Below are 140,160 nucleotides of genomic sequence, written 5' to 3' on the forward strand. Positions count from 1 at the left end.
GTGTGTATTATTGGTGTCTATATCTGTGTGTACCTGTGTGTGTCTGTGTTTATATCTGTGTGTGTGTCTCCGTGTGTCTGTGTATTATCGGTGTGTATATCTGTGTGTGTGTGTGTGTGTGTGCACGTGCACACACGTGCAGAACAGGCACAGCTCGCGCTCCGGGAGCGCTGGTCTTTCTCCAGTCCGCGTCCGAGGCACGGGGACCCGTGAGACAGCTTCTGGCTTTGGCAGCTGCTCGCGGTTCAACTCTGCCAGTAGGAGGCGCGAGCAGAGGCGTGGCGCGCTGGAGGGAGACAGGCTCTGTCCTGCTCAGCTCCCGCCCCGCGAGCGGTGCCACAGCCCGGGCTTCCTCTGACCAGCAGCGGGGTTCCTCCCCACAGCAGCAGCTAACTCCAGTTTGCAGTTCTCCAGCACTTGCAGAACCAACATCGTTGCGCCCCTTCCACCCCAGAGAAGCCACACCGGCTGACGGGGGCCGCCAGCCCAGACTCCTGGGTCCCCGCCCTGTGGGGCGTGCCCCCGTTTCTAAGTTTTGACAGTCCTCCAAGCTCCCCTCCCTGGCCTCGCCCTCGGGGTGGTGATGCTTCCTGCAGTGCCACCTCCATGATACATGTTTAGGTTTTCCGACACCAGTGTCAGGTGGCTCAAGCCATGTCCTGGCCTCTGGGGGCCTTTTGGGCCACAGGGGGCTGAGGAAAGATCAAAAGCAGATTTTCTACCCCCGCAGGTGGTTTGTAACTGCTGCCCCCTGAGAAAGAGGTGCCGGCTTGTCCTGGAGAGGTCAGTGGTCTGTTCTCAGCTCCTCCCTGTGTGGGCCTCTGCGTGTCAGGAGAAGGGACGCTGAGGGGAAAGGGGACACGTGCCACCTCAGCTCCAGTGTCTCAGCACCCACCCCACAGGCGGCATCCCACCTCTGGCCTGCCCACAGAGCTTTTCGGGAGGCCAGGCCCTGGGCTGCTCCAGAAGCTTCCCTCGTCACTCTGTGCATGTGTTCGGGCCGCAGAGGGCTCGGGAGGATCTGCCGCAGGACAGAGGCACAGGGTGGTGGCCAGTCCCACACGGTCACCCACCCCTGCAGCTGACCCACAGGGCTGGCCAGCCAGCAACCGTGCCCCAGAAAGGTGGACCCATTCGTTCCTGCCTTGGAAGATGCCAGTGGAGGGTCGCAGAAACTGAGCTAGCTGAGAGAAGCACTCCTGAGATACACAACCAAGAGTGACCAGCACTGAGGCAGAAACTGGGCAGGGGGAGGAGAGGGGACAGGAGACTCGGTGCCTTTAGGGGAGGGACAGAGACTGGCTGCTGGGATCCTGGGGGTTTCCATTTCCTTTCCCAGGAACATCTTTCTTTCCCATAAAACCTCTTTTCCTGAAGTTACTTGACTGAGTCTGAATCTTGCTGCCAGAAAAGCTCAGGAGGTGGAACCTGAGGGGTGGTCCCCCAAGCTGTCCCTCCCCAGACACGTGCTCATCACTCTCGGCCGAGGCCATCTCCTTTCCTCTGGGAACAAGTTCTCTCTCAAAAGACACCAGTGGACTCCTGGTGTCCCAGCCCACAAAACATGCTTGAATGTCAGAGCAAAACCCCACCACGCACAGGTGTTATTACCTTCATGATAGCGGTGGGGAAGCTGAGGCCCTGAGCGTTAGACGACCTGCCTGAAGTCACACAGAGTCTTCAGTTCCCAATGACCGTGGCAGTCCTGTGTCCTCTTCACCAAATCACACTACACATCACCTCCCAGTGGTGCCGGAAGGTTGTTTCAGGGCTGCCACCATCCAGGCCCAGCAGGTCTAACATGGGCGCTTCAAGGAATCACTGGAGCGGCTCCCACCCAGGCCCTGCATCAGAATCACCTGTGGAGCTTTGAAAAACACAGATGCTGGGCCCCAAGCCCAGGAGATCCTGATAAGCTAAATCCGGGTGGGCCCAGGCATAGCACCTGGATGGTGGATTCTCATTGTTCGGGGCAGTTACGCTCTGTAAAGTGGGGGAACACTGACCTAACAAACACTAAACCTTTGCCCCTAGAGGAAATACAGGGTTAGGCTCCTGTGAGCCTCTGGACACAAGCTTCATCCGCTGATTAATACACAGCCTTGTTTTATGTGTATTTCTGTTTAAAGACACTCTAATACATGTTGTTGATTCAGTAATGTCAAACTCATGGCCAGCAGCACAATAACTCTCACCTGAGCCAAGACTGTCTAACACTCATCTTTTCTCCATAAAGCACATCACAGCCTTCTTGTGCTTAGGAACATCCTTGTGAAATCACCAAAAGCACAAAAGTTTAAAAATGTGACACTAACTAGACTTGTTTCCAGCAGGGGAGCTGAAATGAGAAGGCAGAGTATCACCTTGTGATCTCAGCTGGGAACGTGCTGTCAGGCAGTTCAAATTGTCACCACTTTGCATGTGTCCATGAAGGACCATGAAAGACCCCTGAGTATTGATTTTGGGGTAAAACATTTTAGTGACTAGGTGAATTTGCAAATATTAAATCCATGAACAGTGAGGATCGACTGTGTTTTCAAAGCTCCATTGGCCCAGCGATGTGCTGGGTCTTTTGGTAACGGGCAGCAGAAGTTGGAAGGGATGATGGGAGCTGCAGAGGACAGACTGAGGGCGAGGGTGCAGGCCTGGGGGCCGGGAGAGCAGCTTGGGCATGTGCCCATGGTAGGCAGCCACCGTGGGTCTGGGCCATGCCTTCTGCCCTCCGCTCAGCACCCAAATCACCACAAATCCTGGACACGCACACCTCTGCAAGCGGGTGGCTCAGGATTCAGAACTGGTTTCCCTGCAGAAATCACGTTTGGTGGGTTGGTCCTCAGCCTGGGTCACAGAGGCCTCCTTCACACCTAGTTAGACAAAGCGGTGGCTTTGTGGAGCCAGGCCCAAGCCCTCACCCCAGCCCCCCAGGCACCCCAGCAAGCCTCCCTGCAGGGCTCAGGGTTTCAGGCTGTGAGAACAGGGGTGCCCGCTGCTCCTCCTGGGCCCTGACATGGAGGGGGTCCTCGAGAGTCATCTCAGGTGAAGGGCCAGGACGGTGTGCTGGGCCGGCGGTGGAGACGTCTGTCTTTTGTGAGGTGGGGTGACAGCCGGGGACGGTGTTTTCAGTGGGGACGGGGGACAGGCATCTGGGGGTGGGAACCGAAGGGGCGAGTGGATGGAGGGCTGTGAGGACAGGCCAGGGAACGGATGTTCTGCAGCCACAGACCTCCCTCCACCACTGCCTACTCTGTCGTGGACATCCTCCAAGGTGGTGGGCCCGGCGGCTCTGCAGAAGCGGCACAGTTTTCAAAGAGGCGTATACAGCTGGGCCTGTGTTAGGCCTGAAGCTGAGCTCTCAGCTCTGGGTCACTTGGGACACCCATCTCCCACCTCGAGCCGACACATGGCTGAACGCTCACCCCTGCCTCAGACAGTCTGGTTCGCCCGCCCCTCAAGCCCCGCTGAAGCAGGGGTGCAGGTGAGCAGCAGAAGCACAGGCACCGCCCACAGGGTAGGGCCCAGAAGATGCCCCTAAACGCGGAGCCTTGTTCTGTGTGAGGACGAAGGTTATCTCACTCACAGATTCTTTCCACAAGGCACACACAGCCTTCTTGTGCCCAGGATCACCGGTTTGCCCTGCCCCCTCACACCATCTGTCAGAAAAGGGTGGAGGCCTGACCAGCCTGTTCAGGAACCTTCTCGCTCCGGGGAGCTCTGAGTCCAGGCTCCGAGAAGGAGGATGTGGGTCCGGGACAGGCAGTGCTGGGGCGTGGCCTCAGGTGTCTCCAGGGGGACAATTAGGGGAGGAAAGCGCTGTGAGGATTGGAAGGCCCTCCCACTGGAGCCGAGCTGGGGAGGGGGATTCGGAGATGAGCTTTGCCTGAGAGTCAGGCCCGTGCGACAGACCCCTGGGCCCCGCTGGCCCTTGGCAGGAAGCTCAGGATCCCGCCCACCTCTCAGGCTGGCTGGGCTCCCAGCTGTGTGTGGGGCAGGGAGGTGGCCCTTCTGGGAAGCCCTGGTCGCCCGGGTTGTTGCAGCTCCGCGGAGGGTGAGGGGGTCACGGGGGTGGGGTTCTTACTCAGCACCGGTCCGGAAGCTCCTTGAACTCACGTCTCCAGAATTCGTGTCACTGTTTCTTTTCAGAGGCTTTAATGTTTACAAGCTCGAAACCATTTATTCAGTAAAACTGTTCAATAAAAAAATAGTCCTCATTGATGACTGTCTTATTTCTTCTTTTCCTCCCTCAGTAAGGAGAATGATGCAGCTAAACAGATCCATTCCCTCCCTCCCCTCCTTCCTCCTTTCCTTCTGTCATTCAAACATCATTTGTTTAACATTGGCTACATGCAGGGGCTGGGTACAGGGGCCCGGGGCCGGGGGGGGGGGGGGGGGGGGGTTGCCGGTTTCTCCCATTTGTTTTGTTTGTTTGTTTTGTTTTTTTAACCTTGTGGGTAGAAGGCTTCTTCCCCTCTGCTTCACAAGGTCTTTTACTTGTCTCCTCTCCCATTGATGCCTTTGCTGTGGGTCCCCGCTGGCAGGCTGCCCGCCCTGCCCCCGTAACCCTCACTCACCCCAACCCAAACTACCAGCTCAGGGCACACCTGGGAGAAGCATCCCTGCCCCACCTGCGTGCCAAGCGCAGGCTGCCTGGCATTCTCCTGCTGGCTGAGGTGTGTGACCTGATCGGCCTCAGGGGTCTTCCTTTCTCCCCCCAGGCCTTTCCTGGGAGGACGTCCCATTGCCTCACCCGGGCTCTGGCCCACCTTCACTCCAGCGGCCCTTCACTGGGATGTGTTGCTCTGCGTGGCTGGGGGAGCCTGGGCTTGTTTTTATGGGGTTTCTCTTTTGGACCTGCTTCTGCACCTGTGTGTGTATGTGTGTGTGCACCCCCTACACGCTCCCCAGCAGCCGGGGAGGCCCCCACGCGCAGGAACCATTTCTCCTCCGCCTCCCTCTGGATACTAGAGCCTCAGGCAGGATTTCTAGGGGAGAAGAATCAGAAAGCTGTCCCCTGCCCCTTCCTCGCTGTCCTCCTCCCCCTGAAGCCTGGCACGCTCAGGGACACAACCCCACGGGGGTTTCTGGGACTCTGGCGGGCAGAGAGCGTGTGTTGAACCAGAACAGGTAAGGGCTCCCCAAGGCAGGGAGCGCCCAGCCAGGAGGGCTCTGGGATGGCGTTTAAAGCTGTTCGATGAAGTGACCTAGGTGTTCCTTGCAGGTGGCTCCAGGGCCTGGGGAAAAGGGGGATGCCTTGGCCAGGTCGGGGAGGCAGGGCCCAGCCGGGCCTTCGTCGGTGTTGCTCCTCTGGTTTGAATGGGCGTGCATTTGAAGGACATGCTTCTGTGGCCTCAAAACTCGGCAAACCTTCGGCCTATCCTAAGCCCACAGCTCTCCTCTGTTCACATGACCTTCTAGGTCCTCAACCAGGGCCGTGGCTGGAGGCAGGGGCCCACAGTGGCCACATCACAGCAGGACTGCAGCCTCGAGCCCGCTGCGTGTCGTCAGCTGGAGAGGGCAGTGGCCAGGGCTAGCTCAGGGCTGTGTGCACAGCGTCGGGAGCACCAAGTCCGGAGGCTGGGCTTCCCTGGCTCTCAGACACAGGGATATTGGGGGTCCCAGAAGCACGACATACACCAGGAAGTACTGCTTTCTTCCAAACCAAAGGCACAGGCTCTGGTTCTGGCTCCCACTCATCAGCATGGGACCCAGGTAACTGGCTCAAATTCCTTACCTGTGCAAATGCAGGTGGCACCTCTGCCCGTCCTTCCTTGCGGGGTTTTATGTGGAGCTCATGGTGATTTGAACACTGTTTAGTGCTGTTCACATACAAGGTACTGCTGTGGCTCTAGTCGCTGTCCCTAGGTGAGAATGAGGGCCAGGGCTGTCCTGGGGTGTTAGGCTAGCAGCTGGGTCGGTGCTTCTGAGCCGAGCTTGACAGGAACTGGAGAGTCACCAGCTCAGTCGTGGGCAGGGGTTTATTTGGGAGGTCACAGCCAGACCCACCATCCCTGGTACTGTGTGGGGTTTAGGGCTTTTGTCAGGTGTCCCTGGCCACCCTGAGATGGCTCCAGGGGCTTTGGGGACAGCAGAGCTTTTCTGTTGGGCATAACATTGGGCTTTTCAGAGTGAGTCCCAGGATATGAATCTCTCTATCTCCACCCTTCAACCTGGTGAGCTAACCTGGCTGCCCCAATCCAGGGAGGGTACAAGACCCAGCCTTCATCCCAGGGTAAGCAGGGCAGGATGTGGGCTGCCTGGCCTGGGGGGGGACTGTCAGCTGAGTGGGAGGCCGGAAGTGGGGAGCCTCACATTAGTGGTGGGGTGGGAAAGAAGCCTGTGTCAGAACAGGAGCTGCACAGGGCAGTACCGTCAGAAGAATGCAAAATAACAGGTTTGCAGCTCCAGAAGGGGAGCTGTGGATGTGCAGATCGCTTTGTAGCCTGTTCCTCTCCTCGTGCCACCCCACATCCTTACCTGTCCACTTAGGGAAGGCCTGTCAACCTTACAAAGAACCAGAGGGTCTGGAGAGCAGTGAGTTCCAGGTTGCACGTGTCCCCAGGCTGCCTTGATCATCAGCCTTCTTGGAAACATTTTTGTACTAGAGAGGTCACTGGTGCCTGCAGGAAAAAATCATGCAAGCAATAAATAAATGAAGAAAAGGAAGATTCTCCTCCTTCCCCACCAATGACCTCTGGCCCCTTTTGAAGCCAGGCCCAATAAAATAATTTCTAACTTAGGAAAGCCAAGGATATGCCTTTACATGTCCTTCCACCTGTGGGTGTGTCCATTGACATGCATTTCCATGTGACAGACTCCAAGCATGTACAATAAGGAACACAGGGCTTGGTTTTCCACACATGTGGGCATCAGTGACTGAGGTGACCCAAAGCAACGGGTCATCTCAAGCCAGTTCTCTTCAACGTGGGTTGCATGTTTGGTTTTATAAATTTTTGTTTGCTGCCGAGTTTGCTTTCTAGATATGCCTGGTTCTGGTTGAAATGGAGTCCTTTTGTCCAGTTTGGATTAACTGAGCCCAAATCAATTAGTGGAGTTGGGTGGGCAACCTGAACCCAAAGGTGTTTTTTTTGTGGGGGGGGCAGATTGGTGGGATAGATGGAGTGGGGACTCAGCAGCATGAAATGATTTTAAAGGCAAAAGGCCAAACTATCACCAGGTGTCTCTCTCCCTGCCAGAAATCTCCTCTGGGTTAATAAGAACCAGTGTAGAGCCAGCTCTTCACTGCCTGTATGACCCCAAGGAAGATGCTGTACTCTTCCCCACTGGGCCCTCCAGCTCTATGTCCCTGAGGCTGGCCTAAAGCTGCACTGGTGGGCTCCCTCCGTCTCTGGCTTCAGCTGGATGAGAGGAGAGTGAGGTGCAGACGCCCTCCCTGCTGGGCTGGGGCTTGACAGTGGCTGACGTCTCTCCCAAAGGCCCCCACTCCTCATGGGCAACCCTCTCCTATAGCTACAGCACACACCAGATCCTAGAGGCCTAGGGCGGCAAAAGCCTCCTGCTTTGCAGGCTCTGGGCGCCCACCAGCCCATGCTGGTCCCCTGACTCTGCCCACACTTCTGTACATAGTCTTTTCATCAAGCCCTTCAGCCTCTGTTTTGCAGGTACCTTCTGTCCCTGAACTGCCTGCAACAATGCTGAACCCTCTGAGCTTCAGTTTCCCCACCCTAACTCTGGGGACGATGATGACATCCGCCTCTAGAAGCTGGAAGAGATGAGGAAACGGGCTTCCCCCCTAGCACTACCAGAAGGAATGCAGCTCTGCCGACACCTTGAGTTGAGCCCAGTGACACTGATTTTGGAGATCTGGCCTCCAGGCTGTAAGATAATAAACTTATGTTGTCTTAAACCATTAAGTCTGTAGTCATTTGTTACTGCAGCCACAGGATACTAATACACGGGTCCAGGTCCCAGAGAAAGAGACTGTAATAAATTTTGAGCTCTGCTCCAGCTACAACTGACTGTTCCAGGAGCAGCTCCTCAGGGGGGACCTGACTGTGCCTTCCCAGCACCTCAGTGTCTTCATTTGGGTCTAGGAGGCACATCTATTTTCTTTTTCTCCCACGTGCAACACTGATACCAAATTATGTCTCAAGGGTTTCAGACTCCAGTGTTATCATGGGCCACAGTAACATGGTAACTTGACTGAGTGGGATGGTGTGAGGCAATAGGGAGTGGTGGGGTCTGTGGCAAATTGGAGAATGCACATCTTGCTTAAAGACATCAACTTTAAGTGACAACAAGAGAAATAAATCCAGCCAAACAAAACCTACATCTAATCTATCTATGAGGCTTATGGACTACGAGTTTGGGATCCCAAATTTACCTTCTAGTTTCGGGCTGATTCCAAGGGGAAGTGCTCCATGGGGAAGAGAATGGCCCTGGGTGTGATGAGGGCTTCTCAGCCCTAGCTGCCCCTTGGAGTCACCCTCCTCCCCCCACACCCAGACCTCCACCATGCCTAGCCTCTGTGTTTCCTAAAAGGGGATTTTGATACGGAGCCTGGTGAGAACCACTGGATCTGCTGGCTAGCCGGCATTGCCTCACCTCCCTCATCCTTCCCCACCTGCCCAAAACTCTCCAAGTCGGTCCATTAGCCCTGGCCGCAACCTCTCCCCTCTCTCTCCAACAAGAGGACCTTGTGTGGAATAACCAAGAGGCTACTGCTGTTGCGTCAAGCTCTAACCAATCCAAACCACAGGTAGGGGAGTGGGAGACACAGAAAAGAGGGGCACGGTCCCAGAAAATGATGAGAACATAGATGTCCTGTAAAGATCATGGATTTTGGAGTCAGACAGACCTGGGTGAGTCCCCACTTCACCACATACCAGCTGTGTGGCTTCAGGCAACATACTTAACTTCTCTGAGCGTTAGCGGTCACATCTTTAAAGTGGGGATAATGATACCTTTTCGCATTGTTGCTACGAGGACATTGACAGATAATGTATGTGTAGAGCAGTGCCTGGCCTACAGGAGGGGCTCGGCGCAGACTCTGGAATGGGGTGACTTGGGTTAGAATTCCCTTTAGCTGGTTGTGTGACCTTGGGCAAGTTACTTCATGTTTCTGTGCAGAATGTTCTCATCTGCCATATGGGTTCACTGGCGTTCTCATAGGGCTATTGGGAGGCTGAAGTCAAGGACTGAGACCATGCCTGGACTTCATAGGGACTCTTTGAGTGCATGAATTATTTACTAGGTGCGTTCTGACGTTGGTGAGTGTGTGTCTCCCGTACGTGGTGGGCCCTGGGGTGTGTTTCTGGGATGTGAAGTGGAGAAGTCAGAGACTGTTTCCTGGTTTTCAGGAGAGGCTGACCACATTCTACCTACACCTGTCTGCCTAGTTCCTCCCCTGATCCCCACCCCCATCCCCCAAATCTTCCACCCTTTTCACCTCCTGCCCCAGCCTGTCTATGACTTCCCCAGACACCTCTCTGGCAGCCCCAGAGCCTGGGGCACAGGGCTGCTAGGCTCCACGGTGTACCTAGGAGGGGCCTGGGGCTTCCCTCTGCCTGAGAAGCCCCATTAGTCACTGGAGAAGGCGAACACTGCACTGACCTCGCTCCAATGCGTGTGCACACGCCAGGCGGTCTCAGATGAATCACTTCCACGCCGCACTATTACCGGGCTTGCAACAGAGGGTCTGTGTGCTGGCTTTGTGTGTAGTGTTTCTTTCCATTCCATGATTCAGAAAACACCAGTCACTCAGCCATGTGATCCCCTGATCTTCTGCCAAGGAACTGAGTGCAAAGGTTTGCTGGAAAACCCTCAAAGGATGGGGGAGGGCAGCTGTGGTTGCCAGAAAGGGGACTGAGCTGAGAGAACTGGAAATTAGAAGTGTTGAAACCATCATCAGGAAAAGAGCATCAGGGGACTCAGGTACGATGAGGGCCAGAGACCTGCCCACAAGAGCAGCTGCTGGTCGATGAAGGGCCCTAACTCGGCTCTATGCAGATTTCTACCACCCAAGCCCCAGAAAAATAAGGTTATGTTTTTGTCTGATTATAAACATAAAGCTTGTTTATGCAAAAATTCTGATCAATACAGAAAACTATAAAAAAGAAAGGACATATCTCTCGTATGCTGCCACCAGACACGGTTTCAACCCATCAAGACATTCGGCACATGACTTTGTGCTTGGAACTGCCAGGTTCTGGTCCTCTGAGCTACTGGCCACAGCCTGGGTCTGATCCTGGCTCCTGCCCCCATCCTGGGACACTGAGCTCCAAATGTTCTGGGGACATGGGTTGGATCTGGGCTCCAGCGTCTGTGTTCTAGTCCCAACTTGGCCGTTTGCCCTTAGGCAAATCGCTCGGAGTCCTATTCGCCTATGCAGTTAAAAATGGGATAATAATTGGGCTGAGTTGTTGAGAGGATGAAAGGTATGAGGGGCTATGAAAACTACAAGCCCGCAGAATCTCTTCAAATGTAAGAGACGTGCCGGTGTGATGCCCATTCCCCTGCCTCGGCTCCTTTAACCCCAGAGGTAGCCTTGAATCAGCTCTGCTGCTCCACGACTGAACTTGGTCTGCCCACGTTGACCAAAGGCCTTCCCCAGACACGCCCAGGATTGGCTTAGAGGAGGCAGGCCTCAGGCTGGGGTCCCCAGTCACGGCAGCACCGCCCCTGAGCACCGAGGCAGGCAGGCACCTGGTTCAGGAAAATTCAAGCCCAGTTGTGTCACCGGTTTTGAGCCGAGGTAACTCCCTTCCCTCATCTCCCACACAGATACTTACTCTCACCACGGCTGGGCCCATTCTCAGCGCCATTCCTGCTCAGAAGCCTTGTCTGATTTCAGGAACCCTCGTGAATTCCCCGATGTGTTGTATCAATTTACACTGTAGTGAAATTTAGTAAAATCCTTGTGTACTTACACAAGGGACAGTAATGACAATGTAAGAGCATTAGTTCAGCTATTTCCAAACTACTTCTTACATTCATCTCCATAATACACCCAGGAGCTTAGGTATCGGGGATCTCATCACTATTTCTGTCTCACAGAAATGAGTTAGAGGCAGCTCAGAGGACATGGATCTCTGAGCAGCACAGTATTTCCTCGTGACTCTATTTCCCAGGCCTTTGCCTTCCCGGCTCCGCTAGAGCTGAGCCAGCCCTGACCCTGTTCTGGCTAGCCCATACCCATCTAGTCTGGAGACAGGAAGCCTCAGGGACCAGCGAGGCCTCTCTCCACGTAGCTCCCTTTGCGGGGAGTGAATCCAGGTGGATCTGGAGCAGGGCCCGGTGCGGACCACCACAGCCAATCCATCCTTGCATTATGTCCTTCGGCGCCATGTGGATTCCGGAGATGGTGACCCTTCAGCCACCCGGTGTGCATCCAAACTTTTCCCACAAAAACAAGACCTGCCCAGTTCACGTGTCTGGGCGTTGACCTCAGTTCCCCAACCCAAGGCCCGGTTCCCACTGTGGGTCCCCTGACCCCTCCAGGCTCCTTGAGCCCCGTCCAGGAGATGGCAGGGTCTGCCTGCCTGCCTCCAGTCCACTCCCTCCCTGAGTCAGTGTTCCTTCTGCCTGCTGGACGCCCCAGAGCCGGGAGCCCTTGTCACACACCTTCGGCCCTGGGCTTTGCCTGACCGGCAGGACCCTCTCTTTTAGTACAGTCTCAGGCTCAGGATCCCTCTGCAGCCTGTCTTGACTTACTTGAAGCAAACAGCCGTGCTTCCTGACAGGAAAAAGCAAAGCAAGGACTCGAACCCAGGGCCTCTCACACCACACCCCATGTTATCTTGTTCAGGCCACGGCAAGGACTGAGGAGACGTGTGCTTCAAAGCCGGCTTTAGAACGGAAGAAGTGAAGCTGAGAGGTGGGTAGTGGGCCATGAAGAGGCGAGAAAGCGGCAGGGATGAGGGGCCCTGTGGGAAGCGACAGGGCTTAAGGCGGGAAAGTCAGTGGGTGATGGAGAGATGGACGCTGGGAGTTAACCTGGAGGGGCCCTGTGTGGCTCTCAGACTACAGCCACCCTGAGGCTGCCTGGAAGACTGTTGTAACAATCATAATCATTACCGTAATGGCCCGTAACACTTAGTGAGCACTTACCGTTTGCTAAGTATGGAGCTCAAACGCCTTACCTGTGTTACGTCATTTCCCCCTACGGCACCATGATGAAATAGGTGCTACTAGCAGCCTCCATCTCACAGGTGAGGCGGCTGAACCTTGGTTTGGTTACACAACGTGCCCAAAGGCATTATCTTATCAGCAGAAGATCTGAGATGAGAATCCAGGCTGTCTGATTTCATGTTCTAACTTCTAAAATGATCCACCGTGCCCAGAAGGTGGGTCAGCAGTGTCAGGCTTGCTGAGGAAAGATGAATGTGTTACAGATGTGGGGGCATTTCTCTGGCTTCAGCACGGGGGATCCCAGGGACCCCAGGGTCTGGGCTGCCCTACAGTGGAAGGCTGTCTTCCCTGAATAAAGAGCCAGCTTCAGGGCCTCAGAGTGGAGCCGGGCAGGGGCGGGGCGGGAGGAGGGGCCTCCGCGAGGCTGCCAAAGCAGGCCTGTGATGCCCGGGGCTGGCCAGACCAGCCTCCCGTGCACACCACACAGCCGAGGGTCTGTGCCTGGGATGCGAGGAGGAAGTCCTATAAATATGCCAGGACTGGTTGATTCGAAGCAGGGAAGAATAAATGACAAATTCATTAACTGGATTTTTTGAATATAAATATTACAGTAGGATTTTAACGACAAATATGCCCTATGAAAATATAGCTTAAGTTTGGCTCCAACAAGCTGTGTTAATTCAAACAATTTAACTTGCTCACAGGCCTCAAGGTTTTAATGAAGCACAGGTGACTTCAGTTAAGCAGGTGACGCGCTGGGTCATCATCTGGGTGGTGCATTTGGTGGCCGAGGAGTGGAACCCCGGCTCTGTGGCCAACAGCTTCCCTCCGTGTGCTGTCTTAGCACCCCTCACCCCTCCTCTGTTCCATCATGGCCAGTGTAGACTGGCTGATAGAAACTCACTTTCAGATTAACTCGAGCAAAAAAAAAAAACATGGGTTGTAAAGCTCCTGTAAACAAGTATTGTGAAAGCAGAGGAGAAAAACATTTAGCTATGTGACTCTCTAACTTTTTTGACTGGACTCACAGTAAGAAATATATTTTATATCGTAGCCAAGTGTGCATGTGCACACACACACATGCAGGTGCACACAGCTAAAACAAAATTTCCTAAAACAATTCTTCTTTTTTTTTTGCGGTACACGGGCCTCTCACCGCTGTGGCCTCTCCCGTTGCGGAGCACAGGCTCCGGACGCGCAGGCTCAGCGGCCATGGCTCACGTCCTAGCCGCTCCGCGGCATGTGGGATCTTTCTGGACCGGGGCACGAACCCGTGTCCCCTGCATCGGCAGGCGGACTCTCAACCACTGTGCCACCAGGGAAGCCCCCTAAAACAATTCTTAACCATGCTACATAAAATGCACACTACATTTTAAATTTTAATTAGTTTCTTGTAAATAAAATGTGATTTGAGACGCACTAAAAGGTTGTCATGATTCACTGATGTGTGGCGACTCACAGTTTAAAAAACACTAGCTGACTGTGCTTGATAGAGAGCAAAAGGAGCAAACGGAATAGTTCATCCATCTCGGCTCCCTTTAGACATAAATTTCCCCAGACCAGAGGCTGTGCCCTCCCATCCGTCCTGCAGGGATGTCTGCACCCATGAACCTTCTGCAAACACAGATGCTGTGACAAACACTGGGACTCTGAGCAGAAAGGGAAGGTTCCGGGGGAGAAGGCTCAGGTGCCTCTCTTCTAGTTAATATTTGATTGGGATTCATTTAGCCATTAAATACCCTTCAGGGAGTGGGAAACAGGTTGAACAAGGGTGGTGAACAGGATAGAAGATGGTTAAAGGCAAAACACTCCTCAATGTGGTTCTGGGCATCGCTGTGCAACCAGCACAAAGAGGGTCAAATGGCAAGTGGTTAAGAGCATAGACTCAGGAGCCAGCCTCCCAGTTCTGGTTCTGTCACCTCAGCTGTGTGACTGTGGGTGAGTCCCTCTGCCTCTCTGGGCCTTGATTTCCTCATCTGTAAAATGGGAACATAACAGTATTTAGTTGTTAGGGTTGTGACCTAATCAATATGCCAGCTGTTGGTGCTAAACAGGAAGGCAGCTCACCTGGCCACACAAATTAGGCTCCAACTCCAGCCAGCGACGGGCAGTATAAAGCAGAGAGCAGCTCCTATTATGTGGGGTATAAGGGGTGGCTAGTGTGAAACCCCCAGAGACGCCATATGGCAACGAAGAGCCCTGCACCAAGAGAGATCAAAGGTAGAATTCAAAACACTCCCACCCAAAGTCAGCAGGTTGGTCCTCAGGTTCAAGAGCACTCAATAAATTAAGACCCATCATTCTCTAGAGCACAGTTCTGTCGGGTCACCTGTTTCCTGTGCTTATCTTCACAAGTTAACTGCCTTTCAGTTCTCTGCCACTTTACCACTTCTCCAGTCCTGCAAGCCCTCAGGAGCGAGCACAGGGGGTGAACAGCAAAGACCTTCAGATGCAGGGTTCTCAACCCTCAGTGTGCATTCGGTCCTGGACTAACTGGTCCCCCTCCCACCAGCCCATATTCCACACTTTTGCTAGATTGATTTTCTGAAGTGCAAATTTAATAATGTTACCTTTTTTTGTCCCTGTATCACGTCCCTGCTTAAACCCTTGGAAGCCTTCTCACTGTCTACGATGCATTTCAACCCCCACTGGAGGCAGAGCCTCATCTCCCCTCTTCAGCCTCACCTTTCACCACCCTGTACAAGCCCTGCTCTCCAGTCCTACCAAATACCTTGCGTTCCCTGATGATGCAATATAGGCTCAAGCCTTTAGGCTATTACCCATGCCATTCCTTATGCCTTGCCTGTCAGGTCTCTGACAGCTGGACTGGCCCCATTATAAAGAATTACCATGCTCAGTGGAAGGAAGCATCGTGTCCTCTGGGAAGCCTTCTCTGACACCAGAAAGCCCGGAGCTCCTTCTTCAGGTTCCCGCAATGCTCTATCCCTAGGAGGTAGCTTTGAAAGGCGTGGCTGGCTTCCCGGATTTGGCCACTAGAGGGCAGTCGAGTGTAGCGAGCGTCTGGCCTGGCAGCTACCGGAGGCTGTGAGCGCTGCTCCGACACTGCTCCGTCCTCACACACATCCCTAGTTGGGCCTCGCTACACCTCACTCCTGGAATGTTGCACGGCCCCTTTGTAGGTCTCCTGGCCTCTGCCGCTCCGTCTCCTCTCCTTTATGCACAGGACTGACCCGACTACCTTCCTTAACCATTATTTTGATCACCCACCCCACCCTTCCTCGAGAACGCTCAGTAGTTCATTATTAATTTCATATTAACCCAGAACTTCTTATTTTGGGATTCTTTTGTTTATTAAAGTGTTGCAACTTCAGTAACAAGTTAAAAAATGAAGGAAAAAAATTCCTAAGTCTATCCCATGATTTTCTTATGTTTTGGTCTGTCTGTATGTATATATGCACATATATATGTATATATATGTGTGTATATCTATATACACACATATATATATGTGTAGTGGTCAGGGCATAGATACAATTTTGAATTTAACTATTTTGGCTTATTTTGAAAGCACAATTTTTCAAATTACCATTCTGGCTTTATAAAGATTGATATGAAGGAAGGCCAGCTTGGGTTTCAAGACCAAGTTTGCCAGCCCTCCTGTTCCATTCATTCATCCCCAGCACAGATTCTGCTGCTCTTCTGTGGCTGGAATACCTGCCTGGCCCCCATCCTGGTGTCCACACCTACCTGTCCCTTTCTGAAACACCCTCCCGCTCCTTCTCTACTAAGCTCCAGTGCACATCCCCCCAGACCTCTGCTCAAACTTCTCCTCCACCAGAGTTCATTTCCCAAGCAGTCAGCCCAGCTCTGGCTGCCTTGCCCCTGCTGCCCAGCTCTCTCTGGTGCAGCCCCAATTTCCCTTGTGAGACTGGGAGGTCCCTGAGGATTAGTGGACGCTGTCCGTCCACTGGCAGCTGAAGCAAAGTACCACAGACTCGGTGGCTTGAAACAACAAAAATGTATTCTCTCACAGTTCTGGAAATCAAGGTGACATCAGGGCTACACCCTCTCTGGGGTTCTAGGGGAGAATTCATTCCTTGCCTGTCCAGCTGCTGGTGGTGGTCGGTATTCCTTGGCTGCGGCTACGTCCCTCCAATCTCTGCCTGTCTCATAGGGCCTTCTCCTCTGTGTCTGTCTTAAATCTCCCTCTGCCTCCCCCATAAGGACACTTGTCATTGTACTTATTGGATAATCCAGGATGATCTCCTCTTTCAAGATTCTTTATCACGTCTACGAAGCCCCGTTTTTGAAATAATGTACCATTCACAGGTTCCAGGGACTAGGATGTGGATATGTTTTGGGGGGGCCACCATTCAACCCACTACAGTTCAGCTGTGCCTCAGGATCAGTGTGGAGTGAAGTGCGGGTTCACAAACCTCGCTGATCTCCACAATCACGACTGTGGGACTTGAGAAAGTGGCTCAGCTAGAGCTCCCATGCTGATCGAGACTCAGGAGGTCCCGGACGGTGCCTGGGTGTCTGTCAGGATCGGAGAGGTTATGCCATAATAACAAACAACCCCAACCTCTCAGTGACTTGACACAACAAACGGTTTCTTTCTTGTTTACTCCAAAAGGTCACCTTGAGTTGGTTTGGGACTGTCTGAGTTGTCCTCATTCCAGGACCCAGGCTGACGGAGTGGCTACCATCTGGAGAGTTGCTGGCTTCTGTGACAGAGGGGGGAAAATCGTGGTGAATTATGCACTGAATTTTAACACCATTTCCACCCAGAAGTGATACTTATCCCTTCTGCACATACCATGGTGGGACTATGATCCTATATGATATTTACCTGGAAGGAAAAGTGGTGCCCGTGTCTCTACTTTCAGAAAGCACTGCAGGTTTGGGAAGCACGGGACCCGAGAGCTGCAGAGGGACATCCGGTGACGTCCTTTAGAGTCATCTCTGACTGCCCTCTTCTCCCCCGAGGGTCAAAGCCCCAAGGCGGAGCATCCCATGGGCCGAGCCTGAGTCACACCTGGGCCTAGAGGACTGTCTGCCCCCCACCAAGACCACACACTGGTGGACAAACCATCTGGGAAGGGCGTGCAAGGTGGTCAGGCAAAAATCAGCAGACATCATCCGCTGAGATTCCCCTTCTCCCTCTCCAGAGCGAGCTCGTTCTGGAAGGCATTCAGGAGTTCATGTGATGCTCCCAGGAGCCCCTTCACTGCTTTTCTTAGGAGGGGGGCACGGAAGAGAGGGAGGTGAGACATCTCCCCACTCACCTGTGCTTTGGTGCCAGAGGCCACCAGTATCCACCCAGCAGAACCAGGGTGACTGGTTTGGATGTGGTGGCCCCTCTGTTCACCCCAGAAGGACAGGGCCGGGGAGCAAGGAGGAGGAAGCAGGACAGCCCCAGCTCCATCACACCTTCTCGGAAGAGCCAGCAGTCTCTCAGGGAACGTCAGGACTTTGGTGAAAACAAAGAGTGAAGAAATCTATGTTGGGCTTGAAGTGGTTGTGTGAACTGGCATAGCTATTTGTCATGAATGTTGGCTGCCTCTCCAGCCATTCTGACACTTAGCACTCTGATGCTTCAGGAAACTGAGCCCGATTTTAGCAGCAGCCTTTCCTCACAGCCCAGGGCCACAGAGACACCTGGGCTGCACGCAGAGGGAGAGCAGCTCCAGAGACGGGAGAAGGACAGCAGTGTGGGAGAGTCACAATGTTTCTTCAAATAGTGGTTCACAAACCAGACTGTACAACCCCAGGGCACCCTGGGGGTCCCATGCGTGCAGGGGTCTGGGTAGAGGGCCACCAGTTACAATGAGGATACTCAGTTAAATTTGAACATCAGACAAACAACAAATGAAAAAATTTTTCTTTGGTATAAGTATGTCCCATGCAATATTTGGGATATACTTATCCTTTTGAAATTATTTATTTTTCTGAAATTCAATCTTAACTGTATTATCTGGCATTTCTATTTGCTAAACCTGGCAAATTTACTTGGGTGTCCTGCTTTGCTTTTATTTATTTTGGAGCTTAGGTTAGATTCTTTTGGAATCAAAGTTTTCACTGCCAAAAAAAAAAAAGTTTGGAAAGCCACGGCTAGCTCTTTATCTTTTTTTTTTCCACATTGAAAAACTTAGTTTTTCACCCCAGACATACTTCATGGAGCGTTTTGACAGCCCAGGCACTGGTGCAGACCATGGGGATAGCATGAGGTGAATAAGACAGAGCTCCCGCCCTCTGAGAGTGCTCTCAAGTTACGGAAGGAGAGAGTCGAGTCAACCACTGACCGTGTGTGGCTGAAAGTGCAAGAGGTAGAGGGGGCGTTAGCGCCTCGTGGATCATGGCAGAGCTGTGAAGAATAAAGAGAAGCAGTGAAGGGATGCTAGCCAGGCATCGCCACTCGCACGCCCGTTTCCACAAGTCACGGTCCAAATTGTAAGCATCACACTGGCAAGACCCTGATCCCCTTGGACTTTCTCTCTCCTTTTCCTGTAACTTATAGTTTAATAATGACTCGGTTAAGACTGATGAAGTAGTCAAGCAACCACTTTCTGTTTGGTTGACTTAAAAATGATGACACTGGGCTTCCCTGGTGGCGCAGTGGTTGAGAGTCCGCCTGCTGATGCAGAGGACGCGGGTTCATGTCCCAGTCCGGGAAGATCCCACATGCCACGGAGCGGCTGGGCCCGTGAGCCATGGCCACTGAGCCTGCATGTCCGGAGCCTGTGCTCGCAACGGGAGAGGCCACAACAGTGAGAGGCGCGCATACCGCAAAAAAAATAAAAATAAAAAAAATAAATGATGACATTGGTGAGCCATTTCCTTGGGGTGTCTTCAGGATCTAACACCAGGGTCTGGCCCAAGGTCCTGCTGGCTTGGGCAGGAAACACCTTCACCGTGTTCTCGAGACTCTGGCCCATCCCTGCCAGTACCAGGAACATGGCAGAAAGAAATGAAGAAATTCTGAAGGAGGAGGAACGTTCAAAGGGCAAAATGCCCTGCACTTCATGAACTCTCACGTACACACCTCAGCCTTATGTGTTGATGAGTAAGCCAGGAGGAAACCAGGTCTGTGAAGGCAGAGTTGCTTTCTATTGTCCAAGGAAACAGCAAGGGTAAAATGAGAGCTCCGAGCTGTCGTGAACACTGTTGTCATTTTTTTTTAGTCCTTAGAGGAAACCATTTCCTTTCCGGAAGAGTCTCTCTTCTGGGAACTGGGCACTTGAAGGTGGGTGTCGAGTGGGCTCGTGGGGGAATGTTCTGGGGTTCAGGAGACTCGGCCTCGGAGCCCGGTCATACTTGGCGAGGAAGGCGTGAAGTCGCCTGCATGTGACCCTGCCGTGATGGACTCGGCAGTGGTGTGGGCCGTGGAAACGAGGCTCAGAGACGGTTTTGTGTGAGTCCAGAACAACCACACGAGGATTAGTGAGCCGCCCTCAAGTGTGTGAAAAGCAAGAAGGTTGTTGTCTCCTGCTCCCACGGGAGCTAGAAATAGAACCCTGCCCTTTGTCCTTGGGGAGCTGAAGCAACTGCCTGGCGTGGGTGTCCTGACCACAGGCCCCTTTGTTCCTCTCTCCCACCCGTTCCCCTCTCCTGCCCTTCTTCCTCTGTGACCTCAGCCCCAGCCTGTGACGCTGGCTCTGCTCAGCCCCACTGTCGGGCATCTCCATCCTGGCACATCTGGAGGATGGGTGCACTCCCACCTGCTGAGAACAGGACAGCCCTGTCCTCACTGGTCTTAGCTGCCATCCAAAGCCCTGATCTGGGGCCATTCAGAAACTTTTTGCCTCTTGCTGGCAGTAATTTCGGCGTCAGGCACATGGTTCCAGGGTGCTTAAAACTTCATTAACTGAGACTCACAGTAAGAGGTGCGGTACCATTTTACATTGCATCCCACGTACACGTTATGTACTGGCCTTTTCCACACAGGGACTGGGTCCGTGGCTGCTGGCCCTCAGGCTTGCCTGGGCTCAATTAGTGGGCAGCCCAGCAGGAGCCGGGAGGGAGGGAGAGGAGTGAGGGTAAGCATTCACTCCCCATCGGGCTGATGATCACAGGTCCTGTCTGAGCCTTCGCCTCATCGCTCTCTCTGTTTCCAAGTTCTGGAAACACCTTCCACCTTCAAGCCTTAAGCCTGAGGGTGGTAACTAAGCCTCACAATTCTCTTGTGACTTCCCTACACCCTGCCCACGTCTTTGTAAATAGTTCCTTTATTAAATGCCCCCAAACGGCCCAATCAGAATGTGCTATCTTTCTATTGCGGTATCCATATAGTACGTGTTCTCACACACACACACACACACACACACACACACGAGGCTCATGAAATAACGCTCACGCTTACCCCCCACGAGGCACTCTGATATACGTGACCCTGTTCAGGCTAATTATGAAGAATGCTCATCCCACCCACTCAATTAATTCCATGACTCACTTATGGGTCTCGATTCTCAGTCTGAGAAGCATTGCGTAGGGCCAGCCCGGGGGAGGCAGCTGTCAGCTGGCCTGGCTATGGCAGCTGGCAGAGGTCAGCGTGGAACATGCCAAGGAGGGGGAGCTGTCAGATGAGTCTGTACAGTGGGTGTCTTATGGGGCTCCCTTAGGGGAAGGCTGGACTCCTTTTGGGGGGTACTTCCTTTCTGTGGTCATCCCATTCCCGGAGCCCAGTTTCCACTTTGTAAGCTAGAAACCTGTGTTGGTTAGACGCTCCGAGACGGCTGGGCTCAGGACTTACCTGCACCCAACACGAGCATAAATACCTCCAATCTGACTCAGCCAGCCCCGGTGGGAAGCAGCCATCCAGCGGGCCTGAGAGGCATGTTCTCCCATTGACAGCCTTTCTCTGGTGGGAAATTCTATCCAGAAAGCCAGGCCGTCATCAGAAGGTGCCTGGCCAACACAGCCTTAGGGCGAGGGCCTTCCTCAAAGACCGCAGCGGGTCTGGGTGGCCTAAGCACCATCTCTCCAGATTTGTTCCCACACCTTTGCCGACCCAACCCCTCTGGCTGACCCACTGACTTTCTTGTTCCGTTCCCTTCTGTGTCTGGGCAAGTGAAGCGTCTTATTCCAATCCTTGGCGGTGGTGGAGGGAGGTGGCTGCGTCCATCGGGGCCGCCCATGGCTGCCCGACGGTGGGCTGGCATGTGTTTTCAAGGACTAGAAGCGCTCCCTCTGCCTCACCTTCCGGGCGGTCCTGAGGTGTGCGGCCAGCAGCTAGCCGGTCAGCGGCCACGGAAGTGCATGCTTATCGAGTGCTTTGTGGAAACTAGGCTGGTGCGGAGCTCCTATGGGCACAGTCTCATTTCTCTCCCCTCTCAGCCTGGTGAGAAAGTACCCGTTTCCCCATCTTTTACATAAGGAGATTGAGGCTCAGAGCGGCCAGGTGACTTGGCTGAGGTCGTATGGTAAGTCAGTTGCTAGGTGGCCCTAGAAACTGTCTGTGAATACACGTGTGCTCTGAAAGGACAGGGAATGCATCCCCAGCCTCACGAGCTCTCACTCCCTGGAGGCAGGACTGTGCCTCCTTCAGGAAATGTCCTCTCTACCCCGCTAGCCACCAGAAGTGCACACGGCAGGACTCAGCACACCAGGGTGCCCAGTTACCCACGCTCGCCGACAGACACAGACTGGGACCAGCCTCTTGCCAAAGAGGGAAGGCCAGTGGGAGCCTCAGACCACAGGGAGGTGACTCCATGGACGCACCAGACCGTGGTGGTGACTCAGCCGCCTGGGTGATGGATGGTGCACGGACGTCAGTCCTCACGCTGTGGCCCTTCCCTTTTTTCCCTGGAACAATAACAAAATCCTGGCTGTGTGCTTCGGTTGCCATAGGAACCAGAAAACATTTAATAACGTGGAGACTCTGGGACAGGTGGACTGAGCAGGTCTGGATAAAAAGAACCCTCTTCTGCCCCTTCACCCCAAATCCTGGGCGTCTCATCCATTTGGAACAGATGAGGTAAATTAGTCAGGAGAAAGCTACGCTGCTGCCTGGATTGAGTGACCTTGTCCAACCAGGAGTCTGGGGCACTCACAAGTCTGCGTGCCTGTGGGATCTGGCCCAAATTCCTGCCGAGAAGAAACGCGATCTGAGGCATCCCCGTCTGCCTGGGAGACTGAGTGCCACGTGGGGTGTCCGCCCCCGGCATGCGTGGGCCCCGTCCTGGACTCTGTAGGGAAGAGGAAGAAGGGAGACATGGGTCCCCATGCTCAGAGAGCTCCTGGTCTACTGGTGGCAGGACGCACACCTGGACAGTCCTGCCGGGTCCCGGCCCACACCAGGAAACAGTGGGGGAGGCGCATGGGAAAGGGGCTTCTGGGCGGGGATGGGGCTCGGTGATGAGAACCAGAGCCCTCCACTCCCAGCAGGACCCGCTGAGCGTGGCACCAGGCTCACTCACTCACACACAGGGTCAGGGTGACAGCTGGGGCCAGGGGACTGGATGCTCTTAGAGGCTCGGCCATCACTGCCTTCCCCGCCCGCCACTTTGTGGTCCCTGTCCTCCCTCTCACTCCTTCCATGCACATCGGGCACCTCTGCATAGGGTAAGTGGCTCGAGCACCCTGACAACAATGTCCCACACCCCCCAAGACTAAACAGGCTCATATCCAAACTCACCCGCCCCCCGTGTGTCTCCTTTTCCAAAATCACTGACATCATTACAGGTTTAATGACGTGCTCTATATCCGCACAGGTGACCCTCCTTCCACCCGCGTCTCTCCCGAGGGGCCCTCCCTTCCTGCCCCGCGTCTGCCACCGGGGCCATCTGGCACGTGACCGCTGTGGCCACCTCCTAGATGTTCTCTTCGTCCCGTTCAGGCTTTGAGGCAGCGCTCCTCAGGGGCTTGACCTCTGCCCTGATTTCCAGCATTTTCCACTTCTTCTTGGACATCGCCCCACGCGATTCAGACTCAAAATGTCCGAGACAGAACTCACATCCCGCTCCCACAGACCTTCTTATCTTCTGTGTTTCTCCTCTTAGGTGGGAGTGCCCCGGCCCCCAACGTGTCCCTGCCTCCTGGCTCTGCCCCCTCCATCCTCCTCCATGCAGAGGTCAGAATTCACTTCCTAGCACATTGCTCCCGCTCAGAGACGCTTCAGCTCCTCATCGCATAAGAGTGATGCCCAGCTCCCCTGGAAGGGCAGCTGAGGGCCTCCCAGGCTGGCCCCCAATCTTCCGCTTCAGCCTCACCTCCCAGCTCTCTCGCTCTCCATTTCCCTCCCTCCTCTTTCTTTCTGCCTGTTGTCTCTCTGTCTGTCTGTCTCTCTCACACACACACAGCCTGCAGCTCTGGCTACACTACCCTGCTGGTCTCTGTGCCTTGCTCTTTTCTAGCTTCAACCCCTTCGTCGTGCTGACTCCTCTGCCCGAAACCCCCTCTCCCTCAACCCAGGAAACCCTCACCTCTCCCCAGGGCCCCGAGCCCAGCCCACGTATCTTCCCAGCCCGACAGCACCCCAGGTCTGGGGCAGAATTCACCACGCCGTCCTCTGTGCACCCACAGAATTCGAGCATTCTCCACACCGAGCAGAAGTCCCTGTTTCTAGCCTCCTCCACTGGCCTGGGGACTGCTGGTGCTGGGCCTGTCTATTCCTCCCTGTGCCCTGACATCTACAGCTCAAACCAGGCGTCCCGTGAATGCCGCGCGGATCCCTGGACCCGCAGACCTTCTTTCTCCCGACCTGGCACAGCATCTGCCTCCAGCCACACTTCCACCTCTGTCCCCAGCCTCCCTTACAAGGTCGCCGGACCCTCCTGCGGGCAGGTCGCAAGGTCTGCAGCCTCTGCCTGAGCTCTCTTTGCTCTCTCACTGGAAGCTCTCCCTCCCTGTCTATCCATCTTTCCTGCCGGGCAGAGAATGCCTCTAATTCACTCTCTGAGGTGTACAAACCCCACGCCCTCCGCAGAGGCTCCTTCTCCAGTCAGGACTGAACTCCCTGCTTCCCCCGCAGCCTGGGAACTCAGCCTGCACCTGGCCTTCCGTCAGCGCTGTCGGCCACATCTGTTCTCTTCCCGCACACTGGGCTCCCTGGAGGGCAGGAAGCCCGCCTCACTTCTCTCTGTTTCCCTGTGGTGCTCTGCGCCTAGCAGCTACCCTCAAAATGCCTGTTGAAGTGCCGGATCCTGCAGTGGCTCCCCAGGGCCTGTGAAAGGCTGGCCACCTTGGGTACCTGGGGCAGCGGGTGACCTATCTGCTGGCAACCCTTATCAGAGGGGCCTGTAGAGCCCCTGCCGCCCAGGCAGGGTGCGGGGCCCGGAGGGAAGAGCGCTCCCTCAGCCCTCAAGTCAGCCGCCCATGCCTGCTGGTGGCCAGCAATTGCTGGAAATTTCCTCAGCTCCCTCCCCACCCCTCAGCCCTCCAATGCTTCCCCTCCCTCACCCCGCCCTCCTCCCATCATTTCCATCAGCCCCAGCTCCTCGAGCAGGCGTGCAAACACTTCATAACTGCCCCCGCCTCCACCTCCTGCAACACGCATCCCCTCTCTCACCCTCTCGCTAATCTTATCTTCCTGCATTTGATGTACAACCTCTGCTTAATCCAGGCCTCCTGTCCCGCATACTCTACAGGCAATTGCTCATGCAGGTCCCCTTCCCCGGAACACCTGCCTTCTCTTCTCCACTGACCCGAATCCCCCCGCTGCAGGCCCAGCTCTAGTCTCCCTTCTCCGTGAATTCTCTGACGCAGAACTGGCTCTCTGAGCCACATCATAGTCCTGTTGCAATCAGCGAGCACCACACCGGTTAATATTTAATTGTTCTCCACAATTTTATGTAATGCACCTTCATTTTCTTTTCCCATCTAGATTATAAGCTCTTAGGGGTAAAACCAGCTCTTAAGTTGCTGGGGAAGGCAGGTGAATGTAGGCTTTCTCTAAACTCTCTCAGCTTCTTCTTTGTGTACCCAACTTTAGTAGAATCATCTATTAAAGTCCTAATGTCTAAACTAATGAAGTCTTTCTTGGGCAGCCCTGAAAATAGATCACAGATTACAAGGAAGCCTCATACCGGAGGCTTCCTGGACTGGGAATTTAATGGACCAGAAGCCCAACTTCTGCATTCGGCCCAGGTGGTTGAGAGGGCTCCTGGGATTTCCACACCATGGGAGAAACTGTAACCCTATTTTGCGGTAACTGGGGAATGACGTCCATGGCTGGAGCAATGCTGTGATGGGACCTGTGCCCAAGGGAGGTGAGCCACCCAGCCCTCTGGCTGGCCTCGCAAAGGAGCCAGCCTGGAGCCGGTGAGGGGGAAGCCAAGGGCCTTCTGACGCGCCGCCCGGCACTGGGCACCGTGACCACTCCCTGTCCAGGGCCTCCGAGCAGGGCTGGCTTTGGAGAGGGGCTTTCGCGAGCTGAGTAGGGCAAGGGAATCCCTGGAGAACTGTATCTGCGGTAACTTTCCAAGCAGCTTCCTTTAGGTCAGGTTACAGGGGACTTCCTTCAGGTTAGACACACGTGTCGATCGTGCGGCTGAGCCACCAGCAAGTCCATGGGCAACGGCGGCCCGAGCCTCTAGGGAACAAGCACAGCCTGAGGTCTAGGAAGGGGAGTCCAATGTCCAGGGCTCGTGCTCCTCTTTCTCCTCCTCACCTTCCCTCCAGATTCTGTGCTTTTACCCGCTACACCTCACACTGCCTCCGTCCTGCCAATGTCACTCTCTCTTCAATCTGCACCTTCTCTTCCAGGAGAGCTCTCTATCTGATCGCCCAGCAGGCACTCTACCTGACCCATTTTAGGGCTGCCTTCACCCCTTCCTCTCCTTTTCTTCCCTCTGGAAACTTGACTTTCTGGAGGTCACCACGGACAACGGTGATGGCCCCTGAGTTTCTGCAGCCCCCTTTCCTCAGGTCACAACATTTATTTAACCATCCACTGAGCCCTTACAACGTGGAACCTGGGGAAACAAGAGGGGCCTGCATTTGGCCCCTGCACTCGGGATCTTGTGGTGTGGCACAGGCCGCGCCAATGGGAGACTGCACAGGGTGCGAGGCACAGGGGCACAGCCAGGGCCGTGCTAGGGAAGATGGCCCAGGGGAAGTGACACCGAAGGGGGAGCCTGAAGAATGCTTGGTAGTTGGCTGTAGGCTTGGGGAAATTCTGTTCTGCACAGAGAGAAGCCAAAAGAGAACATGCGGTCTTGGGGAACTGCCAGCAGGTCCATATCCCTCAGAGTCAAGAGGTGAGAGTGGAGGTCTGAGAGGGGCCAGGAGAGGCTCAGACAGTGTCTAGAATGCAGGAAGGGAGCCTGGAGTCAATCCAAGAGCAGCGGGGGTGGGGTGGGACTGCTGCAGGGTCTTAAGCAGGGGTGACACTGAGTAGGTAATGTCAGGAATATTCATTTCTCTCCATATAACGGGGAAAATTCAGAAGGAGGCTCGCTTCCGCCCAAGTCCATATTCAACGAGCAGATGGAAGAAGCGAGGCCTTGAGTCCTGCCCAAGGTCCACAGCAGGCAGGGCCGAGCAGGCACGGGCCCCAAGCCTGTGCTGGGGCAGGTGGGGGTGAGCAAAGAGCAGAGTCAGTGGAGAAGCTGGGACTCTCAGGTTGCAATTAACGGAAGCCAACGTGATACGACTTAAGCCACAGTGGACATTGGCTGAGAGGATGCAGGCCCAGGGCAGGGCAGCAGAACTTCTAGACGAGCCCAGATTCAGAGGCGGGGGTGTCCTCAGGCCTCTTTCTCCACCTCACTCCCGTGCCTGCCTCTGCCCACCTGCTCCACCCCTTCTCTGTGCAGCCCTTCCTTGGTCCCTCTGGCTGCTGGCAGAGCCTGCTTGCCCCACTGACCTTGAGGTGGTGAGTTACAGGCTGGCTCTGGGTCCAAGTTCCCAGGAAAGAGACTCTGAGAACCCCGAGTATCTATTGTAAGCAGCTACGGCCAGGGGTGTCACACATTACAAACGGGGGCTGGGTGGGGCTCACACTGTGCAATGGGGGGGTCCCCAGAGAAGGAGGACTAGGTACCAGCAGGCACCCCAAAGCTGTGAAGCTCAGAATGGCATGGTCTCCACCCCTCCCAGGAGTACAGTTAGACAGAACTTTGTAATCTTGTAGGAACAAAATACAGATTCCCTATAATCCGAAGGATTTTAAGGACAAGAGCGAATATTTTTGAGCACTTACTCTATGCTGAGTACTTTGCTAAGTGATTCACGGGTATTTTCTTACTTAATTCTTGTGGGCCAGGGAGGTAGATGCTATTAGTGTTTCCAATTTACAGACAATGAAATGGAGGCGCAGAGAGTTCTGACTGAGCTTTCCTGTCCTGTTTCTGAGGCACGGCACCCCAGTCTTGGGGCACAGAGGGAGAGAAAGGCTGCCCTCTTACCCAGCGGTGTGCCGGTAAATGTTTACCAGCTAGCTCCCTGGCAAAAAAAAAAACAAACAAAACTGGTTTGCAGCATTTACTGATTCCCGAGGTGTGAATACTCCCACTGTGGCTGACTTCAAGCTACCGACTTCCTGGAGCCAGCGTGAGAGGCTCCAGCACACACTGCCTCTCTCTGGGGTGAGTTCCGGAGATTTACAGCAGTGCTTCTCAAAGTGTGGTCCCTGAACCAGCCACATCGGCATCGTCTGAAAATGTTCAAATTCTCTGACTTCACCACAGACCTACTGAAACCCTGGGGTGGGAAGGAGGAGCCTCCCTCTGTTTTCAAGCCCTCCAGGGCATTCAGATGCATGTTCAAGCTTGAGAACCTCTGGAGCAATGGGGTAATAGGCCCTTTCACAAACTCAGCTGGTCCCAGTCTTCATCCTGCGGTTGGGAGAATGGGGTTTGTTTCCCACTCCTCGGCAGATGGGCAAACTGAGGCCAGAGAGGCGAAGGTTGCTGGAAATTGGTGGGTGAGAAAAATGGATTAAGAAACCCTCCAGCCTGGGTTTCCTTCCCCATAAAGTAATGGGGGTGGGGGGGGGTCTCTGCAGAGTCCCTCAGTCCTGGCCCTCCATGGGTCTGGGAAGTGATTGCCCATGGACCCAAGGTTAGTGGAAGGTGGGAAGGCTGAGCTCTGACTCCAGGCAAATGGCCAGAGCAGAGGGAAGGAGAGAAATCCAGGGTCCTCTGGCGCTGGCCCCCCTGAAGAGGGGGCAAGTGAGGAGAGAGCCACGTAAAAGCATAAGTCTCAGCAACGCCTGGTTCTGAGCCTTCGAGGCTGGTCCAGAGAGGTCCCGAATCTGAAGTAAGTCCCGGGATGGTGCTAGAGAGTCTGAACCAGCAACCTCTCTGCCTCAGGCCTGAGCCCAGAAGACCTGTGATGGCTCCTGGGGTTGAGGAGGGGCAGGAGCCGCAGGTCCAAGTCCCGCCAAGCTTCTGTGGGACGTGTTTGCTGTCTGGTTGTCTCAACAACTTCCCTCGACCCCAATCCAGATTTGCTATTAACCAAAGACAAACAAATCAAGAGCCAAGTATCAGAAGTGATGCAAATTCCGTGTCAGCCCCGGGAGGCCCTGAAACACCTGGGCAATCAGCAAGGGCATGATGTCACCCAGAGAAATGCTTGGCTCGCAGGCAACTGTGGTCACGTGACACGGCCAGTGTGCCTGGGTCACACGGAGGGTGGGGTTCCCCTCTGAGCTCAGAGCGTCTGACAGAGAACCAAAACACAAACAGAAACTGTCCTGTCAGGGCGAAATCCGTAAGTCATGTGATGGGGCAGTTTCTCGCCTCAAAGTTTGAGTCACAGAAGCGAAGACTCAGAGCCAGCATTACCTAGCAAAATCAGGCCCTGCTGGGATACTGGTCTGCTGTTTGCTTGGGCTGGAAAGTTGGATCCACTGGAATTCCAGTCACTCTCCTTTCAGGGAAGAAGTTCTGTAGGAGTTTACTCAGAGGTACCTGCTCTAGAATTTCTTAGTGAAAATCCTGGACCCAACACCAGCCTTCCCCACTGGGCTGCTACACCTCCCTGCAGTGTCTCACCGGGGCTTGGCTTCCATGTTGGTCGGTCCCCAGGGGGAGGCCAGTAGCCTGGGTAGCCACTCCTCCTTCCCAACCCAGAGTGGACCACGTGGGCTGCTTCCGCAGCTGCTGGTTCAAGCTAAGGGAGATTTGGGCTCAGCAAATGCTGAGCGAATATCTGGGGCAAGCTGAAGGTTTTAGGTAGCAGGGAGGTATGAGGTGCTGGGTGCCAAGGGGCAATGGCCCACTCCATTCTCTTGCCCCCATTCTTCCAGGCTCCCACTCTTTGTAAAGCAGCTGTTGACCACCTGGATCCTGGCACTAGGCAATGGTGTGGGCAGTATGCAAGTGGGCAGCCAGGTCACTGCCCTCAAGGGGCTTACGTTCTATAATATTTAGGAAGATAACGCTATCACAACCCAACACAGTAACAAGCAACAGCGAACAGCATGTGATTTACCACAGACTCAAAGCAGTGTAGCACACCGGGAAAAGCATGGATGGTCCCTGTACCAGACACACTGCATCTGAATTCCAGCTAGGCCACTCACCAGCAGCTGTGTGACCTTGGGCAAAGTGCTTAAACTCTCTGAGCCCCAGTCTACACTTCTAAAAAATGGAGATAAAAATTTCCAACTCACAGGGCTGTGGTAAAAAATGAAATAATGGCTGCAAAACAGCTGGTAAAATGCTCAGCACAGAGTAGGTACTTGATAAACTGTAATAGTTCCCTTAATTCCTTTTTGGGCTGAGATGGGCTATAAAAGACGAAGCATTTATGTCTGGTCTCCAAACCTAGAGCACATCAGAAGCAATAAAGTGAAAGCACTAGAAGGGAGGCTCAAAAAGAGAAGGGAAAATTAACACACAAAAGCCTGACAGTGAGAGAACACCTAGAAAAACTATAAAAGCAAATGTAAAAACAAAATAGCGTGCAGGGACCATAAGGGTAGAAGCAGACAGCCAGCCTCACCCCACAGCCTCCAGGGCCATCACGCTATCACAAGACAGCAGAGCACATGTCGTTCTCAATGACGATGTATTCGATAGTCACTAGGAAGCCAGGGATGAGAACAGCGTGCTTAAAAAATATTTCCGTCCACAATTTTTAACATTAAGAAAAAAGTGCCTAAAGTGTGTGGGGCTGGTAAATTTTCAGGCATCCAGAAAATTCACCTGCCACAATTTCCCAATGGTTGGATTAACTGAGTTTTTACTCTACTTTTTATATATTTGTCAGAGAGCTTAGAACCATGCCGAGCACATCACAGGGGCTTACCAGACTGTTTACTGATAAATTTATACAGGGTTGGAATACGGTTTTTTTCTGTTTCCCGTTTTTAACCCTTCGATGCATTAACTAATCGAGGCCAGGGCCAGGATCCAGCTTCTCTTTGAAAGGGCAATACTGTACCTGATTATCTTCAGCCTCCCCTGCTACCTCCACCAGGCCGTTCCTCTTTCTATATTCCAGGCTTTAGTCGATGGTGCCATCATCTACTAGACAGCAACAATGACAAAAGCAATGATAATAATTATGTGAACGAAATTAGCAGGTTCTGTTTTCTAAGCACTTGCCAGGCTATGTACACCTTGTTTTTTTCTCCCTAAAGTCCTGCAAGGTAGGATTATTTCAGTTCTCAGATGCAGAGGGTGAGAGTCAGAGAAGTAACTTGCTTCGGGCACCCAGCTCCTAAGGGGCAGAGATGCATCTGACCCCTTCGCTCTGCGCGCAGTCCGCCAGCCTGAGGCGGGAATGTTCCCGGGACCCAGAGCAGCCCGGCACGCTCTTCGCCGGTCAGGCCTCACCAGCTCTTGTCAGGTGGCAGAGTGCTGCCTGCTGCGCAGAGCAGGAGGGACTTGGCGTGAGCAGAGACCCCCTGCCCCACTCGCCCTCCAGCCTGGCATGGGCCTCCCATCCTCTCCCTTTCCCTGTCTCTGGGGTCCCCAACAAAAGGTGCTCTCATTCCCCACACGTCTCCTCAGTTTTCCATTTGATTTTTGACTTTTATTTCATGCTAATGCTAAGTGTAAAACAGATTAAGTTCTTCTGGCAATTAGCCCATAAGTAAGTAAGATATCCTTACATTTGAAAACACTCACTTGGAACAATCTGGGCCTCTCCATTCTCTTTTCCTTCTGACCCTGTCAGAGTTCTGTCCTGGAAACACACCGAGAGCCTCCCCATCTCTGAACCCTCTTCTTTCCTTCCTCTTACATATGTACTGAGTCTGGCAGATGACAGGTGAGGCTGGCAGGGACAAGGGAGCCTGGCAGATTCTGGAATTTGAATCTAGACTGCCATTTACATGACCCTGAGTGAATTATTGAATAGCTTTAGCTTTCATTTTCCTTATCTCTAAAACGGAAACTGGAACCGCTCCCTGGCATGTGAAGATACCAGAAGCTTCCCCTCCCCAACCTGTTTTAATAAAGTGCCTGGCATGTGGTAAGTTCTTATCTCATCCTACTGTGGCCCATTTCTTCCATGAAGTCTTCCTTAGTTGTCCCAATTGTGGCAGAGACAGTTAACTACCAACCCCATCCCTACTCCCCCTTTTTTCCTTACTAACAAAACCCCAAGTTTATTTGGGGGAGTAATGTGCCCAGCTAAGAATTACATTTCCCAGGCTCCTTTGCAGTTAGGGTGTGCATGGGTCACAGGTATGGCCAGTGAGATGTAAATAGAAGTTGCTGGGAGAGGCTCTGAGAAACCTCTTTAAAGGAGGCTGACTCAGCTGTGCCCTTTTGCCCCTTACCATCTTTCTCCTTTTTCTGGTCTGGAAGGCGAATGTGATGTCTGGAGCCACAGTGGCATGTTATGACCATATGGCAACCTGGAAGATGGAAGTCACATCCTAAGCATGGCAGAGCAGAAGAGTAGAGGAAGTCTTTGCCACGGAGGGTGTGGTCCACCAGACGTCAGGATTTATGTTACATGAGGGAAGAAGAAACTAGTTATTTAGGATTTCTATTACATGTAACCCAACACAGTCCCTATGGATATGTAGACTGGTGACCTTGCCCTCTTCTCTGAGCTCCAGTCACACATACGGTCACAAGTGTATTCAGGAAGATTTTGGTTATAAGCAAAGTAGCCTAACTAGATTTTTTGGAGCCACATTATGTGAGGAGTAGAAAGTTTCTGATTCATGTAGTGTGTCTGTGCCCCAAAGCTAATGAGGTCCTGCACTAAAGTTGGTTCTCTGTCACCTGCTCCTTATCTTTTGGGAGGAATGAAAGACAGTTGGATGCTATAGCAAAGCAAACATTGTTTGCAGGACTGTAGGATTTGTTAAATCAAATGCAGAATGACAGGGAATGAGTGAGCAGAAGAAAGCAGGTCTCCAACCCACCTGTGAGGTTTGGGAAAAACTTGGTGCGTTCTGATTATAAGAGTATGGCTTCTAGGGGCTTCCCTGGTGGCGGAGTGCTTAAGAATCCGCCTGCTAATGCAGGGGACATGGGTCCGAGCCCTGGTCCGGGAAGATCCCACATGCTGCGTAGCAACTAAGCCCCTGCGCCACGACTACTGAGCCTGCACTCTAGAGTGCGTGAGCCACAACTACTGAGCCCGCGAGCCACAACTACTGAAGCCTGCGCGCCTAGAGCCTGTGATCTGCAACAAGAGAAGCCACTGCAATGAGAAGCTCGCATATCACTATGAAAAGTAGCCCCTGCTCACCGCAACTAGAGAAAGCCCGCACGCAGCAACAAAGACCCAACACAGCCAAAAATAAAAATAAATAAATAAATAAATTTATAAAAAAAATAAAAGTACGGCTTCTAGGCCATGGAGAAGCGATGAGTCCTGCCTTGGGCAGCGTGCGTATTTCTTCACATGCCCACGTTCTGCATCCCCCATGAGTTCAAATTTGCAGTTAAATTTAAAGGCATTTATTCACTTCCGACGTGGAAGTTTCTGTGCTAAGTGCTGCAGGGAACTCAGAGATGAAAAAGATCCCGGCCTTGCCCTCAGGGAGTTGACAGCTGAGTTGGGGGATGGCAAAAGCATATATGATTCTCACATGAATGCAGGAGGTTGTGGAAAGTCAACCACAGAAGTCGAGAAGGATGGGGAAATACAAAGGAGGAGGAGACTGAGGCCTTGAAAGGAAGGTGCATCTGAGCTGGGCTTTGGAGCATAGGTGGCATTTCAGCAGGGGGCAGGGTGGGGAGGGCTTGCCCAGCCTGGAGGAGTAGCAGGGACAGGATGCAGAAAGGTCACCAGGCATGGGCCGAGTTCAAAATGGTCACAACTAGTAGGGCTACAGTGTTGGGGGCCTGAGGAGGTGAAACTTGGGTGCTGGGTGTGGGAGATAAAGCTATGATTGAGTTTAAAAATAAAAACAATGATGCAGCACGCACTGTGTGTGTAACATGTGCCCGCCACGGTTCTAAGTGCTTTCTGTGGATTAATTCACAGCAATCCTATGAACCACAGTGATTGCCCCTGGGAGGGGAAGTCCAAAGGACAGAATTGGAAAGGAGGCTTCTTACAGTGTAACTTTTGTAAAGTTTGAATTTTGAGTCACGTGAATGCTTACCCTATCTTAAAGGTTAATATGAAATTTAAAAGAGGAAAAAAAGGAGGCTTCCCATTCTGAACTGAAGGAAGAGAAGGGAGAGAAGGAAGAAAAGGTGGCCAGATTCTAGCCCTTCAGTGATGGGTCTGGGTGAGGTCATGGGCCTCCAGCCAGGAGAGATTCCAAGGTGAGTTCAGCCTTGCTTTGCTAAATGACCCAGGACAGCTCCCCTTCCCTGGGGGTGAAGGGTCAGTGCTGCTCATGTGCCTAGAGGCCCTGCCTCAGAAGGGGCTGGAAGACTGGCCTCCGTCTCTCCGCCTGCCGTGGGAACAAGGGAAATGGACAAGGAAACACAGACTACGGCCTCATCAGCCATTGATAAACAAGAAGCAGAGCAGATTGGGAATGTGTAAATGGTGAGGAGGACACAAGGATTCTGGGCACTGAGTCCTGGTCCTGCCTAGCCACCAAGTGTCCCTGTGACCTTAGATAAGCCATTTTCCCTTTGGGGTTCAGCTCCATCCCTGTCACCAGGGGAGGGGCCTGGACCAGAATGATGGTCATCCAACTGCCACTCCCCCGCCCCTTCGCCCGCTCCAACTTACTTTACCTTTTGGGCATCCCCTCAAGACTTCACAGAGGCCCTAGATTGAGAAAACGACAGCTAGCCAGTCAAAACGATAGCCAGTCTCACCTAGACGGTCTCCAGGCCAAGTGGTTTTGTCACTCCACAGCTCTGAGAGCCTTGCCACCTCCCCGGATACAACCCCTTCAGGCAAGGAGGTCAAAGGAACACGCTTCAGTCAGCTAGGGGCTGAGTAGTGGGGACCCCACGCCCCTGGGTGATGGCAGGTCTGGCGGGGCAGCAGCAGGCAGCAGGTGGCTGGAGGTGGAGGTGTCCGTGCACATGGCGGAGGGCCCCTCTTGGGCAAAGCCAGGCAGATGCATTAACAGCCCAAGTGCCATAGCAGCTGCAGCCTGCTGGTTGGTCCCTGGGAAGGTCGTGATAGAGGTGGGGCACCTTCAGTGGAGGTCTCTCTACCTGAGCAAGGCACGTGGCTGCATCTTCCTGACCCTCATGGTCAGGAGCAGTCAGCCCAGAGGCTGGCAAGCATCCTCAGAGAGCACTGGGTATAGAGCCCATGGTTGCCCTCCAGGCCTGGAAGCCTCTCCTCTCCCTTCTCCTTACAAGTCCCTATGCCTCATTATCATAACTTTGTCATAAGTTTTGCTCAAAACTTTCCTGTTGAACACAGTAGCCAACTTGAAGGAGCTCCCGATGGCCAAATTTGACATAATTTGAGCAAATTAAAAAAAAAAGATCACAACAGATTATAGCTTATAGAACAAGAGAAAAATAGGAAATAATGTGTCTATACTGATATAAATGTTTGAATAAACAAGTAAGGGAAAAGGGACAGCCTTTCTTACAGAAAAATTTCAGTTGATGAACATTAGAAGGTGTGAAGGAAATAGAAAACCACCATTTGGCAGACACCCACGGTCGTGGTTGTTTTAAGCAAGACTCATCAACGGAAACAAACATTTGTGGGTAAAAATAAGATGAGAAACAGGATGCTTACATCATCTCAAAGTAGTTCCCTACAAGATGCCTATTAGTAGCAAAGGGGAAAAGACTACCTTTACAGTGGAAAACCTGGCAGACCCCACCTTACTCGGGTGATCACAGTCAACATAACGAGTACCACAACATATCAGCCTCATGTGCCGCCTGATATGATGCACTGAGAGGGGCACAGCATCACTTCTGTGGTGTTCTTGTCAAAATGCACAACCTGAGGAAACACCAGACAAACCCAAATTGAGGCACATTCTACATAATAACTGGCTAGTACTCTTCAAGAGTATGAAGGCCATGAACGAGTAGATGAAGGTGCTATCCCAGGCCAGAGAGACTACAGAAACACGATAACTAAGTGCTATGGGTGATCCTGGTTTGGCTCCTGGATAAGATGAAGAACACGAATGGGGAACTTGATGAAATGTGAATGGGGTCTGTAGCTAATGCTGATTTCCTGGTTTTGATGACTGTACTGTAAATTTGTAGGATGTTAACATTTGGGGAAACCAGGTGAAGGGTATTTGGGAATTCTTTGTACTGTTTTTGCAACATATATGTAAGTCCGAAATTATTTTGAAAAAGTAAAACAGAAACTTTTTCCTCTTTTGTCCGACTTCCCCAGAGTCACTCCTGTAGCTGTGTGTTGCCAGCTACTTCACACGGTGTGTTGGTATTATTTGTTTATGTGTCTGCCTCCTTCAGGCTCCGAGTTCTAGGACAGGGACTATGCCGCGTTAATCTTTGTTTTGGCCTCATCTTATAAATCTTACTTGGGTGGGAGCTGACTGGCTGTTTCTCTTCAAGAAACTCCCTACTCTATCCACTCCCACCGTAAGAAGCACCACTGCTCTTTCAGCTGCTTAGCCCAAAGTCCTAGGGGTCATCGTAGGTACCTTTCTTTTTCTCTCATCCCAGGACTAGCAAGTCCTATTGGGGTTCTCCAGAGTTTATCACCAACCAGACCACTTCTCCCCCATCCTCTGCCAGTGCCCTAAGCCAAGGGTACTCATTTCTCATCTGAACGTGAACCTCACACTCCTAACTGGTCTCCCCTAACCCGATCCTCAAATTTCTTTTCCACCGAGCAGCCAGAGGGATCTTTCAAAGGGGAAAGTCGGGTCTCACGTCACTCCCTCCAGTGGTTTTCCATTGCAATTAGTGTAAAATGCCAATTCCCAGCACGTTCCACGAAGGTTCTATCCTATCTTCCCTCTCCTTGAACCTCTCTGCCCTCACTCACCCTGCTCCAGCCACATGGGCCTTCTGTCTCTCCCACAGATATGCCAAGTTAGTTTCCATGTCTGAGGTGTGTATCTTCACATGAGCATCTCCTTGTCAATACTGAGGCTTCAGCCCAGTTGTCACCTCCTCGGATAGACCTAACCCAATCTGTTAGCTAAATTAATCCTCTTCTCCCCCAGACACTCTTTGTCTGTGTGTTAGTTTGTCAGGGCTTCCATAACAAAGCACCACAGACTGGTAGCTTAAACAACAGAGGTTTATTGTCTCACAGTTCTGGAGGCTAGAAGTTTCCAAGATCACGGGGCCAGCAGGGCTGGTTCCTTCTGAGGGCTGTGGGGAGAACTCGTTCCATGCCTCTTTCCTAGTTTCTAGTGGCATGTGGCAACCTTTGGTGTTCTTGGCTTGTGGATGCATCACTCTGATCTCTCTTCAACTTCACATGGTGTTCTCCCTGGGTACCTGTCTCTACATTTTCCCTTTTTATAAGGATACCAGTCATGCTGGATTAGAGCCCCCCCTAATGATCTCAGTTTAAATCAATTACCTAAGTAAAGACCCTATCTCGAAATAAAGTCATATTCTGGGGCTTAGGACTTCAACACATAACTTTTGGGGGAACACAGCTGAACCCATAACCATTCCATTACCTTGTTTTATTTTGTTTAGGGCTTTTTTAAATTATTATTACAATTTTATTTATTTATTTATTTTTGTCTGCGCTGGACCTTCGTTGCTGTGCACAGGCTTTCTCTAGTTGCATCGAGCTGGGGCTACTCTTAATTGCGGCGTGCGGGCTTCTCATCGTGGTGGCTTCTCTTGTTGCGGAGCACGGGCTGCAGGCGTGTGGGCTTCAGTAGTTGCAGCACGTGGGCTCAGTAGTTGTGGCTCGCAGGTTCTAGAGCGCAGGCTCAGTTGTCATGGCGCACGGGCTTAGGTGCTCCGCAGCGTGTGGGATCTTTCCAGACCAGGGCTCGAACCTGTGTCCCCTGCCTTGGCAGGTGGATTCTTAACCACTGCGTCACCAAGGAAGCCCCTAGGGCTTTTATAACCATCTTAACTATCTCATTTATTTGTTTGTGGTCATTGTCCGTGTCCCACAACTACAACATAAGCTATATGAGGGCAGGGATCTGCCCCAGCTTTAGTGCTTGGTCCTTTTCCTGCCTTGCAAAAGGACACTAGCTCCTATTTCTACAGCATGAATCAGGATACTTCCCTTGGATTGCCCCAGGTGGGAGGAACAGGCCTGCCCCCATTCACTTTCCACAAGCAACCAATGTGCTTGCTACATGTTCACTGCTTAGCTCAAAGTCCAGTCAAAGATCGGCAGCATCAAAACCTGGATGCAGCCATGAATCTCAGAGCCCCAGAAATGCTCTACACATACCCAGGTTTCCTGCCCTCTTGCCAGTGCAGCACAGCCTGATGGCTAAGGGCATGGGCTGTAGAGCTAGACCGCTTGGGTCTGCCACTTAAGCTGAGAGACCTGGGTATATCACTTACCACACTGTGCCTCAGTTTCTCCAACGATAAAATGGAGACAATTTTAAAAGTACCTTCCTAGTAAGTTGTTATATAAAATGAGATCCATACATGATAAACAGAACGTCTGACCATTAGGAAGTGCGTTATGCTAATCCAGGTCTCATCTTTTAGGCCTGGTCTGAAGTCTTGGAAAGTTCCTGGTGGACAAAGGGACCAGAGCCCAGGAGGTGTCTCTGGTCAACTGGGGACACAGAGGCTCCAGGTTACTGCTCAAACTCCCCCTTCAGAATCCCCATTTGCCCCCAAAGACGGCAAGCCAGCACGGGGGAGATTTTGACCATAAGATGCTGGGTGGGCCTTGGAGTTTCACTGGTACTTCTGGCTGACTGAAGGGAAGAAAAAGAAGGCTCTCACTCCTCAGACTCTTTCTGAACACTCAATGTGAGGTATGCAGCTTCCAGATGACTCAGCAGGGCCAGTTCCCTTGGAATCAGCTGCTCTGGCTCAAAACTGTCCGTGTTGCAGCAGCCTCACTCGGCCACCCCCAGAAAAGCTAACCCACCACTCAACTTACTTCCTGATTTAATACCTATATATAGCCATGTGTATAGACCTTTCTATATATGTATGCACTTAGAAACCAGCGAGCCTAAAAATATCCCTGCCCCATACTTCATTTCCTTGTTTTCTGTAGGTTCCTTGTTCTAATTTTATAGCTCAGGAGACTGGAAATTGCTGTCAGAAGGGAGTGACCTCCGTGGGTGGCAGGGGGACCAGAGGACAGGCTCTGTTTGGGAGACAGGAGGATCCATTTCCAGCCCCAGCTCTAAAGTCAATGTGCTGTGATGTTTTGGGATATCCTCCTCCTTGCTAAATCTCAGTGTCCCTCAAGTGAAGAAGGTATTGAACTTGATGATCTAGGTGTTTTCTTACTCTTCCATTCATCGGCTAAGTGCAATGGTCCTCATGGGAAAAGCTGATGCAGACACACCAGAACCATTGATTCCTGTTCATTCGCTCAGTTAACAAACAGTTGTTGAGCACTTACTGTGTGTCTGATAAAAATCTCTAACCTTAGGGGACTTACATTCCCATTAGAGGAGATAAATAATAAACAAAATAAATAAAGTTTATAGTATGTTTGACGGTGATAAGCGTCATGGAGAAAAAGAAAGTAAAAAGCGGGGACAGAAATTGGAGGGGGTGCAATTGTAACTAATCAGGCTGGGGAAGACCTCACCGAAAAGGTGGCATTTGCATACAGACAGGAACGAGGCTGTGCCCAGGACGGGAGGCAGTGAGCACATGGAAACCTGGGGGAAGAGTCCCAAGCAGAGGAGCTGCACACACCAAGGCCTCAGGTGGGAGAACGCCTGGTGGGTTTGAGGCCACTGGGGCTGGAGTGGAGTGAGCGGGCAGTGAATCCTACGAGTGTAGATGGAAAGATAAGATGGACCACTGCTCTGGATGAGATGGGGCACCCCTGGAGGGCATTGCGCTGAGGGGAAACCTCAGCTGACCTCTATCTTCACAGGATAGTCTGCCTCCTGGGATGGTTCACAACAGACTACAGGACACAAGGGTGGAGGCAGGGAGACCACTAAGGAGACTACTGCAAACAAGGCAGGACTGATGGTGGCTTGGAGCAGGGTGAGGGAGAGATGGGGAGAAGTGATCAGGATCTACATGTATGTGGAAGGGTTTGCTGATGGATTGGGCGTGAGTATGAGAGAAACAGAAGCCAAGAGTGACTCCAAGGTTTTTGGCCTGAGCAATGATGGAGCTGTCATGAACTCAAATGGAGAAGACTATGGGAGGAGAAAAGATCAGGAAGTCAGTTTTGGACCCATGAGGAGCGAGGTGCCTATTAGACATCCCAGTGGAGAAGCTGAGTGGGCAGTTGAATGTATGAATCTCGAGGTCAGAATAGAGTCTGGAATGGAGATGTACATTTGAGAGTTGTCAGCAGGCACATACATATGGTACATGAAGCTGCAGGCCTGGGTGAGGTCTGTGAGATGGTGTGGGGGGATCCAAGCTCTGAGCTCCAGGGCACACCAACATTTAGAGCTTGGGAGGCGAGAAGGGACCAGCAAAGGGTACAGAGAGCCAGGGAGGCATGGCAACCTCTCTCTAGGCTTTAGCTCATTTAGTAAAAGGGGAGGCTCTCAAGGGTCCTCTCCCACTCTGATACCTGTGCTTATAAGATGCAGAATGGAGCTGTGCCCAGATCGCAGCAGGAAACCCTTTCCTAGCTCTTGTCCAGGATGCACGTGGGATCCAGGCTCCTACTTGAGCTGCCCCTGGCATGGGGGCATCTGCGATAGCCTGAGGTAGCTCGTCACAGTGAGGGGTAGGGAGTGGGGAGGCTGGCAGCCCTGCCCCCCTGCAGCAAGCCTTCTGCAGTCCCCGCCCAGGGAGGGGGGACGGCCAGGGCCAGGACTGGAGAGGTAGGAGCTGGCTTTATTCTGACACTGCTTTCCTTCTGTGGAAAAAGAGCTTAACTTCTCTCTTGTGATAGATGCTAACAGGGGAATAAGTGCTTGGGATACTAACAACGCACACGATTCTGAGTATTTTTAACAAAAAAGGGGAGAGTGGTTTCTAATTGACATCTCTGTCCTCCAGTTATCTCATGGGAACTTGAAAAACATTTCTTGCCTGCCCAGAGGTAATGTCCCAGTCAGAGTTTTCCCCAGGATTTCTAGGATCTAACCTTGGGAAGAGCGAAACCAGCCCTGGAAGCAGCCAGGCTGTCAGGATTCCTGGCCTCAGGGAGTGCAGGCTCAGCAGCCCTGCCAGCGTCTGACCCTGACGTGCTCCCAGCCAGCCCACTATTCCTCTCTCAGAGAGCCCGCACTCAGCCAGCTGGGGCGCTCTTGTTCTACTACTGCTAGTCACTTCCATTGCACATGTACTGTGTGTTTTTAATATATTGTATATACATATATATACATATATATATATACACACACATTTAATCCACAAGAATCCTACTATAACACCTCATAATGATTGAACAGACACAATGCGATTAGCTCCAAGTGTCCCATCTTTCCTTAATCCTCACTGTAATGAGACTCCAAGTTTTGTGCAGTGGAATTCTTGGGATCCTACGTATGATGTTCTGATTAGGTTTTGCAGTATTACTGTCCCTTTTACAACGCAGGAAACTGAGGCTTAGAGAGATTTACTTACTGATGTCACTCAGGAAGCTGGAGATTTGTGCCCAGGCGTCCTGGCTCCATGGCCGATGGGCTTCATCCCCTTGCCACAGGATTGCCTGTACCTTCAAGGTCATCTCACCTGACAGCTGGGGAAACAAAGGACCAGAGAGGAGAAGTGCCTTGCTGCAGCTCACAGAGGGCCCGGACAGTTGGGAGCAGGCCCAGGAGTCCTTTCATGGGCTGCCCACCACTCATTTATAGATATTCTCTGCCTACACACTATGCGCACTACCTGGTGAGACGGCGGAGAGGCTCTTCCCAGGGCAGTGCATCAGCCTGGTGTCTCTGATGCTCACTGTGGCTGGCCCTGTGACACTCACCATGGGCCAGGAGAGACGTGTCCTGTGGCCAGGAACTGTTCTGGGGAGGCAAAGATGAGCCAGCAGGAACCCCGCCCTTACCAGTTCACGCTCCCTAAACTACAGCACAGCATCACCCCTCCTGCCTCCCTCGCTGGGGCCCCTTCCTCTCCCTCTCCACCTGCTGGAATCCCAGGCACCTTTCAAGGCCCCTTTGGTTCACTTGACCTCCTCTGGGAGGCCTCCCTGCAGAACCCAGACCCTCTTCCTCTCCCTAGCACTTAGTCTAAGGCCTTTCTCTATTGTGGGTACTTGGCTGTGTTGGTGTCTTCTCCCTAGGCTGGCAGAAAGCCCCTCAGGGCCGGGACCACGTCTTGCCCCACTCTGTATGCCTCTTCCGAGCACCTGGGTTGATGTACTATAACATAACGTGCAGCACTAATTATGAAGCCGGCAGAATGGTGTTACCAAGTGAGAATTCTAAGAATTCAGAGGGGACAGAGGTTACTTGAGGAAAGAGTTAGTATCCTGCCTTGCTCTCCCTCTCAGAGAGACATGATGCGTGTGAAAACAGGAGAGGAAGCGTTTAGGAAGAGGAAAGAGCTTGAACAAAGGCATGGAGACAAAATTCCAAGGAAGTGGAAACTAAGGGTCACGTATGGGAGACAGCAAGTCACTCTTATGGCTGGACCTGTGAAGGAGAAAAGGAAAAACTAAGGTTGGATGACAAGTGACCCTACCTCAAGAGGTCACTGTGAGGATTAAGTGAGTTCGAGCGTAGAGCAGCACCTTGCGTGCGTTAGGGGTTATTGAGGCTTTAGCTGTTTTCTGTCATTCTGCCCCACCACCACCCATTTGCACCCCTCCCAAAGCGGGGGTCTCTGAGTTCTTGGAACACTGGCTGGCAGGGGGCTGGCGTTTTCCCTGTTGTTACCAAGTCTCTCAGGCTGAAGGTCATTTGTGCGTTTTAGGGGCCACAGAACTTTCCTTCCTCATGTACCCACTCCCTTTTCAGGGATTCATCACCTTGTTCTTTATTGTCATTATTATTAATTAAAACTACAAAGGGAATGTATGATCATTTTACCAGAATTGAAACATACAGATGAGTAAGAAGAAATGAAAATCACTGCAAATGCCACCATTTAGAGAGAATTCTGGTTAACATCTTAGGGTACCTCTCTCTCTCCAGACTTCTCCCCATTCAATATGTTTGTTTAAATAAGTATGTGTATATATTTAGGCCAGGGGGTGAGCAAACGCAGCCCCAGGCCCTCCTTGGAGGCCCCCTTAGTTGGGTGGGGCACCAGATCAGTGTGGTGGCTCTGAGCCCAGGACCCTGGCAGGTCAGGCACTGGACTTTTCTGCCTGATGCCCACGTGCTCCCCGCCCCCAGCTGAGCCTGGAGCTGCCTTCTGCCTGCCCTGCACCAATGTCCCTACCTGGAGCTGCTTTTGGATCCCTCCCATGGAGGCAACTTGCTGTGTGGGACGACTGCTTCAGAAGGAAAACCTGCAAGCAGCCCCTGGGAATGAATCGGGCCTTTATGTGAAAAGCCACTCTCTGCTGCATGCCCAGCTTCTCCTAAGCCACTCTGGAAGGTGACTGTGACGACACTAATGACCAAGAGAGCGAGGGGATGGGTGGGAGCCCGCAGAATGTCTGCAGCTTTACAACAGCTGGAGAACATACTAGCAAATGCAAAGGTGACATTTATCCAGGTTTTCTCAGCTCCTCCCAAACATGGGGCAGTGGAGTTTGCTTTCATTCTACCATGGAATTTCTCAGAAGTCTTAAAAATCATAATGGCTATGATTTATTGATCATACATTCTGTGCCAGGCCCTTTACAGAAATTATGTTTAACCCTCACCTCAGTTTTACAAGGTGGATAAGGAAACTTATCTACCTTGTAAACAAGGTAGATAAGGAGCCACTGGCTCAACCCAGGCCCTGCCATCAGTAAGAGAGTAAGAGAGATCTGGACCCAGGTAACTGGACTCTAGAGCCCATGCTCTTTATTTCTGCATAAAAATGTATGTTTCTTTGATTAAAGTGACCTATTCCCATAGTTAAACATCAAATAGGGCTAAAAGGCATGGTGAAAGCCAGTGGCCCATAGTTCAACCCTCTCTACTCCTGTGCCCTGCTCCCCAGAAGCAACCACTTCCAACTCAGTAGCTTCTTTTTTTCTGCTTTTTACTCTAGATTTCAAAATATCCACCTAAATACCTTTTCTCATGCATTTTTTCAAAAATAATCCCCCACCCTTTTCCCACTTCTTAGTTTCTTCTACGTATAACAATTTCCCCCAATTCCTTCAATGGATCTATCGGGGCCTAGCAATAATTTGCCCACTGCTCACCCATGCTGTATAATCTGCCAGTCCTTGCCCTGTGTCCCTTGGTCCGGAAACTTCCCTTCCCTGTGCTGGTTCCACTGCTCAGCCTGGGCTGGCTCCTTGCTCTTGGTCCTGAGACTTCCCTCTGCCCTTTCCTTTGCTGGAGCCCCTGTTCCTGGATGCCATGGGCTTCCTCTTTCATGATGAGCCCAGGTTTTGAGTCCTGCATGTCTAAAAGTGTCTTTACTTTCCCGTCACATTTGATTGATCATTTGGCTGAATATAAAATCCTGGTTGAAATAATTTTCCTTCAGAATTTTGAGGGCATTTTCCCATTACGCTCTATCCAGTGTATCTGGAGAGAAGTTTGATGCCCTTCTAATTCCCATTCCTTTGTCTGTTAGGGTTTTTTTTCTTTCTGGGGCTTTCATGATGTTCTCTTTATCCTTTGTGTTCTAAAATTTGATACTGATGTGCTTCTGGGGTGAACTGGTTTTTTGCTTACTGTGCTGGGCACCTTCTGTTGAGATTTTTTTTTTACTTTAGTTATCATATTTAAATTTTTCAAGAACTCTTTCTTTTCTGTTCCTTTCTCACAGAGTTCTACTTTTATGTCATATTTTCCTGAGGTTACTACTTTATAGGTTCTTGTAAAAAGTTATTTTAAGGTTTTTCGGCTTGCTGTATGTTGTTTCCTTCTTTTCTGTTTGTTTTGACCTCTCTTTCATTTCAAATGTCTGATGACCCTCCATATTAAAGAGCAAGGCAAGCCTATAGTCTAGTAGGCTTCACAGTAGGGTGACCAGATGGCTAGAAGGCTGTTTTACTGGGAAACCTCAAGTAACATTTTGTGGAGATCCTTTCCTAGGAACAGAGGATGGGGGTGATGAAGCATTCAATCTATCCAGAGAAGAATCTTCCATCGTCTGCCTGGAAGGGAAGTGACACTTAGCTGCTGGTGTCCTGGGAGCAGGCAGAGAGTCTAAGGGGCCATAATTTACTTAGTTTTTGATTACTCTCCCAGTTTTCAAGCTCCTACCTCACTGTCACCCTCTGCTGTGACTAGTCCTGGAGTCCAGAGCATCTCCAAGTCATCTTCTCCAGATAATGGCTTTTGGTCTCTTGCATGGAAAAAGAGACCAGGAGGGGGTGGTGCTTGCATTTCTGAGCCCTGGGCCTCACTCCTGTTTTCTGTGGTACCTGGTACCTCTTAGCACCCAACCCTCGTAGACTCTGTGGGGCTCCTTGGTCCACTTCTCATCATTTTCCTTTCTTGTACACATGTGGACTCTGACTTTCCCAGCTCCACTCAGAGACTGCTCCTCTACCCACATGCCCATCTGAAAAGCGTTTGGAAGTCTTTCCCCTGCAATGGTCTTCTCTCTTCTCTTCAGCCTTTTGGCTTAAAGCCTTTGGAATTCCACTATTAGTGGCTATTTGGGGAAGGAGGTGAATGACGTAGAATTTAGGAGGGCTGTATCAGTTATCCATGATCATTATAACAAATCACCCCAAAGCTTAGTGGCTTATAACAACAATAATTTACTACTTTTCTTTATGCTGTGGGTTAATTGGGTGGTTCCTCTGATGGTTTCACCTGGGCTCGCTCATGCAGCTGCATTCAGTTAGCAGTTGGTTGGGCTGGAAAATACAAGCTGGACCGTTCATAAGCCTGGTGGCTGCTGCTGCCTGTTGACAGGGATGCCTCGGTTCTCCTCCACTGGCCCCTCATCTTCCAATAAACTAGACTAGCTTCCTTAAGACATGAATCTCAGGGCAACGTTCCAAAAGATTCAAGGCAGAAGCTGCAAGATCTCCTAAGGCCGAGCCTCAGAAGTCATGCAGTATCACTTCCACTGAATTCTATCAGTCAAAGCAAGTCAACCCAGATTCAAGACCTTTTTTCTTGATGGGAAGAGTGGCAAAGTTGCACTGTAAAGGGGTATGTATGCAAGAATAAGAAAAATTGTTGCAGTCATCTTTACAAAAAAAAAAAATCTATGATGGAGAGAAAATAAATGCAGGAGATCAAGCCTCCGTGTTTAACTGGAAGTCTTCCTTGCTCTTTGTATTACCCCACACCACCAGGGTCTGTGTCCTGGACTGGCAGATTATACAGCATGGGTGAGTAGTGGGCAAATTAATGCTAGGCCCCGATAGATCCATTGAAGGAACTGTTCTAAACACTCTTTTCAGAACTTTGCTAACCAAACCTCCATCTGGTTAGTTGTTCTAGGTAGTTGTGAGTATACAGACCATAACCCCACAATGGACAGAGGAGTAGAGCACAATAACTCCTATCGAAGGGTTTAGAAATGGAGAAACTTGGATCAAATCCCAGTTCCACTACTTACAGCCCTATTACCTTAGGCACATTACTTAGACTCTCTGAGCCTCAATTTCCTTATCCATAAAAATGTAAAATAAATGAATTAACACATTAAAATCCATACTTAGCACAGTGTTTGATACAAAGCAAGTGTCCAATAGTATCAGTAAGTGATTTTTCTGGAAAAATATTACATTTCTAATGATTTAACCACTAGAGATGGAGTTTGAGAAAAACAGTTTAAGTCCAGGGTTTTACAGAAATAACTTCCAGGGCTGTTGCAAGGATTCAATAAATTAAAACAGATAAAGCACCTAGAAGAGCGCCTGACACATCAGACACACTCAGCAAGTGTTTTACGTGCACCCCTGCTTGCTTAGGTGGGTGCGTCAAGCACACCTGGGCTCTGACAGGGCCACTGTGAGGACCACCACCACCTGTCAGGGATGGCAGCGTCTGCTCCATCAGGCGGGGGACAGGCAGCAGGGTTAGAGTCATTGGGTCTGCTCTCCAAGGTCCGAGCGGTCAGCTCACAGGTGTGCCAGTCTCTACAGCTGGGGTTCTTAATCTGGGTTTTATGGTTGAGCCTCAGGGGCTAAGAACCACCTGGTACTGCACAGAACACACTGGATGTGAAAGCATCTTTCTGGGGCTAGAGTTCACAGTTTAGAGTCTCAGAGAGGTCATTAACCCTCAAAATACTGAACATCTCAGCTCTAGAGGCTCTTCTGTCCTTCGAACTTATACCCTTCTAATGTGGTTTGGGTTGAGAAATAGAAGTGTTTATCATGTTAGAATTACGATTAAAGTAGGAGTCAACAGTACCTGAAAAAGCCAGATGGGCTCTCCTCTTGGAGAGGGGGTGAGCTTCACAGTGAACGACACTATGGACTCCAATTTTTGCTGCTCAGCAGTCTGCTTTTGCATCCTGACCTTTAGCTGTTTGCAAAATATGGATGACTAGACAAGTGACCACCAGTGAAGGGAGCTGGTTTTCACAGTGTCCATGCTATGGGCATTTCAACGTCTGCAGACCAAGTATCCTGAGCCCTGTGTGTGTGCTCCATCCTAACCTGTGGGTTTGGGTACATCAAAGAAGTCCTCACGCTGCACCCAGGAGCAGACAGGGGAGGGTCGGCCTTGTCAGGTGACCTTCAGTGACATCTGTCTAAGGAGATTACCTGCTATGCTTCGACAGACATTTTCTCATACTAGCCCTTCTAACATAGTCACATTTATGACCGAAAGAGTCAACTTTTAAGGCTGGAGCTTTCCTCATGAACATGGCAGTGTATAGTTTTTAAGGGAAAAAAAACAATCCCAACAGAACTGCAACACCTAAGCTAAATCTTCCTCTCTCTTAAGTTTAAATTTGTATCACCTTCCTCTTTTGTGATTCAAAGGTAGAGAGAAGAGGATTCACCCAAACTGTGAAATATTCTTTGGCTGACCTTGTTTTGGGAGGGTTATGCAAAAGCCTTGGAAAGGACTCGGGGAGTGACCCGGAGCCTGACTCAGAAGCACCCTAGGAAATTCGGTGGCAGGCAGAAAGTGAATTCTGGAGCCCTTTGAGATCTATACAAATCCACTGCGAGGCATCCACTTTCCCCAGCTGGAGGCTTCCTCCCTTTCCCCCCTGCCCTCACCCTCACTGGACAGCACTCACCCTCAGGTGGGCCTGAGGAGGCAGCCAGGCCCAGGGCGAGTTAGCCTATCTCTGCAGAAGGCCCTTCCCCCGTGCCTCTCACCACAGGGATTCGGTGACTCACTCTGAAAAAGGCATCATAAATTTCTTCCTAAGAACACACTCGTCACTGAACCATTCCAACAATTTGGCAGGACAAGAGATCTGGCTCAAGGTGGCAGGGCCAATAGGTAATCCCCTGTTTACAAAGTGCTTCCCTCTCAGGGCTAGAGAGGGGCAAGGACCCTCAAGTCAATGTCACACATTCCATTCAGAGCTGGAATGCTCACACCCACTTCACAGATGAGGGATGCAGTGACTCAGGGCCTCCAGGCCCAGCTGGGGCAGACCCTGCCCCTCACCCGAGCCGGCAGCACTGTGGAGGGACCGTGGTGGTAGACAGTTGGGGTTGAATCCTGGCTCTGCCTGTTCCAAGCTGAGCAATCTTAGGCAGCTTCCTTAACCTCTCTAGCCTCTCATTTCTCCATCTGTGAAATGGGATAATACTTAACCCGTGAGGCTTTTGTAAAGATTCGGTGAGGCACGGTGGGTACAGAGCTTTGAGCACAGCGCCAGCAGGCAGTGAGAGCTCCCGCGTGCGGCTGCTAGGATTCTGTGCTGACTCTGGTCGGGCCCCACGTGCCCCCCTCAGCTCCTGGCTCCTCCACTTGGCTTCCTGCTGTCCTCTCCTTTGGTGCTCTGTCCTCTCATGCTTTCTTCAGAATAAAGAAAGGTGGCCACTCCTACACTGTATTACTTCATACTCTCAACTAGCATTTGAGGGAGATACTCTTATCCCTAGCTGACCGGGTGGAAACTGAGGCTTGGCGAGTCTGAGTGACTTCCCCGAGGCCACCACCAGGGGCGTGACAGAGCCAGCAACACGCAGCACAGCGCTCCCAGGGGAGGCACAGGATCCAGGACCAGCTGCCAGCAGGGAAGTTCCGGATGTGGCCTAGTATTTCTGTAACTGAATTCTTCCCAGGCAGCACACTCTTGGGACCCTGGACAGTTGCCAAGGAGGTGTGAACGAGAAGGCAGAGAGAAGGCTTCTTTTGGAGGGGGCAGGGAGGCAACTGAGCTGCCATTTACTGAGCCCTTGCCATGTGCCCTCCATGCTAACTTTGTGCGTCTTTAATCCACACACACCCTCCTGTGAGGCAGGCTTAGTGCAGTCCCTACTTCACAGAGGAAAATGAGGCCCAGAGGGCTCAGGTCACTTGCCCCATCCTGCACCTGGGTGTCCAGTTGTGCTGTTCATCTCTCCACCTGGTGCCTCCCATCAATGTGGCATGAAGTTTGGCCAGAGCAGTCAATTTTGGAAACCACTTCCAGGCTAAATGACCTCAACCCACCACCAGGGGCAGAACTGGTAGGCCCTGTGTCCCTTCAGGAACCCCCAGGCCTCTTACTAAGCATACTTGAGCTTGTGTGTGAGAGTGTATGTGTGTGTGTGGGTGTGCGTGTGTGAGTGAGAGGCATCTCCTGCTGCTTCCATGCATCCTGGGGGAACCAGGGGGCATTAGCCCAGGCAGCAGCCTGCTCAGGATCGCCCACCTAAAAGCTACCTCTGAGTGTCTGCAGTGGAGCTGGACTTCATTAAAGAGCGAGGCAGGTCCTGGAGCCCACAGGGTCCTCTGCCTCTCCCTGCACTAAACTGTCCCCACCCCACTCCTTGAGGATGGGAACAAGCTCCCCGAGAGCAGGAGCTCTGCCTCATTCTCCTCTGTATCTCCATCACCCAGAACAGTGCCTGGCCCTCAACAGACATCTGTTGACTGATGGACTGACTGACCGATGATGGTCTGATTGACGAACACCAGCCAGCCCCAGTGATGAACAGCAGTCAATGTGGCCGGAATTTGCTGGGCTGTTAAAGGGTGAGGGGTCCACGTGGCTCCCAAGGCAGCTGCTGTGTGGCGAGCCGAGGCAGGCGGCACAGGCAGGTTGGACAGAAGGCACATGAGGAGAAACCACAGGTTCCAACTGGTTGAAGCCACTGCCAACGAGAGAGGCCGACAGGCTGGCCAGGGTGCCGCAGCCTGGGAGTCTAAGGCTGGCTGGCCACACGCTGGGCCTCTGTCATGTGATATCAGGGCTGCTAAAGGGCTTCTGCCTCCAGCACTACCTCCTCTGTCTCTGACACTGAGTCCACCAGGAGAAAGGGCTGTGGGGTAATGGAAGTCCTTCGGACTGGGAGTTAACAAGATCTGGGTTGGAATGACCTCCTCGCTGCTCCTGTGTTCTAGCTCCTAGCCGGTACCTAGGGACTGTCCCTCCACCTGTCCATCACGGCTTCACAGGACCGCTGTGGATTCGAGAGCCTTGAATCTGTGAAGGCCCTGGACCCCTATTCTGCCCCCGTCACAGCTGAGGGCACTAACTCCGCCAAGATGCCACATCCCTCACATGTCTCCTCTAGTGTGGACTTTCCACCCCCCAGCTCAGAGCACCAAGTCTTTCCAGGCCTGGTACCCCCTCCACATCCTGCACCTCTGCCCTCTAGACCCAGAAGCCCGGCCTCCCTGTGGAGCAGTCCTGACACAGAAAAGGAAATCATTAGCATAATCACCAGTTCTCTCCATTCACTTCTCTGTGTGAACAATTTGCTGGTGCCCAGAGGCAGGGCTGCTCCCACAGCCACCAGGCCGGTGGCGGTGAGGCTTCAGGAACTGTGGAATCCCAAGCTAATTAAGTAGAAGTGATGCTCTCGGGGAAACAGGCTCGTATTCCTGCTGCTCTGAACACGTCACATTAAACACAAAAGTGGCCTTTGGAAAGTGCAGAGAAGGCACGGAGGGATGTGAATGACGAAGATGATTAGAGGGCTGGGAAGTGAGGTGGATGCGGGATGAAAGGTTAAGGCAGTTGAAGTGTTTAGCCTGAAGGAAAGAGAAATGAGGGGCAGGCCACTTCATCATTTGCCCCTTCTGCTGTAGAAAGATGATTGCCCCTTGGCTCTGACCCTCCTCCAAGCCTGTGTTCTCTTGTCCTCACTCTCTGTATCTCAACCATCTCTGTGCTCTGTTTACTTGTCAATTCATTTTGCCATCTATGGAGAATCTACTCTGTGCTAGACTCTTTGCCAGGTTCTGGAGATGAAAACAGAGCCTCTGTCTTGAAGGTCAAGTGGGAGAAGTGGGCCCATAACCCCAAACAACCAACACTATAGGGCTGGAGGACTAGAGGACCACAGGTCCTGTCTCAGGTCTCAGAGGAGGGCAAGACCATGGGTCAGGTGTGATGGGAGTTCATGAGCAAAGTGGGTCCTCAGTCCTGTCTGGGCATCAGGGGAGGCTTCCTGCAGGAGGTGACACCCAAGTGGAATCCTGAAGAATGACTCAGTGAGCCAGGCAAGAACAGGTGGGGAGGGCACTCTAGGCAGTGGGAGCAGCCCGAGCAAAGGCCCAGGGCATAAAATGCAGAGTGCATACAGGCAGCTGCCAACTGTTGGGCTTTACTGAAGTAAAAAGTAGAGACCGATGTGGTGCGGGGTATGGCCAGAGGGCCAGCCAGGGCCCAGATCCCAAGTCCCTGACTCTGCGGTAGGGAAGTAACTGGGAAACGCTGCCCACCGCCCACTAGCTGTTTCTGAACCCCTCACCTCCAGATCCCGCACGGCGGCTCTGTATGCTGTGCACCCTCCCCTGGGCTGCACTTCCCGGAGTGTTCGGAATAACACAGGCACGTGCAGTGTTAACAGATGTTCCCCAAAATAAAAGGTGCTTCTTGGTCAAATAAGTTGAGTGACGTTGAGTTAAACTGGTGGTTCTCAAGTGAAGGGCAATTTGCAAAAGGGAACATTTGGCAATGTCTGGAGATATTTTTGTTGTCCTGATTTGGGGGCAGGGTGCTACTGGCATGTGGCAGGTCGAGGCCTGGGATGCTGTCGACCGTGCTACAATACACAGAACAGCCCCCTACAGAAAACTCTGCCCCAGCCCCGCCCCAGGGCTCCCAGAGACCCTACACAGGCCCTGCCAGATCTCTCAGCATTCTGTACTATCGTGGTCTGTTTGCTAGTTGGTCTCCCCACTAGTCCCTGCACTGGACTATGCAGGTCTGAATGGCTGGGTTCAGATAGTCAGTATTTGGGGGAGAGAGGAGGAGAAAATATAGCAGAAGAGGACATCCTGGAGGGAGTTGCACTGGGTGGAGTCTGCCTCCTGGGGCATAACTCCTGCCGGCAGGATTGGCAGGTTATTCTAGGAGCGCTTCCCATCCTAGCAGCCCCCATCAGCTGCAGCTGGAAGGTGTGGGACTCAGACCCAGCCCTGACGAGCTGGACAGATCAGAGTCAGGGACGCACTGTGTGGGTGCTGGGAAGAGGGTCCCCTACGGCCAGGTTCTTGCCTGTTTTAATTTTCTCCATAGTAACCTTTAACAGAGCCATTCATTCATTCATTCATTCATTTATTTAATTTGGCTGCGTGGCCTGGCACGTGGGATCTTTGCTCCCCCACCAGGGATCGAACCCATATCCCCTGCATTGGGAGTGCTGACTCTTAACCACTGGACCACCAGGGAAGCGCCTCACATAGCTATTTTTAAGTTTATTTGTCTGTCTCTTCTCCTCACTCCCCTTCCCACCTCAGAATGTTGGCCCCGTAAGGCAGGGATTTTCATCTGCATTGCTCACTGCTTTATCCCCAGGGTCTAGAACGTGCCAGGCGCATAGTACGTGCTCCACTAAAACATGTTGAAGCAACAAACGCCGAGCACCCCCCACGCCCACCAACACTGGCTGTACAGATCCAAGTGCCTGGCGCTCGGCCAAATTCTGCCACGCTTGGTCCTTCCTCCTCTGCACTGGCAAACAGGAGAAGTCCCAGGAGCCGCCCTCCTAAACCATGCGGCATTTGCTCATGGTCTAGATAATTCCAAAGCTGCTTTAGGGGAAGGCACAGGAACTTCACAGGCACACCCCAAATCTTCCCTGAAAAATCTGGGATGATGGACTAACCACTAGCTGAGGGAGGAGGGAGCAGGCCAGGATGATGCAAAAGGCCAAGAGGCTGGCAGCCAAATGAACTGTAGCCAGTTGACAGGACAGTGGCCTGAACAAAGGCCTCGCTGCCTCCCGGAACTGTTGCCAAGCACTGTGACGCTCGGAGCTAATCGCATCTGAGTGTGGTGCTGCAGAGGAGGGCCCATATGCTGGCAGGGCTTCAGTCACTGCCCGCTTGCCTGAGGAAGCCCATTCATCATAGCGCAAGGCCAGCAGGGCGCTCCCAATTACACTCGGGGAGAAAGGACCAAAGCAGGGAGAGCAAGCGCCTGCTGGTTCCCTGGGAAACAAATGCAAGAAAATAAAAACCCATGGGTGGAAGCAGGTGCCCAGGTCTAGCCAGGGTTGCCAAGGAACTCTATGTTAATGGAGGGGGTCTGTTTACCCTCAAGACTGCGGCCCATAGGGCTTTTGTTAAACTTGGGCTCATGGCTTGGGCTATGGGCAGCAAGGCTGTTAGAAACCTGGGTTCAAATCCCAGCTGACCCTCCAACCTGGGGGTTCCAGGCTGCAGAGGAGCTATCCTTTTGAGCTCTGTGGCCTCAGGCAAGTGATCCATAAAAAGTGCACGTGGGCGAAGAGAGGGTGTATCTGCTCTGCTAACCTAACAGGTTTATTGGAAGAATGAAAAAGCGGAAGGGCCTTAGGAACCATAAAGCATGGAGTACAGGTAGGCATGAGGGGATGCAACGGTGCTCTTCCAGGGAGGGGCTGTGTACAGGGAACAAAGGCAGCCGGGGGTGGCCTTCGGCTTCTTATGGAAACCAACTGGCTTTCATGGCACGCCCCTCATCTGCAAGAGATGCCTTTTCAGACCTTGAGGTGGTTCTTAGAGTCGCATTTAAAGCCCCTTAACGGACAACCTCATGGAGGCCTAGAGACACACAATTCATTTGGGTTATTGTGAATGATTCCTTTAGGCAGATAAATTTATAGTCAACTCGTAGTCACATAGCATTTGGTAGCATTTGGTAAAACTCATACAAATTTAATCCTTAAATAACACCAAAAGATAGGCATTACTATGCTCATTTTACAGGGTATAATTTTAGAGACTCAGAGAGGTTGGGTGAGTTTCCCAAAGTCACACAGCCAGTCTGTATCAGAGATAGGCTTTGAGTCCAGGCCTCTGATTACTGGTTAGATTAGTGCCAGCTGTGTAGACGTGACTGTCTCTCCCTCCAGAGTCCCCTCCTCCCCTTCTCATTTAGGGTCTTAGGTTTGGGGCCCACTTTTGTTGTTTGTATTTCTTAACCACATTCCCTGAAAAATCTAAGCAGAACTCTCTTTCGGAAGAGGATAGCCTGGAATAGAGAATTCTCCCTGGGAAAAACTAATGTTCCAAGAGCTGAGCCTGGGCAGCTTCCTTAGTGGGTGCCATTCCACTGTGGTCTGAGCGTGATAGGGCAGCTCACATGGTGTGCAGCATGCCTGCCCTGAGGACCTACAACCCCAAGTAAGGCACACACAACTATCCCAACATCTATGGTGGCCTGAGAAGGTTGTTACAGTAGATCTCCTAGATACGAGATGAAAGACACACTCTCTCCTTAAAATCAGTACAGTTCAGGGAATTCCCTCGTGGTCCAGTGGTTAAGAATCTGCCTTCCAATGCAAGGGATGCAAGTTCGATCCCTGGTCAGGGAACTAAGATCCCACATACCGTGGGGCAACTAAGACTACACACTGCAACTACTGGGTTCGCATGCTCTAGAGCCCGTGTGCCACAACTAGAGAGCCTGCGTGCCGCAACTACCAAGCCCGCACACTCTGGAGCCTGTGCGCTGTGACTACTATGAGAGTGCGTGCACTGCAACTACTGAGCTCGTGCACTCTAAGGCTGGCGCGCCACAACTAAGACTCAGTGCAGCCAAACAAATAAATCAATGAATAAATATTTTTAAAAATCAGTACAGTTCACTTACTTCCCTGTGGAGAGATTGTGTCTGGATTGTGAATGCTGAGAATGAAACAGAGAGAAGAGAACGTTCATTTATAATAAAGATAAAAGTGCTTTCTGATTTTTAAATGACATATTACCAATCAAGTTCACATCTATTACCACAATTAATCTTTACAATAGCCCTGTGAGAGCAGTTATAACCCTGTGAGGTATTATTATTCCCATTTTAAAGATGGGGGAAACCGAGGTTAAAAATTGCATAGGTGACTTGTCAAAGGTCACAAGGCTGATACATGGTAGAGATGAAACAAAAAGACCTGGTTCTTCTATCTACAAATTCAGGGCTTCACAGATGACACTTTTTACTTCCCATGGGTGAGAAGTTAATTAACAGTAAATTCAAAGGATGATTAGAACTAGGGACTTCTAATGGGACTCCCCCTAAATTCCTGGTAGCATCATTACTTGCCTCTTCTCCAAGAATCATAAAAGCACGCTAATGGCATCTAATCAGCCCTCAGCACAAGCCTATAATCGATATCACAGCAGATGATGACGGAAGGTATGTATTAAGAGACTCACCAGTAACTGCTTGAGGTTAGGGCTGCCTTTGCAGGCCTGGAAGGTTGCTTCAATGAGCTTTCACAGAGAAGCTCTAGGTTTCTTGCCTGCATGCCCAGAGGCATTTAAGAATAAGTATAAATCACAGTCCCTCTCTTCAAGGACTTTACAGTTTGGTAGGAAGCTGAGATTTGTTATGAAATCTTTAAAGGGCAATGTACAAAACAGAATGGAATTAAATGCCTATCTTTTTGGTTCACAGTCCAACAAGGCTTCTTCATGAAGGAAGTAGGTCTTGAGTGGGCTGAGAATGGATAGGACTTGGAGAAGGAGGAAGGAGACAGTGTTTCCATTCTGATGGAGGATGAGGTGCCAGCAGCAGGCAGGATGTAGGGGATGGATGTTTCCCAGCACCCTAGTCATCCTGCACACATTACTCGGGTCCTGGCAGAGCCAGGTTTTAATGAATCTCTAAGCCTTGTACCTGCTATTTCCTCTTCTGGAAAGAACCTCCCTCTCTTGATTCCTTGTCTCCTGATCTCTCATGCCCTACCTTCCTGTTAACACCTGTCAATTTAGCCTTACTTCTGCTGTGAGACTGTCTCTGATCTCCTGCAGTGCTTTGCCTTCCTCTTCATGGCACTGACCATGCTGCATGATGATGTGTTTGTAAGCCTGTGTTCTCCTCCCCATCATGACCCTTGAGGACCCTTCTGTTCATTTTTTCATGGCCATCTGTTGAGTAAATACAAATGAAAGATGGAAATGCAGATTGACTGAATGAACGAACCTGCAGAAAGAGACATATGGGCTGACACCTAGAACCAGTGGTGCCCTGGGACATTAGATGTATTATGTCTAATAAATCTGAGCGGAATTAATGATTCTTCGATGAATGAATGGTTGATGGATTGACTGGGTCATTATATACATCATGAGGAAAACCCAGGATCATTATTCAGCTAACTTGGTTGACTTTTTCTGTCTTAACCTTATTTCTTGAAAGTTGGTGAGGCTGAGACCTGAGGCATCAGCAGAAGTCAACCCAGGGGAGGGTGCACAGCGTACAGAGCAGTCGTGTGGGACCTGGAGGCGAGGGGTTCAGAAACAGCTAGTGGGCGGTGGGCAGCGTCTGGAAAGGCAAGCGAGGGGCTGGAGAAGGGAGCCGGAGCCAGACTGTGAAGGGAATTCAGCAGTTTCCTGAGGACGATGGGATACAATCAGACCTGTAAGCGGGGAGTGTTGCAAAACTCTTTTCTTTTTTTAAAGAAAAAGGACCCCGACTGAAATGTGGAGAATGGATCAAGGTAGAGAAAGATTTAGAAGGCAGGAGCCTAGTTTTAAGGATGTTTCCGAAACTTGGGTATGAGATGGTGAGGGCTGAACTCGGGAGGCTGCTGTGGGGGTGGAGAAAAGCAGAGAAATTTGGGAGAGCTAAGGAGGAGAATGGACAGGACTTAGTGACAGCTGTGATTGACAGGTGGCCAGTTGTGCTGGTCATGGGGGTGGAGGCAAAGGAGTCGAGGATGAGAACGCTAAGGAGCCTGGCTTGGGAACTGGCGGATCCCAACTGAGATGAGGAAATTTGGGGTAAGAGGTACAGTTGAGCTGAGAGGGAGGAAATATTGAGTTATTTCCAGAAATTGTTCTATACGTAGACTTTGTAATGAGAGTCTTAATTATATGATATATATAGATGTAGGTATACATAGATATAGATATATTATGTTTTTTCAGTTAATGTAATAACATCTTCCCATGATATTACAGACTCCTCATAAGCATCACTTTTAATAAGGGGCAAGCTATAAATAAATATGCAAACTGTCAGAGAAAATAAGTCAGGTATGCTGATTGAAGAGGGTATTTCATAGGCTACACATGTGCAAGAGCAGGTTGGCCAGTCGGCGGGCCCACCAACAGCATTTTCAGAGCATCTTCTGGGCGAGGCCTCTTCCAGGTGCAGTGAGTGATACAAAGAACACATAAAGAGCCTATGGTTGTACCCAGGAGGCCCCAACAGACTCAGCACCAGCCAGGGTGTGGCCTTGGTCATAGACAGATAGCCTACAAAAGGGGCAAGGGACCCAGAGGGAAGTCCTGGCCTCTGGGAATAGGGAAGGGCAGGGGTTTGGGTGGGGACGAAGATCTGCCAAGAGCTGTGACTGTGAATGGAGTCTAAAGAAAATTTCCCCACTCAGCTGGAAAGAGAAAACGAGACTGTGCCTTTGAAAGTATTTTGTAATCTCAAAAGCTGAATACAAATTTAAGGGACTATTCATTACGGTCCACATTCAAAACCATCAATTTAAAACTGATGGAAGTTTTGCTAATATTCATCTATAAAGCAACAGGGGTGGAAAGGAGACTTTTTACTACACCCCCCTTTGTACCTTTTGAATCATTCAAGAATAGTTTTAAAAACTTCTTTAAATCTATGCAAACCAATTCTCTCTTATTCATTAACGGTAATGATGGAGAAACAAGCCGAATCACCAGGATTTTTTGACTTATCCAGAAATAAACCATAAAGAGAAGGCAATACTGCAACTCACAGTGACTTCTTTCATTCAGAAAGAATGATGCCCACTCGCAGAATAACATTAAGTGATCACATATTGAGTTAAAAGAAAATGAGCCAGAGTGGCTATGGGGGAAAAGGGCATTGCATTAATGTACAGGACTTGGATTCCAGGTGGGCTAAACTTCTGGGTGCCTCAGTTTTTTCATCTGTAAAGTGGGTATAACAAAACCTACCATGAAGAATCATAATGAAACTCAACTGAGATAACCTCTGTGAAGGCAGCTAGCACTTAATGACCTGCAACTCTGTACATGTTTGTTTGTTGAATCTTAGAAATACCAACTTCCATGTGCATCCACTGGAATGCTTTTGACTACAAATAACAGAAAAACTTGACTACAATGTCTGAGGTAAATAGGGCCTATTTTTCTCACTATATAATAAAAAGTCTCTGTAAATAAGCAGTCCAGGGCTAGGATAGAATAGGATAAGTGACCAAAGTCCAGATTTGTCCAGGACCATTCCTGTTTTAGCATCAAAAGTCCTGCATCTCTAGATATCCCTCAGTCCCAAACAAACCATGAGGTTGGTCAGCCTAGCAATAATCATCAGTGTCATCAGTGATGCCATCAGGAATCATAATACTTCATTCTTTTTCACTTGGCCCTTCTGACTATTGCTTGTTGCCTCAAGGTTGCAAGATAGCTACTGTGCCTCCAGGCATCATGGCTGCATTCCAGGTAGGAAGAAAAGAGAAGGGCAAAAGGATCAAAGGCTCTCTCTTAGAGAGGTTTGCCTCTTATTCTGGAGAGAAAGCTTTCCTTGAAGACATGCACTTACATCTCGTTGGCCAGAACTGTTTCATATGGCCACCCCTTGCTGTAAGGGTAGCTAGGAAAATTGAGTATGCATTTTGTTTCCAACCCCTCAGTAGAAGAAACCAAGGGGAGAAGGTCGAGAAAGGCTTTTGGGCAGCCGATCCACAGTGTCTGCTACACCCCTTCGCTCTTTATTTCACCCAGCCGATGTCGAGCGCCTGCTGTGCAACAGGCACTGCGCTAAAAACTGCAAAGGGCAGACAGACAATAAGACACGACCCCCACGCTGAGGAAGCTCATGGTCTGGTACAGGCTATGTCAGAAGGCAGCCACGAGAGAGTGGGAAGTGCTGTGTCGTCATATCTTGCCCAAGATGCAGGTAGGACAGGGTTGGTGGATTAGCCAGGTAACAATGAAATACAGTGTGCTTTACAAGTAAGGATAAACCCAGAGATGTGAGGGCAGGACTTGGCAACAAGAAAGCTCTGGGAAGAAGGGCCAGTGGGTGTGAGAAGAAGGACTGCGTGTGTGGGGGTAAGTACCTCTCATCTCTGAAGACAACCTACCTCAGGTCTTTGCTATGACATTAGGAAGCCATTCCGAAAACAGCATGTGTCTAGGAGGAGGTCTGAGTGGCCTTTAAGCACACCCAACAAAGAGCTGTACAAATTCCTCATGGAGACACGTCACCTCAAGTAAACGAGATTCAAAATCTACCCTTGAGAAAGAGTAAACCAAATTTATATCCTCTGCCTGAGGATCCTGCTGGGTGCCCACGCCCTCACCTTACTCTTGTTTCCTACTCTTTTGGCCTCAGAAGCCAGCCCCCTCTTCATTTCCCAGCTTCTCAGCATCCCTCTTCCCCAGCGCATTGCTGGATCCTTCTCCAGGCCTGGACCTGGCCAGCCTCTGAACCAGGCAGTGCAGAGGCTGTGGACTCTGTGGCCAATTAGAGCCGGTGCCTGGTGCCAGCGACCTGCCCATGTTCCTGGAGAGCCCATGTCTCCTGGAGCACAGCAGAGTTCCTGCCTTAATCTGCTCTCAGGCTGAGCCACGGGAGCACACCTGTAACAGTCCTTCACATGCCTTCCATTATCTCATGGAAACGTCCAAAAACAGTCCTTCAGGGTGGGGAGAATTATCCCCAGGTAGCCAGCGAAGAAGTGAGGCCAGGAAGGTTAGGTAAACTGCCCTGGATTACCCAGTCGCTTAGTGATAGAGGTGGGATTCAAATCTCGGTTGGATTCTAAGGCTCCTGCTTTCCCCACCGGCACCATTTCTCTATACACAGCCGAGCTCTCTCCCCAGCCCCCTTTCCCTGCAAGCTTGTCTGTGCCCAGACCCCTGGCCCTGAGGGCATCCTCTGATGGAGGGTCTTGATCACCAGAGTCTGTGATGAAGTTTCATTTATTCCTCCACTCAACAGATATTTGAGTATCCCCTATACGCAAGGTGTTGTACTGGGCTGTTGTGTTATTTTCCGGTTGCCTGAATCTGCCTATGGCTGGGCCAGCTGACCTCCAAGAATCACTGGCTGCCAGAGCTTGCTCGGTCCTCAGGGCACCATGGCAGAGCTGCCCGTGGCCGACTCAGACCAGCCCCAGTGGCACAGCTGAACCTCTTTCCATTTCCCCTGTGCATTAATGGCCCACTCGTGCCTTGCTTGTTTTCCTTTTCTGCCAGATCTGTTTGCAGTCTGGGCCTGGCATGGTCACATCTGAGCCTGTTCCAGTTATGACAACATAGCTAGTCACTGCTGTCACCAAAGTAAGGTGGTCAGAGGATGGGAAAGAAATGAAACAGCTCTTAGATCCATCTGATTCTTGATAAACACTATGGTGAAAGTGGAGATTAAAGAAGAATATATTTTGTCAGGGAGGAGCTGCCAATAATCACACTCTCTCCCCTGGGTGCGGGAGGCAGGGTGAGGGTTCCTAGGCAGGTGCCACGGAGGTTTAAGAAACGGAGACTTGCAGGAGTAAAATGGCCAACCAAGTTCACACACTGTCATTGCGTTTTCTCCTATTTGTAAAAGTAATACATGTTCACTGTGGAAAATTGGAAAATACCAAATAGTATAAAGAAAAAAATAAAAAGACTCTATGATACTATTACCCAGAGATGATAACCACCGTTAACATTCTGTGTTTACCTCTAGATTTTTTTCTATGCATGTATATGGGTTTAGTCTGTACATACTGTTTTGTATTCATCTTTTATCACTTAACATTATTTGATACCATTTCCCCCTTGACACCAAGTGTTTTATAAAAACATCATTTTCTGTGGCTGCATAATATTCCGTTATATGGACATGCCATAATTGGTTCGACCTCCACTCTTGGCTATTTGGGTTGTTCCACCCTTCCATTTTGTCCTGTATAAATAATACTGAGATGAACATCTTTGTACATAAGTATTTGTGCCCATACCTGATTTTTTCGTTGGGCAGAATTCTGAGGGACAAACCACTTTGGCATGGTCTGTCTCTCTGCCCAGAAAGAAGGGACAGCGGGCACTAGTCACGACCAGGCTTCCTGATCAGCGGCTTTGGGGCACCCAAAGCGGGGGATGCTGAAGCAGGGGGCATAGGCACCTCAAAGCTTTGCTTCTCTTACTGTTTTTCTTTGAATGACCCCTGCTTTATTACTCAAAACTCTTTAGTTCAGAAATCTGCTGAAATCAACTCAAGCAAACAAAAGAAGTGGAGATAAGAATGTCCGGCAGGAACTTAGCCAGTCCTCAGAGAGGGCCTGGGAAAGAGGAATCCAGACTTCCTCTCCTCTCCCCATCTTCCCCCAGTTTCTGACTGAGCAGGTCTGGGGCAGGACGGAGAACTTGCACTTCTCATGTGTTCCTAGGTGATGCTGATGCTGCTAGCCCAGGGACCATGCTTTGAGAACCTCTGCTGGAGTACAGCATGCAGGCTGGGGGCAAGGCAGACACCCTTCAAGACTGCTACCACACCCCGCTTTCTGGGTGAATTCTGTCCTCTCATTGTGATCTTGCCTGGTGGCACCAAAGCAAGGTGGTTACCACCTCTTGTCAGAAAGAGACCTCCCCCAAGAAAGGCCCAAGAAGAAGAGAAAGTCGCTTTGGCCTTTCCCTGAGGTTATCTCTCCCTCAGGGCCTTTTCTGAAAATTGACTCCATCAATTCTCAGAAGTTCTCTCATAGCCAGACTTTCTTCCCTCTGGCTAATACCTGGATGCTGATCTGCGGTTAAGGTGGTCTCTCCCTCTCAAGCCACTCCCTCCAAAGGGTTAAGGTGGTCTCTCCCTCTCAGGGCTCCTCTGTTCCAGTACGGGACAAGCAGGGGTTGCTAGGGGAGTCCGGGGCTGGAGCCCACCGCAAGGTGTGGCTACAGTGAGGAAGGGCCCAGCCCTGGGTTCTGGGTTGCTTGGAGGCTCACTAGACAGTGACTCCAAGAGGAGGCAGCCCACAGGGGGAACTTACCGTCCACTGTGACGCCATAGAGGAGCTCAGGCTCTGGTGAAAACAATGAAGAAGTGACGTTCGTGAAAGATCCTGTAAGATTATAAAGGAAGAAGCAACATTTATTGTGCTCCTACTTGTGCGGGCACAAAGTGCCTTATGTTGATCATCTAATTTAATCCTCCCTGAAAACCTATGAATGCAGAGATGGGTACCATTATTCCCAAAATACATGTAAGAAATTGAGGCACAGAGAGCCTAGGTTACTTGCTTAAGCTCTTAAACACTACTCTATAGCTGCTTCTGGGAGAAGCCTGAAAACCAAGAAAGAGCAGAGGGGAGGAAACTAACACATATATTCTTTTACTCGATCATTATGTAATACTCTATAAAATTATCCCCATTTATAGGTGAGGAGACTGAAGCTTAGTTAAGAAGCTTCCCAAGGTCACATAATTGGTAAGTGGGGAAAGGGGCAGGCTTCAGTGGTGGCAACAGAAATAAACAGTCAAGTAAGTGTTCAATGCACAGAGATGGGCAGGCTATAAATGCCTGCATGAACTGACTCTGGGGGATCGCAGATGCATGGCATATCCTTTTAACAGACTCCTAACTGAACAATAAGATACCACATCTGAAAATTCTGACGTGAAAATGATTACAAAATAAATATGCATTGAAAATGCAGGATATAAAACTATTTACAGAAAAATTCCAATGTACTATATCTTTTTTCCTATACCTATATCAAGACAGATATAACAGACTGGAAGAAAATACTCCATCTTGTTAAATAGACTTTTCAGGACAGTACGATTATGGATGATCTTTCTTTTCTTATTTTTTACTTTTTTTTCTTTGTTTTACAATGGTCTTCTGTTATTTTCACAGCCATTAAAAGAAATCTTATTTATTTACACAGATGCAAGGGCACAGCTTCTTTCCTGACACCATCACCAGGGAGAGGATGAAAGCCTTATCCCATTCTGACCTTCTTCCTTTCCTACCTTCCTGCTTCATAAGTTGATTTTCCAAGGCTTTCCATTTGTGAGCTCTTGATGTTTAATGCACCTGTGAGTGAGCGTGGGGGGATGGCGTTTAATAGGATCTACTTTGAAGACCTCAGGAAGTGCTCTAATTTAGCCACACCTGGAAGCCCTGGTTTTCTCAGTGCTTTTCCCATCTAACCAGACTGTGGTGTGGTTTCCCCTGAAATCCTCAGCAGACTTCTGAGCACATAACCTTTAAGACTCATCTTGCTGTCTCTACCTCCCTCTGCCTTTAAATCATTGCCTGTGTAAAAAGCAAACCATGAAACTCAAGTTGAAGTTCTATGATCTTTAAAAGCTTTTTAAAATCAAACCAACCTGGAACTTAGTGATGTATAATGATAAAGTGGACTCCATTTATTTTTCTTTTTGTGATTTCACTCTCATACATTTCCACTTGTATTTGGAGGAGTTGAACACGTATGCTAAAGTGTTATTTTTAAAATTCTAGTTCTAGGGACTTCCCTGGCAGTCTAGTGGTTAAGACTCTGTGCTTCTACTGCAGGGGCACAGGTTCAATCCCTGGTCAGGGAACTAAGATCTTGCATGCCATGCACGGCGCAGCCAAAAAAAAAAAAGAAAACGAAAAAATTCTAGATCTAAGTAAAAAGGAATCAAATATAAAGATTGTCCACCAAAGACTGAAACAAAAAAGTAGCTTCAATTTAAAAACTAGTCCTTCAGTTGACTTAAAAATGAATTTAAACACTTTCCCCCTAGATTTGAAAAGTACCTCTCCTCCTCGTCTCTGAATAATTTTTTAAAAGGTCTTGGGTTCCATTTTCAAAATAAGTTCTATATTTCTAAGGGTGACACATTCCAAGTAACCAGAAACTGGTCTTGGCTTGGAAAACATCCCAGTTCTCATAAACATGCAATCACTAGTTCCTTTCAGGATGATGAATACTATTGATTGGCTCAGATCAGCTTGTGACCCAGCAGTGGTATTAGACATTGGATATAAAACATCTCCTTATGAATTTTTAATTGGCTTGTGTGTCTGGAGAACTGGGCAGCTGCTTCCCTTCCCTGAGTGCTTACTCTCCCTGCTCGCCCTCCCTCCTCCTCTGTGTCCCAGGGCTGATGATGCCATTCTGCAGGGCCGCATTATTGGATCAGAGTGATTAGCTGTATAGCCTGATTTTCTGAGTCAAAATCCAATTTCTTTTTCAGGTACCACAGGCTTACGAGTAGTCATGTGCTTTTTGTTTTGCGATGGCATCACAGGATTATTAGCAGATGCAGTAAACTGAAGTCATTTCTCATTAACTGTATTCCTCATGATACTAAGAGAATGTGTCACTCTGAACTTGCATCCTCGAGCATTTTTCAGGAGAAAGAGTGCTTTCAGAAGCTCAAAGAAAAGCTGACAAAAGCCAAACTCTTGAGAAGCACTGTGTCAGGCACTTTCCAGTACCTTAGCTCATAATTCTCATAACAACCCCAAAAGAGGAGGAACATTATTCCCCCTTTTACACTGGTAGTAACTATCTTAGAAATATGGTAATCTCTCAGAATTCACGTGGATTTATCAAGCTCACACTGAAATAGGTGGCAAGGTGAAACCCTAGAACTCCAGACTTGATCTGGTGGCCAGAGCAAACCCAAGAGTCACCTTCTTCTAAGAGAACAAGGAAAGCTTCACTCAAAGCAAACTGTTCCCCTGCCACATCTCCATTGGTTAGATCTGGACAGAGTGAAAGATTCAAGTTCTCATGTCTAGAAATAGGGCTGTAGTCCCATTAACATTTGTATCCAGGTGAAACTGAATTAAAGTAAGCTTCAAGCACCAATTGGGAGGAGAAAATAAACAACACAAGGTCAGCAGGTAGTCTGGAACAGGGAGGGGTAAGGTCTCCAGTGGCGACTGGGTAGGGTGGAGGGTGGAAGGCCCTCTCCCTGGTCCTGCTTTCTCTGTAAAGCACAGAGAGAGAGCCTGTGAGAAACCTGTAACACACAGTGAGTGAGAGCTCTGAGTCCCTACACTACGGCTAACTCTTGCCAAATATTTTGTGGTACACTTAACTTAAAAGGAGGAAGAAAAAAATAGAGGAATCAGAAAATGCCCCATTGTAAATGAAAATGAGAATTCTTCCTGGCTTTAGCCTCTGCTAAGGGAATCTAGATTCTACTCAGGAACAGAGACCACTTTTCACAAAATGTATGGTTTTGGTTCATCTCATTGACAGCAATCTGCCTACCTGAGCCATGAGCCCACAGCTGCCAGAAACAATGATGCCAAAAGAAATCTTTCCCTATCTCCAGGGTGTTCATCACCATAGCACAACTGCACCATTTGCTTCTGAGTCTTGGATACAAAAATTTTTTTCTTATCTTTTAATTTTAAAAAATCATTTTATTTTACTTTGTTTTTTTTTTGTTTGTTTGTTTTTATTATTTTGGGTTCTTGTCTTAGATCATTCAGTGACTTGCTGGGTGACCTTGAGTAAATCCCATCTTCTCTGTGGTCCTCTGTGAAGGGGCTCAGTTGGAAGGACCGTGATCGATTAGTTATGTCTGCCACGGGTGCTGCATTAGAAAGTGGTGATATAAGTGTTACATATTAGCCTTTTCTGAACTGGGTGATCTTAGGTTCCTAATTCTCTGTTGGGGAGTAGATGGAGATAAGCCTCTGAGGAGCAGTTAGTCATGGCCTGGAGCTCAGTGTAATCCTGAGGTGAGACAAGGCTGTTCTCACAGCCTCAGAAAAGTATGCTCTAACCCATTCCATTTTAGAAAAGCTGAGTGGGTGACTAACCTTTATTGCTTCCCTTCTCTCACCTGCCCCCACCCCCGTTATTTCTCTCTCCATAATCCCCTTGGGCATACCCTGGGGGACTCTAGTGTCAATGTAGGCCTGAGGGAGGAGGTTCAGCAGACATCGGGGGAATATGTATTAGTTTTCTATAGCTGTGTAACAACATAACTGCAGACTTAGCAGCATCCAACCACGTATGTATTATCTCACAGTTTCTGTGAGTCATGAGTCAGGGCATGGCTTGACTTGGTTCTCTGCTTATGGTATCACAGGGTATAGCCAAGGTGTCAGCCAGGGCTGGCTCTCATCTGAAGGTTTGACTGGAGAGGGATCTGCTTCTCCAACCACTCATGTTGTCAAGCCATTCCTTGCAGTTATAGAACTGAGAGCTTTAGTTTCTTTGCGAGCTGTTGGCTCAGGAGGACCCTCAGCTCCTCCTGAGGGTTCACCCACTATTCCTGCAATGTGCCATTCCAGCCAGCAAGGGAGAGACTCCAGCCAGATGGACTCTACAGTCTTATATGATACAAATTTGGGGGTAAAACTGAAGACCAAAAACACACATCCACCTAGCTAGTCCCTTCTCCAGAGTTGAGATGATTATGCTGAGATGCCTAAGAAGACTATGTTGTTTTTGCTGCTGGACATTAGGCCTTTTCCTAGATCCACCCCTTGAGTTTATACATTAAAAATCCCATATGACCCCAGAGAAATCCCAAAAGTTAGTTATCTGATCCATACTGAATAGAAATGTCATGCTGTGGATTCTTCAAAACTCATTAACCTGACACCTTCATTGGAATGGTTGTGATTTTCTAGACAGCAGCTGTTAGCACATCCATTTCACAGATATTAAAGACTGATTGGATGACAGGATTCTTTGCCACTCTTCACTGAATATCTCATACTAATTACACAGTTTCCAAGCCTTCAGAACTTTCCTGAAAATTTGTGTTTATTGGTAAACTTTTAATCAAACAAGATGTGCAAAGTACCGCATTAAGCTCAAGGATGTCATTCTGGAATATCACAGGTGAAAGAACTCGCGTGAGTCCTCTAAATTACTGCCTAGACCCACAGTCCTCAGTCTCAGTGGACATCTCTGCTTCTCATTTATCCTGAGGAAATAGGGCCTGTGGTAGAATATTATACAGTCACTTCCTTACAACCATGCTCTCCTGAATTTTGGAAGCCTCGTTTCCCTGTATTTTAGACTTAGTGGAGTAAACAAGCTAATAGTGCCCCTCGAGAGAGAGTTCACTAGTTAACACCCAGCCCTTAATGTCTTTTATACTTGGAAGGGATCTTAGCAGTCACTTTGCTTAACCCTAATATTAAAAATGAAATGGCTCTTAAGAAAAGGGTCTGATGTCAAGTGGTATTAAGCAGGATAAAGTTCAACCAACTTCTTTGAATCACGTGGGTCTTCAAGGAGCACAGTCTTGGTCTCATGACAAAGATGACAAAAGATAACAAGGCATCTGGGGAGGCTGTTGTACCCTCCTTGCAGTTTGTGGGTAAAAGAGTGGGTGGATTCTGATGACTATGGTGAGCTCCTCCTTCTTCCTATTCCAAAAAGGTGAATGGCCAAGCACTGCCCGATCTTGGGAGGGACTTTCACGTGAAAATCATAGATTGTGAACATGTATTTATTTTTTATTTTGGCAGGAAATGATTTTCCTAACCAGTGGTGTGACCATGACAAAGAAGAATAGTTCTGTTTTCAACTCAGAGAAATAGTGGGGGAGAGACAAAAACAAGCAGAAAAGAAACAATTTCTTCAGGCTTTAAGGAGGGGTAGCTATTCACGGTCAATGAATAGCTTTCAGGATCACCTTTGTAATCTCGTGCGCCTTTAAACCCTCCACATCCACTGCGGTCAGAAGGGGATTTCGCTGGCCCACAGGAAGGCAGTCCTTGTGCTTGTGTTGTCTTCAAGGGGGTCCCACAGGTTGAAAGTTGCCTCCTCTTCCCCCCTCTGACTCATTAAAACCAAATTCAGTTTAGGGACATCTCTCCCTATTCCAGCCCCTCACTATTCCAGGTTAGAAGCTATTAGTAGACTCATCCCACCATGAAGCAGAGACCATACTCGCCCTCCAGACTCATCCCTTAGCCAGATCCCAGTGCCTGGCACAGAACACGGGGTCAGTGATGTTAAGGAACCAAGCTGATTACTTCTGGCTCTGCTCTTTGTATGGTTCTTTGCTGCTTCATATGTAGTTTCTCTCAACTTGCTGTCCTTATATTTACACTTCTGCGTCTTCTTCCATGGAACCCAGTCCATGCTGCTGCTCCAGGAGGTCAGCAGCAACTATTTGTTGGCAACAGACTATATCACGGGACTTTATAGACAGATAGACGCTAAACAGCACTAGTGTGTAGTTTGAAAATTTGGGCAAGTTATTCACTTAATGGTGGGGCATCTACAAAGAAACTAGTCAAACACCTCTATCTTTTCTCTCTCCTCCCTCCCTTGCCCACCAAATTTCTTGAGAGAGTAATCTTTACTCCCTTTATCTCATACCTTGTCCATTCAAATCTGATTTTGTTTCCTACACTCCCTCCACACATATGTAGACGCTGAAATGCTCACGCTAACTGCCAGATGTAACAGCTTTTCTTGAATTCTAGCCTCACTAATCTTCCTAATGAATTTGATGCAGCTGTGAACTACTCTTGAAAATTTTCTCCCTTTGTGGAGCAACTGGAATACAGTTTGCCTCCCAACTCTAACTTACTTCTATCTCCTCAGCTGGCTGCTCTTTTGCCTCATTTAAAACACGGGTATGTCCCAAGATTTGTCCTCAACTCAGTTTCTCTTCCTTTTGTATACCTCCTTTCTGGTGGTCTCAAATACTCCTACTGTTTCAATTAACATCCCTATGCAGATAGTCCCAGATCTTTACCCCTAGTCCAACTTATTTACAGAGTTCTATCTTCATATTTTCAACCACCTACTGGATCGCATCATCTAGGTAATTCTCCTAGTCTTTCAAATGCATCGGTTTAAAAGTTTACAAATCATCTCCCCCAAACCAGCCCCTTCTCCTAAATTCCCTATTAATATTTGTGAAAGAAAACATGCCACTAACATTGAAATAAGTTCAAAACTGAATACTTCTGCACTCCTCCATCTCTCTCAATCCCATACCTAATGAAGTGACATTCATTAAGGACACACCTCTAATGAGGCAACATCTCTAGGAGGTGGCATTCATTGAATGCCAGACTCTGGGGGGTGTAGTGTGGAAAAAGTAAAGAAGAGAGAGAATGAGAGAGAGAGAGAGAGAGAGGCAATTGGTCTTACCCCTGAGAACTTACAAAGGGAGGACAGAAAAGCATTCATTTGATGAATTTTTACTGAATACCTATTAAAAGCCAGGCACTGTTCTGGGTGCCAAAGTCCTTCAGTATCACCTCTGCAGTGTCTCTCGGGTCTACTCCAGACTAATTCAGGTCTGGTTAGAAGTTCCAGATCAATACTTTTCAAATGGGAAAAATGGGCTTCTTGCCTTTAGTATTGTATTTTTTTCTACTGGTAATTATCATGTTAGCTGTTAGTTTAAAGTAGATAATTTAAAGAAGTATTTGTCTATCCTAAATCATTTCTAACTTTTCCTTTATACGTTAAAATTTTATTTGTTCTTTTATCTTTCCAAAGCTTCCTCACAGACCCTCCATCCTGAATTGAATGCTTCAATTCAACCCATACGCTGCCATCAAATGTTCCTATAACTGAGCTGTAAGGTTGCTTCCTTATTTGGAAATGTTTGAAGGCTCAAAAATTATAATCTAGACACTGCAATTCGGAATGCAAGACCCCCATCCTGAGACCTGAACTCCAATCTCTCCTTCTGGTCTTACCTGCCAGTTCCCTTCCCTCTCTGCCTGTGCGCCAGCCAAACAGGAGTACTCAGTGTTCACAAACATATCCTATACTTTCTCTTCTTACCCAAAGTCATGCCCTCCACTTGGAATGCCATCTGGTCTATCTCTATTCACGGAAAGCCTTCCTTCCTCTTTCAAGGTTCAGCTTAATTGCTTTATTGTTATAAAGGTTTCTGCCTTATGGCTTGCACAGATGGCAATGATTGAGTTCTAATCATAATTATGGTAAGTCCACCCACTGTTCCCCCAATGGCTTGCACAGATGGCAATGATTGAGTTCTAATCATAATTATGGTAAGTCCACCCACTGTTCCACATACAACTTGCAAAGGGACCTTCTCATTAGATGCTGAATAAGTACTTACTAAATAAATGTTACCAGAAGAAATTTTCTAGTAGTTTCACATGTGTACATTATTTCTTCCCAACTTGATTATAAAGTCTTCAAGAACACGGACCATGTTTTCTTCCTTTACCTTTCTTTTCTACATAGTTCTTGGTACAGAACTATAAATAGAGTAGAAGTATAAATGTTAGCAGAATGAACAAGTGATAATTTATGCTTTTTCATAGGAAACACAATATTGTATTAAAGTCCACAGTCATATATTCTGCAGTCTAAGATTAACGCCATGTTTGGACACTACAAAAAGAAAAAAACTGTAGCTAGTCTAGTAATATCTATAACATTCTTTAGCTATTTTTTTCTTCATGTTTCCTAAATAACTATTTCTGCTTATAATTTCTTAACTGTACCTCACTGAACTCCATTATTAGTCCTTTTAAAAAATTATCTTAAGCTTTCCTGGTAGATAATTGTTATCTATAAAGATAATTTTGTCTCTACTTTAAAATAGTTATATCATTTATTTCTTTTTCTTACCTTTCTAACTGATTGGAACTTCTATATCAATATTTTACAAATGAAAAAGAATGGGCCTTTTGCTTTCAGTGGGTTTTTTTCTACAAATAATATTCAGGTTAGCTGTTGATTTAAATTAGATATTTTTATTTTAAGAAGTCTTGGGACTTTCCTGATAGTCCAGTGGTTAGGACTCCATGCTTCCACTGCAGGAGGCATGGGTTCCATCCCTAGTCAGGGAACTAAGATCCTGCAAGCTACGAAAAAAAAAAAAAGAAGTCTTTATCTATCCTAAATCACAGTATCTAACCTTTCCTTTTTATATTAAAGTTTTATTTGTGTTCTTATCTGATTGCTCTCTCAGACTAAGCGACATAATTTCAGTGAAGTGGAGATGTGACAACTGTTTAGTGATATGACCAATCACAGACAGCCATGCCAGACAACTGACATCATCAGTCATTTGGCCTATATTTACTGATAAAATTATCAAGAGAACCGAGGAACGTACTTTAGCCTTTGTGCCATTTAGTCATGAACTGTCCAGGATAAAGGTCACAAAATATGAAAAAGCTGGTGAATTCTTCTGTCCTTTTGTTCATTTATTCAACAAATATTTATTGAGTGCTGCTATGTGCCAGACACTATTCCAGGGCTGAGCTATAAGAACGAACAAGACAAACTCCCTATTCTCACAGGGCTTTCATTCTAGAGAAGGTAAACTGTAAGCTAACAAATAAGTGAGCAAGATCTTTTCAGACATTCATAAGAGCTGTAAAGATAATAACATAAGGCAATGCACTAGAGAGTGACTGATAGGGATGGGTTATTTCAGCCAAGGTGGTCAGGGAAGGCTTCTCCAATGAATTATTTTGAACAGAGATTTAAGGAACCAGCTATGTAAAGATGATAGGGAGAGCACTGCAGGCAGAGGAAACAGTGAATGCAAAGGCTCTAAGGTGAGAAGGATCTTGGCATTTTACAAGAACAAAGAGAAGGCTGAGCAGCAGTGAATGGAAGAAGAACTATAGGACATGTTTGGAGTGGTAGGAAAACCAGATGATGGTGAAGAAACACGGAAATCATTTTTAAGGACAAGGATAATAATACATTTGCTAAAATGAAACATTTAGAAGATTTACAGGGAATTCCCTGGTGGCGCAGTGGTTAAGAATCCGCCTGCCAATGCAGGGGACACGGGTTCGAGCCCTGCTCCGGGAAGATCCCACATGCCACGGAGCAACTAAGCCCCTGCGCCACAACTACTGAGCCTGTGCTCTAGAGCGCATGAGCCACAACTATTGAGCCCACGTGCCACAACTACTGAAGCCTGCGTGCCTATAGCCTGTGCTCCGCAACAAGAGAAGCCACCGCAATGAGAAGCCCACACACTGCAGCGAAGAGTAGCCCCCGCTCGCCACAAACTAGAGAAGCCCGTGCACAGCAATGAAGACCCAATGTAGCCAAAAGTAAATAAATAAAAATGAATTTATAAATAAAAAAGATTTACAATGCAAATTATAAACACTTATACAACTAACTCAAATCTCAAATAGGAAATAAGCCTAAATAAGGCAAACAAGCTCTCTACCACATTCTGTTCCTCATCAACATTCTCATTTGCTTGTGTTTTCTCACTCTGAATGGCAACAAAGATCTTGGAACGATAAACACGTAGTCCTCGGAACAAAATTTTCTTATGCAACAGATTATGAGCCAAGATCTTTTTTGGCAGTTTAAGGAGTCCAGAGAGACACATCATCCCAACCAATTAGCCATGGGCTCTCCAAAGCTGAGGAATCACATCATCCATACTAGATGCAACCTTCATAGTAAGTTAAACAAAACCACATGACTTAGTTCCTTTCTTTGTACTCTTATTTGAAGAGGAAAAACCAGCAAATGAAACACTTTCTGTACCCACTAAAGTTATCCAAAAATAAAGTATGTAGCAAATGGGTCTGGGTGACTCAGGGGGATCATTCTCCATGTGTCTTGATTTAGATTATGGGGCTATTTTTGATTTGTCATAACTGGCTGGCTCTTGTGGTCTCAGACCAGGGCCAGTACACTGGTCAAAGCAGTGCTTTGTCATAGCACAGAAGCTTGTGGCAAAAAGTCTGGTAACTTTCTGTCCCTTTGTGAAAGAACTTTGAATCCTAGTTGTGGCTAGATTCTGCTGCAATGGCCTCCAAAGAGCCACTCAAGTCTTTGTTATACTGGAGTTTTAAAATTTCATACAGAATACAGCAGAAACTAACACAATGTAAAGCAATTGTACTCCAATAAAGATGTTTAAAAAAAAAAAGAAAAAAAATGTCATATAGAGATCATGTTTTTGGAAACACCAGCTCAGCAGTGAGATCTTTTGGGTCGTAATGGTTTCATGGTGATTAGAATCAGAAAGCAGCAGGGGCAGGCCCCTCTATGCAAACGCCGCAGTAGGCCATCTCTCCTTAGCACAGGGTTTGGAACAGCGTGACCCCTCAATAAATGTCCTCTGGTTATGTTTGTGTTTTACACTTATTTGGCCCCCAAATGATTCTTTGGAAGTCTCTGGAGCAGCTCTCAGAGACCAGTCCACGGAATTAGGCCAGTTCATTTTCATTGGTCTCCAACAAAATGAGAAAATGATTTAGGGTTATCACTTATCATTTCTTGTTAATTGCCTTTACTCTGATGTTTTTGTCCTACCTACCTGGTTTTTCTTAAAGTTCACATTTTTTCTATTAGTAAAGAATGTTAGTATATGGTAGTAGTTGCTGTTTTAAATGTCCTTACTTGGCAAATTAGATGGTGGCATCTCGATGCCCATCCCCCCAATTTTTTGAAAATTTACTGAGCCCTGAACCCTAAATCTGGGAACCCCTAGTCTGGATGTTTACTGCCTCTAGTTGTCTGGACTTTCTGGTTCCTACTATGGTATTTGGGATGGATAAATGTTCACTCTGTAGACTCTTCACCAATTTATATCCTTCTTCTATGTAATGTCTTATAAGTGAAAGCTGGAGACCTTCAAGGCAGGGAAGGTGTAAGGAAAAAGGAATAAAATTAGCTATTAATATCACTAGTATTTATATTAGTATTATGGAGGGGCAGAAGTAAGGTCAAATATATAAAACATATACACTTCCAGTGTGATAGGTATGGAAGATCAGGAGGTTTTTTTTTAATAAGTGTATCAACTTGTGAAAAATTTGTAATAATATTTTTTGTTATAATATTTAATAATTACTTATTAAATGCTTCTGTACCTTCAATGTTGGCTGTCCTTAGTTTGCAAATATAGATTTTTCTATAATTAAATCAGTCTAAATCATTGTTGAGATTATGCTTCATGATATTGCTTATAAATAAGAATGTAAAATAACTAAATAGCTATTTTTATCCTAGCAGGACATCCTAGCTAGAGTACAGGACTCTGAGATGCAAGTCTTGTACTCAGCTAAGTCACTGATTTACTGTATCACATTGGTAATATTGCTTAAGCTGCTTCTGTTCCATTTTTATAAATTTGAGTTAGTAAAATTTGTCACTAATGGCTCATTGTCAAGGGTGTTGATGAAAACAGATTATTACAAATGATGGCCTTATCTAGTGGGACGGTAATTACCTGTGTATTTCAAGGTCATATAACTACCATACTATTATCTGTAATAAATAATAGCATAAGGAAAGAATAAAAAATTGGAGTAATAAGTTTGTAATGACATTAATAACACCTACCACATAGCCAGCATTTATTAGGAACCAGTATTATGCTTAGTACCTTATGAACATTGTCTGATTTGATCTTTCAGGAACCACTGTTACTACCTTCAACTTACAATTCCGGAAACTGGGGCTTTTGGAGATAATTCCCTGTAACAAATGCCAGGCTGGGAGGCCTCTTGGGAGCCAGGCGGCCTGCCTGTTTCCATGGAGCAGTACTGACTCCCTCAGAATCTCTGTGTTGACTAGGCTAGTAAGTGTGCACTTCCCCCTCCAGCACCAAATAAGGCAATATTTTCCTTTTTATTCCTCTAGTTCCTTATATAAAGAATTCTTAATTTCCCTTTATCTTTTGTCATTTGACTTTCATTTCCTGTTCGGGGGTTTCCGCTTTTATCACTCTGAGCCTTCAGTACTGCTCTGCCTCATTCCTCTTCTTGGTGGATTTGACCTAAGTTCCACTTTTTGTGCCTTTTCCTTCTGTTTCAGTTCCTTACACAGTCTGTGTTTAGCAAATGAAGTTACCTTTTATGGTTTCCAACTCTTTTTTTCATGGAAAGTTTTATACTTTTCCTATATTTTTTGATATGCATGTATTTATCTTAAAGGGATTTCCCTTGGAGCCTTCTTACTACATCATAATATAGCTCATCCCTTTGAAAGACAGCTTTATTCATTGACAAATTCTTCTGGAAATACCCCTTGGGCTAGGTTTGATGGAAGCCATTTTTAGGCACAAATTGTAGCATATTCTTTGTTGTAGGCCTGCCCCTTACATTTGCAGGGCCCAAAAGTACAAATGGAGGACCATGTGCCATATGTATAAATATGTAAAAGTTATATAAATTAAAAAACTGTTAACTAAAGCATGTTCTATATTTTTACCTTGACAAATACACCTTCATAACACCTATTATGTACTGAATTGTGTCCCCAACTAAATTCATATGTTGAAGCCCTAACCCTCAATAAGAATGCATTTGGAGACAGGACCTTTAAGGAGGTAATTAAAGTTAAATAGGTCAAAAAGGTCCTAATCCGAAAAGACTGGTGTCCTTTTAAGAGGAAGAACACCAGAAATCTCTTTCTGCAAGTACACAGAGGAAAGGCCATGTGAGGACACAGCAAGAAGGCAGCTATATGCAAGCCAAGAAGAGAAGCCTCACCAGAAACCAACCCTGTGGCACCTTGATCTTGGACTTCCAGCCTCCAAAACCATGAAAAAATAAACGTCTGTTGTATAAGCCAGCGGTCCCCAACCTTTTTGGCACCAGGGACCGGTTTCGTGGCAGACAATTTTTCCACAGACTGGGGGTGGGGGATGGATGGTTTCAGGATGATTCAAGCGCATTACATTTATTGTGCACTTTATTTCTATTATTATTATATTGTAGTATATAATGAAATAATTACACAACTCACCATAATGCAGAATCAGTGGGAGCCCTGAGCTTGTTGTCACTTGCCACTCACTGATAGGGTTTTGATATGAGTCTGCAAGCAATTGATTTATTATGGTCTCTGTGCAGTCAAACCTCTCTGCTGATGATAATCTGTATTTGCAGCTGTTCCCCAGTGCTAGCATCACCGCCTCAGCTCCCCCTCAGATCATCAGGCATTAGATTCTCATAAGGAACCTAGATCTCTCGCATGCGCAGTTCACAGTAGGGTTCACGCTCCTATGAGAATCTAATGCCGCCGCTGATCTGACAGGAGGCGGAGCTCAGGCGGTGATGTGAGTGATGGGGAGCGGCTGTAAATACAGATGAAGCTTCACTCACTTGCCCGCTGCTCACCTCCTGCCGTGAGGCCCGGTTCCTAATAGGTACTGGTCCTGGCCTGGGGGTTGGGGACCCCTGGTCTAAGCCATCTAATCTGTAGTAACTTATGACAACCCAAGCTGACTAATCCAACACACAAGTTGAAAAAGTAGGTGAAATCTGTGGTTTTCATATGGGCAAAATATGAAAGACAACAGAATTTCCGTATTATTGGATATGCCTAGGTATTCTGTTAAGGAGCTGACAATGCTGGATGAGTAATAAAATACATATAGTCGTCCTTCAGTATCCATGGGGATTGGTTCCAGGACTGCCCACAGATACCAAAATTCACAGATGCTCAAGTCCCTTAATATAAATTGGTGTAGTATTTGCATATAATCTATGTAAATCCTCCCATGTACTTTAAATCATCTCTAGATTACTTATAAAACCAAATATAATATAAATGCTATGTAAATAGTTGTATATGGCTTATCTGAAAAATAGAAATTGTGGCAAAAAACTCAAAAGCATTACCTCTGGAAAGAAGGACTCAGGATCTGGAAGGGGAAGAAAGGGTACTTCTTCATGGAAGAATCTATTGTATTCGTGGTATCTGAGAAGGATTTGACAAGTGAATTTTTTCTTTTCTATTACCTCATGAACTTACTGCTTCCACTCAAATCCTCCTCATACCCAGCAGAATGTCTGACTCTGATGTTGGTGGCAGTGTAATTTACAAAACTTCTAGCAGGAGATGTGATGAGGTGTTTCCCTGGGACCTGAGTTGTGTTAGTTACTAGAGTAGATACTTAGGGTTATAGGTTATTCCATGTTGTGCTGAGCACCAGATCCTGAGATAGAGGTACTCATGTATCCTATAGTACAGTGTGTGTGTGTGTGTGTGTGTGTGTGTGTGTGTTTGCAAAGCCCTCTGAAGCCCAGGATCCAGGGCAGAGACCTCTCTTGCCTGGGACTAAGGAGGGGACTGCCATTTTATTTAAAGTAAACATCACATACTACATCTCTCAGACAACTCTATATCTGGATTATTATCTTTGTGTTTTACAGTTGGCTTAGATTATGAATACCGTGTAGGGGTTCAGAATTCTTTCTTATACTTGAGGGCATTTTATTCAAATGTAAAATACATTTTACACACCAAAGCAAAGAATAATAAAGAAATGAATGAATCTTACATTGTGCAACAAGAACTGAATCACAGTGACTGCATCATACTTGCACATGCAAGCCTTTGTTTCACCCACTTCCAATCACCTCTGAGCTGCATCTGCCAAAAATTGGAAGTTAGATTCCAAAGGCAGAGCAGACAACCTAGGCTCTCCCCTCTCACCCCTCTATAAGAAAACCTTATGGGTTTATCTGTACTTAGGCAACCATCTTTTCTTCTACTTTAATATTTTCTTCACACGAAGAAAACAATAAAATGAGCTGTACTACAAATACTGATTCCCTTAGCTCTTCAAATTTTCCTCATTTCTTTTCTCCTAAAGGGGGATATAAGAACTAGATTAATACCTGCCCTTGGTTTTCAAAAAAAGTACAAAAGAATATAAAATGACAAGTAAAAATCTTTTTCTTTATTCCTAAACCCCAGTAAATTTATCAGAATTAACTATTGTTAACATTTTCTTGTGTAGCTTTCCAGAATTTTTCTAGGCATATACAAGGACCTACTTTAAAAAACAACAACAACACACAAAAGATTAATGGGAACATGTCATTCACACTCATCTGTATTTTATCTTTTTTTTTTAAACATAATTTATCTTGAAGATATTTCATCACACATAGAACAAGCTTATCTCCTAAAGTTCTTTAAAAACTAAATGAGGTATAGAAAGTCTGAGCCCTTTTAAAACCTGAAACTTAGAGTGACTGAATTGCATTATTAAATGAAAAAAAAAAAGCTAAATGAGGTAATTATATCTCATTATTAGCACTAGATCTGGGGTATGTCAGACTCTCCAAAAAAAGCTTCATACCTCCCTTTCATTAAGAGAAGACTCACATGGATCACTGTGATTCTGAAGGATTCTATTATTTAAATGTTGGTGTCGGAGTAGAAAGTCACAGAATTATATGATTTCTGAGTGGACAGCTCCTATAAATTATTTGGTTCAAGGGGTAAAGCTTGTACCAAAACCAAGCTTTGCTTTCAGGTTGGTGTCCTCTCATCCTTTTTCATTTCTAATATAATTTTGATTTTTATCTATTATTCATCTTAAAAATTAAAGTAGAGCATGTAAAAGTGTTAAACAATGGTAATATATCAGGTGTGTGTTTACTGCTCAAAAGAAACAGGCTAGTAATTTTCACTTAGAGAAAGTAGCTCAAAACAAAAATAATGTGTGTTTTATTTGAAAAATAGAAATTATGGCAAAAAACTCAAAAGCCTTACTTCTGGAAATAAGTACTCAGGGTCTGGAGTGAAAAGAAGACTTCTTCCATTGTCTGAATTTGTTTGCACATGCATTCATTCTTCTATTTGAAAAACCAGGATTAACATATGTAGATAGTTGGGCAATGTTTGGTGTCCTTGTGTTTTACCTAGTGGTCTGTCCCTCAAAGCTTTTAAAATGCTGATGGAAGGAGTAGTCACCCAGTGTTCAGGGTGGAGAAGAGGTGGGTAAACATCAAGAATCCAGAAGAGTGCTCTAATATTGGAAAGGGAACAAAACTTGGGAGCTCCTTGTGGAGGAAAAAGGGAGTTATGATAGGACCTTACACCATGAAGCATGGACAGGGATTTTTACTTTGCAGTTGTTCTAAAGAACACTGCAAACAAGAGAGGCTGGGGGGAAATGTGAAAAGTGGGATTACTCAATTTAATCTGGCTGAAAAAGTTAGGGAATAACTGATTAGACCAGCATAACAGTGGGTAGAATAAGCTCTCTTGTCTTGATGAGACTAGCTTGTTTTCCTCCTAAACATATGATGATCTAAGGAAACCGCCTAAAATGAGGTTAGGCAATCTATCATATGACCCAAAGTCACCCGGCCCAGACTCCCAACTGAAAAATGGAAATTCTGAAAACTCATGTTTACATCACAATAATGTGGTAAAAGCACAATAGAGCCAAGCAAAAAAGGCTTAAGGCTTAAGTTTTGGCAAATCAAGTACTCTGTCATTTAAAAGTCATTTGAAGCATAGAACCACAGAATTGGAAGGAATCTTAAAGGTCACTGAGCCCCCTCATTTTCCAGATGAGGACACAAACAGGGACCCAGGGACCAGTATAGATCTCAGATCTAGTCAGAGGGGCACCAGTACCAGAATCCAGGTCTCCCAAGTCCATGCTCAGGTTGTACTCCTGCCCCTACTCCCTTAGAATGTTTATTGCTGGCGGTCTGATATTTGCTCCATCCTATGCCAATGCCCTCTTTTAAAAGCAGTTTTAGGGACTTCCCTGGTGGTCCAGTGGCTAAGGCTCCACACTCCCAATGCAGGGGGCCTGGGTTCAATCCCTGGTCAGGGAACTAGATCCCACACGTCGCAACTAAGAGTTCGCATGCTGCAACTAAAGAACCTGCATGCTGCAAGCAAGATCCCACGTGCCACAACTAAGACCCAGTGCAGCCAAATAAATAAATAAATAAGTAGTTTAGGATTATCTTTTCCCTCTACTAATTAATTGTATGAAATTGTAAATTCAATATAAAGGAATCATATATCTTTACTTGGGGAAATTATTCAATGGACATATAAACTATGTATCAGAAATATCCTAAACTAGAGATGGAAGAGAGGGTGGGTGTGTAAAAGTGGGTACCTCATTGAAACATTCATGTTACACACACACACCAAGCATCCAGGCAAAATCGAGCCATGCTTATTCAAGGATATGAAATAGAGATTGTAGGAGCAAGGATAAGAGTAGACAGCCTTATCTGATTCATTCCAAAATACTGGTGATAGTAATTCACTTTTTGTAGCTATTTGTTGGTCATTCAAATTCACTCAAGAATTTACTGGGTGCTGTCTCTGTTTCATAAGCTCTAAGGTTTCAAATGTGAAAAAACACAACTTCTCACTTAAGGAGCTCACCATCTAGGAGAGAAGAGAAGTAGAGGCAGCAGGCAGATTTGGTACCACATGCTTACATTTCAGGTAGCTGGTCAGTTGATTTTTAGAAAGCAAAGATCTGAAAAAGCATTGTACTTGAACAGTTTTTCAATTTACCAGTTTCTAAAATGTTTAAGAACATTTTATTTCTATTCCATTCACAAAATGAATTTAACACTGAGAAACTTAAGTCAGTTGAACAAAGAATATTATTGGTTCTGCCCATAAGTAGATGACATACAAGAGAGCCTTTAGCCAGTTTAACCAAAGTGTTAATATATACTTATGAATTTGATGGGATTGTGGAGAGCAATGAGTCAGTTATTAGCTATAAGCACCTATGGCTATAGATTTTCTCCTTACATCCAAGTTAACTAGTTTCTCTACTGATTTAAGTGCTAATTTTTATATAGCAGAGAGCGTCAGAACTTTTTGATGGAGAAAATACAAGATTCCAACAACTGAAAATTACATTTAAAAAGTCGTTTAAATTTTTTATTGTAAGAACACAACATGAGACTCTTAACACAGCATGTGCTCTTAACATTTTAAGTGTACATTATTGATGACTATAGGTACAATATTGTACAGAGGATCTCTAGAACCTATTCATCTTGCTTAACAAACTTTATGCCTGTTGATAAATAACTCCTCATTTCCCCTTTTTCCCAACCCCTGACAACCACCACTCCACTCTTTGATTCTGTAAGTCTATTTTAGATAACTCATATTAGTGAAATCATGTAATATTTGTGTTTCTGTGACTGACATTTCACTTAGCATAATGTTCTCAAGGTTCATCCATGTTGCTGCAGATTGCAGAATTTCATTACATATGTATATATGTAATGTTCCATTCCATTACATATGTAATGGAATGGAACATTATTCCATTACATATGTATATATGTATCACATCTATCTGTTGATCAACAAGTTTAGGTTGTATTCCATTACATATGTATTCCATTACATATGTATATATGTATCACATCTATCTGTTGATCAACAAGTTTAGGTTGTATTCCATTACATATGTATTCCATTACATATGTATATATGTATCACATCTATCTGTTGTATTCCATTACATATGTATATATGTATCACATCTATCTGTTGATGAACAAGTTTAGGTTGTTTCCACATCTTGGCTACTGTGAATAGTGCTACAATGAACACTGGAGTGCTTATAGCTCTTTGATATCTTGATTTCAATTCTTTTGGATACCCAGAAGTGGGATTGCTGGATCATATGGTAGTTCTACTGGGAATTTTTTGAGGAACCTCCATACCGTTTTCCACAGCAGCTGCACCATTTGGCATTCCCACAAACCGTATGCAAAGGTTCCAATTTCTTCACATCCTCACCAACATTCATCTTTTGTTTTTTTAAATGATAACCATTCTGAAAGGCGTGAGGTGATAGCTCATTGTAGTTTCGATTTGTATTTCCCTAATGATTAGTGACATTGAGCATTTTTTCATGTCTGTTGGCTATTTTTATGTCTTCTTTGCAAAACTGTTTATTCAAATCCTTAGCCTATTTTTTAATCAGGTTATTAGTTTTTTACTATTGAGTTGTAGGAGTTCCTTATATATTGTATTATTAAGGATTCTCCAGGGAAACAGCACCAATAGTATATAGATACAGATATATAGATACAAATACAGATAGATACATATGAGGAGATTCATTATAGGAATTGGCTCACATGGGTATGGAAGCCAAGAAGTCCCACAATGTGCCCCCTGCAAGTTGGAGAACCAGTAAAGCTGGTGTATAATTCAGTATGAGTCCAAAGGTCTAAGAACCAGGAGCTCTGATGTCTAAGGGCAGGAGAAAATGGAAGTCCCAGCTCAAGAAGAAAGGAATTCACCCTTCCTCCACATTTTGCTCTATTCAGGCCCTCCATGGATTGGGTGATGCCTGCCCACATTGGTGAGGGTAGATTTTCTTTACTCACACTACTGATTCTAATACTAATTTCCTCCGGAAACAGCCACACAGACACACCCAGAAATGATGCTTTTCCAGCTATCTGGGCATCTCTTGTCCCAGTCAAGTTGACACAATTAACTATCACATATATTTTGCAGATTAACCTCTTATCAGATATATGGTTTGCAAATATTTTCTCCCATTCTGTAGGTTGCCTTTTTACTCTGTTGATTGTTTCCTTTGTTGTGCATAAGTTTTTAGTTTGATGTAGTTGTATGTATGTATGTTTTTGCTGCCTGTGCTTTTAGTGTCATATCCATGAAATCATTGCCAAGGCCAATGCCATGAAGATTTCCCCCTGTTTTCTTCTAGATGTTTTACAGTTTGGGGTCCTACATTTAAGTATTTAATTCATTTTGAGTTGATTTTTGTGTATGGTGTAAGAGATGGGTCCAACTTCATTCTTTTGCATGTGGATATCCAGTTTTACCAGCACCATTTGTTGAAAAGACCATCCTTTCGCCATGGTATATTCTTGGCATCCTTGTCAAATTCAGTTCACTGTATATGCATAGATTTATTTCTGTGCTGTTGGATTGATTTGCTAGTATTTTATTGAGGATTTTTTGCATCTATATTCATTAGGGATATTTCATTTAGTTGTTTTTTTTTTTCCCCTTGTGGTATCTTCATCTGTCTTTGGCATCACAGTAATGCTAGCCTCACAAAATGAATTTGGAAGTGTTCCCTAATCTTCAATTTTAGGGAGAGTTTGAGAAGGATTGGTATTAATTCTTCTTTAAATGTTTGGTACCCAGAAAACTACTAGAGCTAATCAATGAATCTGGTAAAGTAGCAGGATACAAAATTAATGCACAGATATCTCTTGCATTCTTATACACTAACAATGAAAAATCAGAAAGAGAAATCAAGGAACACTCCCATTTACCACTGCAACAAAAAGAATAAAATATCCAGGAATAAACCTACCTAAGGAGGCAAAAGACCTGTATGCAGAAAACTGTAAGACCCTGATGAAAGAAATCAAAGATGATACAAACAGATGGAAAGATACACCATGTTCTTGGATTGGAAGAGTCAACACTGTGAAAATGACTACACTACCCAAAGCAATCTACAGATTCAATGCAATCCCTATCAAACTACCAATGGCATTTTTCACAGAACTAAAACAAAAAATTTTACATTTTCTATGGAAACACAAAAGACCTTGAATAGCCAAAGCAATCTTGAGAAAGAAAAATGGAGCTGGAAGAATCAGGCTCCCTGACTTCAGACTATACTACAAAGCTACAGTAATTAAGATAGTATGGTACTGGCACAAAAACAGAAATATAGATCAGTGGAACAGGACAGAAAGTCCAGAGATAAACCCACGCACATATGGTCACCTTATCTTTGACAAAGGAGGCAAGAATATAAAAGGGAGAAAAGACATCCTCTTCAATAAGTGGAGCTGGGAAAACTGGACAGCTATGTGTAAAAGAATGAAATTAGAACACTTCCTAACACCATACACAAAAATAAACTCAAAATGGATTAGAGGGCTTCCCTGTTGGCGCAGTGGTTGAGAGTCCGCCTGCCAATGCAGGGGAAACGGGTTCATACCCCATTCCGGGAGGATCCCACATGCCGCGGAGCAGCTGGGCCCGTGAGCCATGGCCGCTGAGCCTGCGCGTCCGGAGCCTCTGCTGCGCAATGGGAGAGGCCACAACAGTGAGAGGCCCGCGTACCACAAAAAAAAAAAAAATGGATTAGAGACCTAAATGTAAGGCCAGACACTATAAAACTCTTAGAGGAAAACCTAGGCAGAACACTCTTTGACATAAATAACAGCAAGATCTTTTTTGACTCCTCCTACAGTAATGGAAATAAGATCAAAAATAAACAAATGGGGGCTTCCCTGGTGGTGCAGTGGTTGAGAGTCCGCCTGCTAATGCAGGGGACACGGGTTCGTGCCCTGGTCCGGGAAGATCCCACATGCCGTGGAGCGGCTGGGCCCGTTAGCCATGGCCGCTGAGCCTGTGTGTCCGGAGCTGTGCTCCACAATGGGAGAGGCCACAACACTGAGAGGCCCATGTACAACAAGAAACAAAAACAAAACAAAACAAAAAACCAAATGGGACCTAATGAAACTTAAAAGCTTTTCCACACAAAGGAAACCATAAACAAGATGAAGAGATAACCCTCAGAATGGGAGAAAATATCTGCAAATGAAGCAACTGACAAAGGATTAATCTCCAAAATATACAAGCAGCTCATGCAGCTCAATATCAATAAAACAAACCCAATCCAAAAATGGGCTGAAGACCTAAATAGACATTTCTCCAAAGAAGACATACAGACTGCCAACAAACACATGAAAAGATACTCAACATCACTGATCATTAGAGAAGTGCAAATCAAAACTACAATGAGGTATCACCTCACGCAGGTCAGAATAGCCATCATCAAAAAATATACAACCAATAAATGCTGGAGAGGGTGTGGAGAAGAGAGAACCTTCCTGCACTGTTGGTGGGAATGTAAATTGATACAACCACTATGGAGAACAGTCTGGAGGTTCCTTAAAAAACTAAAAATAGAACTACCATACAACCCAGCAATCCCACTACTGGGCATATAGCCTGAGAAAACCATAATTCAAAAAGAGTCATGGGGCTTCCCTGGTGGCGCAGTGGTTGAGAGTCTGCCTGCCGATGCAGGAGACACAGGTTCGTGCCCGAGTCCGGGAAGATCCCACATGCTGCGGAGCGGCTGGGCCTGTGGCCCACGGCCGCTGGGCCTGCGCATCCGGAGCCTGTGCTCCGCAATGGGAGAGGCCACAACAGTGAGAGGCTCGCGTACCGCAAAAAAAAAAAAAAAAAAAAGTCATGTACCACAATGTTCATTGCAGCTCTATTTACAATAGCCAGGACGTGGAAGTAATCTAAGTGTCCATCGACAGATGAATGGATAAAGAAGATGTGGCACATATATACAATGGACTATTACTCAGCCATAAAAAGGAATGAAACTGAGTTGTTTGTAGTGAGGTGGACGGACCTAGAGTCTGTCATACAGAGTGAAGTAAGTCAGAAAGAGAAAAACAAATACAGTATGCTAATACACATATATGGAATCTAAATACACATATATGGAATCTAAAAAAAAACGGTACTTATGAACCTTGAGGCAGGGCAGGAATAAAGACACAGACGTAGAGAACGGACTTGAGGACACGGTGTGGGAAGGGGAAGCTGGGACGAAGTGAGAGAGTAGCACTGATATATATATACACTATCAAATGTAAAATGTATGGCTAGTGGGAAGCAGCTGCATAGCACAGAGAGATCAGCTCGATGCTTTGTGATGATCTAGAGGGGTGGGATAGGGAGGCTCAAGAAGGAGGGGATATGGGGATATATGTATACTTATAGCTGATTCACTTTGCTGTACAACAGAAACTAATACAACATTGTAAAGCAATTATACTCCAATAAAGATATAAAAATAAATAAATAAAAGGAATTTATGCTGTAAAAATAAAAAATGTTTGGTAGAATTCACCAGTGAAACCAAACTTGTTGGGAAGTTTTTGATTACTGATTCAATCTCCACGCCAATCATGAGTTTGTTCAGACTTTCTATTTCTTCATTACGTAGTCTTGGTATATTGTATGCTTCCAGGAATTTACCCATGTCTTCTAGGTAATCCAGTTTGTTGGCATATAATTGTTCATATTAGTTTCTTGTAGTCCTTTTTATTTCTGTAGCATTAATTGTAATGTCTCTTCTTTCATTTCTGATTTTATCTATTTGACTCTTCTCTTTTTTCTTAGTCTGAGGATTCATCAATTTTATCTTTTAAACAAAACCAACTTGTAGTTTCACTGACTTTTCTCTTTTTTTCTATTTTCTCTTTTGTTTATTTCTGATAAAATGTTTATTTCCTTCTTTATGCTGACTTTGGGCTTAGTCTGTTATTCTTTTTCTAGCTCCTTGAAGTGTAGTTAGGTTGTTTATTTGAGATCTTTCTTCTTTTTTAATGTAAGTATTTATCACTATGAACTTTCTTCTTAGTATTTCTTTTGCTGCATCCCATAAATTTTGGTATATTATTTACATTTTTGTTTATCTTGAGGTATTTCTAATTTCCTTTTTTGGTTTCTTCTTTGGCCAAAAGGCTGTCCAAGAATGTGCTGTTTAATTTCCACATACAGGTATCCCCAACTTTTTGAAAGTTCGCTTTACACCACTTCACTTTTATGAAAGACTTACATTAGTACTTGTTTTCACTAACCTAAAGAAATCTGAAGGGGGTTTTCACTTTTACAAAAACAAAAAAACGTAAAGTGAAAATAGCATTCAGCACTTGTTTTTCAGTGAGCCATTACAGAGGCAGTGCGCACCCCAAGCAGTGAGAGAGGCACCACAAAGCTTCTTCCCTGTAAACTTTATTCAGCATCTTGACATCAAACTACCACAGCTTTGAACTGTGCCTGTGAGCATCTGTGCTTTATCTTAATTCATTTTGTGCATCCATTATCAAGATGTGTCCTAAGGTAACTGCTTCTTCACTTTACACCATTTTGGCTTACAAAAGGTTTCATAGGAACACTATAGTTTCAGATAGTGAGGGAAACTTGTATTTGTGAATTTTCCAGTTTTCCTTCCACTATTGATTGCTGGTTTCATTCCATTGTGGTCAGAAAAGAAACTTGACACAATTTCAATTTTCTTAAATTTGCTAAGACTTGTTTTGTGACCTAACATGCGATCTATCCTGGAGAAAGATCTGTGTGCACTTAAGAATGTGTATTCTGCTGCTTTGGGTAGAATGTTCTGTATATGTCTATTAGTTTCATTTGTCATAGTGTTGTTCAACTCTTCTGTTTCCTTACTGATTTTCTATCTGGATGTTCTATCCAGAAAATGGGATATTGAAGTCTCCTATGATTACTGTATTGCTGTTTATTTCTCCCTTCATTTCTGCCAATGTTTTCTTTATATAGTAAGGTGCTCTGATGTTGGATGCATATATTTATAACTGTTATATCTTCCTAGTGGATTGACCCTTTAATCATTATATAATATCCTTTGTCTCTTGTGACAGTTGACTTAAAGTCTATTTTTTCTGATATATGTATAGCACCCCACCACCACCACCACCACCCTCTTTTGGTTACCATTTGCATGGAATACTCTTTCCTTCCCTTCATTTTCAGCCTTAAAGTGACTTTCTTGTACACAGACATAGCTGAGTCTTTCTTTTTTTAATGCATTTAGCTACTCTGTGCCATTTTATTTAAAATAATTATTAATAGGGGAAAGTATACTATTGCCATTTGTTAGCTGTTAGTCCTGTAATTCTTTTGTCTGTTTTTTCCTCTCTTTTTGTCTTCCTTTGTATTTGGATTTTTTGTATTGGTATGCCATGATTCTTTTCTCTTTTTTTCTGTAACTTCTATAGGAATTTTTAAGCTGTGTGTAGTTACCTTGGCGCTTACATAAAATATCTTACAGTGGATTCTTGGGGGCATTATAGGAAGGCCAGGGAGATCAGGAGAGGCAGGTGCGAGGAGCCATCTGGGAGAAGTGAGAGAGGAGCAGAAGGCATCTGCTCCACCCATTGGGGCCCTGGGAGCCTGCTGAGCTACCAGGCCAGCCCCCCTGACCTCCAAGGCCCTCCCCTCTGGCCACCCTGGTCCTGAGGGCATAGAAGGGAGGCCGGGGAGATCAGGAGATGCAAGCAGGAGGGGCCCTCTCAGACTGGAGGAGCAGGAGAGGAGAGGAGGGCGTTTGCCCTGACCACTCGAGCCCAGGAAGCCTGCTGGGCTCCCAGGTGAGGTCCCCTGCCCTCTGAGACCAGGGGTGGGGAGCACGCCTGAGCCCCTTCTGTTCCTTAAGCCTAAGCCCCACCCCCACAGCCCCCAGGGCCTTTTCCAGCCCTGTGGGTCCTAAGCATAGGCCCCTCCCACTGCCCAAAACTTGCCCTTGCTTAGGCCCCGCCCTCCACAGCCAAGCCCTTCCCCCCCCAATTATTTTTTCTTTTCCCTCCTCTTTCTTACTATTGTGGTACTGATATACCTTCCAGTTGTTGATTCATCTATATTTTTATATTGTTTCTAACATATCTGTTAGTTTCCTAGCCTAATTTTATTTTTTACTTTGTTATTGTTCTCTTTTATTTTTTATTTATTTACTTTTTGGCCACCCCACATAGTTTGCAGGACCTTGGCTCATGAGCCAGGGGTCAGGCTGAAGCTCCTGCAGTGGAAGCTCCAAGTCCAAACCACTGGACTAACAGAGAACCTCAGACCCCAGGGAATATTCATCAGAGTGAGGTCTCACAGAGTTCCTCATCTCAGCACCAAGACCCAGCTCTACCCTACCCAACAGCCTACAAACTCCAGCACTGGAAGCCTCAGGCCAAACAACCAGTAAGACAGGAACATAATCCCACTCATAAAAAAAAAAAAAAATGTCACAGATGAAGGAGCAAGGTAAAACCTACTAGACCAAATAAATGAAGAGGAAATAGGTAATCTACGTGAAAAAAGCATTCAGAGTAATGATAGCAGAGATGATCCAGAATCTCGGAAATAGAATGGAAGCATGGATTGAGAAAATACAAGAAATGTTTAACAAAGGTCTAGAAGAACAAAAGAAAAACAGAGATGAACAACACAATAACTGAAATGAAAAATACACCAGAAGAAATCAGTAACAGAATAACTGAGGCAGAAGAATGAGTAAGTGAGCTGGAAGACAAAATGGTGGAAATAACTGCCAAGGAGCAGAATAAAGAAAAAAGAATGAAAAGAATTGAAGACAATCTCAGAGACCTCTGGGACAACACTTAATGCACCAACATTCAAGTTACAGGGGTCCCAGAAAAAGAAGAGAAAAAGAAAGGGTCTGAGAAAATATTTGAAGAGATTATAGTGGAAAACTTCCCTAACATGAAAAAGGAAATAGTCACCCAAGTCCAGGAAGCACAGGGAGTCCTAAACAGCAGAAACCGTAGGAAAAACACACCAAGACACATATTAATCAAACTAACAAAAATTAAACACAAAGAAAAAATATTAAAAGTAGCAAGGGAAAAACAACAAATAACATACAAAGGAATCCCCATAAGGTTATCAGCTGATTTTTCAGTGGAAACTCTGCAGGCCAGAAGGGAGTGGCAGGATATACTTAAAGTGATGAAAGAGAAAAACCTACAACCAAGATTACTCTACCCAGCAAGAATCTCATTCAGATTCGATGGAGAAGTCAAAAGCTTTTCAGACAAGCAAAAGCTAAGAGAATTCAGCACCACCAAACCAGCTTTACAATAAATGCTAACTAAACTTCTTTAGGTGGGAAACACAAGAGAAGAAAAACATCCACAAAAACAAACCCAAAACAATTAAGAAAATGGTAATAGGAACATACATACCAATAATAACCTTGAATGTAAATGGATTAAATGCCCCAACCAAAAGACAGAGACTGGCTAAACAGATACAAAAACAAGGCCCATATAAGTGCTGTCTACAAGAGACCCACTTCAGACCTAGGGACACATACAGACTGAAAGTGAAGGGATGGAAAAAGATATTCCATGCAAATGGAAATCAAAAGAAAGCTGGAGTAGCAACACTTGTATCAGATAAAATAGATTTTAAAATAAAGACTGTTACAAGAGATAAGGAGGGACACTACATAGTGATCAAGGGATCAATCCAAGTAGAAGATAAAACAGTTATAAATGTTTATGCACCCAACATAGGAGCACCTCAATACATAAGGCAAATGCTAACAGCCATGAAAGGAGAAATCGACAGTAACACAATAGTAGGGGACTTTAACACCTCACTTACACCAATGGACAGATCATCCAAACAGAAAATAAATAAGGAAACACAAGATTTAAATGACACAATAGACCTAATAGATTTAATTGATATTTATAGAACATTCCACCCAAAAGTGGCAGAATATACTTTCTTCTGAAGTGCACATGGAACATTCTCCAGGATAGATCACATCTTGGGTCACAAATCAAGCCTCAGAAAATTGAAGAAAAATGAAGTAGCATCAAGCATCTTTTCTGACCACAACACTATGAGATTGGAAATCAATTACAGGAAAAAAAAAAACTGTAAAAACCACAAATAAATGGAGGCTAAACAGTGCACTACTAAATAACCAAGAGATCACTGAAGAAATCAAAGAAGAGATAAAAAATGCACAGAAATAAATGAAAATGAGAACATAACAACCCAAAACCTGTGGGACACAGCAAAAGCAGTTCTAAGAGGGAAGTTTATAGCAATTCAATCTCACCTCAAGAAACAAGAAAAATCTCAAATAAACAATCTAACCCAAAGGTTAAAACAACTAGAGAAAGAAGAACAAGGAAAACCCAAACTCAGTAGAAAGAAAGATCAGAGCAGAAATAAATGAAATAGACACAAAGAAAACAATAGCAAAGATCAATAAACGAAAAGCTGGCTCTTTGAGAAGGTAAACAAAATTGATAAACCCTTAGCCAGACTCATCAAGAAGAAAATGGAGAGGATGCAAATTAATAAAATTAGAAATGAAAAAGGAGAAATCACAACTGACACTGCAGAAATACAAAGGATTATAAGAGACTACTACAAACAACTATATGCCAATAAAATGGACAAATTCTTGGAAAGGTACAATTTTCCAAGACTGAATCAGGAAGAATTAGAAAATATAAACAGACCTATCACAAGTAATGAAATTGAAACCATAATTTAAAATCTTCCAACAAACGAAAGTCCAGGACCAGATGGCTTCACAGCCGAATTCTATCAAACATTTAGAGAAGAGCTAACACCAATCCTTCTCAAACTCTTCCAAAAAATTTCAGAGGAGGAATACTCCAAAATTCATTCTGCAAAGCCACCATCACCCTGATACCAAAACCAAAGATATCACAAAAGAAGAAAATTATAGACCAATATCACTGATGAACACAAATGCAAAAATCCTGAACAAAATACTAGCAAACAGAATCCAACAGCGCATTAAAAGGATCATACACCATGATCAAGTGGGATTTATCCCAGGGATGCAAGGATTCTTCAATATATGCAAATCAATCAGTGTGATACACCACATTCACAAATTAAGGAATAAAAACCATATGATCATCTCAATCGATGCAGAAAAGCTTTTGACAAAATTCAACACTCAGTTATGATAAAAACTCTCCAGAAAATGGGCCTAGAGGGAACCTACCTCAACATAATAAAGGCCATATATGACAAACCCATAGCAAGCATCATACTCAATGATGAAAAACTGCAAGCATTTCTACTAAGATGAGGACAAGGATGTCCACTCCCGCCACTCTTATTCAACATAGTTTTGGAAGTCCTAACCAGAGCAATCAGAGAAGAAAAAGAAATAAAAGGAATACAAATTGGAAAAGAAGAAGTAAAACTGTCACTGTTTGCTGGTGACATGATAGTATACATAGAAAATCCTAAAGATGCCACCAGAAAACTACTAGAACTAATCAATGAATTTGGTAAGGTTGCAGAATACAAAATTAATGCACATACATCTCTGGCATTCCTATATACCAACAAAGAAAAATCAGAAAGAGAAATGAAGGAAACATTCCCATTTACCATTGCAACAAAAAGAATAAAATACCTAGGAATAAATCTGCCTAATGGGGTGAAAGACTTGTACTCAGAAAACTATAAAACACCGATGAAAGAAATCAAAGATGACATAAAGAGATGGAGAAATATACCATGTCCTTGGATTGGAAGAATCAATATTGTGAAAATGACTATACTACCCAAAGCACTCTACAGATTCAGTGCAATCCCTATCAAATTACCAATGGCATTCTTCACAGAATTAGAACAAAAAATTTACAATTCGTATGTAAACACAAAAGACACCGAATAGCCAAAGCAATCTTGAGAAAGAAAAACGGAGTTAGAGGAATCAGGCTCCCTGACTTCAAACTATACCACAAGGCTACAGTAATCAAGACAGTATGGTACTGGTACAAAAACAGAAATATGGATCAATGGTAAGGGACAGAATGTCCAGAGATAAACCCACGCACAAATGGGCACCTAATTTATGACAAAGGAGGCAAGAACATACAATGGAGAAACGGCAGCCTCTTCAGTAAGTGGTACTGGGAAAACTGGACAGCTACATGTAAAAGAATGAAATTAGGACACTACCTAACACCATACACACACAAAAAAAACTCCAAATGGATTAAAGACTTAAATGTAAGACCAGATACTATAAAACTTTTAGAGGAAACATATACCACAGAAAGATCTTTGACATAAACCACAGCAAGATCATTTTTGACCCACCTCCTAGAGTAACAGAAATAAAAACAAAAATAAACATATGGGACTTAATTAAACTTAAAAGCTTTTGCACAGCATAGAGAAGCCAAGAAGAGCACCTTCAGAATGGAAGAAAATAATTGCAAATGAAACAACAGACAAAGGATTAATCTCCAAAATATACAAAGAGCTTATGGGGCTCAATACCAAAAACCAAACAATCCAGTTAAGAAATGGGTGGAAGACCTAAACAGACGTTTCACCAAGGAAGACATACAGATGGCCAAGAGGCACATGAAAAGATGTTCAACATCGCTAATTATTAGAGGAATGCAATCAAAACTACAATGAGGTATCACCTCATGCTGGTCAGAATGGCCATTATCAAAAAAGCTAGAAACAATAAATGCTGGAAAGGGTGTGGTGAAAAGGGAACCCTCCTACACTGTTGGTGGGAATGTAAATTGATACAACCACTATGGAAAACAGTATGGAGGTTCCTTAAAAAACTAAAAATAGAATTACCATATGACCCAGCAATCCCACTACTGTGCATATACCCTGAGAAAACCATAATTCAAAAAGAGCCATGTACCACAATGTTCATTGCAGCTCTATTTACAATAGCCAGGACATGGAACCAACCTAAATGGCCATCAACAGATGACTGGATAAAGAAGATGTGGCACATATATACAATGGAATATTACTCAGCCATAAAAAGAAACTAAATTGAGTTACTTGTAGTGAAGTGGATGGACCTAGAGTCTGTCATACAGAGTGAAGTAAGTCAGAAAGAGAAAAACAAATACCATATGCTAACACATATATATGGAATCTAAAAAAAAAAATGGTACTGATGAACCTAGTTGCAGGGCAGAAATAAAGAGGTGGACATAGATAATGGACTTGAGGACATGGCGTGGGAGGGGGAAGCTGGGGCAAAGTGAGAGTAGCATCGACATATATACACTACCGAATGTAAAATAGTTGGCTGGTGGGAAGCAGCAGCATAGCACAGTGAGATCGGCTCAGTGCTTTCCCATGACCTAGAGGGATGGGATCGGGGGATGGGAGGGAGGCTTAAGAGGGACGGAATATGGGGACATGTGTATGCATATGGCTGATTTGCTCCGTTGTGCAACAGAAACTAACAGAGTATTGTGAAGCAATTATACTCCAATAAAGATCTAATAAAAAAAATTTTTAAATCACAGTAGCATACTACTGGTCACACTTTATGAGAAAAATATTTCTGTCAGAACAAAAAAGTTAAAAAATTAAAAATAAAGGTGATAACAACTTAAGTTCAATCACATACAAAAACTGCATAATTTAACATCTCCCACACACACTTTATGTTATTGTTGTCACAATTTATATCTAAGTATCTTTATTATTTTTTACATTTATTACATTTACATTTATGTTTACCACAGTTTCATACTTTCTTATGCTATTATGTTGCTATTTAGCACACTTTCATTTCAACTTGAAGAATTCCCTTTAGCATTTCTTGTAAGGTAGGTCTAGAAGTCATGAGTTCCCTCAGCTTTTATTTGGGAAAATCTTTAGCTCTCCTTCATTTCTAAAGCACAGTTTTGCTGAACAGAGTATTCTTGGTTGGCTTTCTTTTTTTTCTTTCAGCATTTTGAATATATCACTCTACTCTCTTTTGGCCTGCAAGGTTTCTGCTGAAAAATCCACTGATAGTCTTATATGTGACAAGTTACTTTTTTCTTATTGCTTTCAAAATTCTCTTTGTCTCTGACTTTTGACAATTTGATTACAATGTGTCTCAGTGTGGATTTCTTTGGGTTTATCTTAATCTTTTTTTGGGGGGGGCAGGGTGCTTCTTGGATCTGGACATCCATTTCCTTCCCCAGATTTGGGAAGTTTTCAGATATTATTTCTTTTAATAAGCTTTCTGGTCCTTTCTCTCCCCATCTCTTCTCTTTCTGGGACTCTCATAATGTGTATATTAATCTATTTGATTATCCTATAAGTCCCCTAAGCCCCTTAAGCTTTCTTCACTCTCTTTCATTCTTTTTTTCCTCCTCTGACTGAATTATTTCCAATAATGACCTGTCTTTGAGTTTGTTGATCCTTTCTTCTGCTCTTGAACCCCTCTAGTGAATTTTTCAGTTCAATCATTGTGTTTTTCTGTTCCATGATTTCTGTTTGGTACTTTCAAATATTTTCTGTGTCTTTGCTGAAACTCTCACGTTGTTCATGCATTTTTCTCCTGACCTCAGTAAGCATCATTAATGAAAGTTATTTTGGATTCTCTGTCAGGTAAATATATAACTCCATTTAGTTAGGGTTGGTTTCTGGAGATTTATCTTGCTCCTTTGTTTGGAAAACCTTTGCCTAATTCTTCATTTTCCTTGTCTCTCTATATTGGTGTATGTGCATAGACAAAGCAGGCATCTCTCCCAGTCCTCATGGACTGGCCCTGTACAAGAGAAGACTCCCATCAGTCAGCCCTTCCAGAGATTCTGGGGACCTGTACCACCGCTTTCGCTCTCCAAGAAGAAGCAGGAAGTTACAGCTTTGTCCACTTGCTCTGTGCTGTGCCAGGGGTAGCAATTGTATCTATTAGCCCAAACCACAGCCTATCTCCATTCTCTCCTAAGCAGCTAGATTGCATCAGATCTATCAGAGTTCCAAGACTGGCAGGACAGATTCTAGTTCTTTGATCAACCCCAGAGAAGTTGGTTCTCTGTACACATGGATCTACTCTTTCCCTCCCAAGGGGTAGATGAGAGCTAGAATATTTCATCTGTTCACTCTATGCTGAGGAGGAAAAAGGATCTATGACATCTACCAGCCCAAGCCTCTGTCTCTATTCTCCATCGGGTAGCTAGACTGTACCAGACCCCCCAGAGTTCCAAGACCTGCAAAACAGAAGCCAGTCCTCTGGGGAGCCCCCTTTGAAAAGCTGGGGTGCTGGATACACAAACCAGTGCCTTCCCTTTCCTGGGAGAAGTTGGGAGCTATGGGGTCTCTTCCTGATTATATGGCACTATGCTGGGGGCAGGGATGATGGTGAGAAGGTGTCCTGAATCTCCCTATTGGCTTAGGTGAGCCTGGTTTTGCACTCAGACAGGGTACAAGAGCCTTTCATTTAATTTCTGGATTTCTCACAAAGTGAATTTGTTCATGAACTGTTGCTGAATTGGTGTGTTTGTTTGCAGGGGAAGAAGGGTCCAGGGCTTCCTACTTCGCCATCTTGCTGATGTCACTCCTGAAAATTTTTAATGTATAGATTTTTCTGAAGTCATAATAGTTTGCTAAATTTGGGGAAAACTTTACAAAGGAAAAAGCTCTTTAAAATCTGTGACATTTTCTCACTTACAAAGATTATTTCTAAATTTATGAGTTATAGTTACAGGAATATGTCAATCAGTACTTCAGAGACCATTGTTTATAAGTCATATTAAATTTGCGAAAAACATTTTTCTATTTTTAAAGAGAGCCAAAAATTAATAGTAGTCATGAAAAATAAAAAAACTGGCTAGATATGTTTTTATAGCAATGCTAAATGTAGATATAACTGTGAAGAAATATTATTTCATTGAATCTCCATTTAATATATAATAATTTACTTCAGGTGAGAATAAAAATGTTACCAAGGACTCTATCGGACTACCGTGGCATTTTCCAGGCTTCAATTTCAAACATTTCTAGACTCTCCTAAAGACAACAGAAATGCTAGCACAGTAATAACGGGCCTGTAAGTGGCAGGCAGGCAGTTTATTACTTTGAAAAATAATCTTATTAATAAGCTTCCTGGAAAAGAACAGTTAATAATACTATACAAACAAAAGTCTACTTTTAAGGTTTTGAATTTTAGGATGTCAGTGATTTAGCTATTTATGTGTAAATAAACATATTCTACTGGACACAAAAGAGATAATAGCACAAAAATTTATCTTTCTAAAGGTTAGCTCAAAATCTATTTTAAAAATATATTTCTTATGCAAATCAAAACTACAATGAAGTATCACCTCACACAGGCCAGAATGGCCATCTTAAAAAGTCTACAAATAGGGCTTCCCTGGTGGTGCAGTGGTTGAGAGTTCACCTGCCAATGCAGGGGACATGGGTTCGTGCCCCGGTCTGGGATGATCCCACATGCCACGGAGCAGCTGGGTCCGTGAGCCATGGCCGATGAGCCTGCACGTCCGGAGCCTGTGCTCCGCAGTGGGAGAGGCCACAACAGTGAGAAGCCTGCGTACCGCCAAAAACAACAACAACAAAAAAAGTCTACAAATAGAAAACTAAACATCTATATGTAAAAGAATGAAATTAGAGCATTCTCTAACATCATACCCAAAAATAAACTCAAACTGGATTAAAGACCTAAACGTGGACTTCCCTGGTTGTGCAGTGGTTAAGAATCCACCTGCCAGTGCAGGGGACATGGTTTGATCCCTGGTCCAGGAAGATCCCACATGCTGTGGAGCAACTAAGTCCGTGTGCCACAACTACTGAGCCTGTGCTCTAGAGCCCACGAGCCACAACTACTGAGCCCACACGCCACAACTACTGAAGCCCGCGTACCTAGAGCCCACGCTCCACAAAAAGAGAAGCCACTGCAATGAGAAGCCTGCACACCACAACGAAGAGTAGCCCCTGCTTGCCGCAACTAGAGAAAGCTCACACATAGCAACAAAGACCCAGTGCAGCAATGAGGCCCAATGCAGCCAAAAATAAATAAATAAAATTTTTTTAAAAAGACATAAATGTAAGACCAGATACTATAAGACTCCTAGAGGAATACACAGGCAGAACACTCTTTGACATAAATCACAAAAATATTTTTTTGGATCCATCTCCTAAAGTAATGGAAATAAAAGCAAAAATAAACAAATGGAACCTAATTAAACTTAAAAGCTTTTGCTCAGCAAAGGAAACCATAGACAAAATGAAAAGATAACCTATAGACTGGGAGAAAATATTTGCAAATGACGTGAACAAGGGATTAATTTCCAAAATATGCAAACAATTCATACTGCTTAATATCAATAAAACAAACAACCCAATCAAAAACTGGGCAGAATACCTAAATAGACATTTCTCCAAAGAAGACATACAGATGGCCAACAGACACATGAAAAGATGCTCAATATCGTTATTAGAGAAATGCAAATCAAAACTACAATGCAGTATCACCTCACACCAGTCAGAATGGCCATCAAAAAGTCTACAAATAATTAATGCTGGAGAGGGAGTGGAGAAAAGGGAACCCTCCTACACTGTGTTGGTGGGAATGAAAATTGGTGCAGCCACTATGGAGAACAGTATGGAGCTTCCTTAAAAAACTAAAAATAGAGTTACTATATGATCCAGCTATTCCACTCCAGGGCATATATCTGGAAAAGACAAAAACTCTAATTTGAAAATATGCATGCACCCCAATGTTCATAGCAGCACTATTTACAATAGCCAAGACATGGAATCAAGCCAAATGTCCATTAACAGATGAATGGATAAAGAAGATGTGGTGTGTGTGTGTGTGTGTGTGTGTATATATATATATATATTCACATATATACACACACACAATGGAATATTACTCAGCCATAAAAAGAAGGAAATAGTGCCATTTGCAGCAACATGGATGAACCCAGAGATAATCATACTAAATGAAGTCAAACAGAGAAAGACAAATATTACATGATATCACTTATATGTGGAATCTAAAATATGATACAAATGAACTTATTTACAAAACAAAAACAGACTCACAGACTCACAGAAAACAAACTTATGGTTACCAAAGGGGAAGGTAGTCGAGGAATAAATTAGGACTTTGGGATTAACAGATACACACTAGTATATATAAAATAGATAGGGACTTTCCTGGTGGTCCAGTGGCTAAGACTCCATGCTCCCAGCGCAGGGGGCCCTGGTTTGATCCCTGGTCAGAGAACTAGATCCCGCATGTCGCAACAAAGACCAGTGCAGCCAAATAAATAAATAAACAAACATATTTTTTAAGATATTTAAAATAGATAAACAACAAGGACCTACTATATAGCACAGGGAACTATATTCAATATCTTGTAATAACCTATAGTGGAAAAGAATCCGAAAAAGAATATACATATTGCTAAATCACTTCACTGTACACCTGAAACTAACACAACTATAGTCAACTATACCTCAATGAAAAAATTTTTTTAAAGAATTAAGCTATGAGCAAGACACTGTGCCAAGTGCTTTAATCTCAAATTCTCCCTCATAGAGGGTTTTTGTTTTTTTGGGGTTTTTTTGTTTTTTTTGCAGTACGTGGGCCTCTCACTGTTGTGGCCTCTCCCATTGCGGAGCACAGGCTCCGGACTCACAGACTCGGCGGCCATGGCTCACGGGCCTAGCTGCTCCACGGCATGTGGGATCTTCCCGGACCGGGGCACAAACCCGTGTCCCCTGCATCGGCAGGCGGACTCTCAACCACTGCGCCACCAGGGAAGCCCCCTCATAGAGTTTTAATGAGACATGTATTTTGTTTCATTTTTTTTATTCTGACTTTTATAGATAGGAAAACCAATGTTAAGAGAAATGAATTTGCCTGAAGTTTCATAGCTAAATGACAAAGGCAGTATTCAAATTTAGATCCAACTCTAAAACCTAGGTTTTTAAATGAGTTTTAAGTTTTAATCTAGTATTAACAATACTCTCAAAATTTACTTGAGAAAATCCAAGTCATTCCCAGATCACTCTCTGCTCAGCTTGAAACCATCCAAGTGAAAGTAAAATTTCATCCATTTAACAAATATTTCAGCTTCTTTTCTATGGAAGAGATGGTAATAAACAAATGAAGATGACATGGTCCTTGCCGTTGCTTATTTCAGGTGGGCAGAAACAATATTCCACTTTTAATATTCACTGAAAAGACTAAAATACAAGCTTGCAAGAGAAAATGTCTTAAGGATTTAGGCACATCAGGATATTTGGGGAGATGGACATAGAGTGAAGAAAAGTAAACATACATCAGGGAGATGGACTAAAACACAATAAAATCAGTCCTTTATGTTTTGTTTGTAACACTTCTACCCAATCATTTTAGAGTAATATATTAAAAATCTTAGGTTTGTTTCCATTACATTTTCCTTCCCACTAAAGTTATCATCCAGCTTACAATAATGGCCCCCAAACCAGTGTACCAGCTATGTTTTTTAAAGTCTTATTTCATTAATTTACTTTTAAATTCTATTTTCAGGAAAATGATTGACTACAACAGGCACAAGTCAGCTTTCTGGGGTGGCGGAAATGTTCTGCCTTTATTGTGGAAATGATTATATGACTATGTTTGTCAAAATTCATAGGTTTTATACCTAAAATGATGAATTTTATTACATGTAAATTACCTCAGTACACACCCGACTTAAAAAAAAAAAAAGCCTGAACTCTTAACTACCCAGCTAAAAATAAAACAAAATTTAAAACACAATTTACAATTTAGGTTACAAGACCAATTTTATTTTTATAAGTAAAGCAGGTCTAGTAAATTTTTGTATTTATTTATAATGCTAATAATCCAATGTTATATAATTCAATAAATATATCAATATTTTAAAATAGGATATTAAAATGTTATATTTTTTAAAAATAAGAATTTGGATTGTAAAACATTTATTATAACCATAATGTTGTTAAAGCAATGCTATTTTTTTTAAAATCTCAGAAAATTACAATCTAAGTCTCTTAAAAATTTCAAAGATTTAAACTTCCAGAATACTACCATAAATCCTGCTTACATAGTATGCTGAAAACTCCTCATTTAATACTTAAGGACAAAAAATTACCAGTTAGCTTCATTACTTGATAGATTCAACTGCGTTCTAAAACATAATTGTAGCTCAGCTTCCAAAAAAGGCAAAGAAAAAGAAATGATTGTTTTCAACAAAACTGGGTTTTAAAAAAACACTATTAAGAACACAGAAAAGGGTAATTAAGTGATGTCTCTTCTTTATTAAAGCTTCAATAGAAGCAAATACACCCAAGAAACTATTTACAAAGGACCCAGCCTCAGAATTGTTTTAGAGACCAAAGTCACTTCCCTGCCACTGGAATTTGGCTTGTAAAAATAGTACCAAATTACACATCAAACTTCTCAGATTTTTATGATTCCTACTTTAATACCCCCTGTTTTTATTCTCCCAGACATACCAAAGGCCACCAAGTCAATTTAAATTAGGAGAGGTAATGTAATTCCAAGCCCTGGAAAACCTATAAGAAATATACTGTTTAACAAGAAGAGTTCTCTTGCCTTGATTAAAGTAATATATCTGTGGCAGATGTCAATTGTCAATCAAAAAATACATACCTGATTTTTTTCTAATATGGGAGAGGAATGTGTTTTTATTTGTGGCTTTGATAAAAATACCCTTTTAAGTGTGTTGTGCTCGGTAAATTAACTTTTGGAAGAATGAACTATCCCTTAAGTGATAATATGTGACAACTCTCTGTAACAACTGCCCTCTCTCAAAGCAGCTCATCTTCCAAAATCTGTCTTAAAATTTTCAGTTTTAAAAGCTTGTCAGGCTTGACTGTATCTCTTGAATGTCAATAAAAATCTGATTTTGTCCATGTGTTTTTTTGAATGTTTTCTAATGTTTTTATCTTAATAATACGTAACAATGAAAAACAGCATAAATATCTATGAGACAGAAAGTATGCAAAGCATTACTTTGTTAGAAATGACTATCTGGATATTAAAGGACAATTAACTTGCTAAAAACAAATGCTCTGAAACTGTTCATGAAAAAATGCTGAAGGACTGGCATAATGATATCCACGATAACTGTATAAGATGTCCTAGGATGCAGGAGAACAGTGCCAATTAGGCAAAAATTACCCTAAGAATTTTTATTCTTTCTAAAATGGTAACCAAGTAAATAAATTTAATAAACAGTATTTATTAAAAGTACATAGATCATGGAAGTACTTTTAAATAAGTAATCTCTGGGATGTGGGTTCACAAGACTCAACCAAGTGAAATCCCCGCAGTGAGTTCCTTCTTTTGGGGGGAGGGGTAGAGGTTAGAGTTCTAAAATGACAGTGACAATGATGGCAGGAGTCAAGAGTAAACGATAAGAAAGGTTGGTCCTAAGGAGGGAGCTGAGAGAAGGGAAGCTCACGGGCTCGCTGGGCTGTACCATCAGGGCTTGGTGTCTTCAAAGATGTCAAGGAAGAGGATGAAGAAGGAGTCAGGTAAGACTTGCTAGTGTGGTGGGAATTAGTTCAGAGTTACATGCATAGAAAATCAGAATGCTTGGAGTATAATCAGGAGGCTGGGAAGTTATTGTAAGGAAGAAAATGGCTGTGTTGTGTGTGCTATTAGGAAAGGGATTCTGAGTTGGTTACTGATATTCAAACACCTGCACTAATTAGGTGTTCATCTGGTATGAGTGGGGTGAACTTTGATAGACATTCCAGGTGAGAGGGGAAAAGATCCAGGGTTAAAGCTACTTTGCGAAACCTAGAGTGGGAGGGAGACATTGTGAAATAACATTAAAAGCATGAGCTTTGGAAATCAAATGGATCTGAATGATAACTTATTTATTAACCAGATATTTGGTCAAATATTATTCTGGGCGTTTCTGTGAGGTGGGTTTTCAATGAGATGAACACTTAAATTGGTAGACGACTAAAGTAGATTGCCCTGTATAACGTAGGTGGCCCTCAGTCAGTTGAAGGCCTGAAGAGACAAAAAGGCTGACTCCTCGAGTAAGAGGGAATTCTTCCTGCCTCATGGCCTTCAAACTGGAACATCGGCTTTTTCCCGCCTTTTGGACCCAGAATGGAATGATACCTTTGGCTCTCCTGGGTCTCCAGATTGCAATTCTCCCTGCAGATTTTGGGACTTGCCACCCTCCATAAGCAAATGAGCCAATTCCTTATATCCTTATAATAAATCTCTCTATATATGTATATATTATATATACACAAACATATATCCACATCCTATTGGTTCTGTTTCTTTGGAGAACCCTAACACAACCTGGGTTCAAATCATGGCTGTTTCTTAATAACTATGTGACCTTAAGCAAGCCCTTTAACCTCCCTGAGCCTATAAAATGGAAATAATTAAAAATCCATTTAGCACAGGATTGTAGCAAGGATTAACTGAAATAATTTCACAAAGCATTGAGCACAGTATCTGACACATAGTGATCAATAAATAGAACTTGTTGTCGACATTATTTTTATTATTATTACAGAAGGCTCTCTTTTGAGGAAAAAATGCAGGTAAAACAGGACCTAAAGATGTATTTTTGGTGAGGGTGGTAGGAACATGTGTAGGAATTGTCAAAGCTTTACCTAGTCAACAGCAAAGAGTCCCTTGTTCTTTCCTTCTAGTGTTCTCCCCTATTATCACGAAAGCTACTTCTCTGTTTCATCTCTCTCATGTAACTCTTTGTATGGGAAAATTCAGCTGAACCACTTTCTAAAACCCTAATTAAAATCTTGTTAAAAGGGCTTCCCTGGTGGCGCAGTGGTTGCGAGTCCACCTGCCGATGCAGGGGACGCGGGTTCGTGCCCCGGTCTGGGAAGATCCCACGTGCCGCGGAGCGCCTGGGCCCGTGAGCCATGGCTGCTGAGCCTGCGCGTCCGGAGCCTGTGCTCCGCAACGGGAGAGGCCACAGCAGTGAGAGGCCCGCGTACAGCAAAAAAAAAAAAAAAATCTTGTTAAAAAATCTTCCAAATATACATCATTTTTTCTTGACTTAAACACAGTGGATGTAAAAATGTGGCCCTTCTGATTTAGGATGTCGCAGTGGTACTGAGTTTTTACAGAAAATACTAGTAATCACTGTAATGCATGATGTATTTTCAAAACTAAATCTCTCATAGCAATTTATTTTGCTGTCAGCCTTTCATAAAATTAAGTGTGGCATCAATTCCAGTTTACTAAGAGTTTTGGCTAGTAACGCTTTATTGTAAATATCCCCTCCTTTTGACAATTTTAAGGAAGAGAATAATATCTTCATTTTATATTCTTAAATCTTTTCTCAGGATAAGCATGAAATATCATTGTGCAGAAACTGATTCCATTTCAAATGTAAACATTTCATTTAGCAACCAGTCTTAACTATCCACAGATGCAGTGGAGGTTCTGAAATTCCCATTTTTTAAAAGAGTAAAGACTGGCCAATTCCTCTGTGAAAAGAACCTGACTAATGCCAGTGTGTGGATTAGTTCTGGCCTGGAGAGCAGACAAAGTTCTATCATCTTGCATCTAAAACTACAGCACACTACTGAGATCCCAAAATAACTTAAGAGTCTGGTCGTTGGTTTTATTTGCCTTGGCTCCTTCCTCATGGGTGGTGGTGGTGGGACTGGGGGAGAGGTTAAGGTGGGCCTGGAAAAGAAGGGAACCATGTCCCCTACAGCAGCAATATAGGTCCACTGCCCAGTCCTCTCAACTATAAAAAAAAACTCTCCCTTCCCCAAATGGGCAATCTGGTTTGGAAAACTCACATTTACTCAATGAAACAAAACTACAAAAACTGTAGCTCTTACTACATGCTAGCCCTATTCTAGATGCTAGAGATACAAAGATAGATACTAGTTCATAGCCCCAAGAGTTTAGTCTAGTGGGAGAAACACGTAAGTGAACGATCACAGCACAGTGAACAACCGAATAACAGATGTGACTCAAAGAAAGCAGGGACAACTTGGGGAAAGGGAAGACTTCACAGAAACGCTAACAGGCTGTCTTCAGGATGCAGGTGGTCCATTCCAAGGTTAGTATTTTTAAAGCAAGAACTCAATTTCCAGACTAAAAACCTTAATTTCTGAATGTGAAAACTTTACATTCAGGTTTTTATAATCTATTATATACACACACAACAATAACCCACACAAAGGGAAATTAGCTCAGTTTGAGAACATGATTCATCATCATTCACACCTGCTCAATTTAAGTCCCTCCCCAAATACGCATTACACTGAGGAATATGTGGTAGCAACTCCCCAAAATTAGGACAGAGAGACTATTGTTGCTATAGAACAATATAAAACACTACACATACCTCTGGATGTATTCAGTTGTTGGATTGTAAACTGTTAGTCCTTTTTAAACTGTTAAGATGGATACCGAATAAGGAATAATGCCCTAAACTCTTGCAGTTTCCATATTTATATCTGAAAAATCTCCAATTTACCAAGGCCAATGTGGTATTTCTGGAAAAAAGAAATGAAAACTACACATTTGATTTATGGATTTCTGTCATTCATTCATGTCATAATGCTAAAAGCTACCTTTATTCCACAACTTTCCACCATTTCTTTCTAAGAAAAGGGCATATGAAAAGGTTTTTTTTTAAGGTTATAGCCTTCAAAAACTTGCATTACAAATTTGAATGATCCAACAATTAGAAAATGTTCCCCTACTACCATCTGACATTCCCAGTTTATCATTCTATTTAATATTCTTTTGTAACATCTAACACCCTTCACCTAATAAGGTCAAAGGTTCCTTGAACACTGTTTTATAAGCTGCCTACACAGACAATCCCTGTGAAACCTGAGGATGCCACACCAACAGAATGCAGGTCACTGTGATACGTCAGGCTGCTCTGCAAAGTCAAAATTGTAGTCCACTTTACGCTGACAGCTTCTTTCCATAACTCCCTCCCCGCCTCCGGCCTCCCCCCGCCCCAAAGAACGGGAAAGTGTCGATTTTATAAGACGTCTGGGCCTGCTTCCTTTAAAACGAAGCTTTTATCTGATTCCTGGAAGGTCACCTCGGTACTCCCAGGGCTCAGGATGCAGCGCCTGTTTTGGGCGCTGTCTCCTCAACCGGTGACCTTCAGGCCTCTGAGCTTAGCCCGACCCCTGGACAGTCTTCACACCACCGAAGGCACCATCCCTACCACTGCCATTGATTCAGACACGGCGGCTCAGTGGGGGCCCGGCCGCCCCCCCCAAACCACTGTTGGCGACGCCGGACAAGCCCGGGGCCCCGCTCATAAAGGCTGAGCGACCGCCCCACCGAGGTCACCTAGGACCGACGCCCCGATGGGCTCGGTCCACACCGCCTGCCCGAGCCCTCGCCGAGCCCCGCTCCTGTTCTGACTTCAGTCCACACCGCACCCCATCCACCAGGGAACTTTCCAGAACCCTACTCCTCTCTGGGAAGTCCCGAGTCGCATTTAGGAGGGAACCCCAATTCGTTTATTGAACGCCTACGCTGAGCTCAGGGCTGGGCTGGCACGCGGAGGAGACCCCTCGCCCTGGCCTAAGGAAGCGCCGGCGTTCCAGCGGCTCAGGCCGGGACCCGTCCTCCAGGAGGACCAACAGCGGGGCAGCAAGGGACCGGGAGAACCGCGCCCCCAGCCCCCATGTCCCCTCTGCCCGCCTTTACCTCGCCGGACCCCACCAGGGCCGCCGGAGCTAAAATTAGAAACGAGCGCGACGCGCGCTCACGTGCACTCTGTGCAGCCGGGCCAGGGCCGCCGGCCGGGTGAGTCATGGCTCCGCCCCCACTCGCCGAGGACGCGCTGACGTCAGCCGCTTCCCCGAAAGGTGACGTAAGCGCGCCTCGGGAAGACCGCTAGGCCGGCCGTAGAACGTTCACTGAGTTTCGATGCCTTAAAGGGACCAGTCCTCAGATCGTGAAAAACGTGGGGAGATGACCCCAATCACCCATTCGTAGAGTCGGAGCCCGTTTTATATCCCTTTGTACTGAGAAAAGTTGATTGTTGAGATAGGGATGAAAAAACGAGAGCAACTGAGCCTCATTGGAGGCTCCCAGAAGCCCCAGACCCTCCTCCTGGAAGCCCTCCTTGATTAACCAGAATCTGATCTTGACCCAAAAGTCAGGAAGTTTTCCGTGGCCCTTGACTTCCTACCCCTTCACTTATAGCCCCGGCCCATAGGCTTACACCTCTACTGATGAGAAAGGCTGTGGTTTGAATGTTTATTGATGTAATTCATCAACTTGGGCCAGCTTGGCCCTTTTGTCACTGTTTTTGACTCTATCCAAACTCTCTCATTAGTTGTGTGACCTGAAACAAGAAACTCTAGATGTGAAATTTGTGAACTGGTATCCAATCCTCCTTTTATGCCTATGTTGCCTGTGGAAGCTCCCAGAGGTAGGAACCCTGTCCAGTGCTTCATCATTCAGCACTATCGCATCCTCACAGGGAGCTAACAATTCACTGAGGTTTACTATGTGGCAGATATGTTCGTTATCCTCCCTCCCATATCTCCTCTCTGAGGTGGATGTTATTGTTTCCATTTTACGGATGAGGAAGGAAATCAAGGCACAGCAGGGTTAAGTATGCTTCCCTAGGTTACACAGCTAAAGACTAGCAAACTGAAAGTCACTTCCAAGTCAGCTGTACTCCAAGTCAATGTTTCTGGTGATAAAGGTGAGCTGTGAAATGTATGTTTTGTTCTGGGTGTATTGAGTCCCATAGAACAGCTTTCACCCTTTAGTGCAATCCCAGTGCTTCTGAACAAGTAACTCACAAGTAACCCCTGCCTGAAGATGCCCAGAGCAGGAGGGCTGGGCCTCAAGGCCTGGCAGACAGTCAGGTGAGTGAGAAGGGCACTCCCTCTCAAGTGCCTGTCCTGTACTTGCAGGACCCTGAGAGCAAGTGCCTCCTTCTTGAGGTTTTCGCCCTAGGCACCTCACTCACCGCACCCTAGTCCCAGCCCTGCCACACCCACCCTTGACTTTTTTCTCTCTTGAAACTAGAGAGGACATCCTGCTTACTGCGCCCTGGCCTGGCACACTAGTGGCCAGTTCTACCCAAGTGCAGAAGAAACCTTGTTTCTCCTCCATCATAATTCCCTCTCTATAAAGCAACAGAAAATTTCCTATTGGAACAGTATAGTCATGCCAAGAACAAATGAGATGACAACAGCTTCTTAAAGTTTTGAGCAAAATAATGCTGCCTGTGTACTGGAAATGAAGCCACTGTTACCTTCTGACAATCATTACTGGTCCTTGGCTGAGTGTCACAAGCCCATCCTCAGGCCACACCTGCCAGATCTACCAGGAGTACCTTCCTCCCCCCAGCTCACCCCTCAGTGACATTTAGAACTGACCCCTCTCCCCGCATCCCAGGGCTCCAGCCACCACCAAGCTCTCTTCTCTTTGTGTCCCCTGCGCCTTTCCCCTTGATCATGCTGTTGAAGTCACTGCCCACTGCTCTTCCTGTTCTCTAGGTTTCCTGGAGCCTGCGACCAAACACCTTGTGTGTGCTCCCATCGCAGCCTTGGCAGGAGATGGAAAAAACCACAGGCAGCCTCAGCTGTGGGCAGTGGCTTCTCCCTCTGTATTGGGTCTGGACGCACAGATAAGGAAGCTTAGAGCAGTATGAGACCTTCAGGCCAACCAGGCCAGCCCTTGTTTTACAACTAGGGGACTAAGGTCCAGGTGAGGTGAGGTGCCTGCGGTCACATGGCCTGTTATGTAGAGTCCTAATCACTTGACTTCCAGCTCGCTGCTCTTCTCATGGATCACACCTCTGTTATGAGCCTCAGGTGGAACAGTGAGCATATATGTGTGTGAGAAACTGTAATACATCATATACATGATGAGAGGGAAGACAAATAGTGACTTGAAATAAATAGAGATAAAACTGTAGGGCAGATTGGAGAATACAATTTCTGAGGACCTCTGACTACTTCCTCTTCTCCTTTCCTCTCCTTCCCATCCAGCCTCAAGATAGGTGAGGGGTTTATTCCTCCTCAAACCTAGGAACACTTCCCAATGGAACGACATGATGAGTTGGACTGCCATTTTTAAACCTTCTGTAATCAAGATCTTGTGTGTCATTTCAGGTTTTGATTTTTTTATCTCCCAGCCTTTACCTCCCATCATTTTCCTATCCCCAAAGCCCCATTAAATGTTGTTAAGAGCCGTAAATGTAATTGGCCACTAATGTGGAAGGATTGTGATCTCCAGCAAACAGCCCTAGCAAAGAAAGGAGCAGGAATCCTGGGTCTGTTCCCAACCGTGCAAGTGACTCACTGGATGACACAAAGTAAAGCGCTTCTTTTGTGGGGGGAGAAACAGGGAACAACACACACATCTTCGTGCCTGACGGAGGTGGAGGGGGCGTGGTAGGGAGCCATTGGGCAGGCTCCCAGGGTAGTGGAAGTTCAGGGGTCCCTGGGTAGACCCAAGTCCATGGTGACTGCTTAGCAATGGCTGCGGGGTTAGTCCTGAGCTCTGTCCCACTTGAGCACCAGCCTCCAGCGGAGCCACTAAGATGGCTGGGCCAGACTATGGCCCTTGCCCTTCGTGATATCATGCTCATTGGTTAGGAATGCACCCTGGTTATTCCTAACTCCACTTTAATGACTTGTTATAGATCTGCCCTCCAAGAATTTATCTGAAACTTTCTTTAATCTATTTTTATTTCAGCCTGTACAGCCTTTTCAGGCAACAAGTAGGTTTACCATCTATGTAGAAGCACCAAAACACAGAAAGTGCTATATAAGGGTTTTTATCATCATAATAATTCTATAATTATAATGTTATATGTAATAAATATATTATAATTTGATGATGCTAATTCAGATCGTCTCACAGTCTTATTTTGATTCGCTATGTTTGTCTTTGTTTTTACCTCCACACTCACACACACAAACACGCCCCATCAAACATCTTTATTAATGGAGTGGGGTGCTGTGATGGGTGTGACTCTGCATACAAACTCACATAATGACATTCAATGTCCTCTGAAGACTTACTATCTAGGACCAACATATAGTAGGTGCTCAGTAAATACTTGTGGGTGGTTGGGTGGCTGGAATTAAAAAAAGAAAAGAAAACCCATGTGGTAACTGGTGAGACATATTAGGAATGACTGTATTGGGGGCTCTAGGGCAAACATGAGAGTATGACTGGCATGGAGGGAAAAGGGAATGTGTGATTTTTTGGGCAGATGTGCACGTGTGAGCTCTCCTTAGATTGCCCTAGAGCTTGTCCTGGAGGAATAGCTGGTTCCCAGGCTGCCGAAATGATGCATAGACAAGGGATGCCAAAGTGGCACCCCCTGACAGGCGCTGTGTGGGTGGCAGTAGTGAGGAAGCAGGTATGAGGTCCAGAAGAGAAAGACCAGGCCCTGCGGCTATCCTTATTTTTAATATGAACCACCGTAGAATGAAGTTTTAACCGCAGGTGATCCAGCAGGTGAATGGACAAAAAAACTGTGGTACATCCAGACAATGGAATATTATTCAGTACCAAAAATAAATAAATAGAGCCATGAAAAGACATGGAGGAACATTAAATGCATATCACTAAGTCAAAGGAGCCAACCTGAAAAGGCTACGTACTGTATGATTCCAATTACATGACATTCTGGAAAAGACAAAGCTTTGAAGACAGTAAAAATGTGAGTGCTTGCAAAGGGTTAGGGAGGAGGGAGGCATGAATAGGGGGAGCACGGGGGATTTTTAGGGCAGTGAAACTACTCCGTATGATATCCAATGAGGGAAATGTGTCTTCGTACATTTGTCCAAACCCACAGCATGTACAATCCCAAGAGCGAACTGTAATGTAAACTATGGATTTGGGGGATCATGATGTGTCAGTGTAGGTTCGTAAGTTGTAACAAATGTACCACTCTGGTACATGTAGCTGGGGAGAGTGTGGGTAAGGGCGGATAAGGGGCATATGGGAACTCTCTGTACTTCTGCCCAATTTTTCTATAAATCTGTAACTGCTCTACAAAATAAAGTCTTTTTTTTTTTTTATTCCAGGTGAGGTGATAACACCCTTCTGTATGTAGAGTTCAGTCCACACTGGAGTCACAGAGACTTGGGCTGGAATCTGAGCCCCACCGTGACCAGCTCTGTAACTGTGGGAAAGTTTCTTAACCCCTCTGACCTCAGTTTCTCTAACTCCACAGGATTGTACTGCCTTCCTCAGAGCATTCTGAAAATTAAATGAAAAACTATATGTAAAGTGTCTAAGCCAGTACTTGGGATATACAAGTAAATATAGACAACCCCCTCCCCAATTCCTCCCTTAATGATTATGATTATTAAACATTCTGATGGTTACTAATTTCAAAGTCAGGCCAGTGGAGGAAAGCTGTCTTGAGTGAAAGTGACCTTCTACTAGGAAGGGGATCTGTGTGTGGGAGTGGGCATGTGTGTTCTCACATGCTCAGTCACAGATGCTGGCCACAGAATGCCAGACGTGGCCTTGAGCCCAGGGATGCAGCATTAAGCCCCCCACTCAGCTTTCTCCCGTGAAAAGGTCAGGATGATGGAAGGCTGTCATATTTAGATGATGGCTCGTAGGGAAGCCTCGACGGGTTAGTCACCTATGATATGACATCATATTGCCACTCAATATAGAAGCAGCTGTTGGTTGCTTTGGGGAGCAGGGGGCAGGGTCAGCTTTTCTTGACCAACCATGCCTCAAGGATAAATTGGATGGGACCAGACAGGGAGACATGACAAGAGGAGAAATTCTCCCCTAAATAGGGTGTTCCACAGCTTCCTAAGGCTTTTCGGCACCCACCTCAAAATGTGAGTCTTGACTTTTCTTTGTTTTGGGGGGCTAAGCAGGGGAAATGCCATGGGAAAAGGGTATTTGGTCAGGAAGCCTCTAGCTGGAGGGATACCCAATACGGCCAGGGTCAGCCCCACCCTGGAGAGGAGTGGGAAAGTGAGTTCCGCACACCATCAGATGATATCTATATGCCACCCAAAGAAGTGGTCCGAGGGTAGGGTATTAAAAGGCCTGAATTAGGGTGTTGCAGAATCTCTAGGTTGGATTAGGCATTTTACCCTCCCAGGTTACATAACTACACTGGGGCCAAATCAGCAGCCCACTGAGGCAGTGATGTTGTCTCAGCCTTTGAAATGAGCCTGGATGAAGCCATGGTCTGACAGTACCACTGATCAGTGCTGTAGTTAATCTGGGGTACTGATCAGTCATACCATAATGGAAAGCCACTGGATGTGGTTAACCCCTTCCTTCCAGTGAATTCTCCTCCTTGATGTCTCTGCCTCTTGTGCAGCCTTGTGCTTTGGGAACAGAATGCTTTGTATCAGCAGCGTAGATGTCTAGGTTCACTGCGGAGAGCGGACTCTTCCTGTGTGTCTAAACTGGAATAAGTCCAGAGTGAGGAAATAAGGAGGCTGGAGAGAAAAAGCCCTGGACCAGGGGTCAGGAGACCCTGTTTGGCAGCTGCTTCTGTCACATTCTGAGCCTGTGACCTTGGGCAAGTCACTGCCTCTCTGTAGATTTTGGTTACTCTTCTTGTCTGTAAAGATATGTACTCTGGGGGGTCCTTTAACCCTAGCTGGCATTCTCCAGGCCTCTAGGTGTGGATTCCCTGCTCTGTTGTTGGTGGAGTAGAAAGGGCCCCACTGTCTGAGTGTGTAGCTCTGCCACTCGCTGTGCGACCTTGCACAAGGACACCCCTTCTCTGAACCTCAGTTTCCCCACTTATAAAATAGGGGTATTTATGAGACATGGGTGAGATAATGAACCTGGAAGCCTCTTCGGGAGGCACCATGTAAATGTATTTAAATGATTTCCTGAGTTCCCAGGGGGAAGGCAGGCCGAGAAGGGGTCGGTTGGGGTTACTGGCAGGTTGGACTGGGACTGGGACTGGGAACAGGGGCAGGTGGTGGTGTGGTTATCCAGGCCCTGAAACCTCCAACCCTGTCCTACTCGGTTCCTCTTCACTTCCCAGCAGCTCGGGGACGGGGAAACAATTGAGAGGTTGTAAGTGATGCTGAGGACAGCCCAAGAGAGTGGCTGCAAACTCTCCTCTGAGAGGTCGCGCTGATGGGGTGGGCACAGCGCCAAAGCAAAGAGGCCGAGGGGACCCGGGCCAGGGTCTGGAATCCGCGTACGAATGAGCCCCCTCCCATTTCCTATGGATGCCCCAGCGTAATAGTCCTGCGCCGAGCACCTCCTGGGTTGCCCGGCATCACCTCCTATGGGTATGAAAACAGCTCCAAGGGGAACCCTGGAAATAACATCACGCTGTATATTCACCAGAGTGACCTGTCTCAACCCATCCCTGCGGGAAAATCACAGCTCTTCTAGAGAAACTCTCCAAATTCCTGTTTATTCTTCACGTAAACGGATTAACCTAGGGTTGGCGATTTTACTTCGACTCTCCCTTTCATGTTGCAGCGAAGATGAAATCGACGACTCCTTTGAAGCCGTCCTTTGAGCCATATTCATAATTTCTCTTCTCTCCCACCAAAAGGGCGTTTCTCTCTTTTTGAAATTTTTGTTTTTGAAGCCTCAGGCGCTGAGAGGCTGGGAGGAGGCGCCGCTGCCGTAGGAGCAGCGTGCTGTCCCCCTGCTGACTCATCTGACATTAACATAATTATGTTTCAAGAGTCAAAGTGATTTTCAAACTATGAGTAATGCGCGGTATTAGAGAGAATGTTTACAAGGCAGCGGGCATTTCAGCACACTGAGGGAACCAGCTGCTGCTAACAGCTGAAAGGAGTGAAAGAATAAGAAAATGCTCTCAGGAAAAGAACCTTTCTTTCTGGGTTCCTCTTCCTTGGAAAGGATTCAGATTTCTTGAAAGGCAGGTGAACTCAGAGTTCCCTGAGAAAGGATCCAGATCTGGCATTTTTTAATCTGAATACCTGGATGTCTGATCATTTTATATGAAAGCAAACTTTTTCATAGTCTTGGTTTTTACATAGCCAACTCTAGGGAAAGATGGATTTAAAGATTTCAGCAAATTATTTCTTAAAGCCGATTTATTGCCAGTATTAATCATCATCATAATAATCGTCTAAAGTGTGAAGAAATGGGCTACTTCTTCTAAGACAGGAATGGGGATACAAATCATTTCCTGAATTTTAAAGATGGGGAGCAAAAGCCCATGGTGGGTGGTGAATACCTTCTTAAAGCTCCGTTGTCTAATTAGTCAGAGAAAAGTTTGAGAGCCATTGAGTACCGTTAGCCAACTATTTAGACCTCAGGAGAGAAAAGCTGAGCTCCATTCCTGTTCCAAAGCTGTGTCTGTCCTTTGCCTCTGTTTCCTGGTCTCATAATGGGAATATTAACAACACTTGTTTTGCCTACCTGAGAGGATGAGCCTTGAGCTCTGGGAGGGTAGGAGAACAGTATCTGCCCACCACTGTACCCCCAGTGTCTAACCTGGAGCTTGTGCATAGTAAGTGCTCAGTAAGTATCTGCAGAATTAATAAATGAGACAAAAGCTTTGGACATCAGAACTCTGTTCTTCTGTTTATTTGGTCTTCTTGGCTTTATCTTCTTGCCTTTAGTTCCTTCTGCCCAGGGCTGGGGGGCTCAGCAAGTGGGGTCACGCTTAGAGACTCATCTACTGAGGCACCAGCACTAATAAGGAAAAATAACTGCTCACATCCTTGGGACTAACTGCTAAAATCAGATGGAAGTAGAACGCTCAAGTCAGAAACCCCTTTAGAAAAGGCTCACTCAAAAACATGGCAGTAAATTTAATTTGTTTATATGTTGGAGGTACATCAGGAGAACTGTCAGGCTTAATTTCACCTGCTGAACCTTGAACTGAAATCATCACTGCAGGTGTAATAACAATAAAGTCAACCTAGTTTGGGACACTGTGATGGCAGGTGAAAGATAAGTAGTTGGACTGGATAAACCCTTGAAAAATAAAAGTTCCACTCAGATACACGCTTAAAGGTACAAAAGAAAAGGAGAAATCAGGAAAGGTTAACCCTGCTATTTTTTTTTAATGGGAAAAACACTCACTTGATTTTACATGCGAGAACAGATTTCCAAATTCTGATAAGGACTTCAAGGATAGCTCTGTTCTCTTGTTCTTTCTGTTCCTGCTTCAGCTTCTAGGGCTTTTGTCTCCTTCTTTTCCCTCTTCCCTCCATACCTAAGTTAACTCCTTCCTTCTGTTCTGATTCCCATGTTGCTTCCCCCCGCCAGGCATTCCTTCTCATATCATAAACTGTCTTACGGTTTCTAACCAACTGTCATTCTCATGGTGAATGGTCAATACTGTAAGGGTTTTTGTTTTTTTTTTTTTTAATGTAAAAAGAACATGTCTTAAACTAATTATAAGCTCACTTATAAATAAATTGTTTGCAACTAGTTAATTATTTTTAAGCTACCAAGCTTGATCACACACAGAAATATTTCTGTTCACTTAGGAATGAATGTCTTTGATGAAGCAGTAAAAATTAATTTTATCAAATCTCATCCCTTGACTACACTACCTTTGAATGTTCTACATTTGCATCATGGAAAAAAAGGGGGTGGCCCCCAGGGAGAGACACACACTAAGAATCCTAACCTGCCCTCAACTGAGAAGCCCAGATGTGTTTTTGGTGGACTATCTGGATTGACTGATTTCTCCTCTCCCCACCCATTGAAATAATATTGTTAGGCTTACTTCAAGCAGTGAATATAAACCAATACATTCATGTCTAATCAATCCAAAATGGTTGTAAAAGAGAGTCAGGATATGTGGTCCTATACCTAACATATGAAGATGATGCTAGGAAAGAAAACATGTGGGCTCCCAGTGTCTGTCATTTGGCGCTTCTGCCCTAGACACGCTCTCCAGTTGGGGTAAATCTAGGCTGGGAGCGCTTCTAAGGTTCTGAACTTCCATTGCTCTTTCTATCAGAGCTGCAAGTCCAGGACAGTCTTGATTTCACATGCTCAACTCCACCGTTCCTGTACACTAAGGCTTGCCAGGCTAGGAACCCTAATTTGGGTTTGGATGACACAGTCACTGTTCATTAAGGCATCTCAAGTAAAAAGGCTCTTCACTTTTGATCTTGATTTATTTTATAAATATTTGTAAATAAGTTAATATTCATGTAATAGTGTTATTAAGTTAGTAGCAGGTTGCTGAACATTTGAGATCCAAATGTTTAACGTATATTCTAAAATAAACCTCATAGAATAAACTCATTCTAATTCTTCCCCATATTCCCCCTTTATATCTTTTCCCCTTCCTTCCCTCTATATTTCTCTCTCTCCCTCTATTTTTCCTTCCCTCCCTTCCTTCTTTTCTCTTTCTTGTGTTTTGTTTGTTCCTTTTCGTAGATATCTTTCTTAAAAAATATATCTAGAAGAAGATAAGAAAAACTAACTAAGGCACCTAGGACTGGATAGGGACTTTTCATCATATGCATTTTTTGACTGTTGCAGTTTCTAATCATGTACACATATACTTTTTCCCAATTAAAAAAAAATGGTCAACCAAAACAGTGTTTTATACTCTTTCTCTTTTCATTTTTTAAAATATTTTTTTCCCTCAATCCTGATACCAGCCTATTTCTTCTTCCCAGAACAGCCTCCAAAGGGAAATGGGGAAGAAGAGAAGGGTGGACGTTGACAGGAGCTAAATGCCTGTGTGTCCACAGCACAGATATTAAGGGAATGGGTTAGCTTAACAGGATCAAGGAAGTTTGGGCCTTTTTTCTTTTTTTTTTAACTCAAGATGTTTAAAATATGTTTAAACATATTTCCACATCACTAAGTGTTTTACAACATCATCTTAAATAGTTGTACAGGACTGCTGAGTTAATTTATTATCTTTGTACTGTAATTTAATTAGTACTCTGTATTAAACATTTGGGTAATATCAGGTTTGTCAATATTACAAATGGTGCTGTAATAAATTAAATTTATTAAATAAATAAATATTCTTGTAGCTAAATCTTTGTGCATAACCATTCTTATTCACTTTAAATATCTCTTTTCAAAGGAGAATATATTTCTCAAAGGAAAATAAATCAAAGAGTATACAAATTCTAGGGCCTTTGATATATATATATATTGCTCTTGATATAATTTTAATTTTAATCTTAATTTCTGTAAACATGAAATTTCCACCTGTTTGTTAGGTTTTATTTCCTATTTATAAACTTTCTGTTAAGAGCCTTCGCCCACATATTTGTTGGTATCTTAATATTTGCAATGATTTAGAATGTTCTATGCATGTATCAAATATATGGACAAAACCCTCCTTTTCTAATATTTAAAAAAAAATAATCATCATCCTCTGGCTTGATATTTGTATTTTAATGTTGGCTATATTTATATACTTTTTGACACACAAAGGTTTTAGTTTTAAAGTAATCAAATCAATATTTTCTTTTCTGAAGAATGACCCTTTCCACATAGAACTTTGAAAATTGTTTCGTATTTCCTTTTTCTAAAAAAGTTTTAAAGGTAAAGTTTATGTATATTACGTATTTACAGTGAGATGCACAAATCAGTGGATTGTTCAGTGAGTCTTGACGAATGACAGAGTCATAAACCTACCAAGATTTAGAAATTCAAAGGGTACAGGGTTTTTTTGAGCTGATGGGTGCATATATTGATGAATATATATTAATCATTAATATTAATATATTAACATAATATTAATCATGGATTGTATACTTTAAGTGGGTGAATAGTATGGCATGCGAATTATATCTAAATAAAGCTATTAAAGTATATATAGAGAGAGAAATTAGCATCATGCCAGAAAGTTCCCCAGTGTCCTTTCCCAATAAATCCTCACTCCCACTCTACACCAGAGGCAACCACAGTGTTTAGTTTCTTCATTGTCAATTAGTTTTGCCTGTTTTAGAAGTTTATATAAATGGAATCATACAGCATGAACTCTTTGGTGTAAAGTTTCTTTCACTCGACATAATATTTAAAAAATTCATCTGTGTTGGTGTGTTTCAAGTTTCTTTTGGTTGTCAAGAGTAATATTTCATTATGTGCTGATATTACAGTTTGTTTATCAATCCTCTATTTATGGACATCTGGACAATTTCCAGTTTGGGGCCACTATGAGCATTCTTGTACATGTACTTTTATGGACGTATGCTTTCTGTTCCTTCAGGCAAATACCTAGAGGTGGAATTGCTGAGTCATAGTGTGGACATATGCTTTCACTTCTTTGGGGGAAATACCTAGGAGTGGAATTGCTGAGTCATAGAATACACATATACTTAGTTTTATAAGAAACTGACTTTTTTCCAAAGTGGTTGTATCATTTTTTACTCCCACCAACAATGCAAGAGAGTTTAAGTTGCTCTGTATTCTCACCAACTTTTTCTTTTTTTTAATAAATTTATTTATTTATTTATTTTTGGCTGCATTGGGTCTTTGTTGCTGCGCGCGGGCTTTCTCTAGTTGTGGTGAGTTGCTCCGCGGCATGTGGGACCTTCCCGGAGCAGGGCTCGAACCTGTGTCCCCTGCATTGGCAGGTGCATTCTTAACCACTGCGCCACCAGGGAAGTCCCTGTGTTCTCTTCAACTTTTGATGTTGTCAACCTTTTTCATTTTAGTCTGTCTGTTGGGTGTGCAGTGGTAGCTTATTACAGTTTTAATTTACATTTCCTTGATGCCTAAATTACTGAACATTTTTTCATGTGCTTCTAGTCTTTTTAATAGTTTTGTATTTATATCTAATTACACCTATTAATCCATCTAAAGTTATTTTTATTATAGTTTGAGGTAAATCTCTAAATTTATTTTTTCTAAATAACCAATTAACCCAGGATAGTTTATTAAGTAATAATTTTTTTCCCTACTGATTTGTGATGCTTTCTTTATCATAGACTAAGTTCTTGTGTATAATATTGTTTCAGAATATCTATTCTGTGCAATTGATTTGAACATTTATACATTTGTTCTTTTGTCAGTTCCACACAGTTTTATTGATACTTGCTTCTTAAAATTGTTTAATACCTGGCAGGGCCACTGTCCCATCATTCCTTTTCATGTTCAACATTTTCTTTGCTGTTTATACCTAATTATTCTTTCAGTAAACATTAGAATGATAATGTCAAATTCTAAAAGAAACTTATTGAGATTTTTGTTGAAAGTATATTGAGATACAAACTAATTTGAAAAATACTGACATTGTTGCCACAGAACAATATTCAAATTTTCTTCCGTATTTGTCAGTAACATTTTGTAGTTTTTGTTATGTGGATCCTTCACATTCTCATTAAAGCTATTCCAAGGCATTTAATAGAGGTTTTCAGTGTCATTACTGTTAATTTTTACTACTGCAGTTTGATTTTTTTCATTATACTTTCTAACTAGATAGTATTTCTATACAGAAGAGCTACTGACTTTTGTTTCTCCTTTGTATATTCAGCAGTTTTCTGCCAGTATGTATCCTATTTAATTGGTCAGAACTTCCAGTTAAAAATCAAATAAAATTGGCAATAAACTGTATCCCTGCCTTATTCCTGATTTTAATAATACTGCCTTAGTATTTCATTCTCACAGGTGGTTTTGACTGTTTGAAATAAATATTTTGTTACTGTTAAGGAGGAGTTCTTAAATTTATGATCATTTTTTAATAAGGACTAGCTCATTGGATCTCATTTGGATTGAGAGAGAATCTCATTTGGATCTTCTTTTTAAACTGGTGGATGTGATATATTATACTATTGGATTTTTTCAAATATTCGATGTAAAACCTTTTCATTCTAGGTTAAATCCTTTTGGGGTTATTCTTTTGATACTCTGTTATCTGTTTGGATTTCTTCTCTATGTTCATAATTTAGATAGGTTTATTATTTTCTTGTTTTGAGCTGTCTTTTTCAGGTTTTGACATCAGGGTTATCTCTGTGAAGTAAATTAGATGGACTTTCAAAGTTTTTCAATGTTTTGAAGTAATTATTGAAGCATAGTAATTATCTATTCATTAAGAGTTGAAAGATTTTCCCTATAGAGTTTTCTAGGTCTAAGCATATTTTCTCTGAAGGGATTTCTTTCGTTCTTTTCTTCCCTTAGTTTCTTCAGCTGTGATTACTGAATTTAGGTTTAATACTTCTAATTTTTGTAATGTGTGTATTTCCAGAAGATCATTTCATCTATGTTTTCAAACTTACAACTTAACGATTTTGCTAAGTGTTCTCTTATTTTAAACTATATCCTCCTCAGCTGATGTTGAACCCCTTTTTTATATTTCTAATTTTATTATTCACAGGTGTTTTTCCTTCTTTACTTTCTCTAAAGTTTGTCTATTTTATTGTTTTTTTAAATAAGCTCTTGAATTAATTTTATAAACTTTCCTATATTCTAATTCATTTAGTTTTGTTTTTTACTTTATTTTTTTTCCTTCTCTTGATTTTTAAGGGATTTTATTGTTGTTATAAATCCTTGGGTTGAAGACTTTCATTTTTCCTTTCCTTGAAAATAATGAAAACATGAAGACTGTAATTTCCCCTTTCAGTATACTTTAATAACATTTCATAACTTTTAATATAGGGTGTTCTTATGTTAGTTATCTTCTAACTGCCATGTTCTTATACTTCAATTGTTATTTTGTTTTAATTTCCATTTATTAATAGTGTTATTGCCCTGTGATGAAAGAATTAAGCTTGTGTAATTACTGCATCTTAAATTATCTCCTATTTATGGTTATATGCATTGCAAATACCTTCTCCTGTTCTATAATTCCTTTCCATTTTGTTTACATGTCTTTTTTCTTGTGCATAAGCTTTTGTCTTAATGTAATTAAATATATACCCCTTATGGTTGTTTGTATATTATATAAGAAATCTTTCCCTACTTGGTGATGATAAATGTACTTTCCTATATTTTCTTCTCAAAGTTGCAAGCTTGCTTTCACATATAGGTCTTTAGTCTTTATGGTTGGGTGAGTAGGAGTCTGATTTCTCTTTCTTCCCACATGGATAACCAGTTGTCTCAGTCCTACCATTTCCCCCCATTGCATTGTGATGCTACCTTCGTTGTACAGAGAGTTTCTTCATGTGTATAGGCTATTTCTGGGATCTTGTTCTGTTCCATTCATCTATATATCTGTCCCCTAGGTCAATACCAGCATGGTCTTTAAAAATACATAAATATCTAATAAGACAAGTCTCCCTACCCTCTTCTTCTTCAAAATTATCTTGACTCTTCTTGTCCTTTTCACATGAATTTCAGAATTATTAAGAATCACACACAAATAAACACACATTTTGAGGATTTTTAAAATTTTTAAATTTTTAAAAATTGCAGTAAGTCCATAGATCTATATGGAGAAAATTGACATTTTCATGTTATTGAATACTCTAAACAATGGACATGATATTCCTCTAAATTTATTTTGGTCTTTCTTTATATAGTTCAATAATACTTTTTATAGTTTTCTTCATAGAGGTCTTATACTCATTTCAATAAGTTTAATGCTAGGTGCCACATAATTTCTACTACGGTGAATAGAATTCTTTTTTTTTCTATTATATTTTCGAATTAGTGACTACTACTAGGAGTGCTATTGATTTTTGTGTGATTTTTTTTAATCTAGCATCCTAGCTTAATGCTTTTTAATGCTAAGATTTTCTCTGTGAATTTTCTTGAATTCTTTATGTAGACAGTCACATTTTCTGCAAACAAGAATAGTTTTCTTTCTCTTTCCAGTCCCTGTCTCTCTCCTTTCTTTGCTATTGCAAAGAAGATCAGTCAAGACCCTCAGCACTATGCTGAATACAGACTTGTAACTGGTATCCTTATGTTATTCCTGACTTTAATGGAAATGCCTCTAGAATATAACCAGTATTTGTTTGTAGAATTTTGGTATGTGACCTTTGTCAGGTAAAGAAAGTTGCCTTCTATACCTAGTTTGCAAAGATTTTTCTTTAACCATGAATAAATTCTGCATTCCATGGAATGTCTTTTCTGCATTTATCAAAACGACACTAAAAATTTTTTTAAAAAAGGAGAAACTTTTTTCTCTTTTAGTCTTTAGTAGGTTTTCTAATTTCGAATTATACTTTCAATTTGAGATTAAGTCCTATTTGGTCATGATGTTTTCCTTAAGATTTTGTATTTACATGAAAAGTGAGATTAAATTATAATTTTCTTTACTTGTACTTTACTTGTCTGACTTCAGTATCTCAAAAAATAAGTTAGATAATCCTCTTCCTTTTTTCCCTCATTCTGTGGAACAGTTTATTTCTTTGTTTCTCAACAGTGTTTATTTATTTTTTGAAGATCTGGTAAAACCATTTGGGCCTTGTGTCTTTGGAAGAAGGAAACCTTTTGATTAACAGTTTAATCTCTTTAATGGTTAAGGCTTTATTCTGATTTCATCTGAATAAATTACCAAAATTTTATTTTTTCTTAAAAATTATCCATTTCTTCCACATTCCCATATTTATTGCCAAGAAGTTTTTAATAGCATTCTTTTATGTATATTTACATCTCCATTGAATCTATTTCTAACCACTTTTTATTCCAATTTTCTGTTTGTGGGGTTTTGTTGCTGTTGTTGTTTCTGTTTTCTTGATAAATTTTGCTCAGGGTTTGTCTATTTCTGTAAGTTGTTTCAAAAAATCAACTTTGGGTTTTATTCATCTTCCCTAAACACTATATCTTTAATTTTTTCTCTTATATTTATTATTTTCTTATTTCTAGTTTATATTTTTCTACTGTTGCTAGTTTCCTAAGTCAATCGCTTTATTTATTTATTGAATATATTTTTAAGGTATTTAGTACCCATTGTTCTCTTGACCACAACAAAGGCTTCAGCACTTTTTAGTTACCTGTTGAACCCTGCTTCTTATCAGGTTATTTTTGTTTCAGAGTTGTACTTTCACTCTTTTTAAATTTTTTTTTAAGTTTTTTTTTTTTTTTGTACAATCAATAGTTAGCTATATTTGCTAAAATATAATTTAGTGGTTCTTTTAGTGATAGTCTATGACTGGTAAATTCTTGGTTTTGGCATGTCTGAAATGTCTTTATTTGTCAGGGTATTGAATTCTGGACTGACAGTTACTTTCCCTCTGCACTTTGAACATATTATCCTCACTGTCTTCTAGAATCTATTGTTGTCACGAGAAGGCTGCCATCAAACTAATTTTCATTCCTTTGTAGGGAATCCATCTTTTATCTCTGTTAACTTTGGATTATCTTTCTCCTTAATGTTCCGCAATTTTGCTACCATCTGTTTAGGTATGGATTTATTCTTATTTCCATGCTTGGTACCCAAATGTACTTTTGATTTGAAGTCTTCAAATCTGAAGACGTCTCAGCAATGATCTCTTTAAATATTGCTTGACTGTCCTTCCCACCTTTCTCTTCCTTCAGAATTCCCCTTAAATAACGGTCAGTCGGTGTCTCTAAATCAATCCTCCACATCTCTGAATACTTTCTCTTCTCTGCCTGGACTCTGGGCATGTTCCTAGCACCCCTTTCCACCTCACTACTGTGCTCTTCAACTTTATTCACCCCAGAAATTTTCTCATCCAGGGCATCTTAAATTTCAGTGATTGTATTATTCATTTCTGAGATTTCTAGTTGACTCTTTAAAAAAAAAATAATAGGGACCTCCCTGGTGGTCCAGTGGCTAAGACTCCATGCTCCCAATGCAGGGGACCCAGGTTCGATCCCTGGTCAGGGAACTAGATCTCACATGGCACAACTAAAAGATCCTGCATGCCGCAACTAAAGAGCCTGCGTGTTGCAATGAAGATGCTGTGTGCTGCAACTAAGACCGGACGCAGCCAAATAAATATTTTTAAAAATAATAAACCTGGTATTGTTTTTACCTAGTTTGTTTTATAATCTCTAATATTTTTTATCCCTCTCTCGACACCTTAGATGTACTTATTCTAAAGTCTTTGTTAGGCTGATCTATAAAATTAGTTTCAACGTGGAGTAAAATCTTGTCCTGATTATCAACTTTGCTGGCCGTCTTTCTAAGCATTAGATTTCTCCATGTATTTTGGAATTTGGTTTGCAGGCTCATTTCAGATGGAAATCATGCTTGTTTTGTTGCTGTTTTCTTTCTCTCTCTTCCTCACTCATACTTCCCTTTTCTTCCACTAGTGTATTACAGTTGTCCCACCTAGCCCTCCAGCTCCCCAACCCCAAACCAGAGTTTCTGGTGGCATTTCAGTGGGTTGTTGCCACATGGTGATGATAGGGACACAGCAGATACAATCACTGACTCACTCCCAATCAGCAGGCTGTGTCTGCATCCTCCTATACCCCTAGGCCTGCAACTTCTAGCAATTAAAGTCCAGGCAACTCTCTGCAACCTCAGCCTCTCTTCCCAAGCCTGGGAAACTCAATTCCATGTACCTCCCCGTCATAAAATCATAAGCTCCATTAGGAGAGGGACTGTATGTATTTTGATCACCACTGTATACCCACTGTGTAAGATAATGCCAACATACAGTAAGCTGAATGAATGAATGGTGACTAATATGTCGCAAACATGATGAAACCTTTGGAGTTGAATCTGGAGCTTTGTTTACTCCCACTCCCGCTGGAGCATGATCATCTAATTCAGAGGATAACTTGTATCTATACAAGAGAAGGACCACTGGTGGAAGAGTTAAAAGATCTTGGTTTCAGTTTAGCTCTGCTCCTTGCCTAGCTAAATTACCCAATCATCTTAAACCCAGAGTTCCGCTTCTATAAAATAAACATCAATGGTTGGATGGCAACGCTCTATCCAGATGGTGTCTTGCTATACCAGCCTAGATTCCAGAGTGAGAATAACAGAGCAAATCCCCAGCCTACGGATATGTAGTGTGAATGAGAAACAAAGTCATTGTTTTTAAGGCATTGAGATTTTTAGAGTTGTTTGTTACCTAAGTAACCTTGGTTATCCTGATGATACAATTACTTACCTGTATCCCTCCTCTCCACAGATTTTGAGCTCTGTTGAGGGGAGGATCCCCTTTTTTGCACTACTATTTCCCAATTTCCAGTTTAGTATGTAAATATGATAATTGTATTTTATTTTCACTACTAAGGACAAACACATTAAAAGCCAGTAATTATCCCACATTTGCAGTCTTCCAATTTTCTAAGAAAACTGTGACATTTGTCTAGAATCCTCAAAACTATAATACTATTTTTAGAAGTGTCATCGTGCTCTTTCTGGAGATGGGAAGACAAAACTTTTGACCTGAACATAATTTAATTTTTGCATGATGACATGCAACATTATCATAAGCCTCAGTGACTCAGTGATGGCAGCAGCGGTCGACACAATGTGTTGGGTCTACTGGCCCCAACAGGAAATGCCCTCTGACTGTGTTACTCTTTGAGTTCTTGGTCGCGGGTTTCCGTGGGGCTTCTGCTCTTCCTCATGCTGCTGGTGGCGTGCGGCCTCCAGTAGAAAGCCCAACCACCTTCCTAGTTTGCTTCCCACTGTTCCCTCGAGGTGGAAAACATGAAAACCAAGAACGCAGAAAGACAATGACTACAAAATTCAGTTTTGAGTAGATATCTACAAAAAGTTCAGCAGTGCCCTGAAAAAAAGTGCATAAAGGCCATGGCATTTCTTCTGGGTATCGTGGAGGTTTGTTCTGTTGCTGTTGTTATTGTTGCTGTTTTTTGATTCATTACTTTTAAAAGGCAAAAAATACTGTGATTCCACAGATGTTTGTCCTGCTATAAATATTAAACTTTATGGTATAATTATTAATGACTTAAGGGAAATAAACAGCGTAAACAAAATATGACCTATGCTATGAAAATACAAACCATAAGAATTAAAGCGTAAAACAATTAGTATCCCGAGGAATACTTAATACATGGATGTGAACTATCTTACACATATATACAATGAAAGCTTGGCAGTGTTTTAATATTTGAAGTTGCTAGATGCATGGCCTCTAGATAAGGAATATATTGTGGTTACATATTCCTAAGGCAATACAGTTTTATTATTTTCAAGAACACAGACACTAGAATTCAGCTAATAGAATGTTATATAGAGTCATCTTTTAATGGAGCAATTTTAAAAAAGCACAGTGGTTTCTGAGTAAAAGAGAGCTTCTAAAACGTGTGTGAGGAGCCAGAAAACAATGTTTTCCTAGGCTGGTGAAACATCTCTCTTCCCCCCACCTATAGGGCTTCCCGATTTAGCAAATAAAAATACATGATGCCCAAGTAAATGAGAATTTGACATAAAAATGAAGAATTTTTAGTATAAGTATATCCCACATATTGCATGGGACATACTTATACTAAAATTTATTTGTTGTTTGTCTGAAATAAAATTAACCTGGGCATCTTGTACTTTATCTGGCAGTCCTTACCCACCTCACCTCACTTTTTTAACCCTCATTTTGCACCATCTCCGGGATTCTGTACTAGTGAGCTTGCAATAATGTGTTTTCAATTACACATTGTGAGGTTTATTAAGAGACAAGGATCACCAACCAATGGATCTCAAACCCACTGCACCCTTGTAAAGCAGTGCAACCTCTAGAAATTCTCTAAGAGGAGGGCTCTGTGGGCTGGCCCCATAACACCCTACTTTAGTCACAGTCAGCGCTGGAGAAAAAACACACTGGTCATGAGATTCACCTCGGGCCATGTCACGAGAGAGTCAAAACTAAATGCCTGGGGCTTCCCTAGTGGCGCAGTGGTTGAGAATCTGCCTGCCAATGCAGGGGATACGGGTGTGAGCCCCGGTCCGGGAAGATCCCACATGCCGCGAAGCAACTAAGCCCGTGCGCCACAACTACTGAGCCTGCGCTCTAGAGCCCACGAGCCACAACTACTGAGCCCGTGTGCCACACCTACGGAAGCCCACGCGCCTAGAGCCTGTGCTCCGCAACAAGAGAAGCCACCGCAATGAGAAGCCCGTGCACCGCAGCAAAGAGTAGCCCCCGCTCACCGCAACGAGAGAAAGCCCGCACGCAGCAACGAAGACCCAACACAGCCAAAAATAAAATAAATTAAAAATTAAAGAAAAAAATCTTTATAAACAAAACAAAACTAAACTAAACTAAATGCTGAAAGAAAGCTTGGGAGAAAAGATCTGTCTCCTGAGCTGAGGACTCTGGAAATATCCTTCTGAAACATGCCCACATTTTTTTAGCAGTCAGAACCCCTGACAGCTCTCCCTGCACAGAGATTGAGCAGCAGTTTTTTTTAACCCAAAAAAAGAGACTGAGTGATTTCAGGGAGGTATTCAGGCGCTGCCACAAGACCCGAACTGAGGAGGGACGGGAGACACCAACTTTACCAAGCTCGTGATATAAATACACTGATTTATTTACTTCTCATTCCTGCATGCTGTGGTATGGACCCACTTTGCAAACCAGGAAACAGAGGCTCAGAGAAGTCAAGCCCCTTGCTCAGAGTCACATAGCTCCTAGCAGAGCTTGGATTCAAATTCGGGTCTCTGGGGCCGCAGAAGGCCAAGCCCTATTTCCATGCCACCAGTCTTCCTCTCTGGGAGGAGGGATGGCTAAAGAATGCCAGGCTTGTAGAATGTTCTAGAAGAGATCATAGGATGTCATGGAGCAGGTTTATTTCTAACCAACTCCTGAGAGAAGAGGAAAGGTCGTGAAGTATAACAAAATGAAAACAGGCTTCAAACCTAGACACACCTGGGTTCAAATCCTGCCTCTACCACCTTTTAGCTGTGTGATTTTGTTATCTAGTTTCTCTTCATCAGTTAGGATCCCAGCAGGAAAATGATGGCAGAGACAAGGGGTTTAACGGAGGAGAGTTTAATAGAGGGAATTTTAACAGCATTAAGGCAACCAACAGGGGAGGATGAAATACAGAGAGACAGTTATAGCGGGAAGCCATCACCACCCCAGGCCTGAAGGGAAAGAGGAGGGAATATTTTATTGGATCCTGTTGAAAGCTGGAACCATAGAACAGGGCCCGCCTAAAAGGAGCTGTGGCTCTGGAGGACGCAGCCACTGTCGGAACCATACCCTGGAACAGAGGTCCTAACTTCGGCCTCTCCTTCCCTGGCCAGGAGCCCAGGTTATCTGTCTGTAGAGGTCAGCCTCCCAGGGCCCAGACCAGGGCGGACATGGATGGAAGGGGTGGGGCTGGGGCACTGTAATCAGAGAGCAACAGCGCTCAAGCTGAGCATCAGTTTGCTTTTTTAAAAATGGAAATCACCGCACCGAGCATGTGGCATTGCTGTGAAGATGAGAAATAAATCGACTGACACACTCAGAAAGTATTTACCAAGCACCTACTGTGTACCAGGCTCTCTCCCACAGGTACAGTGTTGACTGAAACAGACAGGATCTCTGCCCTCATGGAGATTATACTTAAAAGAAAGCCAGGGCTACTCTGGTGGCGCAGTGGTTGAGAGTCCGCCTGCCGATGCAGGGGACACGGGTTCGTACCCCGGTCCGGGAAGATCCCACATGCCGCGGAGCGGCTGGGCCCGTGGCCATGGCCGCTGAGCCTGCACGTCCGGAGCCTGTACTCCGCAACGGGAGAGGCCACAACAGTGAGAGGCCCGCGTACCGGGAAAAAAAAAAAAAAAAAGCCAGAGGTTACATAAGTATTTAAAAGGGGGAGGAGATAAAACACCACGAGAGGGTATTCATAAATAGTAGCTACAATTATTTTTTAAAGTCTCCCAAAGAACCCATCTCACATAGCACTTCTCAATTTCTCATAACAATATTTATTAACAACATTTACCATCAGGCATTGTTTTCCCCCCTGTACTACAAAGTTCTGACCATACTGAAAAGAGAAAACAGCTGTTACTACCTGTATTAGTTGGGGTTCTCAAGAGAAACAGAACCAACAGGACCAATAGACAGATGATAGATAGATAGACAGATAAATAGATAACAGATAAATAGACAGATTTATTATAAGGAATTGGTTCACACAATTATGGAGGCTGGCCAGTCCTCAGATCAGCAGTCAGCAAGCTGGAGACCCAGGAGAGCTGGTATAGTTCCAGTCTGAAGGCCAGCAGGCTTGAAACCCAGGAAGAGCTGATGTGTCAGTTCAAGTCTTAGCTCAAAGGCCTTCAACTGATTGGATAAGGCCCACCCACATTAATAGGGCAATTAGTCTATTAATTAAAACGTTAAACTAATCCAAAAACATCCAGAATAATGTTTGACAAAATATCTGGGCACCCTGTGGCCCAGTCAAGTTGACAAACAAAATTAAACATCACATTGCCCTAGGGTCAAAAATTAAGTTGCCCCTCTCTGTCTCCTTCCTGCCTAAATCTGACTCCTCCCTTTCACCTGGAGTTTCTCCAGGTGTGGCTCCCAGGCCACCTGCATCAAACTCTTGTGAGAGCCTGTCAATTGTGCAGATTGCAGGGCCCCAGCCAGGCCTCCTACATGAGAGTGCCTGGGAGGGAGACTGAGGAATCTGCCCATTGTTAATCCTTCTGACCACCTAATGGTGCCCCCTCTCCAACCTGCTGGAAACCAACAGAAGGAGCTGAAGAGAACTCCACAAGGGAAGGTGTGTTCTGAGGTCCAGGGAGGCCTCCAAAGGCACAGGGGAGATGGGCCTCCGCAGTGAGGCAGAACCACAAGCATAGTGGGGAAAGAGGGAGGCTTATTAATGAAACCAAGGGTTGAAGAAGGACTTTTTCTGTTTGTGGTGGCTTTGGGGCTGCTAAGTACAGAAGGACCCAAAGGCCCTGCTGGATCCACCTGCCTATCCACCACCCCAAACTCGTCTTTGCTCCCTCCCTTGCTCACTATGCTTGTCACACTGAACTTCCTGTAGTTCCTCAAACAGAAGAGCTCTTTCCTGCCTCAGGACCTTGGCTCATGCTGTTCCTTCTGCCTCGTATACCTCTTTGTGTGGCTGGCTCCTTCTCATCCTTCAGGCTTCAGCTTACCAAGAGCCCTCTTTAAATGGCCCTCCTGGGCTTCCCTGGTGGCGCAGTGGTTGAGAGTCCACCTGCCGATACAGGGGACACGGGTTCGTGCCCCGGACCGGGAGGATCCCACATGCCGCGGAGCGGCTGGGCCCGTGAGTCATGGCCGCTGAGCCTGCGCGTCCAGAGCCTGTGGTCCGCATCGGGAGAGGCCACAACAGTGAGAGGCCCGCGTACCGCAAAAAAAAAAAAAAAAAAAAGGGCCCTCCTCACACCACCCATCCAACATAGATCCTCCCTCTCAGCCTCTCTTTTACCACCTGTTTGTTTCCCCCAGAGAATTTATGAAGATGTGTGATTCTTCAATTTACTTGTTTGTGAAGCAGGAGCAAATTTCATACTCTTATGCATAAAATGTAATCAATTATATTTTGTAATTATTAATCTGTCACAGGAATCATAATCTAGTCTTCTTGGGATGAACTCGGCCAGATTAATGATTATGGAATCATTTCAGGTTATCCATTCAGTCAAATTCAACATTCTGCCCTTGGGTCCCTTTCTCAAAATAATGGTTTTGCTAAGGTGTAGGGTCCCCTTAGCCTTTGATCATTGGCATTTGTCCCCCTGACTTCCTCCTAAATGACCCAGGTCTTGTTGTGGCTTCCCATGTCCTCTGCATCTTCCTTTTCCCCAAACTTCTTGGGTTCTCCAGCCTCTCTCGACTCTCCTGGGTCCCGCCTGTGGGCAGCGGGGGTCTTGGCTACTCTTTGTGCACCATGCCATGAGGCTGCTTCTGGGTCCATCTACCTGGATGCGTCACTCAGCCATGCCTCTTTACCCTCACACACAGGCTTCTCTGGGAAGTTACTTGTGGTAGGAGATACAAGTCTCCTCTGTTCTGAGGTTACTCAAACTTTCATGGGGCTTCTATGATCTTCTGAGCCCGGAGCCAGACTGGAGATGGAGGGAGACCCACACAGGCAGCTCCCCCCATTTCTCCCTGTCCTGATTCTCCCTTCTCTCCCAAGCTGGTAGAGCTTTATCTGGGGTGGGAGGGAGGTCAGTGGGAAGGAACACTATTCTTGGGACATGGTACAGAGCCGATGGTGCAGAGTTGATGGTGCAGAGGTAGATCCAGGAGGGCATCCGCAGCCCTGAGCACGGTGCCTGGCACATAGTAAGCCTTCAGTGAGTATTTGGTGAGTGAAAGAATACATGAACAAATGACTGTATCAGTATGTTTTCTATCTTGGATGGTACTCCTGCCCAGAATAACCTTGGAGAAAGTGCCAAAGAACTTAGTTTGGTGAGAGATTCAAATGTCCCCTGCGGAATAGTTTGTCCCCTCTCCTCTTGAGTGAGAGCATTACTCTCTGCAAGCCAGGGGTGAATCGGAGTACAAGAAAATAAACATATGAAGTGCTGCACTAGCAACATGCTCCAATCACCTTTGAATTTTACGGGAAAGCAAAAAATAACCAACAGTTATCGGTGATAAGCCTTAAAAAGTGATTTTTTTGTTCATGTCAGTGCTACAGGCTTAGAAATCCCAAAGGCAGTTGATGAAGAGCTAATTCCCAGTTTCGCCCAAGTCACTGCAGTGCCCTGGAGAAAGCATTATGATTACTTTCTAGGAGGGCCCTTCCCTGGGTAGAGGAGCCCTCCGGGTGCAGCGAGCATCAGTGGGGATTTTCCGTCTCTGACAAATGAACACTTGCACTGACTCTGACACAGGCTTCGCTTTTTTCTCTGAAGGTGGGGTGGGTGAGTCAGGGGAAGGAGAGATGAAGAGCGTTACGTTTAGAAAAGGTATGACCATTTGGAAGTTAAAATCAGTGGAGGCTAATAATTGAGCAAAGTGATGTATTTAAACGATTGTGTTTGATAGGCTCTTATAATAATATAAAGCTCAAATCACACATAACTGGTGTTCAATAAATTTATGACATGAGTACATTAATAAGTAAAGAATATTCATAACTATGAGCTTTAAAAAGACTCTTGAAAGCTGGCTGGGAACTAAAATATTCCTTTATTATATTGTTTCTATAGAAAAATGTTTTGCATTCCAAACAACTGACTTCAACTGGACTTTTACAGAAGTTAGGGTTTCTTCCATAAGGGTGGGTTACATGACACAAACCACAGTCTCTAGCCTGGCCTCTTGTGACCAACCCACATGTTTAGTAGCCTACAGGCTCAGCTCAGGGAAGTAGGCTGAGGGACAGAGTATTGCTAACAGGGTAATACCCCAGAATGTGAACTCACAACGGAGAGCAAAAAATGGTAAATAAAATCCAGCCTCGCTGTTTTAAAATCAATTGCAACTTCAGTTAAAATGGAGCATTAACCATTCGTTCATTCACACACTCATTAAAAAAAAAGACACATGAAAGCGAGCCCCACTCAGGGACTCCAACCCAACCCAGACAGCCAATCTTCAACTGTCTGCATATATGTGAGTTGGACTAGAACTTCCCTTCCTTGTCTTATCTAGTTCCACCAACCCTGAAAACTTGCAGGAGATAATAACTGATTGTTGTTAGAAACCAAAAAAAAAAAAAAAACCCCAAAACCATGGGTATCTCCATGTATCTCTCTCTCCACAAGCCCCTTGAAAATAACACCAAAGGGATAAAAAAAGAAAAATTGTATTAACTTATAAGAACAGAAAGGACAGGAGCATAGATAACAACAGACGAGAGATAACAGCAGAATTGTAGAAGATGGAAAAGCAGGCATGGGTTGGGGCACATGTAACTAATTTAGCAAAGCAGAAGGAGCCCAACTGAGGTGCCTGTTGCCGGGGGATGGAGCTCTCTCTACAGACCCCTGTGGGGCTCAGGATCTGGGGGCACCAGTAACTGCAGGAGGTGAGGGGTGAGGCTGAAACCAGGGAAACTACTTATAAATCTGAATCAAGGGGTGGGACAGGGAGGGTGGGAGGGAGATGCAAGAGGGAGGAGATATGGGGATATATGTATATGTATAGCCGATTCACTTTGTTATAGAGCAGAAACTAACACACCATTGTAAAGCAATTACACTCCAATAAAGATGTTTAAAAAAAAATCTGAATCAGGAGAGTGACCCCCTAAGTAGCTTACCCTACCCTCTGCAGCCAGATGACTACATTCCCACCCTGAGAAGCTTCTCTTGAAGGAAAACTGAAACTGGAGAGGCTCAGGACATGAAGATTCCAGGCAGGGTGTGGACTTGGATGAAAATGAGGGGCTTAAACGAGACTCTGCACATTCTGAACTTTGGGACGCTCGGCACACTTCCTACCCTGCTCACAGACAGCCCCCAACCAGGCAGGTTTCCATCAGTCCCCATCAAAGGGAAGTTAGAGAAAAGATAGGGTTTATGACATTGAGGTCTTCCAATGAAGAATCCCATCGCATCACCCTGGGGCATTACCACCAGACCATGAGGCTCACCCACACACAAAGAGCCCCCATCCTCTTTTTAACGTCTCAGTCTCAGCTGTTAGATTGGGTCAGCAGTGATTATCTTGGGAGTGGGATGAAAGGGATAGTTACTCTCTTTTAAAATTTAATTGTAATTCTTATCAAAGTAATACATGTACAAAGTTTTAAAAGTCCAGGAACACTACAAGGCTCCAAAATGAAAAACGCAGCAGTCTCCCAGACCAGGTAGCTCCACCCCTGATTTCCACTCCTTGAAGGCAATTGTCTTCCATTCTTTTAGCCATTTCTTCTCTGTATTTATAAATAATACGCTTACTCTGCTAACTTCCTGATTTTTCCATTTTTGGACGTTATCTACTGATTCCAACTCTGGACATTTTGGATTTAGTTCTCTTCTTCCACCATCTGCATAATCTCTTCTTCAAATGCTCAATACAATGCCACATTTTGGTAGTCTTCATAGGTGGTCAAAGCTTCCTTTTCAAAAATATGTAGACATAGTTATATTTTTAAAAAGAAAATGATTGTCCCAATTTGAAGCCAACTAAAACATAGCATCATTTTGAGCAAAAGAGAAAATCCAGGCGACTGGTTTTGCTAAGCATGTTCTACTTTTAATGGCAGAGAGGTGGTGATTTTGACCTGGCAGAGAAGGAAATATAATCCTAGCCTGACCCTGGGCATCGCAGTACAGACAGTCCCGACTTTCATTGGTTCCACTTAACAACTTTTCAACTTTATGATGATTTGAAAGTGATATGCAGTCCATAGAAACCGTACTTCAAATTTTGAATTGTGATCTTTCCTCAGGCTAGTGATACACAGTATGATACTCTCTCCAGAGGCTGGGTCCTGGCAGTGAGCCGCAGCACCTCCTCAACCACATGATCACAAGGGTAAACAACTGATACATTTACAGCCATTCTGTTTTTCACTTTCAGTACAGTGTTCAATAAATTACATGAGATATTCAATACTTTATTATAAAATGAGCTTTGTGTTAGATGATTTTGCCCAACTGTAGGCTAATGTAAGTATTCTGAGCACATTTCAGGGAGGTGAGGCTAAGCTATGATGTTTGGTAGGTTAGGTGTATTAAATGTATTTTTGACTTAACGATATTCTCAACTTATGATGGGTTTATTGAGATGTAACCCCATCGTAAGTTGAGGAAGATCTGTAACCCCAATTTACATAGTCATAATAATGCAAACCCTGTCTATTAGCTTTTCACTCTCGAAATCAAACTACCCACAAAGCAAGGATGACAATGATGGTGACAGAGCTGATTGTAGATGCTTTCCTTCCTGATGTAAAGGTACAGGCACAAATGGCAGATAATGGGAAGTAGAAGGGAGAGATGAAAAGAAGGGAACTGTGCTAATATCCTCAGCTCACATAGTGGGGAGTTAAAAGGTACTGAATAGATGGAAGAGAAACAGGATATATCCTATAAGTGTACAGAGGGAACCAGCAGAACTAAATTATACATCAGAAAGCTGGGGGCAGGGAAGTAAGAAGCTAACATCCTCATATTTTATGGAGATGAGCCAATAGACAATGTCTTAAACTGACCAAGAAATTGTTTTTTTTTAAATCTAAATAATTTTTTAAAATAATTTTTAAAACAGGCAGGTGAAAGTAGTGGTCTCTGAAAAATGGCATGAGTGTGGGGTGAACAATGTTGGTTTTCTTAGACTCCCAAACTATTGGAAAAATTTTAATCTTGTGCACACATTTTTTTTTTTTTTTTTTTTTTGCGGTACGCGGGCCTCTCACTGTTGTGGCATCTCCTGTTGCGGAGCACGGGCTCCGGACGCGCGGGCTCAGCGGCCATGGCTCACGGGCCCAGCCGCTCCGCGGCACGTGGGATCTTCCCGGACCAGGGCACGAACCCGTGTTCCCTGCATCGGCAGGCAGACTCTCAACCACTGCGCCACCAGGGAAGCCCTGTAAAAATTTTTAATGTGCTATTTTACATTCTTTCTTTTTTTTTGTCCTAAGTCTTCGAAACCCAGTTGTATTTTACACTTCCAGCACATCTCTCTTTGGATTAGCCACATTCAAGTGCTCGATGGCCATATGCGGCAGGTAGCTATCGTATCGGACAGCGATGCTCTTGACAAAACTGCTCAGACTCTTCTCTCAACTTCCATTCTCTAAAGCAGAGATAACTCTCCCTGCCCTGATCCCTTCTCAGGGTGTATGGGATACACTGGAGCTAATGAGTGTGCATGTGGTTTGTAGGCCCCTCACAGGTTCCCACCTTAGGAGAAAGAAGAGAGTGTGGCCAGCTCCTGCGAGCAGAATTTACCTACCAACCTATCACCTGCTCACCTGGACTCGGCATGTACTGAACTGAATGAAAATGTGGCAGGGGCCCACAGATATCTTGATGTTAAAGACCAGTTACTGCACAACAAAAATTGGGGTAATGGAGATAAAGTTACCAACTGTTGTTTTTCCATCCACTACCACAATCATTCTATCTATTTTAAAACTGAAAGGATATTTTAATACTATCCCAAAGACCCAGGGATGGTAAGATGAAAAAAACAAGCTTCTTGCCCCCAAGGAACTCATAGAACAGTGAGGGAACACATACAAAAATGTATAAGGACCAGATAGGTGTGTATCCCCCAGGATTCTTGTTTGCAAGTGTCAGAAAACCCATTTCCAAATGGCTTAAGCAAAAAGGGGTGATTTACTAGCTCAGATAACTGAAACGTGGTTGCAGGCCCCCCTGCGGCAGAGCCTCTCATGTCTTGGCTCTGCCCTTTATTTCCTGCTCCATGTGACTCCCCTAGCAACCTCTGGCTCACAGCCCACCCCCCACCCCCCCATTCACGCATTCGAGTCCAGCAGGAAAGGGAGTGAGTCTCCAGCAGCCCCAGCCAAATGCTCCCAGCAGCTCCTTGGCTTCGACTGGATACCAAGCCCGTTCCTGGACCAATCACCCTGGGCCCTGGCATGGTTTGCTAACTGATCCCTCAAAGCACGTGGACCAGGGAGGGGAATGGCTTTCCCAGTGGAAAACTGGGAAACCAGTACCTAAATTGGGGTGGATAGATGTTGAATGGCCAAGATACAATATCGACTAAGAATTATGGGAACACAGAAAAGGTGTGACCAGGGCTGGCTCCATGAGCATGTGATCTGCAGTCCCACTCTCTAAAGGTCCCACACTTGGTTTAATGTGCTGCTGTCAACAGCTTGAAATTCTTAATCATTTTTGAACAAGGGGATCCATGTTTTCATTTACATTACAAATGACATAGCTAATCCTGGTTGTGACTAAAATTACATAGATGAGAAAGTGACTTTGGAACTGAATTTTGAAAGATAAAATAAAACTGCAATTTTCCAGGCGGAGAGGGCTGGGTTGTGGGGAGGAGGAGGAAATTCCAGGCAGAAGGATCAGCACACGCAACAATGTAGCAATGTGAAAGGCTCAGCGAGAAACTGAAAGTATTAGCGCCTCAAGTGGCTGAGGCTTGTACTGCTGGTGGGGAGCGGCTCCCGCTGAGCTGGAAAGAGGGGCAGAGAAGGACCTGGTGTGTCAAGCCAGGAGGCTGGCACTCAGTAAATACTCCTTAAATGAATTAATAAATACAAGTGAATTACAACATTAGAAAAGAGTATTTATTTTTTAAAACCTGTATTATTCCAACTGAGCATTACAAAATAACTGCCCAATTTTCCACCTTATTTTTCTGCTCCAGACTAAGGCTAACTTTTCACTGTGTAATATTAGCGTCTACTGATCCTTATCATCAGCGTGTTAGCAAGGTTAGCATTCCACCTCTGTGACTTCACCATCCAAATATTTATGAATCAGAAACATGTTTCTAAGAACGTGTTTTCCACTTGTTTACTTTATAGCAATAATAGTGTGCTTTAATTACAAAGATGACGTTTTAAAACCTAAATAGAACAAGCCTCAATTGTGTGGGAGTACATTGCTTTGGTGATAAAGGAGAAACACAGTGACTCAGGTGGAACATTGTTTCATTTTCATTTTGTGTTTCCTTTTAGTTCTACATGTCAGTACATGAAGTGGAGCCAATGCAGAAGTGTGCTGTGGGGAATGTGAAAATTAAAACTAAAGCTTTATATGTAAGAATGAAAGTACCTGGTCCCCATTCTCCCAGGCTCTCCCCTTTCAAGGCCAGAATGAAAGGGAAAAGAAGATGTTGGCTTCCCTCTAACACATGGACGATGAACTGGTAAAGGTCAATATTTTTTCCCTAATTCATTAAAAGGGTGCGAAAGCGACAACACTGGTCCTTCTGAATTGAGAATCTTTTTGGGTTTCCACACCAGACTTACTTTAATTTAATTTAGATTAAATGTAAGAGGACAAATTAATGTTCGGGTATCTGCTAAGTGCCCAGTGTGGAGCCTTTGTCGGCCTTGCTCATTTCTGTCTTCCTAGCACCTTGAACAATGCCTGGCATGTAGCAGGCACTCAATAAATATTTGATGAATAAGTGAATGAATTTATTCCCCACAGTAATCCAATGGGGCTATGGCAACTTTTCAGATCAGGAAACAGAGGCCAAGACTATGTGCTGGAAATTGAGGGAAAGAGATAGTCTATCCAGGCAGGTGTGTCCCAGGCTGACGGAGGTAACGTGGGGCTTCCTCCATGATTAACTTTTATGCAACCAGGTACACGCCTCTTCTGTAGAACCCTTGGTCAACAGGGAATGACAACAGGAGAAAAGGGGCTTTTAAAGTGTAACATCCCCATCATGATCATCATCTTCGTCATCATCGATTGCAGACACAGAGCTTAAGATCAGAGAATTGAAGAAATGTGAAAAACTTTCACAATTTATAATACCACCACACACACACACACACACACACATATATATATATATGAGGTAAAGTGAGGCACAGCCCCTCAAATGGGAGAAGCTTGACTTTAGAAAAGGAATCTTGAACTTTGCAATGAAAAGATCAAGGGGACAAACAGCTCCTTTACTTTCAGCACACGTAAAAGCATTATGTTTCATGGATAATTTTTACTTTGAATAAACAACATATGAGAGTGGGGTACCAACATCTCCTCAGTTCATGTGGTTTTGATCGCCTCCCCTGACCAGTGCTGCAGCCTCCTGACGCCTCCTCCCACATCCTCCTCTCCCATCCAGTCCCCCCTCAACCCTGCACCAGCAATTTTCCTAAACAACATCTGCTGTGTCCATCCGTTGCCAAAAGACCCTGTGGCCCACCTCTCCCCTGTGTCCTGGGACACAATTCAAACTGATTATCACAACCTTCAAGGCCTATCACAGTCTGATCCTCGCCCACTTGCTCCCCAATCCCCTTCCCCTCCATACATATACCTGCTCAACAGCTGCTTCGCCATTCTCCAGACCTGCTACAGGTTTTCACAATTCTGTATTTTCACTCATTGCATGCACATTTACATGCACAAGCATGTGTCTGGAACAGTGCAAGGAGCTGGGAATGAATGTAGAGATGAGCAGGGCACAGTCCTTGACTTTCTGGCACCCATTGCCTCTGCATATGCTTCTCTCTATGCCTGGAATGCCTGCCCTCCTCCCCTGCCCAGAAAATGCTCAGCTTCAACAACCAGCTCAAAAGTCACTTTGTCTATCAGCCTTTGCCAGCTCTCCTGGGTAGAGCTTTCCTGCACCACTTTAGCCCTTATTACGTCAGCCTACCTGCTGTCAAAAGTCTATCTCCCTATGAGCTAGTCTATTTCCCTGAGAGCATCTTCCAGGCAGGGAAGCATCACTGTGTATCTGCAACTCCCAACATACCACTCAGCACATACCAGCACAGAGTAGGTGTCCATTAAATGCTTGCTGAAATATATATATATATATATATATATATATAGCGACTGCAATGTGCTGGATACTGTTTCATGCATCTTAGTTTGCCACCCAAACAAAATTTTAAACTCCTCAAGGGCAAAGGATGCTCTTATGTTGCCCTTGTAACCCCAAGATGTCTAAACATACTGCTGAGCACAGGATCTGGCAACAGGACAGAATTTGAAGGATTGACTGGTAGGTATAAACTCACCGGAGTGACTCACTCCACCCTCAGCCACTCCAGTTTCAAGTACAAGTTCATCATCAGATGATTTCAGTTCATCATATTTTGGGAAACAGAATAAAAGTCCAAAAAGCCCTACTCGGTTTACTCAGTCAATAGCAGGGCTTATGTTTGTGGTTAAAGCAAAGTATGGAATAATTGCAAATTTGGCAGACAGGATAGTATCACGAGGGCACAGGGATCTGGAATTTGTCACGTGGGAGTCTTCCGAGACTTTAGGAGTATGGTAAGGTGCATACTAGAAGGTTCCATGCATTCAACAAGACTTTGGTAAAGGGAAGGGGGGTGCCCCTTTTCAAGAAGAAGGCAAGGCTAAAGGAAAGTAAGCATGTGTAAAGCTCTCTAAGATTTGGGGGATAGTAGAGCTTAACGGAGGTTTTGAAGGAAATCAGACCTGTGTTTGAATCAAGTGCCTAAGAGCAATTTTCTTAACCTTTCTGAACTTTGGTTTCCTCATCAGTAAAACTGAAATGATAATACCTACCTCACCGGGTTATTACAAGGATGAAATAAGATACTGGGTATTTTTAAAAGTGCTTACCATTGTGCCTGGCATGTAGCATGTGCTCAGTAAATAGTAATTACTAAATATGACCTAGACTTGCATTGATTTTTTTGTTTGTTTTAAAATCAGTCATTAAGTCGGCCTGACAGATGGCGCTTTCCATTGGTCTCTAGCCATTTCTGATGTATCAGGGTTCTCTATGACGTGTTAGCTTCAAGGGTAAGGCATGAGGAAGGACAGAAGTGCAGATCTAAGGTTCTTTCTGCCATCCCTGGCTCCCACCCCTCTGCCACTCACCCTTTCAGCTCCAGGGATGCTGTATGTGGTCAGCCACGAGCACAGGACACCCCTGAAAGGCGGTCCATCCCTCTCACAAGCACCTGTTCTTTACCTTGGCCCCATCTTAGCAAATGGAGCATCTTCTGGAGCAAAGGGCAAACAGGGGGCTCAGAAGTCTGCTGCTAAGCTTCCTTTCGGTGTAAGAATTTATTTTGTTTATTTTTTTTTTAAGATTTATTTATTTTGGCTGCGCCGGGTCTTAGCTGTGGTACACGGGATCTTCGTTGCGGGAAGATTTTAGGGAGCCTTTTAGTTGCAGCATTTGGGCTTCTTATTTGCGGCATGCATGCGGGATCTAGTTCTCCAACCAGGGATCGAACCCGGGCCCCCTGCACTGGGAGCATGGAGTCTTACCCACTGGACCACCAGGGAAGTCCCTTGGTATAAGAATTTATGATTCTGCATACTAAGTGAAGTAATTCAGAAAGAGAAAGACAAACACCACATGATATCACTTATATGTGGAATCTAAAATATGACACAAATGAACATATCTACGAGACAGAAAGAGACTCACAGAGGGAACAGACTTGTGGTTGCAAAGGAGGAGTGGGGAATGGGGGAGGGAAGGACTGGGAGTTTGGGATTAGCAGATGCAAACTATTATGTATAGGATGGATAAACAACAAGGTCCTACTGTATAGCGCAGGGAACTATATTCAAAATCCCATGATAAAGCATAATGGAAAAGAATATGAAAAAGAATATACATACATGTATAACTAAATCACTTTGCTGTACAGCAGAAATTAACACAACATTGTAAATCAACTAAACTTCAATAAAATAAAAAGAATTTATGATTCTGGAGAATTGTAAGAGAGCCACTTTTCCTCTGTGAGCTCAACATCCCCACCTATCCAGTGAGCACACTGAACTGTGTCAGAACTCCCCAAGTTTTCC

General features: G+C 45.1%; 1 protein-coding gene across 42 annotated transcripts; it reads right to left on the bottom strand.

Annotated features, from left to right (window-relative positions):
• Positions 1 to 12,124: 12,124 nt before the first annotated feature.
• Positions 12,125 to 105,849, bottom strand: LOC115861825 (uncharacterized). Of its 42 annotated transcripts, none has more exons than XM_060294719.1 (11): positions 105,723 to 105,836; positions 61,948 to 62,019; positions 40,998 to 41,112; positions 22,098 to 22,232; positions 21,766 to 21,849; positions 17,334 to 17,518; positions 16,898 to 16,971; positions 16,687 to 16,772; positions 14,934 to 15,197; positions 14,152 to 14,283; positions 12,125 to 14,060 (listed from the first exon to the last, which is right to left on the bottom strand). In XM_060294719.1, exons 1-8 carry the CDS (start codon positions 105,828 to 105,830, stop codon positions 16,748 to 16,750), a joined length of 798 nt encoding a protein of 265 aa, XP_060150702.1. In that variant the 5' UTR covers positions 105,831 to 105,836; the 3' UTR covers positions 12,125 to 14,060; positions 14,152 to 14,283; positions 14,934 to 15,197; positions 16,687 to 16,747. The 42 variants fall into 42 exon arrangements, 22 of the variants coding, with proteins under 22 accessions (XP_060150702.1, XP_060150725.1, XP_060150710.1 ...); XR_009563106.1 differs by adding exons at positions 30,379 to 30,461; positions 31,724 to 31,855; positions 69,990 to 70,131; positions 104,389 to 104,539 and having other exon boundaries at positions 12,132 to 14,060; positions 14,934 to 21,849; positions 105,723 to 105,849; XR_009563107.1 differs by adding exons at positions 30,379 to 30,464; positions 31,724 to 31,855; positions 69,990 to 70,131; positions 104,389 to 104,539 and having other exon boundaries at positions 12,132 to 14,060; positions 14,934 to 21,849; positions 105,723 to 105,849.
• Positions 105,850 to 140,160: the final 34,311 nt, after the last annotated feature.

The sequence above is a fragment of the Globicephala melas genome, chromosome 1 (genome assembly GCF_963455315.2).
Source record: "Globicephala melas chromosome 1, mGloMel1.2, whole genome shotgun sequence".
Classification (NCBI taxonomy): Eukaryota; Metazoa; Chordata; class Mammalia; order Artiodactyla; family Delphinidae; genus Globicephala; species Globicephala melas.

Coding starts and splice junctions, on each gene's coding strand:
- LOC115861825 (XM_060294703.1), bottom strand. CDS start 105,830: ATGACTCACCCGGCCGGCGGCCCTGGCCCGGCTGCACAGAGTGCACGT. Junction 22,233..40,997: donor CAGCTTCCTGAGTGACATCA/GTAAGTAAATCT, acceptor TCTTCCCTACAG/AGTCCAGGACGGGGCCCACG. Junction 21,850..22,097: donor TCCCACAGGCACGCAGACTT/GTGAGTGCCCCA, acceptor TTATTGTTCCAG/GGAAAAAAGGGAAGGGCCAC.